The sequence below is a fragment of the Trachypithecus francoisi genome, unplaced genomic scaffold (assembly GCF_009764315.1).
Source record: "Trachypithecus francoisi isolate TF-2019V2 unplaced genomic scaffold, Tfra_2.0 Lachesis_group20, whole genome shotgun sequence".
Classification (NCBI taxonomy): Eukaryota; Metazoa; Chordata; class Mammalia; order Primates; family Cercopithecidae; genus Trachypithecus; species Trachypithecus francoisi.
The window spans coordinates 68,804,288-68,910,627 of NW_022681466.1; the positions used below are offsets into that span (position 1 = coordinate 68,804,288).

At 51.6% G+C, this 106,340-nt stretch overlaps 2 protein-coding genes across 3 annotated transcripts; both read left to right on the plus strand.

Moving 5' to 3' along the window:
* The first annotated feature begins 1,929 nt into the window (after positions 1-1,929).
* TRPV1 (transient receptor potential cation channel subfamily V member 1) lies at positions 1,930-34,720 on the plus strand. Its single transcript, XM_033185091.1, has 16 exons — positions 1,930-2,638; positions 7,548-7,864; positions 8,578-8,744; positions 8,815-8,967; positions 9,868-10,008; positions 10,154-10,452; positions 11,834-12,013; positions 14,580-14,738; positions 16,943-17,035; positions 19,865-19,935; positions 23,001-23,166; positions 23,565-23,631; positions 27,526-27,848; positions 29,161-29,288; positions 29,766-29,881; positions 34,158-34,720. Exons 2-16 carry the CDS (start codon positions 7,581-7,583, stop codon positions 34,328-34,330), a joined length of 2,520 nt encoding a protein of 839 aa, XP_033040982.1. The 5' UTR covers positions 1,930-2,638; positions 7,548-7,580; the 3' UTR covers positions 34,331-34,720.
* A 9,799-nt stretch (positions 34,721-44,519) lies between these two features.
* TRPV3 (transient receptor potential cation channel subfamily V member 3) lies at positions 44,520-95,654 on the plus strand. 2 transcript variants are annotated; one of them, XM_033185092.1, is made up of 18 exons: positions 44,520-44,618; positions 47,322-47,442; positions 58,325-58,429; positions 58,933-59,019; positions 60,473-60,627; positions 61,382-61,558; positions 69,439-69,579; positions 72,522-72,802; positions 75,219-75,395; positions 76,431-76,589; positions 77,181-77,282; positions 78,923-78,996; positions 81,800-81,965; positions 85,534-85,600; positions 87,359-87,633; positions 89,496-89,608; positions 91,459-91,538; positions 92,131-95,654. In XM_033185092.1, exons 2-18 carry the CDS (start codon positions 47,324-47,326, stop codon positions 92,226-92,228), a joined length of 2,376 nt encoding a protein of 791 aa, XP_033040983.1. In that variant the 5' UTR covers positions 44,520-44,618; positions 47,322-47,323; the 3' UTR covers positions 92,229-95,654. The 2 variants fall into 2 exon arrangements, with proteins under 2 accessions (XP_033040983.1, XP_033040984.1); XM_033185093.1 differs by having other exon boundaries at positions 92,134-95,654.
* Positions 95,655-106,340: the final 10,686 nt, after the last annotated feature.

Below are 106,340 nucleotides of genomic sequence, written 5' to 3' on the forward strand. Positions count from 1 at the left end.
GGGCGGATCACGAGGTCAGGAGATCGAGACCATCCTGGCGAACACTGTGAAACCCCGTCTCTACTAAAAAATACAAAAAACTAGCCGGGCGAGGTGGCGGGCGTCTGTAGTCCCAGCTACGAGTGGGAGGCTGAGGCAGGAGAATGGCATGAACCCGGGAGGCGGAGCTTGCAGTGAGCTGAGATCTGGCCACTGCACTCCAGCCTGGGCGACAGAGCAAGACTCCGTCTCAAAAAAAAAAAAAAAAAAAAATGGTTAATGTGGTAAATTTTGTGATATATAGATTTTGCCACAATTTATTTTATATATATATATTTGAGACAGAGTTTCGCTCTTGTTGCCCAGGCTGGAGTGCAATGGTGCAATCTCGGCTCATTGCAACTTCTGCCTCCCAGGTTCAAGTGATTCTCCTGCCTCAGCCTCCCGAGTAGTTGGGATTACAGGCATGCGCCACCACGCCTGGCTAATTTTGTAGTTTTAGTAGCGACGGGGTTTCTCCATGTTGGTCAGGCTGGTCTCGAACTCCCGACCTCAGGTGATCCGCCCACCTGGGCCTCCCAAAGTCCTGGGATTACAGGCATTAGCCACTGCGCCTGGTGTTTTGCCACAATTTATAAACAAGAATGAATTCTAAGGTTCATATTAATTGAAGCTAACATGACACACATAGCATAAGCAGGTGTCTAAGCGGCCGGGCATGGTGGCTCACGCCTATAATCCCAGCACTTTGGGAGGCCGAGGCAGGTGGATCACTTGAGGTCAGGAGTTCGAGACCAGCCTCACCATCATGGAGAAACCCTGTCGCTACTAAAACTACAAAATTAGGCAGGTGTGGTGGCGTATGCTTGTAATCCCAGCTACTTGGGAGGCTGAGGCAGGAGAGTCGCTTGAACCCGGGAGGCGGAGGTTGCAGTGAGCCGAGATCGCGCCACTGCACTCCAGCCTGGGAGACAGAGGGAGACTCCGTCTCAAAAAAATAAAAATAAAAAAAGGTGACTAAGCAAGGGGTATGGTGGAGTGTGGCATGTTGGGACGGGCCTGGCTTTTAGGCCTTGACCAACAGTGCGGCCTGGGCGATTATCTAATTATCAGTTGTCTGATTGCCCAGCGTCACACATTTCTCACCTGTAAAGTGGGTATGACGGTCTCTGCCCTCCCACTGCCCAGGCTTGCTGGGCGGCCTGCGAGAGCAGGTTTGGGAGAAGCTCTTTGTCATCCGTTGTGCAGAATTGGTGGGGTGGCCATGCTTCAGTGCCTTGACTCAGGGGTCAGAACTTTCAAGTGACCCCAGGCAGGGCTGCAAGGGCGTCTCTGGCAGTGGCTGCTCCTTCCAGGCTGGGCCTGCCCCATGGCTTGTTGGCGTCCCATGGGCAGCTGCTGTGACAGTTTTTGCAGGGCATTTGGGCCGCAGCCTGGATGCATACCTAGACCTCGCTGCTTTTCTCAGCCAGGGTCTGGGAGAGAATGAAACCTGTTGTTCTAGTTATCTGCTGTATGTGAGTCTCTCCTGTGCGTTTCTCTCGTGTGCGTCTTCTTTCCTGTGCATTTAGGGTGGTACGAAGTGAAGTGAGAAAATAGACATTCGTGGCCAGGTGCGGTGGCTCACGCCTGGAATCCCAGCACTTTGGGAGGCCGAGGCAGGTGGATGAGGTCAGGAGTTCAAGACCAGCCTGGCCAACATGGCGAAACCCCGTCTCTACTAAAAATACAATTAGTTGGGCGCAATGGCAGGTGCCTGTAATCCCAGCTATTTGGGAGGCTGAGGCAGGAGAATTGCTTGAACCTGGGAGGCGGAGGTTGCAGTGAGCTGAGATCCGGCCACTGCACTCCAGCCTGGGCAACAGAGCGAGACTCTGTCTCAAAAAAAAAAAAAAAGGGAACTAGACACTCATAGTTATTTGTGTTTTTGTGCTTTGTGGTTCCCCGAGGAACCCCCGTTGAGAAGAAAGGCTGGGACCTGGCTCTGGCTGATCTAGAAGCCTCTCTCGACCCCAGCCCCTACTCCAGGCTTGGGGATCCAGGAATGAGAGTCCTAAGGGAGTCGGGGACTGGTTCAAGGTTGCTTGGACTCTCAAACAAGCCAGGACTGTGTGGCAGGCGGCACGACCATCCATTCCTTCTTTATTTTGAAAGCGGAACAGTTGCAGGACGCTGGTTTTGACGTCGCTGGCTGTGAATGTGCATTTGTGGAGCCATGTCCCAGACCTCCGGGCTCAGGAGCCACCGGTTTGGGAGGCCAAGCAGCGCCCTTCTTCTCCTTCCCTGAGAGCGGAGGCTGCAGCTCTGGCTGGCTCTGTTAAGTGCTCTGCAGCCCTGGCATGGCTGGAGGAGGGGCAGCGGCTAAGTGGTTTCTGAAAAAGGGCAAAAATGATGGGAAAAGCTTTGGGATCCTCTGGGAATCAGAGCCGCAGCAAAGGCAGCTGCTTGCATCGCTGGAAGCGTTTTTTCCTTGAGTGCTGAAGGGTGCCCACAGCCCACTCCTGCCAGTGCAGGGCAGCTGCTGCCAGGGCCGGGCCCGGGACTCCCCGGAGGCAGGGAGGCCACTCTTCTCCCACACCAGCCCAGCTCTCCCTTCGAGTAGCAACCGCCTTCGAGCTCGCGAGCACCCATGGGCCTGGGGTGTGCCTGCGTCTAGCTGGTGAGTCCCTTTCTTTGTCTGATGGCCAACGCAGACGTTAGCTTTCAGGATGGCATAGTGAGTGGCCAGAAGCTGGGCCCTGCCACTTTCCAGCTGCGCCACTGTGGGCAGTTCCCCTCGCCTCTCTGTGCCCCAGTTACCTTGTCTGAAAACGGGGGATAGTGACAGTGGCTGCCTCAAAGGTGGTCGTGAGGCTGAAGTGAACGTGTGGTGCCCTCAGCCTGGCTCCTCGGAAGCACCTGGGAGGTGAGAGTGGAGGTTGTTGTTACCGGGGTTTGTTCTTTTTGCTCCTGCACCAGCCGTCCTCGGGGGAGGAGGCTGCAGCTGCTGCTGAGGTTGCTGGTGTGTGGCGAGAGGTTTTCAGCATGTCGCCCTCTCTGTGGAGTTGGACGAGCGCAGGGCTGGGAAGCAGGTGCGCTGGGTGCTTGTGTTGCTCTCCTATCTCTTTGTTCTTCACGCTGGGTTGGGAAGCCCGCAGCCTACTGCCTCTCTTTGAGAGAAGAGACTATTGAGAATAATGCGGCTGGGTCCTGGGCCAGCGTTCTCCCAGCTTCCAGAAAGTCCCCAGTGGCGAGCAGAGGTGCTCCCAAGAACTTGGATGGATGGATGGATGGATGCTTTGGGCAGAGAGGGGAGCAGGGAAGCCACACCCCAGGTTGTCTCACCTGCACTGGGGAGAGAAGGGATCCTTCCTCCAGATGGTGGGCAGTGTCCTTTCTGGCTTTGGAGTTGAGAAAGACTCAGAGATCAAACCAGGTCTCTGTGGGCAGAATCAGTTGTTTTAGGATTGTCCTTTAGTCCAGAGGGATGAGTTTGTGAATCTTGTGTAAACCAGAATCACCATCTCCATCACACAGTCAACACTCGTTGGCCTAAATCACGGTAGAAGTTCCGCCGATCACTGTAGAATGTTTTGTGGTGACAGGTGCATCACCACAGGCTCAGGTGCAGAGTAGTATACTCCAGAGCTGGCCGTGGAGGACTGTCCTGACCCTATTCCCTGGCCCAGCCCAGCGCACATGGCCCCTCGGTTCCTGTCCCGCCCCGTTCCCTGAAAGAAGCTTGGTTTTCAGTAGGGAATCAGGTGCAAAGTGTGCAGTATAGACTCAGCTGAATGATAGCACAATCCAGGCTGCTTCCTGTTGGCTGGGTTTGACTGGACTGGGACTGGTCAGAGGAAGAGACAACGCCATTAACAAAGAACGTTGCTGAAAGGTTCCGGCTAACAGGTGCTCTCTTACAAGGCTGCCTAACAAGCAGCCCCCTATTCTTCTTTTTTTTTATTATACTTTAAGTTCTAGGGTACATGTGCACGACGTACAGGCCTGTTACATATGTACACATGTGCCACGTTGGTGTGCTGCACCCATTAACTCGTCATTTACATTAGGTACATCTCCTAAAGGCTGCCCCTGTTCTTATTCTTAGCTTGTTCTTGGAGACCACAGTTATCCCTGGGACAGCCAGGCGTGGGTATGGCCTTGGTCTTATTCACACTGCATTTTGGGGTTCCTGAGCTGCCTGATTGAGTGGGAGGGTGCTTCGGGTTCAGGTCTGGCCCCTGCATTTTCTTATGCCTATGCCCCGAGGGTGAGAGGTCCCATTCTGATTGGCGCCCAGGCCCTGCGGTGGAGTCTGGGTCTGAGCTGAACAGCTGAGAAGCAGCCCCAGACCTCCGGCGTGGTGCTGGCGTACTGGAGATGCTCTGGAGCCAGCCTGCCTGGGGTCAAGCCCGGGTTCTGCCTCTGACTGGGTGACTTCGGGGATGTGCCGTAACTGCTCTGTGCCTCAGTCTCCTCATCGGCGAACCACTTCCCTCTTAGGGATGTTGTGGGAATTAAGTGGGTGAAGAAAGGCGAGTCCTGAGAACCGTGTTTGCTCTGTGCACATGCTTAGATTCTGATTCTTATTCGCTTCTGGTGCCTTTTAAGCGCTGCCAGGCTCCCCGTACTGTGAACTGTCCTTGACGGGGTGTTATCTTCAGAAAGCACAGACTAGCACCTGGCCCCCAGGCTTCCAATGCTACGCGTGGCTTCCCACCGTCCATGCAGCCATACTGGCTTTCGGTGCCTTGGAGTTAAAGCTGACGGCCATCTGGTTCTGACCCGGCCGCCTGTCTTCCCGTCCCACTGACTTCTTCTTCAGTGGCTCTAGGCTTCCCTGTCTGTCCCCCAGCCCCAGCCCACCTCTGTTCCCTTTCCAGGCTCAGCTCATCCATCACCAACTCCATGGAGCTCTCTTCAGCACCCTGCCCCCTCCTGCAGTCCCTCAGCCCAGCCAGTACCTGGTTTCTGGGTCAGCGGGGGGCTGAATCCTCTCTGCGCCCCCAGCGCAGGGCTGGAGTCTGAGGAGGAGGACTCAGTAGATGGGTATTGAGTGATCAGATGAGGGAATCAGCTTTCTGTGGCTGGGAACACTCCTGCTGCAGGGGATCTGTCTGATGCGTGAGTCAGAGATGGGCTCCGGTCTGTTGAAAGTGGATCAACAGACAGGCAGGGAGGTGGCCAGCAGCCGTCCGTCCGTCCTGTTCACAGCCTCTGGTGTGCTGAGGCTTCCTCCACGTTTTCACGGATCTGGGCTTCAGAACATAGTTGGTTTACGGCCACAGCCCAGCCGTGTGCTCTGGAGTTTCACTGCCTGAATTTTCACTTGAGGGACTTGGGAGTCTTCCTGAGCTATTCTGGCTTGGGAGATTGCCTGATTCTATATTTTAGAAAAATAAAATGCAGGACTTGAGAAGCCTCTCATTCCTTCTGTGGCTGTTTTCCAGAATGTAGCCACTGCTGGGACAGTAATCTCCCTAACTTCCTGTGGAAATGGGAAGTAGAAGGGTCTGATTGCTCTTACTTTCCCACTCGTGACCAGGTGACCAGTGCAGCTGCTGCTTTTTTTTTTTTTGAGACAGAGTTTCACTCTGTTGCCCAGGCTGGAGTGGAGTGGCATGGTCTCGGCTCGCTGCAACCTCCACCTCCCGGGTTCAAGCGATTCTCATGCCTCAGCCTCCTGAGTAGCTGGAATTATAGGTGTGTGCCACCACGCCTGGCTAATTTTTTTTTTTTTTTTTTTTTTGAGGCGGAGTCTCGCTCTGTCGCCCGGACTGGAGTGCAGTGGCCGGATCTCAGCTCACTGCAAGCTCTGCCTCCCAGGTTTACGCCATTCTCCTGCCTCAGCGTCCCGAGTAGCTGGAACTACAGGCGCCCGCCACCTCGCCCAGCTAGTTTTTGCATTTTTAGTAGAGACAGGGTTTCACCGTGTTAGCCAGGATGGTCTCGATCTCCTGACCTCGTGATCCGGCCGTCTCAGCCTCCCAAAGTGCTGGGATTACAGGCTTGAGCCACAGCGCCCGGCCTAATTTTTGTATTTTTTTAGTAGACACGGGATTTCACCATGTTGGCCAGGCTGGTCTCGAACTCCTGACCTCAGGTGATCCACTGGCCTCAGCCTCCCAAAGTGCTGGGATTACAGACGTGAGCCACCGTGCACAGCCCAGTACAGCTTCTTCGTAAGGAGACGGATCAGGCAAGGTCCCTGCACAGGAGGAGGTCATAGGGCGCGGGAGAGAGAAATCAGTGACAGATGGCAATTGCTAGACCACCTGGTGGGCTGTGTGGAATGGACAGTCAATGGGCTGGGCCACTGTGTGGAGGATGGCGGGGAGCATGACCAGGGCGGGGATCTGGGGGCTTCATGGAGGAGGCGGCGTCAGTGCTGGATCCTGAGGGGAAGTAGCATCTGAGAGGTGGTAGGATTTGTGCAAGGGTAGAAGGAGAAAAAAGCCCTTAGGTGGAGAACCGATGGGAGTGGAGGCCATGGGAGGGATGTATGGGCCAGCCCTGGGTGCCAGGGAGTGGGGATGCCCAGCCAGAGGTAGGGAAGCCTGGGGATGGGGCAGGATGGGAGTGGAAAATAGCATCAGCTCATGTGTCCAACTACACGTGCTGCTGCCAGTGGTCAGCGGATCTCTAGGTGTTTAGGCCTAGAAGACCCACCAGCTCCAAATCATTTACTGCCTAAACATTCCCCGTCTCTACTAAAAATACAAACATTAGCCAGGCGAGGTGGTGCACGCCTGTGATCCCAGCTACTCGGGAGGCTGAGGCAGGAAAATCGCTTGAACCCGGGAGGTGGAGGTTGCATTGAGCTGAGATTGTCCCATTGCACTCCAGCCTGGGTGACAGGGTGAGATACTGTCTCAAAAAAAAAAAAAAAAAAAAAAAAAAAAGCCAAAACGTTCAAGGCCGGGATGCTTGACAGATACTGATTCATAAAAATGACAAAAAGCACAAAATCCAAAATCTCGTATAAGCTCAGTGGCTGTGGCAGCAAAATTGAAGAGCAAAGGCAGGCCGGGCACCTGGCTGATGGCGTGTGGACCTGTGGCACAGCAGGGCCCCGCAGTGCAGTGTGGGTGTGCCAGTCTCTACCGCTCACCCTATTCCAGGGACAGTCTGCTTGGCTCTTCTGGGCTGAGGCATCCTCATCACAGATCCTCCCTGAATTTAGTCCATGACAGCCACCCCGGCTGTTTCCCTTATTCCGTGTGGGGAGGGAGGCAGCACGGTGGTTATCAACCTCACTCTGCAGAAGAGGCACCTGAGGCCCAGAGAAGAGGAGGGATGGGTCTAACCCAGAACCACAGGTGGCTCTGAGCCGGCGGCCTGTCCACCCTCCCAGGCCGACGTCAGTGGCAGCAGGACTGCCCGGGCGCTGCTAGGCCTGCTCACCTCTGGGGCTTCTGGGGTGAGAGGTTCAGTCCTGGAAACACTTCAGTTCTAGGGGCTGGGGGCAGCAGCCAGTTGGGGTTTTGGGGTACCCTGCTTCACAGGGCCCTTGGCGAGGAGGGCAGGTGGGGTCTAAGGACAAGCAGTCCTTACGTTGGGAGTCAACCCCGGCGTGGTGGCTGCTGCAGGCTTTACACCGGGCCGCAGAGGATCCAGCAAGGATGAAGAAATGGAGCAGCACAGACTTGGGGGCGGCTGTGGACCCAATCCAACAGGACACCTGCCCAGACCCCCTAGATGGAGACCCTAACTCCAGGCCACCTCCAGCCAAGCCCCAGCTCTCCACGGCCAAGAGCCGCACCCGGCTGTTTGGGAAGGGTGACTCGGAGGAGGCTTTCCTGGTAGATTGTCCTCACGAGGAAGGTGAGCTGGCCTCCTGCCCGACCATCACAGTCAGCCCTGTTATCACCATCCAGAGGCCAGGAGACGGCCCCACCGGTGCCAGGTAAGTCTGCGTCTGGAGACCCCCTCCCTGCTAGGAGCCCAGCTGGCCATGGAGATGCCACAGGATGGTCTGGCTTCTGGGCTAAATGTCACAAAGCCAGGAGGCTGGAGAGCCTTAGGGGCGGTCTGGTCCAGCGTCCTTCCTCATGTGACCTCGTGGGATACGCAGTCAGGGGGGCTGGTGTCTGTGCTGGGTCTGGGTGTCCACGCCTGCAGTGCCTGCCAGCCACAGACACGTGGACTTGAAGTCTAGAAGCTCAAGGGCAGGAGGCTTTCAGAGAGCACAGCATGGCTCCAGTGAGCTGCAAGGCAGGGCAGGGAGGGCCACAGGCTGGCTGACTTCTGGGGAGTGTGAGGCCAGCTTTTCCCTTAGAGGGGCCGTCTACACCCCTGCCTCCAGCTTCCTCTGTCCCCACCAGCCTCCTGCCTCCTGAGCTCCCGAGCAGGCAGAGAAGCCAGTGGTCTGGGAGTAGGTGGGTGACTTTCTAGATGGTGTCTATAGACAGGGTGGGGACAGAATGGGGACATAGGCTCCCCACTGTCCCTGTTATATTGGTTTTCTGGACAGTCACCTAGACCGAGGGGCAGCTTTTACATCATTTTTCCCCCTTTTGGTTTGCCTTGGAGTTTAGTCGTGTTCCCTTGACAAGCTCCCAAGGCCTCAGGGCCTAGGGGAGGCCAGGGTGTGAGACGAGGGTGTTTTCTGGCCTGCAGGCTGCTGTCCCAGGACTCTGTGGCCGCCAGCACCGAGAAGACCCTCAGGCTCTATGATCGCAGGAGTATCTTTGAAGCCGTTGCTCAGAATAACTGCCAGGATCTGGAGAGCCTGCTGCTCTTCCTGCAGAAGAGCAAGAAGCACCTCACGGACAACGAGTTCAAAGGTGGCCCCAGCGCTGGGCTCCGGGGAGGGCCCCAGCCCTGGCCTGCCCTGACCCTCCCTTTGTCTTGCAGACCCTGAGACAGGGAAGACCTGTCTGCTGAAAGCCATGCTCAACCTGCATGACGGGCAGAACGACACCATTCCCCTGCTCCTGGAGATCGCGCGGCAGACGGGCAGCCTAAAGGAGTTTGTCAACGCCAGCTACACGGACAGCTACTACAAGGGTGAGGAGGGCGGTGGGACCAGGCATGGCTCAGCCCGCAGCACTGGGAACCAGGAGGGCATGGTTGTCCCTGGGCCTCCTTGCTCCTCTGGGATCCTTACTCCCTGTCCCAGCCACTGCTTTGGTGGCTCCTAATCCTAGGGAGTCCCTGCCTCTCCCTTCTGCTGGCCTGATTTCTCCTGGTCCTGGGGGTCTCTGCCTCCCCCATCTGCTGGCTTGATTTCTCCTGGTCCTGGGGGTCTCTGCCTCTCCCATCTGCTGGCTTGATTTCTCCTGGTCCTGGGGGTCTCTGCCTCCCCCATCTGCTGGCTTGATTTCTCCTGGTCCTGGGGGTCTCTGCCTCTCCCATCTGCTGGCTTGATTTCTCCTGGTCCTGGGGGTCTCTGCCTCCCCCTTCTGCTGGCTTGATTTCTCCTGGTCCTGGGGGTCCCTGCCTCTCCCATCTGCTGGCTTGATTTCTCCTGGTCCTGGGGGTCTCTGCCTCTCCCATCTGCTGGCTTGATTTCTCCTGGTCCTGGGGGTCTCTGCCTCCCCCTTCTGATATCTCCTCTCTTGACCCTGGGATGTCCCCGCCTCCCGCTGCTGACTGGATGGTCCCTGTCCCTGGAAGTCACAGCCTCCGGCCTTTCTCTCTGCTACTGTTCCTTGCCCCCGGGGCAATTTCGACTCCTCTGGCTTCCAACCTGTTATTTCCTGTTCCCAGGGGTCTCCTGTCTCAGGACCTTGCTGGGACCCCTTGGGGGACCCTGGCCTGGCCTCCTGCAGTCGGGGGGTCCTCCAGGCACTTTCTGCCCAGTTCCTCCTGCAACAGCTGCTGCCTGCCCAGAGCCCTTCCCCAGCACCTGTCCGGGCAGCCCCACAGGACTGTGGTCATGAAGCTAACAGCGCACGTCCTCTGTAGGCCAGACGGCGCTGCACATCGCCATTGAGAGGCGCAACATGGCCCTGGTGACCCTCCTGGTGGAGAACGGAGCAGACGTCCAGGCGGCGGCCAATGGGGACTTCTTTAAGAAAGCCAAAGGGCGGCCTGGATTCTACTTCGGTAGGGAGACAATGTGGCTGACCCCGATCTTTTCGGCTTTGGCTAAGGGGAGGTTTGGGCAGAGACAGAGGGAGTTGGAGGCTGGTGGTTCAGGGACCAGCTGGATCTCAGTCCTGAGGCCCGCCTGGGACCTGTGTTCGTGCAGGTGAACTGCCCCTGTCCCTGGCCGCGTGCACCAACCAGCTGGGCATCGTGAAGTTCCTGCTGCAGAACTCCTGGCAGCCGGCCGACATCAGCGCCAGGGACTCGGTGGGCAACACGGTGCTGCATGCCCTGGTGGAGGTGGCCGACAACACGGCCGACAACACCAAGTTTGTGACGAGCATGTACAATGAGATTCTGATCCTGGGGGCCAAACTGCACCCCACGCTGAAGCTGGAGGAGCTCACCAACAAGAAGGGAATGACGCCGCTGGCTCTGGCCGCTGGGACCGGGAAGATCGGGGTAGGAGGGGGCTTCGGCTCAAGCTGGTGCCGTGCGGGGACAGGGGCGTCGGGGAAGACTGCCTGACTCACTGCGGGAGCCTGGCGTCACTATCTGTGTGTGCGGGACTCTGATTCTGCCACACCAGCTTGCAGGGCTGTTAGAATAAGTCTGAGAAATTGGGAGCCGCAGGGCAGAATGCTGCATGGCCAGTGTGGCCATTTTGGATTTCTAGCTCTGAGTATCATCAAGACACGGGGTGGGGTGCTGGGCCATGAGGTGGGACCGCCTAGGGTGCAACAGAAGGAAAGCTGTTGGGCCGGGCACGGTGACTCATGCTTGTAATCCCAGCACTTTGGAAGGCCAACGTGGGTGGATCACCTGAGGTTAGGAGTTCGAGACCAGCCTGACCAACCTGGTGAAACGTCATCTCTACTAAATACACAAAAATTAGCCAGGCATGGTGGCAGGTGCCTATAATCCCAGCTACTCAGGAGGCTGAAGCATGAGAATCGCTTGAACCTGGGAGGCGGAGGCTGCTGTGAACCGAGATTTCGCCACTGCACTCTAGCCTGTGTGACAGAGCAAGACTCTGTCTCAAAAAAAAGACAAAGAAGAAAACAGCTGTTGGTGTTTTTCTATGGCAGGCAGGAGCTTTAGGTGACAAGGCTGGTGGCTCCTAGTGACAGGCCTCCAGCTCCTGGCCTCAAATGATCCTCCCACCTCAGTCTCCCAAGTAGCTGGGATTACAGGCATGAGTCACCCCATCTGGCACTCATTTCTTGCATTCTTTTTATTTCTTTCTGGCTTGAAGTTATCGAGAATGGACCACCACTGTCTTTCATGGTGAGATTGTAGAGTTGGGACCTCGCTGTGAGGTGATGGTGGACCTGATATGGTACAGGTAGTACCTGAGGCAGCTGGCTGGTTGACCTTTTTTGTTTGTTTGTTTCTGAGATCGGGTTTCGCTCTTGTTGCCCAGGCTGGAGTGCAGTGGCACAATCTTGGCTCGCTGCAACCTCTGCCTCCCAGGTTCAAGTGATTCTCCTGCCTCAGCCTCCCAAGTAGCTGGAATTACAGGCACACGCCACCATACCTGGCTAATTTTTTTTGTATTTTCAGTAGAAACAGGATTTTGCCATGTTGGCCAGGCTGGTCTCGAACTCCTGACCTCAGGTGATCCACCTGCCTCAGCCTCCCAAAGTGCTGCGATTACAGGTGGCGTGAGCCACCCGCGCCTGGCCGACTGGTTAATCTTGATGGCGGTCAGGAGTGGGTGGGGACTCACCTGGGGCTTGGGTGAGGCCACTAGCTGGACTGAGAAGCAGAGCTGGTTGTTGGGGTGCTGTCTGAGGCTGAGCCTGGGGCTGGCCTCTGATGGGCTCTTGATCCCTGGTGGCAGGTCTTGGCCTATATTCTCCAGAGGGAGATCCAGGAGCCCGAGTGCAGGCACCTGTCCAGGAAGTTCACCGAGTGGGCCTACGGGCCGGTGCACTCCTCGCTGTACGACCTGTCCTGCATCGACACCTGCGAGAAGAACTCGGTGCTGGAGGTGATCGCCTATAGCAGCAGCGAGACCCCTGTGAGTGGCTGGAGCACAGCCAGGGAGGGCCTCAGGGCCTCTGCACCCCAGCCCCAATCCCAGTCCCTGGTCCAGCTCCACCTGGCTTCTCATGAGGGAAACCAGGCCCTGCAGCCTCATGTCCCCATTCATGCCCACTGAATTTTCCCTAAGCATAGCAACCATACACGCTTATCATCCTGTAAAAACAGAAACATTTCAGAGGTACATAGACAAAAGTCCCTCCTTTTATACTGTGTAAAAATATACAGTTTCTTTTTCTTTTTCTTTTTTTTTTTTGAGACAGAGTTTCACTCTTTTTGCCCAGGCTGGAGTGCAATGGCGCAATCTCAGTTTACCGCAACCTCCGCCTCCTGGGTGTTCAAGCGATTCTCCTGCCTCAGCCTCCCGAGTAGCCAGGACTATAGGCATGCGCCACCACACCTGGCTAATTTTGTATTTTTAGCAGAGATGGGGTTTCTCCATGTTGGTCAAGCTGGTCTCGAACTCCCGACCTCTGGTGATCCGCCCGCCTCGGCCTCCCAAAGTTCTGGGATTACAGGCATGAGCCACTGCGCCCAGCCTAAAATGTACAGTTTCATTTTGTTTACATAAATGGGATCAGAGTATATGCAATGTACAACAACCATTTTTTTTTCTCACTTGATGGCAGGGCTTGTAGATTTTTCTTTGTCTTTTTTTTTTTTTTTTTTTGAGACAAAGTTTCGCTCTTGTTGACCAGGCTGGAGTGCAATGGTGTCATCCCGAGTCACTGCAACCTCCGTCTCTCTGGTTCAAGCGATTCTCCTTGAATCCCAAGTAGCTGGGATTCCAGGCATGTGCCACCATGCCTGGCTAATTTTTTGTATTTAGTAGAGACAGGGTTTCTCCATGTTGGTCAGGCTGGTCTCGAACTCCTGATCTCAGGTGATCCAACCTCCCTGGCTTCCCAAAGTGCTGGGATTACCGGTGTGAACCACTGCGCCAGGCCAAGAATTGATTTTTGTGTAGGTGTGAAGTAGGCATCTCACTTAAATATTTTGGCTCCAAATGATTATCTCAGTGTTACTTTTGGGTAATCCATCCTGCCATGCTGTTTGGAAAGGCTACCTTACCGGTCCCTTCTTTCTAAGGTGATGCTCTGAGCTCCCAAGGCAGACTCGGGGGCTGGAGTCCGTGCCATCAGCAGTGAAGGGCTTCCACGATGTCTCACAGGCCAGACGTTGCATTTATAGGAGCAGAGTCTGGGGCTGGGAGAGGCCTGGTCTGCTCTGCCCCACCTGGCCTGCCATGCTGAACCTGAGCCTCCAACTCAGAGTGCTGGATACAAGTGTTCCCAGAGGAGTGGTCTAGATAGGAGGTAACCTCAAAAAGGACTGCAGTATTTGACCTGGGGGAGAGGCTCTGGGACCACCACTGACATCTTCATGTCTCTGAAGGCTTCGGGGACAAGGAGTATGGACGTGTTCTGGGGACCCTAGGGCAGAACCAGGACCACCAGTAGAAAGTAGAGAAGACCAAAGAAGAGGTATTCCCTACAGTCAGTGACTTTCCACAGGCCTCTTGAGGCAGTAAGGAGTTTCCCATCCCCAAAGGTATTCAAGAAGACACTGATCGGGAACCTCTTTGAGGGAGCTTAAGCTTGGGCTGGGGATTGTACTCGTTGGCCTGAGGGAGGCTGGGATGATCTCATTTTGACTCATCCGTCTCAGGGATACTTGAACTTATTTTTATTTTATTTTATTTTATATTTTGAGACAAAGTCTTGCTCTGTCACCCAGGCTGGAGTGCAGTGGCGTGAGCTCAGCTCACTGCAACCTCTGCCTCCTGGGGTTCAAGCAGTTTTCCCGCCTCAGCCTCCCAAGTAGCTGGGATTACAGGCACCCGCCACCACGCCCGGCTAATTCTTGTATTTTTGTAGAGAGGGGGTTTCACCATGTTGGCCAAGCTGGTCTTGAACTCCTGACCTCAGGTGATCTACCTGCCTTGGCCTCCCAAAGTGTTGGGATTATAGGCGTGAGCCACCACTCCCGGCCTATTTAAACTTTATCAAAATCTTTGGATAGGAGACATTTGCCCCGAAGCATACTTGTAAAGATGGCATGAGGCCCTGGGCCCTCCTGCTGCAGGAAGGGCCTCCCAGTTCCCTGCCTGACCCAGGGCTGGAAACGTGAGAAGTCAGGACCCAGAAGCTCTTTCCTGCCTGCCCTCAGCCCCTCGTGCCCAGGCTCTGCCTAAGCCAACTACTTCCCATTCCTGTGGGCTCTCGGGAGTGAGTTATTAGACACAATGGGCATAGACTGTTGGGCCATTAAGTGAGTTCTCAGAGCTTGTCCAGTCTCGCCCCATTCACTGCACCTTTGGGAACACCGAGGCCAAGAAGGCGGGTCCCTCCGTGAGCCGTGGCAGTGCTGGGACCAGCCCCAGGCTCTGGCTGCCGGCTGGCTCAGACCTCCCGTGAGTTTCCCCTGCTCCCTGAGCTGAGGATTGTGCGGCCATGTGGCTGTGAGGAGCGCCAGGGGCTGGTGTGGGCGTGCGAGGAGTTCTTGCTGCAGGAAGGAGCTTCACTTCTCTCTGCTCCCCCTAGAATCGCCACGACATGCTCTTGGTGGAGCCGCTGAACCGACTTCTGCAGGACAAGTGGGACAGATTCGTCAAGCGCACCTTCTACTTCAACTTCTTGGTCTACTGCTTGTACATGATCATCTTCACCATGGCTGCCTACTACAGGCCCGTGGATGGCTTGGTGCGGCCAGAGGCTCAGGCCTCGTGGGCAGGGGTGCGGCTGATGGGGAAGGGGTGTGGACATTCCGGGGAGACCTCCCCCACCCCAGGCCCAAGCTCTGCCCCGGACTCCTTCCTGGCTTGCTGGAGCGATGGATGGAGAATCTGGAGAACCTTGTATCCTTGCGCCCATCTTCCCTGCCTCAGGCTGTACGGGAGACCCACCCCCTTCCTGCTTCTTAGTCCCTCTCCTTTAGCCTTGAGGTCCTGTGGGACTGAGTGTGTGGTGACTCAGGTCCCTGATCACAGACTGGGTGTACTTGGTTAGAAAGCATGCAGGGGCCGGGCACGGTGGCTCATGCCTGTAATCCCAGCACTTTGGGAGGCTGAGGTGGGTGGATCACCTGAGGTTGGGAGTTCGAGACCAGCCTGACCAACATGGTGAAACCCTGTCTCTACTGAAAATACAAAATTAGCCGGATGTGGTGGAGCATGCCTGTAATCCCAGCTACTCAGGAGGCTGAGGCAGGAGAATTGCTTGAACCTGGGAGGCGGAGGTTGTGGTGAGCTGAGGTGGTACCACTGCAGTCCAGCCTGGTCAACAAGAGTGAAACTCTGTCTCAAAAAAAAAAAAAAGAAAGAAATCAAGCAGGAATTTGGGCTCGGGACAGGACTCACCCTTGGCCTGGGGGTCCCTAGGGATGTGGGCTAGAGTAAGCCCAGAGCCCACCGTCATCCTGCTTGCCTGCCCTCTTTTATTCACTCACTTGCTCATTATTTGTTCCCTGGATTTAGACTTTTGAGCACCTCTGTGCCAGGCCCTGGGCCATCCATCAAATCAGCCTAAGACCAGACTTTTTCCTCTGCCGAGAGCCAAGACTTCATTGAACTTCTGGACTTAGTCCTTCACGTCCGATACCCAGGGCACTGAATTTGCTGCCTTTGTTTCCAGGGCACCTTACAAATTTACTTATTTATTTAAGTTGTTTTTTTTTTTTGAAACAGAGTCTTGCTCTATCACCCAGGCTGGAATGCAGTGGCGTAATCTCAGCTCACTGCAACCTCCACCTCCTGGGTTCAAGCAATTCTCCTGCCTCAGCCTCCTGAGTAGCTGGGACCACAGGTGCCCACCAACATGCCCAGTTAATGTTTATATTTTTAGTAGAGATGGGGTTTCACCATATTGGCCAGGCTAGTCTTGAACTCCTGACCTCAAGTGATCTGCCTGCCTTGGCCTCCCAAAGTGCTGGGATTACAGGTATGAGCCACCGTGTCTGGCTGGCTGTACATTTACTTTAAAAACTCAACTTCATCATTGCATGAAACCCTATTTCTGTCCACCTATTAAGGCCACATAACGACTTCCTTTTTTTTTTTGAGACGGAGTCTCGCTCTGTTGCCCAGGCTGGAGTGCAGTGGCACCATCTCAGCTCACAGCAACCTCTGGCTCCGGGGTTCAAATGATTCTCCTGTCTCAGTCTCCCAAGTAGCTGGGATTAGAGCCATGCGCTGCCACGCCTGGCTAATTTTATATTTTTAGTAGAGATGGGGTTTCTCCATGTTGGTCAGGCTGGTCTCGAACTCCTGACCTCAGGTGATCTGCCTGCCTCAGCCTCCCAAAGTGCTGGGATTATAGGAGGGAGCCACCGCACCCAGCAGTGACTTCCTTTTAAGAGAAAGATGTACTAGTAAGGCAAGCTAATGAACTAGTGCTTAGGAAATATGGATGGTGAACCACTCCAAGAAATGGCAACTGAAACACAAGAGTGACACCCTTAAGTATGTGTGGCACAGTCTCTCACTCCATGGTCAGTAGGACTCCCTGACACTCGTGGGAGACTGGCCTTGGTCTGGGGTGACAGTGGGATGTGTATGGCTTGGGGTCCGTGAGACTGCCTCCACCTGTCCATCACCCTGCTGTCCGTCACTCGGCTCCCAGCCAGGAGGAGCTCCGGGCCTGCCAGGACATTGCCTGGGAGGCAGCACAGCATTGTAAGATGCTCCGCTTGGCACCTGCAGGCTGCCACTTTGGGGAATCAGGCCTACAGAGGGGCCTCCTTGCGGGCGCTCCCCTAATAACACACTGTCTTTGTGTGTCCTTCCCCTGATGGAGGCCGTGCCTCCTGGGCAGGGGCTATGTCTTCATCACAGGACTTGGTACCTGGTCAATGTTGGTTGAATGAATGAATGAGTAAACAGAGTTACCAACTTCTCTGCATCTCACAGCCTCCCTTTAAGATGGAAAAAACTGAAGACTATTTCCGAGTTACTGGAGAGATCCTGTCTGTGTTAGGAGGAGTCTACTTCTTTTTCCGAGGGGTAAGCATTCCTTCCCACGTTGTGAGTTTCCATTATCACCAAAACAAAAAGCCAAGCGAATCCCTCACTCATTCACTCACTCACTCACTTTTTTATTCGTCAGACACATAATGGCCCTGCTTGGGGAGCTGAGAGACGCAGAGGTGAGGCTGAGAGCCTTTGAGTCAGTCCCTGCGGGGGCAGGAGGGTGCTCAGGGCATCTCCACGGGCCCAAGGCTGGCAAGCCTGAAAATAGACACTCCAGGCACTCCACGGGATGGAATATTTAATTACAGGGGTAGAGTGGAGGCCTCTTAAGTGATAGGATCATGACTGGTAGTTGTCTAATTAATGAAACCAGTCTGTTAAAGCTCTGAGCAATGAAGGAAATCTCCATGCATACTGGAATCTTTGTTTGTTTGTTTGTTTGGTTTTTTGAGATGGAGTTTCACTTTGTTGTCCAGACTGGAGGCCAGTGGTGCGATGTTGGCTCACTGCAACCCCTGCCTCTTGAGTTCAGCTCCTGCCTCAGTCTCCCAAGTAGCTGGGATTACAGGCACCTGCCACCATGCCTGGCTAATTTTTTTGTATTTTTAGTAGAGACGGGATTTCACCATGTTGGCCAGGCTGGTCTCGAACTCCTGACCTCAGGTGATCTGCCTGTCTCAGCTTCCCAAAGTGCTGGGATTACAGGTGTGAGCCATTGCACCAGCAAGGAATTGTCTTATTTTTAACTGGAAACTCAAATATGTGCAATCCTTGGCCATTTTTTTTTTTTTTTAATGCAGGAGTAATCTTTTCTTTGAATGTGGAACTCACTGTTTCAGATTTTATGTCACCTTTCTTGGAAAAACCATATTTCTATCATCTAAGATTTTGAGTTTCAGCTTCTTTAAAGAAGAATGAGAACTTAGATGCATACAAAAAGTCTGAATGTAGAATTTCAGATGATTGTTGGGGGTTTTTTTATTTTGACCCCAAAAACTCTTGTAGTATTTTAAATTTAATTTTATAAGATGGGTCTTGCTGTGTCACCCAGGCTGGAGTGCAGTGGTGTGATCATGGCTCACTGCAACCTCTGTCTCCTGGGCTCAAGTGATCCTCCCGCCTCAGCCTCTGGAGTAGCAGGAACTACAGGAAGTCGTCACTATGCCGAGGTTCCACTGTGATTTTTTTTTTGTTTTTTGAGACGGAGTCTCGCTCTGTCGCTCAGGCTGGAGTGCAGTGGTGCAATCTTGGCTCACTGCAACCTCTGCCTCCCAGGTTCACGCCATTCTCCTGCCTCAGCCTCCCGAGTAGCTGGGACTACAGGTGCCCGCCACCACGCCCGGCTAATTTTTTGTATTTTTAGTAGAGACGGAGTTTCACCGTTTTAGCCAGAATGGTCTCGATCTCCTGACCCCGTGATCTGCTTTCCTCGGCCTCCCAAAGTGCTGGGATTGCAGGCGTGAGCCACTGTGCCCGGCCCCATTATGATTTTTTTTTTTTTTTTCTGAGATGAAGTCTCGATCTGTTGCCCAGGCTGGAGTGCAGTGGCACGATCTTGGCTCACTGCAACCTCTGCTTCCTGGGTTCAAGTGATTCTTCTGCCTCAGCCTCCCAAGCAGCTGGAACTACAGGTGTGTGCCACGGCACCCAGCTAATTTTTGTATTTTTAGTAGAGACTGGGTTTCACCATGTTAGCCAGGATGGTCTTGATCTCCTGACCTCGTGATCTGCCCGCCTTGGCCTCCCAAAGTGCTGGGATTACAGGCTTGGGCCACCGCGGCCGGCCTTCGATTGTGAGTTTTAGCACCCAGGCTTTTTTGGTGTAAGCTCTACCCAATTTTTTTTTAAGTTACACACCTTTATGGAATTGTTCTGTCATTGAACTTTGTCTTCACAGAGACAACTGTCTTTCTTTTCACACTCATGGTTTACATTACAGTAAAGTACAGTGCCACAGTAGCAAGTGTGGCTGGAGTGGCAAAAGCAAGATTGGCCTGTGGGAAGGAGCAGAAGTGTGGGGGTGTCTTGCACAGGACTCTCCGCTGACAGTGGCGGCTTGTTACAAGAATTTTTATTTTAACGCTTACTTAAAATTAAGAAAAAAGTATGTTTGGCATGTGAAAAATTAAGAAAAAAGTGGCTCATGCTTGTAATCCCAGCTAGTTGGGAGGCTGAGGCCAGGAGTTTGAGACCAGCTTGGGCAACGTAGTGAGACTCTGATCTCTTAAAAAAAAAAATTAGGAAAAAGCGCCAATTAGAAAGAAGAAAACAATTTGTCGAATTCAATACGGCAACTGATAACATTTTGATGATTTTCCTTCCTGTCTGTACTTCTGAGTATAGTTGTAAATCCACTGTGTAATTTTTTTTTTTTGAGACAGAGTCTCGCTGTCACCCAGGCTGGAGTGCAGTGGCACCAGCTTGGCTCACTGCAACCTCTGCCTCCCGGGTTCAAGCAATTTCCTGCTTCAGCCCCATGAGTAGCTGGGATTACAGGCATGTGCCACTGCACCCAGCTGATTGTTTTGTATTTTTAGTAGAGACGGGGTTTCACCATGTTGGCCAGGCTGGTCTCGAACTCCTGACATCAGGTGATCCACCCGCCTTGGCCTCCCAAAGTGCTGGGATGACAGGCATGAGCCATCGCACCTGGCTTCCACCATGTATTTTTAACAATCTCTACTGACTGGGCCACCTAGTGTTACCCCGTTGGCCTGACCCATGCTGTTCTGCTCTTTTCACAATCTCTGCTTTCACACATTCGGCCACCTCATCGTGGTGCCGTTTAGGAAGCATCTGAACGCTCACCATTTAGCCACATCGAGCATTGCCTGGGATCTTACTCTCTCTGTTTACCTGCAGATTCAGTATTTCCTGCAGAGGCGGCCATCGATGAAGACCCTGTTTGTGGACAGCTACAGTGAGATGCTTTTGTAAGTGACACTTTGACTCATTCCCAGTCCAGGCCCCAGGTGACAGCAATCAGTTCTCACTTGAGCTCTCACTCACGCCGGGCCTGGGACCACATAGTGGGACCTCAGTGAACATGCTGAGGGAGGGACGGAAGGCACTCAATACATACTTGGGGCATGAATGAATACTGAGGGCCTGCTCTGTGCCAGGGGCCAGGGATGGAGCAACCGTGCCCTGGCTTACAGTCCAAGTGACATGTGCCCTGGTTCACCTTCCCACTCATTGTCCATCCATCGGCCGTTCACGGGGTTGGCCCTGGAATACTGGATGAAACAGACATGGTGCCCGCCTTTAGGGAGTTTCCTGTCTTTAACAGGGGGTTCTGCAACCTTGGCACTGTTGCTTCTTTGGACTGGATAGTGTTTAGTTGTGGTGGGGGGTGGGACTGTCCCGTGCATTGTAGAATATTTAGCAGCATCACCGGTCTCTACTCGCAGATGCCTGGAGCTCTTCCCCAACCCCCAGTCTTGACAATCAAGAACATCTCCAGATACAGCCAAAGGCCCCTCACTTGTTTCGGGGGTGGTGCCAGAATCACTCCTGGTTGAGAACCACTGCTTTAGGAGGAGGCAGATGAGTGAAAGCACAGTTATAGAACAGTGTGGATAGCCGGGCACGGTGGCTCATGCCTGTCATCCCAGCACTTTGGGAGGCTGAGGAGGGCAGATCACTTGAGGTCAGGAGTTCAAGACCAGCCTGGCCAACATGGTGAAAGCCCGTCTCTACTAAAAATACAAAAATGAGCTGGGCGTGGTGGTACGCACCTGTAATCCCAGCTACTCAGGAGGCTGAGGTGGGAGAATTGCTTGAACTCGGGAGACAGAGGTTGCAGTGAGCCAAGATCGTGCCATTGCACTCCGGCCTAGGTAACAGAGCGAGATACCATCTCTAAATAAATTAATGGAACAGTGCGGAAGTGGCAGGGAACCTCCTTCCTTCAGAAAGTAAGCCAGAGCCTCAAGCCCCAGTATGTGCCGAGGACCTTCCGGAATGGGATCTGCGCTCACAGCCCCGTCCTGACTCTTCCTTCCTGGAAGAGCAAGGAATGATTTTGAATCTTGTGCAGCTAGCTTGTCCGTAGGACTCACAAACCCCACCCTTTCACCCCATTTTTTTTTTTTTTTTTTTTGGCAAGTAAAACTAGAATCAGCTTTATTTTACATGATCATGAAAGGTACACTTTTGTATTTTAATTTTTTTTTTTTTTTGAGACAGAGTCTAGCTCTGTCGCCCAGGCTGGAGTACAGTGGCGCGATCTTGGCTCACTGCCAGCTCCACCTCCCAGGTTCACGCCATTCTCCTGCCTCAGCCTCCCGAGTAGCTGGGACTATAGGCGCCCGCCACTGCGCCCGGCTAATTTTTTGTATTTTTTAGTAGAGACGAGGTTTCACCGTGTTAGCCAGGATGGTCTCGATCTCCTGACCTCGTGATCTGCCCGCCTTGGCCTCCCAAAGTGCTGGGATTACAGGCGTGAGCCACCGCGCCCGGCTCTTGTATTTTAATTTTTTAAAAGAATTTAGATTTGGGGGTACATGTGCAGGTTTATTAGGTAGGTATAGTGTATGATGCTGAGGTCTGGGGGTTTAATGATCTGGTCACCCAAGTAGTGAACATAGTACCTGATAGGTAGTTCTTCAACCCTGGTCCCCCTCCCGGCTGCCCCGCTTTTGGAATCCTCAGTGTTTACTGTTCCCGTCTTTGTGCCTGTGGGCACCCAGTGTTTTGCTCCACATATAAGTGAGGACACGTGGGGTTTGGTTTTCTGTTTCTGTGTTAATTTGCTTAGGATAATGGCCTCCAGCTGCATCCATGTTGCTGCAAAGGACATGATCTCATTCTTTTTTATGGCTGCATAGTATTCCATGGTATATACATACCACATTTTGATTATCCAGTCTACCATGGATGGGCACCTGGATTGATTCCATGCTTTGCTATTGTGTGAAGAGTGCTTTGATAAACATAGGAGTGCAGGCACCTTTTTGGTAGAGTGGGTTATTTTCCTGTTTTCCCCCTAATCTTGAGGTACCTATACGTTAGCCTGAAAGGCAAACTCAAGAGGCAAGGTCTGTAGGTTTAGCACACACTGATTTACCTGCAAATAGAAACAGTGTTCTACATAGTATTGTGATTCTCCTATCTCAGCGTCCCCAGTAGCTGGGATTAGAGGTGTACACCTTGCCCAGCTAATTTTTGTATTTTTAGTAGAGACGGGGTTTCACTGTGTTAGCCAGGCTGGTCTCGAATTCCTGACCTCAAGTGATCTGCCCGTCTCAACCTCTCAAAGTGCTGGGATTACAGGTGTAAGCCACCACGCCTGGCCACTATATATCCTTTTATGTCCTTCCTTCCTTCCTTCCTTCCTTCCTTCCTTCCTTCCTTCCTTCCTTCCTCCTTCCTTCCTTCCTTCCTCCCTCCCTCCTCCCTCCCTCCCTCCCTCCCTCCTCCCTCCCTCCTCCCTCCCTCCCTCCTTCCCTCCTTTATTTCTCTCTCTCTCTCTTTCTCTCTTCTTTCTTTCTTGACAGAGTCTCACTCTGTCTCCCAGGCTGGAGTGCAGTGGCACGATCTTGGCTCAGCCTCCTGAGTAGCTGGGATTACAGGCACACGCCACCATGCCTGGCTAATTTTTTTTTTTTTTTCATTTTTAGTAGAGGTGGGGTTTCACTATGTTGGTCAGGCTGGCCTCAAACTCTTGACCTCATGCTCCCCATGTCGCAGCCTCCCAAAGTGCTGGGATTACAGGCATGAGCCACTGCGCCTGGCCTTTATGTACTATATTTATATCTGTGCTTTATACATAAAAAGAGTGAGACTTTGCACAGCTCCTCACCAAGCCACTTTCTGCTCCTTGGGGATGATGCTGCTTGCATGGAGAACGACTGGGCTGAAGGAAGCAGGACAGCCCAGCCCTAGTTCCTATCATGACCTGCAGTCTGGTCCTCTGAGCAGCCTGCGGCCTTTTGTTCGGGGGGCGCCAGGCCTCCCTGGTTCCTGTAGACGGAGCTTTCTGCCCCTCCGCCCTCAGCTTTCTGCAGTCACTGTTCATGCTGGCCACCGTGGTGCTGTACTTCAGCCACCTCAAGGAGTACGTGGCCTCCATGGTGTTCTCTCTGGCCTTGGGCTGGACCAACATGCTCTACTACACACGTGGCTTCCAGCAGATGGGCATCTACGCTGTCATGATAGAGAAGGTGGGTGCCCTGGGCCCCAGTGGGTCTCCTCAGAGCCCGCTCACCTCGTGGGCGGGTGAGATGCTGTCCCAGGAACTCCGCCCATCCTCTCTGTCTTGCCTGGGAAGGGGCTGGTTTAGCTCCCAGCCCATTTTCCAAGAATCAAGCAATCTAGCCCTGACCCAGGTGTGTGTAGGGGGGATCCCCTGAAACTGGACCCCTCTGCACACCAGGCGTCCCGACCAGAACAAAGGCTTTGGGGGGAGGGTGGGTGACTCCCTCATGACCCCGGAGCTGAGAACCAGCAAAGCAAACCCTCCTGCTGTTGTCAAGATGCAGCCCCAGGCCGGTGCGGCCTGGTCCTTCCCTCAGCTCCTCGGACCTGGCCTCGGCTCTAATGAGCCTGCTGTCTCCTACAGATGATCCTGAGAGACCTGTGTCGTTTCATGTTCGTCTATGTCGTCTTCTTGTTCGGGTTTTCCACAGGTAATTAGCTTGGTCAGGGATGGGGAAGGGCAGGTGTCCTGCTTGCCTGAACCTCCTGAAGACTCTGCCAGGAGCTGAATGAGAAGGCACCTGGTAGGCAGGTGCATGTCTGCAAGTGACAGAGAGGGTGGACAGAGGACACACTGAAGTGAGCCCCAGAACTTGGCCACATGATATATAAAGTGCTTTAAGAATGTTCCAGGCTGGAAGTGCTGTGGCTGTGGCATAGCATTTTGACTCAGTTGGTTTTTCAACTTTTTTTTTTTTTTTTTTTTGAGACGGAGTCTCACTATGTCACCAAGGCTGGAGTGCAGTGGCGCAAACTCGGCTCGCTGCAACCTCTGTCTCCCAGGTTCAAGCAATTCTCCTACCTCAGCCTCCCGAGTAGCTGGGACTACAGGTGTACAATGCCATGCCTGGCTAATTTTTTGTATTTTAGTAGAGACGGGGTTTCCACCATGTTGCTGAGGCTGGTTGCGAACTCCTGACCTTGTGATCCACCCGCCTCGGCCTCCCAAAGTGCTGGGATTACAGGTGTGAGCCACCATGCCCGGCCCTTCAACTTTTAATTTTGACATTATTTCAGACTTCAGACAAGTTGCAAGAATAGAACCAATAACTTCTCTACACTCTTGACCCAGATTCCCTCCAAATTACCACATTTTATGTTACCACTTTCTCTACCCCATACACATGCTCACACACAAACATGAACACGTATGCCATGTGTGAAAAAAACTGAGAGTAAGTTGCAGGTATGATCAGCCCTTTACCGTGAAATACTTCAGTGTGTATTTCTAAAAGAACGTTATTTTACATAAACACAGTTCAATGATCACAATCAAGAAGGTAACATTGACCCACACTGTTAACTAACCCTTATTTGAATTTCACCAATTGTCCTAATAATGTCTTTATCAGAAAATGAGAATCCGAGATCATGTATTACCTTCCATTGTCATGCTTCTTTGGTCTCCTTTAATAATTAATTTATTATTATTATTATTATTTAAGACGGAGTCTCTGTTGCCGAGGCTGGAATGCAGTGGCACTGTGTTGGCTCACTGCAACCTCCGTCTCCTGGGTTCAAGCAATTCTCCTGCCTCAGCCTCCCAAGTAGCGGGGATTACAGGCGCCCACCACCATGCCTGGCTAGTTTTTATATTTTTAATAGAGACGGAGTTTTACCATATTGGCCAGGCTGGTCTCAAACTCCTGACCTCAGGTGATCCACCCACCTCGGCCTCCCAAAGTGCTGGGATTACAGGCGTGAGCCACTGCGCCTGGCCATTAATTGTTTTTTGAGACAGAGTCTCATGCTGTTGCCCAGGCTGGAGTACAGTGGCACCATCTTGGCTCACTACAACCTCCACTTCCAGGGTTCAAGTGATTCTTGTGCCTCAGCCTCCCGAGTAGCTGGGATTACAGGTGCCTGCCACCACACCTGGCTTTTTTTTTTTTTTTTTTTTTTTTGTATTTTTAGTAGAGACAGGATTTCACCATGTTGGTCTTGAGCTCCTGACCTCAAGTGATCTGCCCGCCTCGGCTCTCCAAAGTGCTAGGATGACAGACGTGAGCCACCGCACCTGGCCTTAGTCTCCTTTAGTCTGGGGCAGTTCCTGTGTCATCCCTTGTCATTTGTAACCTTAGAATTTGTAATGAGTAGAGACTAGTGGTTTTGACAATGTTTCTGATTTGGGTGTGTCTGATGTTTCCTCATGATTATAGCCAGGCATGCAATTTTGTCCAGAATATCAAGAAGCAACGTATGTCTTCTGCTGTGTGTTTCATTGGAAGTCACATGATGTCTGTCTCACTTCTGGTGACGTTAGCTTTGATGAGTTGGTTTTGGTGGATCTGCCAGACTTTTCCACTGTAAAGCTACTATATTTACCTTTGTAATGGATACTTTTCAAGGAGATGCTTTGAAACTATGTGACTAGCCTGTTTCTCATCAGACTTTCACCCAGGAGTGTCAGCATCCCTTAATGAGTCTTACCTGAATCACTTCATCCTATCGTGGTGGCCAAATGATGATTTTCTTTTTTTTTTTTTTTTTGAGAAGGAGTCTCTGTCTGTCACCCAGGCTGGCATGCAGTGGTGCCATCTTGGCTCACTACAGCCTTTGCCTCCCAGATTCAAGCAATTTTCTTGCCTCAGCCTCCCAGGTAGCTGGGATTACACTTGCCCATCACCATGCCCGGCTAATTTTTATATTTTTAATACTGATGGGGTTTCGCTATGTTGCTTGGGCTGGTCTCGAACTCCCGACCTCAGGTGATCCGCCTGCCTTGGCCTCCTGAAGTGCTGGGATGACAGGTATGAGCCACTGTGCCCGGACATGATGATCTTCTAACTCCATCATTGCTTGTGCATTTCTGACGTGGCGTTCTACTGTGGAGAAGGGCTTTCCATTCCCCACTTCTGCGTGTTTATTTGTATCAGAATGGCCTCGTGCAGTCTTTTGTTTTCAGGGATTCTCACTTTGTTAAATGGGTTATGATCCTGACTATCCTCTTTTATTTTATTTTTTTTATTTTTATTTTTTGAGACGGAGTCTCGCTCTGTCGCCCAGGCTGGAGTGCAGTGGCCGGATCTCAGCTCACTGCAAGCTCCGCCTCCCGGGTTTACGCCATTCTCCTGCCTCAGCCTCCCAAGTAGCTGGGACTACAGGTGCCCACCACCTCGCCCGGCTAGTTTTTTGTATTTTTTAGTAGAGACGGGGTTTCACCGTGTTAGCCAGGATGGTCTCGATCTCCTGACCTCATGATCCGCCCGTCTTGGCCTCCCAAAGTGCTGGGATTACAGGCTTGAGCCACCGCGCCCGGCCTCCTCTTTTATTTTATACTCAAATTGTCTGAGATTAGTCACAGGGAGTCCCTTCCAGCTGGCTCCTGTGCTCTTTTGACATGTCCACATCATTTTTTTTTTTTTGAGATGAAGTCTCGCTCTGTCACCCAGGCTGGAGTGCAGCAGTGCAATCTGCAACCTCCACCCCCTGGGTTTAGCGATTCTCCTGCCTCTGCCTCCCGAGTAGCTGGGATCACAGGCGCCCGCCACCACCCCTGGCTAATTTTTGTTTTTAGTAGAGATGGAGTTTCACCGTGTTGGCCAGGCTGATCTCAAACTCCTGACCTCAGGTGATCCACCCACCTCAGCCTCCCAAAGTGCTGGGATTACAGGCATGAGCCACCGCGCCCGGCCTCCACATCATTTTTTGAGCACTGGACTCTGCTCTGATGCTCACCCGAGTCCCACAGTTGGCTAGTTCACATGGTGCACCCTCCCTGTCCCCACCCTGTGGTTTGTGTTGGAATCTCTGGCTGGGAGGGATGGGCAGCTGTGGCTAGGAGAGACCTAATAGGTGTGGGCTCTGGCACCTGGATCTGAAGGCCTTGCATTTCAGTAGGTACAGGAAGGGACTAGGCCGGGGGGTTAGTGGATACTGATAAGCAGCAACCACAGTGCACAACTGCTGCAGAGGCCCTCAGACTCTGGGCCGGCCACACTTCCCAAAGAAGCAGGCAGAATGTGGGGAGAGGTCATTCTGCTCTGAGCTGCTCTGTGCTCATGGTTGCAAAATGGACCTCTGAGGGATGCAGGCCGACAGGGTGTGAGGGACAAAGCAGGTGTGGAGCCAGAGCTGACATGTTGTACACTGAGCAAAGTTGGCTATATTCACATTGTACATAGAGATTTACATGTTTATTTACTTTTCTAGCAGATGATGATAAAGTTCTTAAAAATATACTTTGAAAATTTTTTGTTAAAGAAGGAGTGCTTTAAAAATAACTTCTCACAAAGCTATCGGAGACTGAGCAGGAGGGTGTATGTCAGAGGACTTGGGGTGTTGACTTCTATCCAGTGGCACCCCGCCCTCCCTGTGCCCTATAGCGGTGGTGACGCTGATTGAAGACGGGAAGAACGACTCCCTGCCGTCTGAGTCCACCTCGCACAGGTGGCGGGGGCCTGGCTGCAGGACCCCCGATAGCTCCTACAACAGCCTGTACTCCACCTGCCTGGAGCTGTTCAAGTTCACCATCGGCATGGGCGACCTGGAGTTCACCGAGAACTACGACTTCAAGGCTGTCTTTATCATCCTGCTGCTGGCCTATGTCATTCTCACCTACATCCTCCTGCTCAACATGCTCATCGCCCTCATGGGCGAGACTGTCAACAAGATTGCACAGGAGAGCAAGAACATCTGGAAGCTGCAGGTGGGTGGGTGGCGTGGGGGGTGGTGAGCGGCCAGGGGGGTGTGGGCCTCTCTGTCCGCTGCTTTACCCCGCTGGGCACATGAGCCCTGCAGGATTTGAGGAGGGGGCAGAAAGCCCGGCCAGGCCCAGGGATCCAGCCTCAGCACCTCCCTCAGTGGGCTTCCAGCAAGTTCCCCCGGCCAGCACTTGCTCAGGGGCAGATGAGTGTAGCTGGTGTTTATAGACACTGTGCTTGGCTGTGATCTGGGTGGTCCTGGAGGGAAGAAGGGGGAGGGCTTAGCCCCACAGGATATCCATCCACCTCAGAGGAGCCTGGTGTAAGGTGGGCACCAGAGGCCAGACTCAGGGGAGCAGCTCTCATGAGGCAGGGCCCCGACAGCTATATTGCTGAGCCCTGTGGGCCACATCTGCATCCCCAACTACTAATAATAAGTTTCGTTCTTATGAAGAAGCACTTTCTCTATGATAGGGAGTGTAGGACTGTACTAACTGTCTGTCTTACCTGATCTCATTTAATCCTCACAACAGTCCTGTGAAGTGGATTCTATTACTGTTCCCTTTTTTTTTTTTTTTTTTTCCTGAAATGGAGTTTCGCTCTTGTTGCCTAGGCTGGAGTGCATTGGCACGATCTTGGCTCACTGCAACCTCTGCTTCCCGGGTTCAAGCGATTCTCCTGCCTCAGCCTCCCTAGTAACTGGGATTGCAGGCGCCTGCCACCACACCCAGCTAATTTTTGTATTTTTAGTCGAGATGGGGTTTCACCGTGTTGGCCAGGCTGGTTTCGAACTCCTGACCTCAGATGATCCGCTTGCCTTGGCCTCCCAAAGTGCTGAGATTACAGGCGTGAGCCACCGCGCCTGGCTATACTGTTCCATTTTTGAATGAAGGCGCTGAGGCATAGTGAAGTTAGGAATCTGTACTCAAGGCCACATGGCTAGGAAGCAGCAGAGCCAGGACCTGGCCCAGGCAGTCTCACCCTGAGGCCCTGCTCTCAGCCCCTACCCAATGTTGCCCCTTGTGAGCTCCTCAGGGCAGGGTCTGGGACACTCCGTATCACTCCTGGGGCTGCCCTGCCCAGGCCCGGCAGGCACCAGTGGCACCTGGACAGGTCTGGGCTGGCCGGGCTGTGCCCCTTGCGTAGTGCGCCCCCGCCAGGCTACCGAAACCAAGCTAGCATGGAGGGCGCTGGACAACCAGCCTGGAGGCATCTGGGCCTGGGAGAGCCCCTGAGGAGGTGGATACTGGCTGCCAGGGAGGCCCTGGGATGCACCTTCTGCCCCTCAGCTCCTCTGCCCTTGTTGTCTTCCTGCAGAGAGCCATCACCATCCTGGACACAGAGAAGAGCTTCCTCAAGTGCATGAGGAAGGCCTTCCGCTCAGGCAAGCTGCTGCAGGTGGGATACACACCTGACGGCAAGGACGACTACAGGTGGTGCTTCAGGTAATGCCCAGGCTCCACCTGAATCAGAGCTTGGGAGCCTCGGGGCTCCCCTGTGGACACAGAGCCTGCCTCAGGGCCTCCAGGGGCTGGTCATGAGCACGGGGGCTCTCCCCACACCAGCTGTGGGCATTGGGGCTGTCCTGAGCTCCGTTGTGGGCGTGCACGGGAGACCCATCTTCGATCTCAGCTGGTGGGGCCCAGACAGTAAATTCTGGAAAATTCGAGGTGTCCAGAAGGGGTCTTCTAGTGAGCAGGGTCAGAGCCTGGCATCCCATGTGTGAAGTCCGTGGGCCTCAGAGTGTGGTCAGAGATCACATCGGTGGGGATGGTGTCCAGAAATCAAGTCCTCTCTGCCCTCCCCGACCCGCCGTGTCTCCATCCTGATGGGTGCGTTTCTTGGGCTTGGCCTGTGGGCAGAGCCCTTGGCCTGGGAAGCTGGGCAGAGCTCTCAGGCTCCCTTGACCCCTTACCCTGCAGGGTGGACGAGGTGAACTGGACCACCTGGAACACCAACGTGGGCATCATCAACGAAGACCCGGGCAACTGTGAGGGCGTCAAGCGCACCCTGAGCTTCTCCCTGCGGTCAAGCAGAGGTGAGGCGTGAGGGACCGGTGCTTGGCGCCTCCTTGGCTGGTGGCCTGACATTGGGCAGGGGGAGCTTTGCAGGTTCCCCACGCCTTGCCGGGCTCCTCATCCCCCCAGGACCCGGGCACTGTAGCAGCTCCTGACGTCAGCCATGTGTGCATAGTCATGGGCTGACTTGAGTGCCTCACACATGCTGTCACCACTGACGACTCACTGGGCCTGTGCAAGCGGCTGTGCCAGCATCTCCAGCCCAGGCACCTGTCCTCAGCGCCCCAGGGGATGCAGCCCAGCCCCGCCCCGCCTCCTTGTGTGGGCTGCCCCGCCTCCTCGGCCCTGTTCCTCACTCCACACGTGTGCATGCGGCGTCATAGCTCTGTGAGGCTGTGCGGACGCAAACAGGCAGACGGGAACACACCCATGGACACAGCTGGGCAGGTGGAGAAGAGGGGAGGGTGAGAAGAGGAAAGGGATGCCTTGAGCAGAAAAACTCCAAGGAGGTCGGGCGCAGTGGCTCACGCCTGTCATCCCAGCACTTTGGGAGGCCGAGGCAGGCAGATTGCCTGAAGTCAGGAGTTCGAGACTAGCCTGGCTAACATGGTGAAACCCCACCTCTACCAAAAAAATACAAAAATTAGCCAGGCATGGTGGCGGGCACCTGTAATCCCAGCTACTCAGGAGGCTGAAGCAGAAGAATTGGTTGAACCTGGGAGGCGGAGGTTGTAGTGAGCCGAGATCGCACCACTGCACTCCAGCCTGGGCGACAGAGCGAGACTCTGTCTTAAAAAAAGAAAAAATAGAAAAACCCCGAGGAAAATTACTACCAGAAAGGAAGCTGTTTAACAGTTACTGGTAAACATTTAATAGAAAACATTAAATAAATGTCTAATTGAGGACACTTAAAAATGAAGCAGGCACGGTTTATAGTGGACAAATTTTGAGTTACAATTACAGCCCTGAACACTGTTTTTGAATTACTTTGTATTTAATTGTAAAAATCTGTGGTAAAATATTTATCTCCTAAAACTTGCCATTTAAATCATTTTTAAGTGTACAATTTAGTGTCATTAAGTACATTTACATTATTGTACAACTATCACCACTATCTATTTCCAGAATTTTTTTTTTTTTTGAGACAGAGTCTCACTCTGTCGCCCAGGCTGGAGTGCAGTGGCACAATCGCGGCTCATTGCAAGCTCCGCCTCCCGGGTTCAAGCGATTCTCCTGCCTCAGCCTCCCGAGTAGCTGGGATTACAGGTGCGTGCCACCTCGCCTGGCTAATTTTTGTATTTTTATAGTAGAAACAGGGTTTCACCATGTTGGCCAGGATAGTCTCCCAACCTCAGGTGATCCACCTGCCTTGGCCTCCCAAAGTGCTGGGATGACAGGCGTGAGCCACCATGCCCTGGTCTTTTTCCAGAACATTTTAATCATCCCAAACGGAAACTCTGTGCCCATGTAATAACTCTATGTCCCCTGCTCCCTGACCTCTTGTCCTTTGGCCCCTAACCCCTTGGCCCCATTCTGTTTTCTATCTTTATGAAAATGAGACAGACGTTAAAGGTTGAGTGGTACTGGGGGTCTGAGAGGCCCAGAGACCGTCTTAACATCCTTTAAATCCTCTGAACCCCTCTCTAATCACCCTCATGAACTAGCACAGCTCAGCTCTTAGCAAGGACTGGTGGGGAACTCACTTGCCCCAAAGACTTCTGGGCTTCCACCGCCATAAATCTTTCCTCCTCTTCTCCAGGGCTCAGATCCACAGATTCTCGCTGCTTCAGCCACCCCAGTTCTTGATTTCTTCCTCTTTCACTCAAAGACAATTCCATGCTCTGCTTGGACTGCAGCTCGCTGCGTTGTAGTTGGGGAAATGGTTCCCAGGCAGAAAGTTAGGGAGATCATAGGGCTCCCCTTGTGATTTTCACTTCTCTTAGGAATTGCAGTTATTTATTTATTTATTTATGAGATGGAGTCTTGCTCTGTTGCCCAGGCTGGTGTGCAGTGGCACGATCTTGGCTCACTGCAACCTCCGCCTTCTGGGTTCCAGTGATCCTCCCACCTCAGCCTCCCGAGTAGCTGGGGTTACAGGCACCCGCCACTACACCAGGCTAATTTTTATATTTTTAGTAGAGACAGGATTTCACCATGTTGGTCAGGCTGGTCTTGAACTCCTGACCTTAGGTGATCTGCCCACCTTGGTCTCCCAAAGTGTTGGGATGACAGGCATGAGCCACCATGCCTGGCCTTTTTTTAATTTTTAATTTTTAAAAATCTTGGCTGGGCGCGGTGGCTCAAGCCTGTCATCCCAGCACTTTGGGAGGCCGAGACAGGCGGATCACGAGGTCAGGAGATCGAGACCATCCTGGTGAACCCCGTGAAACCCTGTCTCTACTAAAAAAAAAACAAAAAACTAGCCAGGTGAGGTGGTGGGCGCCTGTAGTCCCAGCTACTCGGGAGGCTGAGGCAGGAGAATGGCGTAAACCCAGGAGGCGGAGTTTGCAGTGAGCTGAGATCCGGCCACTGTACTCCAGCCTGGGTGACAGAGCGAGACTCCGTCTCAAAAAAAAAAAAAAAAAAATCTTTAGCCGCTAAGTGGGTGTTATTTGAAGGACTGCCATTTTTCACTCTGCCTAATGTCCTATCCCTGAAAAACACTTGCTGTGTGTATGTTGCCTAGTTTTGTGATCATTGGCAGCAGGACGACTAACCCAGTACTAGATACTCTATTATAGCTGGAAGCGAAAATCTATTTTATCAAAGGCTCATTTTTAGAAAACTGCTCGAGGGCGCCATCGGTTTTTCCACAGGCCTCCTGCAATCATGTGATTTTCCTGTGAGTTGACTTAGAAGCAATCCCTGCATCCCATAATAATGCTTCTTGATGATCTCTTTGTCAATTGTTTTTTTTTTTTTTGAGACGGAGTCTCGCTCTGTAGCCCGGGCTGGAGTGCAGTGGCCGGATCTCAGCTCACTGCAAGCTCCGCCTCCCGGGTTCACGCCATTCTCCTGCCTCAGCCTCCTGAGTAGCTGGGACCACAGGCGCCGCCACTTCGCCCGGCTAGCTTTTTGTATTTTTTAGTAGAGACGGGGTTTCACCGTGTTAGCCAGGATGGTCTCGATCTCCTGACCTCGTGATCCACCCGTCTTGGCCTCCCAAAGTGCTGGGATTACAGGCTTGAGCCACTGCGCCCGGCCTGTCAATTGTTAACTGGTCTATCTTTGCCAGAGAGCTATTCAAAGATAGCTTTGCGTGTGATTTGAGTAGTTTTTCAATGCCACTCTTGTTGATTTAGTGACATCCCACATCTTTGACAAGATTTGCTGTTTCACTTGGCAGTTGATTTGTATTACCTTGCAAAGCATTGTTGGCGGTTTACAACACTGCACGTTCACTGTGATATTTAGAAAGGCTTTGACTCAGGGGCAGGGATGTACACATCCATGTTAATTGGGGCAGGGATGGGGGATGGTTGGAGGTTGCCTGATTGCACCTTTATAATTTTTTTTCTTTTTCTTTTTTTTGAGACGGAGTCTCGTTCTGTCGCCCAGGCTGAAGTGCAGTGGGCCTGGACCCCAAATCCTGCCTCTTTGGCTGGTGCTTGTCACCCAGAGCTGCCCTGGTGTTGAGCCACTCACAGGACAGGCCTCGGCGTTGCTCTGTGGAGACCTCCTCTCCCTCCCACTTGGGCAGGGAGGAGATGGAGGCCGAGAGGGGCAGGCAATAGGCTCTCCTGAGGCTGCAAGCAAGTCGTGGTGGGATGGAGGAAGAGAATTTGAGGAACAACCAGAGTGCATGGGGCTCTTTGAGCAGTTGAGGGAGGAGGACATTGCACCGATCCAGGTGCCTCAGGAAGCACTTGCATGCCTGGGCCTCCTTTTTTTTTTTTTTTTTTTTTTTTTTTTTAACAGAGTCTCCCTCTGTTGCCTAGGCTGGAGTGCAGTGGTACAATGTCAGCTCACTGCAACCTCAGCCTCCCGGGTTCAAGTGATCCTCCTGTCTCAGCCTCCCAAGTACTGGGATTACTGGCAGGCGCCACCATGCCTGGCTATTTTTTGTATTTTTAGTAGAGGTAGGATTTCACCATGTTGGTCAGGATGGTCTCAAACTCCTGGTCTTGAACTCCTGACCTCAGGTGATCCACCCGTCTCGGTCTCCCAAAGTGCTGGGATTATAGGCGTGAGCCACCGCACCCAGCCTGGGCCTCCTTTCATCTGGAGACTTGGGAGGCCAAGAAGGGAATGTTTGTTTTGCTGCCTCCAAGGTAGTAATAGTGTTTTACCCTTCAGTTTCAGCCAGACACTGGAAGAACTTTGCCCTGGTCCCCCTTTTAAGAGAGGCAAGTACTCGAGATAGGCCCTCTGCTCAGCCCGAGGAAGTGCACCTGCGACAGTTTTCAGGGTCCCTGAAGCCAGAAGACGCTGAGGTCTTCAAGAGTCCTCCTGCTTCCGGAGAGAAGTGAGGACCTCACACAGACAGCACTATTCACACTGGGCCTTAGGAGACCCCGCTGTCACGGGGGGCTGCCGAGGGAACACCCGTGCTCTGTCAGCAGCCTGGCCTGGTCTGTGCCTGCCCAGCATGTTCCCAAATCTGCACCGGACAAGCTGTGGGAAGCGTTGGAAGCATGGGGAGTGATGTGCATCCAACTGTCCCGGTCCCAAGTGCATCTCCTAACAGGCTTTCGAGGTTTTACTCACTTTCCTAAACAGTGTGGACGGTCCGTCTCTACTGGGACATGTTATAGGCCCTTGTTTTCTTTGATTTTATTTTATTTTTCTTGAGACAGAGTTTCACTCTTCTTGCCCAGGCTGGAGTGCAGAGGCACAATCTTGGCTTACTACAACCTCCGCCTCCTGGATTCCAGTGATTCTTCTGCCTCAGCCTCCTGAGTAGCTGGGATTACAGGCACGCACCACCACACCTGGCTAATTTTTTGTATTTTTTTAAGTAGAGGCGGGGTTTCACCATGTTGGCCAGGCTGGTCTCGAACTCCTGACCTCAGGTGATCTGCCTGGCTTGGCCTCCCAAAGTGCTGGGATTACAGGTGTGAGCCACCATGCCCAGCTGTTTTTTGTTTTTGTTTTTGTTTTTGTTTTGAGACAGAGTCTCACTCTTGTTGCCCAGGCTAGAGTGCAGTGGTGTGATCTTGGCTCACTGCAACCTCTGCCTGCCGGGTTCAAGCGATTCTCCTGCCTCAGCCTCCCGAGTAGCTGGAATTACAGGTGAGCACCACCACGTCCAGTTAATTTTTGTATTTTTAATAGAGACGGGGTTTTACCATGTTGTCCAGGCTGGTCTCGAACTCCTGACTTCAGGCAATCCGCCTGCCTCGGCCTCCCAAAGTGCTGGGATGACAGGCGTGAGCTGCTGCGCCCAGCCTCCTTTTATTTTACATTACTAGAAGCAAAAGTGAACGAAGCCCAGGAGAACAGCTTTGGGAACAAAAACCTTCCTTTGATGGAAAACGCAGAAGCCCTTCCTCTCTGTATTGTGCTCGCTCTCCACGCTCACCTGCCCGGGTGGTTTGGGGGTGTTGGTCTTTACTCCCCGGAGAAGGTGGGGGAGGCCGTCCCACTTCCAGTTCTGGCAGATTCAAGCTGTTGCAGGAGTGCCTTCTTCATCTTTCCTTACAATCAATCACAGTCTCCAAAATAACAGCTCGATTGCTGTTCGGGTTAAAAGTACAGAACCACATCCCAAAGGTACTTGGGAAGAATGTTTGAAAGATCTTCCATTTGTAGGGACCCCAATCCTGCCTCCCCGCAATGGCACGTGCTTCCACTCCATCCATAGTGGCATCCTCAAATAAATATATATGTATACATATATATCGTGTCAAGTGTAAAGTTTGTGCCAGGTAATGGGCTGGCATAGCTAACTGGCTCTGTGCAGGCTGCTTATGGAAGCATGTGTGCACACATGGGGGTGTGTGTGTGGGTGTGTGCATGCATGCATGTTTGTATCTGTGTGTGTGTATCTGTGTGTATGTGTATGTGTGTGTGTATGTGTGTATCTGTGTGTGTATGTGTGTGTATCTGTGTGTGTGTATCTGTGTATGTGTGTATCTGTGTGTGTGTATATCTGTGTGTGTGTGTATGTGTGTGTGTGTGTATCTGTGTGTGTATGTGTGTGTATCTGTGTGTGTGTATGTGTGTGTATCTGTGTGTGTGTGTATCTGTGTATGTGTATCTGTGTGTGTGTATATCTGTGTGTGTGTGTATGTGTATGTGTGTGTATCTGTGTGTGTATCTGTGTGTGTGTGTATCTGTGTGTGTATGTGTGTGTATGTGTGTATCTGTGTGTATGTGTGTGTGTGTGTATCTATGTATGTGTGTATCTGTATGTGTGTGTGTATGTGTATCTGTGTGTGTATGTGTGTGTATGTGTGTACCTGTGTGTATGTGTGTATGTGTGTGTATGTATCTGTGTGTGTGTGTGTATCTGTGTGTGTATATCTGTGTGTGTGTGTATGTGTATGTGTGTGTGTATGTGTGTATCTGTGTGTGTGTATGTGTGTGTGTGCGCATTCCTATGGTTGCATTCCTGCTATAATGCAGAAATGAATAGTTGTGACAGAGACCAAATAGTTTGCAAAGCGTGAAATATAAAAAGCTTACCTAAAATATAAAAAACGTACTATCTGCCCCTTTACAGAAGAGTTTGCTGACTCTTCCTTTACACAATAGAGCTTAAGAAACAGATACTCTGGAAGAGAGATCTGTTCCAGCCATGCGCAGGTTGTGTTAATATCTGCGGAGTGTAGAATGAGTGGTTTAGTTGTGGAATTATTGGGTGTTGGTCCATGAAGGGATGAACTTTGCCTGAGGCTGGGGCTTGGGCTCTACCAGGAGAGGTGTTTTGGGAGGAAATACTGGGATCCCTCCTCCCTGTTCTCTAGCATCGTGTCTGCCTCCACATAGGAGGCCCCATGGAGGAGCTGAGGGCTAGTGCCCCCAGTGCCTGCGTGTGACCATGGCAAGTGAGCCTGGAGCCTGGAGGATGAAGGCCACCAGCTGGGATGTGGAGAGTGTTTATGAAGGTGCTCCATGTGCATCTCCCTTTAAGTCTCCTAACAGCTCATGAAGAAGTTATTATTAGTTCCGTTTTATAGATGAGAAAATCAAGGTTCCAGCAGTGAGTAAGGTTGCACAGCCAGTAAACACATTGCCTGGATTTGACCCCAGGCAGTCTGACTTCAAAGCCTGGGTCTTAACTGCTGTGTCAGGCTGCCTGGCAGAGAATGTGCTGGGGCATGCCAGCCTATCCTGGGCCAGAGGGAGGGGGAAGGGCTTCTCGCTTCCTGCTGTGGACCTGGGACTCCGTGTTTTACCTGTAGGCCTTTCTTAAAAAATGTGTGGGTGTCAGACAGCTGCAAACTTCTGTAAATTGGATCAGCTTTTTGTTTTGTTTTCGAGACAGAGTCTTGCTCTGTCGCCCAGGCTGGAGTGCAGTGGCGTGATCTCAGCTCGCTGCAACCTCTGCCTCCTGGGTTCAAGGGATTCCCCTGCCTCAGCTTCCTTAGTAGCTGGGATGACAGGCGCCTGCCACCACGCCTGGCTAATTTTTGTAGTTTTAGTAGAAATGGGGTTTCACCATGTTGGCGGGGCTGGTCTTGAACTCCTGACCTCAAGTGATCCATCTGCCTTGGCTTCCCAAAGTACTGGGATTACAGGTGTGAGCCACCACGCCCGGCCTGGATCAGCTTTTTTTTTTTTTTTTCTGAGACAGAGTCTCGCTCTGTCACCCAGGCTGGAGTGCAGTGGCGCGATCTCGGCTCATGGCAAGCTCCGCCTCCTGTGTTCATGCCATTCTCCTGCCTCAGACTCCCGAGTAGCTGGGACTACAGGTGCCCGCCACCATGCCCAGCTAATTTTTTTTTTGTATTTTTAGTAGAGACGGGGTTTCACCATATTAGCCAGGATGCTCTCGATCTCCTGACCTCGTGATCCACCCGCCTCAGCCTCCCAAAGTGCTGGGATTACAGGTGTGAGCCACCGCGCCCGGCCGCCTGGATCAGCTTTTGAATTTACTTAGAGCTGGAAGGGATCCTGTGGTTGTACTTTTGCAAAACTAACGATCAAAATTTTTTGTTATTAGATTGGAGACCTGAGATTGTTTAAGGAAGGACATACCTGCAATTGGTATGTCTTCTTTCTTTTTTAAAAAAATGAATAAGCTTTATTTTATTTTAATTTTATTTTTTTGAGACAGAGGCTTGCTCGCTTGCCCAGGTGGGGGAGTGCCGTGGTACGGTCATGGCTCAATGCAGCCTCAAACTCTTGAGCTCAAGCGATCCTCCTGCCTTAGCCACCGAGTAGCTGGGTCTACAAGCGTGAGCCACCTTGCCTGGCTTTTTTTTTCCCTGCAGAGATGGGGTCTTGCTATGTTGCTCTGGCTGGTCTTGAACTCCTGGCCTCAAGCAGTCCTCCCGCCTTGGCCCCACAAAGTACTGGTATTGCAGTGCCAGCCGCAGGGCTTGGCCGGCTTTATTTATTATTTATTTATTTATTTAGAGATGGAGTCTCGCTCTGTTGCCCAGGCTGGAGTGCAGTGGCTGGATCTCGGCTCACTGCAAGCTCCGCCTCCCGGGTTCACGCCATTCTCCTGCCTCAGCCTCCCAAGTAGCTGGGACTACAGGCGCCCACCACCACGTCTGGCTAATTTTTTGTATTTTTAGTAGAGACAGGGTTTCACCGTATTCGCCAGGATGATCTCGATCTCCTGACCTCGTGATCCGCCTGCCTCGGCCTCCCAAAGTGCTGGGATTACAGGTGTGAGCCACGGCGCCCGGCCAGCCAGCTTTATTTTTTGAGCAGCTTTAGGTTCACAGCAAAATTGACACCAAAAAGATATAAGGAGTTCTCATACACCTGCTGTGCCCACCACCTCCCCAACTACTGACATCTTGCACCAGAGTGGTACGTTGTTACAATCAGTGAATCGACACTGATACATCATTATCATCCAAAGTCCAGCTCACGCCTGTAATCCCAGCACTTTGGGAGGCCAAGGCGGGTGGCTCACCTGAGGTCAGGAGTTTGAGACCAGCCTGGCTAACATGGTGAAACCCCGTCTCTACTAAAAATACAAAAATTAGCCCAGCTTGGTGACGCACGTCTGTTACCCCAGCTACTTGCGAGGCTGAGGCAGGAGAATCGCTTGAACCCAGGAGGCGGAGGTTGTGGTGAGCTGAAGTCTTGTCAGTGCACTCCAGTCTGGGCAATAGAGTGACTCCGTCTCAAAAAAAAAAGAAAAAAAAAAAAAAAGAAAAGGAACCAAAATACAAAACACAAAAACACAAAGTCCACTGGGGTCACTCTTGGGGTTACAAAACACAAAGTCCACTGGGGTCACTCTTGGGGTTACAAAACACAAAGTCCACTGGGGTCACTCTTGGGGTTACGGATTCCATGGGTTTTGACAAATGCATGACCTGCGTTTACCATTATAGTATCAGACAGAGGAATTTTATTGCCCTAAAAATCCTCCATGCTCCACCTATTCATCGGTCCCTCTCTCCAGCTCCTGGCAACCACTGACCTTTTTTTTTCTTTTTTTTTTTTTTTGAGACGGAGTTCTGCTGCTCTGTCGCCCAGGCTGGAGTGCAGTGGTGCAATCATGGCTTACTGTAGTCTCGACCTCCTGGGCTCAAGGATCCTCCCACCTCAGCCTCCTGAGTAGCTGGGACTACAGGTGAGAGCCACCATGCCTGTCTCATTTTTGTATTTTTTGTAGAGATGGGCTTTCATCATGTTGCCCAGGCCAGGTCTTAAATTCCTGGCCTCAATCAATCTGCCTGCCTTGGCCTCCTCAAATGCTGGGATTACAGACGTGAGCCACTGTGCCTGGCCAACCACTGATCTTTTACTGCCTCCATGCTTCTGCCTCTCCCAGCATGTCATGTAGTTGGCATCATCGTAGCCTTTTCAGATTGATTTATTTTACTTGGTATTATCCATTAGAGTTTCCTCCATGTCTTTTCATGGCATGAGAGCTCATTTCTTTCATTGGAGGATAACATTCCATTCTCTTGGATGTACCACTCTTTTTTTTTTTTTTTTTTTTGAGACAGAGTCTCCCTCTGTCTCCCAGGCTGGAGTGCCGTGGCACCATCTGGTATCACTTCAAGCTCCGCCTTCTGGGTTCGCTCCATTCCCCTGCCTCAGCCTCCTGAGTAGCTGGGACTACAGGCACCTGCCACCACGCCTGGCTAATTTTTTTTTTGTATTTTTAGTAGAGACAGGGTTTCACCGTGTTAGCCAGGATGGTTTCTATCTCCCGACCTCATGATCTGCCCTCCTCGGCCTCCCAAAGTGCTGGGATTACAGGCGTGAGCCACCGCGCCTGGCTGAATGTATCACTCTTTATTCATTCACCTACTGAAGGACATTTTGGTTGCTTCCAAGTTTTGGCAATTATGAATTAAGTTGCTATAAATGTCCATGGGCAATTTTTGTGTGGGCATACGTTTTCAGCTTCTTTGAGTAAACACCAAAGAGTGTGATTGCTGGATTGGATGCTAAGAGTATGTTTAGTTTTGTAAGAAACCACCAGAGAGTTTTTCAAAGTGGCAGCATCGTTTCACGTTCCCACCAGTGATGACTGAGAGTTCCTGTGGCTCCACGTCCTCATCAGCATTTGGTGCTGTTCACATTTTGGATTTGGGCCATTCTAAAAAATATGTAGTGGTCATTTTATCTTTTCTCTTTTTTCTGTTTCTCTGTTTAATTTAAAGTTAATAGCATTGACCAATACGTTGTATGCATTTACACTGTAGCATGTTATATTTTTGTTTTGATCATATTCCTTTTCACTTTTCCATTCTTTTTCTTTTTCTTTTCTTTTCTTTTTTGAGACGGAGTCTCGCTGTGTTGCCCAGGCTGTGTGGTGGCACTGTCTTGGCTCACTGCAACCTCTGCCTCCTGGGTTCAAGCAATTCTCTTGCCTCAGCCTCCTGAATAGCTGGGACTACAGGTGTGCAGCACCACACCCGGCTAATTTTGAGTTTTCAGTAGAGATGGGGTTTCACCATGTTGGCCAGGCTGGTCTTGAACTCCTAGCCTCAGGTGACCCACCCACCTCAGCCTCCCAAAGTCCTGGGATTACAGGCGTGAGCCACTGCGCCCGGCCTCTGTTCTTTTTCTTTACTAATGCTCTCATAAAACAAAATGGTAAAAATGGGAATGAAACAAAAAAAAATGCTTTACATCATGCTATGGATTTATATATTTACGCATTTTAAAGTTGATTTTTGATGGACAAATGAAATTGTATGTATTAACAACATACGACATGATGTTTTGATGCATGTATACAGTGTGGGATGGCCAAATCAAGCTCTCTCACACATACAGCGCCTCACTCTTTGGTGTGATGAGAACACTTAGAACCGACTCTCTTGGTAACTGTCAAATCTCCTGCTATCTCTGTCTGCACGTCCTTCCCGCCGTCACCTGGAAGCAGGATGAGCCACAACCCAGAATCCACTGTGGGCAGCTGCTGAGCTCTCCTGGCTCAAGAGCAGTGGTGGCTGCCAGGACCCTCTCCCGGCCATCATCCAGGTCAGCCTGCTCGGGCGGGAGGCTGGTTTTGGAGGTCTACCTGGCTCCCTCTCTCCTTCCTCACCGCACCAAGTAGGGCGTTTCCTAGAGTGTGTGAGGGGGCCGGCCCCTCCTTGCTTGCCCCTGCCCTACAGACACCCCCTTTTCCTTCTCCCCCTGTGCGGGTGGAACTTGTGGGCTTGTTGCTTGGGCTTCGTGTCTACAGGGCTTGGGAGTTTTGGGAGGCAGAGGGGGCCTGTTCAGTGATGCCTCGTGTGTCCTCTGTGGGGTGCTTTACAGAGGCAGAGGACGGCCCTGCATCATGCAGATAGATGCTGCTGGCTAAGGCTTCCACTCTGAGCTCCGTCTGGCAGGCTGGGCACCCATGGGCACCTCGGGGCTGTCTGAAAGTCAGACCTCGGGGGAGCGGAGTTGGGGCAGGAATATCCGGAGGCTGCCCTCTCCCTCTCCCCACCTGCCTCCCACCCTAGGCCCTGGCCCCATCGCCCCTGGTTGTGCCAATCGGGAAGTTTCCTTCTCGGGACTGTCGCCTCTCCAGGCTCTGTGTGTTCCACCCACTGCCAGAGAAGGATGTGTGATCACAGTGAAAGGTGGGCACAGCGTGGCTTATGGCTGCCACCAAGAGTGAGGAGTTGGACACTGTTGGGGGGCAGCTCCTTCATCCTTCCAGACTCCCAGGCATTGGGGTGGCTGGGAATGGGCCCTAAAGGTCGCTGTGAGCTGGCCAAGACAGGGCGGGCCGTGCTGGTTGGGCGGCGCCTGCAGAGTGAGACTCATGGCTGCACACTCCCGTGGCTGCTGTGTGGACCCCAAACACAGGGGCCTGAACTCTGGCAAGGCTCAGCCGGGGCTAGACAGGCAGGGGCACGGCCGTGGTGTGGGGTGCTGACTCAGCCCAGTGGATCCATTCCTTTCCGTCATATTGGTGACAGCATCCACACCACGAGCCCTCTGAGGCTGGGCCAACAGCCCTGTGGGACTAAGGAGTCAAGGCTGCCCAGCGGCCTGGAGTCACTCAGTGGGCTGCAGCCTGGCTTTGTGGCCCCGCCTCTGCTCAGCCCTCTGGGTCTGTGTGTCGCCCAAGCCTCTCACCACTCCTTGAGCATGCCGTGGTCCTGGCCTGTGAGCCTCTGTGGGCGTGACTTTCTCTTGTGGCTTCCTCCCTCCTTCCAAGTCCAGGCAGATGCGCCCTCTTTCCCAAACCCATCCCCTACACCCCGTCAGAGGGACTTCCTCCCGCCTTGGGGGTCTCAGCCCATTTTGTCCTCATGCCCCGCCTGGTGGGTCATGGTTCCTGCCTGAGCCTGTGTCCCTGTGGCCCGCACGTTCCTCGAGGGTGAACACGGCCTTCTCCAGTTCTGAATCCCTCATCGTCCACCTGCGTCCCTGCTACGGCCTCTCCCATGGGCTCTCACCAGGTGCTGGGTTAAATGGGGTTGAATACAGACCTCCTAAGGGGCCAAAGCCACTGCTTCTGTGTGTTTAGGGCGGGATTGGGATGGGCTCGGGCTTCCTAAGTAGTGACTGTGACTCCACTGGGTGACCTGGCTCCTGCTACCTCTCATAGCAGAGTGAGGGTCCCCTTCTTCCTTGCTGGACACAGGGCACACTTCTGGGTGGGAGACAGGGGCCTTTTTCACCAGCTCCCACCTGCCCTCTGCGAAAAGCTGTGAACATGAAAGCACCGACATTTGACAGCAGCCTCCTCCCCTGACGTCTGAGCCGCCAGAGGCAAGCTGGGAGGGCGCGGGGCTGGGTCGGGAGACGGCGAGTGAGCACGTGGCGGGAGGCTGTGCTGAACCCCACGTCGGGCTTTACGGGTGGAGTTTCAGGCACAGTCGTGAGATTTCAAATTGTGAGTGGGAACTTCAGGACCCCCTGACTTCCACGGCAGAAGCGGTCTCCCGCTTCGCCCACACCTGCAAGTCTGGTCTGCCCCTTACCGGCCACGGGTCCTGCTCTCCCATGGCCTAGAGGCCTCACGTGCCTCCTGCCTCCTCCCCAGGCCAGGCAGGTGGTGATGATGAAGGAGTGAGAGGTTCACAGCTGGGGATTTCCCTGCCCATCAGGCGCCAGCTCCGGCCTCACCAGCAGACACTTCCTGCTCTGTCCCAGCCGGGTCTTGTCCGCATCTCGCCCCGAGGAGCAGGTGTGCAGCTCCTGAGTGACGCGAGGCACACAGGGCCGTCCTGACCTCGCTCCACCCACTTCACAGCGGCAGCCTGGGTCAGGAGAGAGGGCAGCGATTCCTCCCACGATGCCCTGGCCTTGGAGAAAGGCAGCCCGGGCAGTTGCTGGGAGAATACATGGAGATGACAAAAGCAATCACAACTGAGAGCTGACTTTGTTTACTGAGTGCTTGCCGTGCCCTGGGCCTTGTTCTGGCCCTTTCTGCTGGCGCTTGTGGAAGCCTCACGATCGCCTTGCAAAGTGGGTTTATGAAGCATGTTTCACAGATGAGGAGGCTGAGGCTCGGAGAAATGACCTGCTAGGCTCATTCAGCCGGGAAGGGGTGAGGCTGACACTAAGGGCTATGATGTGTGACTGTTGGTGGGAAGTATTCAATGGGGGAATTTTGTCCCCGAGAGACCTGATCCCAGGAACCGACGTTTAAGAAGAAGGGCCAAGTCTTGGGGCTGGCAGCGCTGAGGTCAACCAGGCCAGGCCTGGGCTGTGCTGTTCCCTCCCAGGGGACAGAGCAGAGCACTTGGCCCTTCACTAAGCCCTCCCGCCTCTGTGCTCTCTTTGGCTCTTCACGGCAGCCTTGGAAAGTAGGAGTTAAGATTCCCATCTCCTAGTTGGGAAAACTGAGGCCTGAGATGGGAAGTCCCTGCCCAGCATGGAATACCAGAGAGGGAGGAGTTGACCCATAACTTCGACCTTGGCACCTGCAGCCTCCCCTGCCCTTTCCCTGGTAGGGGTGAGGCTGCTGTGTGGGTGTGGGGGTGATTCACACGGGCCACGTGGGCGGGCGGGCGGGCAATGCAGCTGTGGCTGGTGGGCGTGGCCTGCCTGGCGCCGAGGGCAGGTGGCCCAGCCAGTTTTGCCTCTGATGCCTCATTCCAGCCATCCCTCTGCCTGCAATGAGAGCTTTCCACCGCCTCAGCCACCGTCCCACCCAGGGGCCTTGGGCCCCAGACCTGCGGTGATCTCAGAGCAAGGGTTGCCACAACCACTCAGAACCAGGTAAGTCTTCCCTGCACAAAGCAGCTGGTCATCTCCAAGTTCCCTGGGGAGCCCAGAGCATGGCCCTCAGAGGTCCTCTGGGCCATGTCTGCCCTTGGCCAATAAGCCTTGGGAGGAGGGCTGGAAGGAGCTTGGGCCCCAGCGAGGAAAGCAAGGCCGTGCGCTCTTGACTGGAGGGACGTGTGAGAACACAGGTCCTTACAGACTCAGGAACATTGCCCTGAGGTTTGGGGATCCTGGGAAGGGACATCTCAATCTCACCACTGCTGAGGGGCAGAGGAGAGGCTCCTGCCTCCCCAGGCTGGCCCAGGGAGGCGGCTTTCTGGGGCAGGAGTGTGATGGGAGTTCAGGATGGGAGGCGGTGGCCCCACCGCGGGAGAGGGATGAGGCCCAGGCATCTCACAGGCGCTGAGTCAGCAGCTGTGGCTCCGCGGCCTGGTCTGTCGCCCAGGAAAGACCATTTCAATCAGTGTCAGGGATTGGGAGAGAGAGGGAAGGCCAGGGCAACAAGACAGTCCAGCAGGTGAGAACGTGGGGCTTATGGGGTGACTTAGGGAGCTAATGATAGCTGCTGCGGCCCTCGTCCGGAGTTCCCTGAGCCTCTCCTGCCCCAGAGGCCCACGGCAGGCCACATTCTCAGGCCCAGGGAAGGCAGAGAGCAACCAGCTCTCGGGGCCACAGAGTCCTTGGGGACCATTCAGCCCACTTCTCAGAAAGGAAAACAGAGGCCCTGGGAGGGGTGAGACGTGCCCTTCATCTGTCTCCTTCATGCTCGCTCGGTGCCTCCCAGCCTTTTAGTTCACCAAAGGCCACGTGTGGATGGGGAAAGCCAAAAAGGCTGCCCGTCCTCATCAGGCCGTGACTGGACATGGGAAGGCCGGGAACCCAGGAGTCCCTCTCGGGGGGCTGCTCCACCTGCCTGGCCTCAAGGTTCCTACGCTCCAGGCCCAAAGCTCTCCCTCACTGATACCTCACCAGTCCTGAGCCTGCTCCCTTTGAGTTGGAGGGCGGGGGACTCTCTCCAGCCTGATGACATCCGGTTCCGGAAACTTCCTCCAGGAAGCTTTCCTATTGGGGTAGGATCACCAGTGGCCCCAGCTCCACCCCACCCGGCTGGGTTCTTCTTACAGAAATCCATCTTCCTGCCCCCACCTATGTGCCTCTGGGTGAGTCCCCTGAGGGTGACTCAAGCTGAGAGTGGCACCCCCTGACTGCACAGTCACCACCTGTCCACACAACCCTTTCCCAGCCCATGTCCTCCCTCTGTGGCCAGCTGGCCTCCTTCCCCATCCCTGTGGCCCCTGCAGCAGCCTCCTCCTGGCCCCTGCCTTCTGGTTTCCCCCACCCCGCAATGCAGCACCCAACTCCCAGCTGCCCCCAAGGGTCAGCCATAGCTCTTTATGTTTAATAAAAACTTTATTTATTTTTTATTCATTTTTTTGAGATGGAGTCTCGCTCTGTTGCCCAGGCTGGAGTGCAGTGGCACAATCTCGGCTCGCTGCAACCTCCGCCTCCTGGGTTCAAGTGATTCTCCTGCCTCTGCCCAACCTCCGCCTCCTGGGTTCAAGCAATTCTCCCGCCTCAGCCTCCTGAGTATCTGGGCCTACAGGTGTGCACCACCATGCCCGGCTAATTTTTTGTGTTTTAGTAGAGACAGAGTTTCACCATGTTGCCCAGGTTGGTCCTGAGCTTCTAAGCTCAGGCAATCTGCCCACCTTGGCCTCCCAAAGTGCTGGGATTACAGGTGTGAGCCACCGTGCCCGGCTAAAGCCACAGCTCTTATGCGGTGTGCAAGGACTTCACAGGGCCCAGCCTGCCCACACGGCTTTCGTTGCCAGGGTCCCCGTGAGCTCCCCAGGTTCTCTGGCCACAGCAGCTCCCGCCACTCCTGCTACTCCTGACCCTCCCAGGCCGTGCCCTCCGCCCGGCTTGTCCTTCCTCCACACAGCAGCCTGTACAGTCTGTCTTGGTCTTGTTGGAAGATGTATCAGTCCCCCTTCCCCAATCCCTACACCCCTTGGGGCTCAGCACCGTGTCCGGCCCACTCTGAGCATCAGTAAAGCAGGTCTGGACAGGGGGTCGGCCTCCTCCGCTGGGGTAAGGGGACTCAGCTACTCCCTGCAGGTGGGAGGGGAGTCTAATGGACGGGCAGCCATAAGCAGGTTACATGCAGCTTTGGGAGGGCCTGGGAGATGATCGGTGTGTTGGCTACAGAGACCACCTGGACACTGAGGAATCCAAAACACCCGAGGAGCGTGAGGACGTGTTACTAGGAGCATAACATCTAGAGCAAAGGAGGTGATAATCTTGCTCTGCGGAGGTCAGAACTGTTTGAGAGCTGCTCATCACGAAATTGGAGAGGGGCCTCGAGAAAACAGCTGGTGCCCAGGAGTCCGCCTGGGGACTGGTCAGCTGAGATGGTGTCGTGAGAGAGGATCGGGGCATGGTGGTCTCTACTGGGACACCTTCCTGGGCTCTCCTAGGACCATATAGCATCAGGAGTGCTAGAGCAGGCAGCTGGGGAAGCTTTGGGGACAGCTTCTGTGTCCTTGAAGAAGGATTGGTGACCTGGGAAGGGAGGAGTGAGCTTCCTGTCCCAGGGAGTGTGAACGGGAGCTGGATACAGCCACACGGGGATCCTAAACTCCCTGAAGCTCCCCCCGTCCCCTCGGCCTGAGCATCTGCCCTGTGGTTGTATTCCAGCCATGAATGCCCACCCCAAGGAGACGGTGCCTCTCATGGGCAAGAGAGTTGCCGCCCCCAGTGGGAACCCTGCCGTCCTGCCAGAGAAGAGGGCGGCGGAGATCACCCCCACAAAGAAGAGGTGGGTCCGGAGGGCTCGGGACTGGGACTGCGGCACTGTGAGGGTCATGAGCGGGGGGCCTGGCAACCCCCAGGGAGCTGTTGCCTTGGGGAGACCTGAGACTCTCAGTCTCGCCTGGGTGACCCGGTGCCTGGCGAGGTATGACTGGGGGATGGTGCTGGGGGGAGCAGAGCACACTCAGGGGGCTGAGCTGCGGTGGTCAGTGTGACTGGCACAATTAGGGAAGCCTCCTTGGAGGGATCAGGGGGTGCTGAGGCAGGAGCGGTCAGGAGGACTCCTCAGGGAGGTGAGGGATGGCTGGAGCCATCCTTGAGATGAGGAGCAGAATGCTGGGTGGAAGTTCCAGGTGACCTGGACCCACTGCCGGGCACATTTTCCGCACACACCAACAGCTTTCCATCCACCGTGCGCCCAGCCGGGTTATTCAAGCTCTTGAACTCCACCTTTGGAATGGGGACACCGGCAGTGGCACCAACGATAGGATGACGGTTAATTGGGATCAAGTCAGCAACGTGTTCAGTGTGGCACCTGGCACGCGGTCAGAGCTCAGCACGTGCTGGCATTGAGAGTGTTCTGTGACCCTCACCATCATCATTGTCCCCATCCCTCTACGGGGTCCCTGGGAACTGGACCGGGCTGGAATGATCAGCTTTACTTCTTGGCTGGGGACATGGAGGAGGCCTGGAGCAGAGAAGGGGCCTCTCTAGGGTCACCCGTCCCGCCCCTCTGCTGCCTCCATTGTAGATTCTGCACCCCCAGCTGATTCGGTGCCTCTCAAGCTGTCCCCCCAGCCCACTCCATCTGTGCGTCCCTCGAACCCGGGGTGGGCCTGCCTCCTCTGCCTGTATCCCAGGCCCACTTTGGGCCAGGGTTGGGCTTGCTGCTTCCCCTCTGTTAGTTGGAGCTGTAATCACTGAGGTGTCCTGTGTACCAGCCCCAGGGTTGGGCTCAGGATAACAAGCTTGGGACATGGAGAGAAAAATGGCCACGACTGCTCACAGTCTGGTGAAAGGGGAGTCGAGGAGAGAGTGGGAAGCCACCAGAGAGAGGTGAACTAGCCCCGTGGGGCCTGAAGAGTGGCAGGTTATTCTGATCCTGTAGGCAGTCTCAGGGGACTTCCTGGAGGAGGTGGTGCTAGAGAAGATGTGGAGAGGAAGGAAAAGTACATCTGAGGCAGAGAGACATAGGAGCAGTGGCTCAGGGTGGGGGCACCGAGGTGAGGAGTCTGGTGTAGCTGAAACGCTGGGCGGTAGAGGAGTCTTTGGGGAGATGAGTCCCCTTGACTTCCTTGGCGGTCAGTCAAGGAAATTGGACAATCCTGAGGGCAGTGGGGAGCCACGGAGGGATTTTTTGTGGGAGGGAGGGCATGGTGAGATGTGCCTTTTGGAGAGGTGACTGTGGGGGATCTGCGTGGATGATGGATTGGAGGAGAGGCTGATGGCAGGGAGACCATGAGGAGGCCTTTGGGAAGCCCAGGTGATAGGTGGTGATGTGTGAGCCTGGATGGTCAGGGATAAAGAGGAGGGGACAGCGCAGAGGGCTGTCAGTATGGTAGGGTCTGCAGAACCAGGCATGGGAGGTAAGGGAGAAGGAGGAATCCCCGTGGGAGGGCCTGGAGGGATGGTGGGGCCGTCTCTGACATGGTGCACCAGAGGAGAAGATCCAGGTCAGGAGGAATGAGCCAAATTCAGTTGTGAAATGTTGGGTAAGAGGTGCCTGAGGGACACCCAGGTGGAGGCCCCATCTTGGAATGCAAGAGGGAAAACTGGTGGAAGAGGAGCCAGACAGGTGTCATGTGGGGCCAAGGGGGCAGCCTGGGTCTGGGTGGACTTGTCCAGGGAAGGGCCGAGACATCCCTGAGCTAAGCGGGCAAGGACCACCTCCCTGGCTGTCCTCTCACTTCCCCCGCCGTTCTCACTTTTCCAGGGGAGGGTTGGACCTCGGGAAAAAATTGGGGACAGTTTTGGGAGAATCCCAGGTTCTTTCCTCAGCAGGACCCGTCAAGCCACCTGCTCTGAGCCCATCCCCCCATTCATAGACTTAGCTCCAGGTTTAGTTCTGCAAAGCCTCCTCAGCCCAACCAAGGGCTGAGCTTGATGTGCCTCCTGAATTGGTGTCCACTCCTCTGTCCCAAAGGCTCTCTGAGGACCCTCATGTGAAGGTTTGGTCATCCCCCTCAGAACTGAGTAGGGGACTTGGGCCTAGAGAGAAACAGAAAATATAAGAATAGGCTGGGCACAGTGGCTCAAGCCTGTAATCCCAGCACTTTGGGAGGCCAAGATGGGTGGATCACAAGGTGAGGAGATCAAGACCATCCTGGCTAACACGGTGAAACCCTGTCTCTACTAAAAAATACAAAAAACTAGCCGGGCGAGGTGGCGGGCGCCTATAGTCCCAGTTACTTGGGAGGCTGAGGCAGGAGAATGGCATAAACCCAGGAGGCGGAGCTTGCAGTGAGCTGAGATCCGGCCACTGCACTCCAGCCTGGGCGACAGAGCGAGACTCTGTCTCAAAAAAAAAAAAAAAAAAAAAAAATAAATTAAAGCCGGGCGCGGTGGCTCACGCCTGTAATCCCAGCACTTTGGCGGCCAAGGCGGGTGGATCATGAGGTCAGGAGATGGAGACCATCCTGGTTAACACAGTGAAACCCCGTCTCTACTAAAAATACAAAAAATTAGCCAGGCATAGTGGCGGGTGCCTGTAGTCCCAGCTACTCAGGAGGCTGAGGCAGGAGAATGGTGTGAACCTGGGAGCGGGAGCTTGCAGTGAGCCGAGATCACGCCACTGCACTCCAGCCTGGGCGCAGACCAAGACTCCATCTCAAAAAAAAAAAAAAAAAAAAAGAATAAATTAAAGCCGGGCGCGGTGGCTCACGCCTGTAATCCCAGCACTTTGGGCGGCCAAGGCGGGTGGATCATGAGGTCAGGAGATGGAGACCATCCTGGTTAACACAGTGAAACCCCGTCTCTACTAAAAATACAAAAAAATTAGCCAGGCATAGTGGCGGGTGCCTGTAGTCCCAGCTACTCAGGAGGCTGAGGCAGGAGAATGGTGTGAACCTGGGAGCGGGAGCTTGCAGTGAGCCGAGATCACGCCACTGCACTCCAGCCTGGGCGCAGACCAAGACTCCATCTCAAAAAAAAAAAAAAAAAAAAAAAAATAAATTAAAAGGCTGGGCGTAGTGGCTCACGTCTGTAATCCCAGCACTTTGGGAGGCCGAGGCAGGTGGATCATTTGAGGTCAGGAGTTTGAGACCAGTCTGGCCAACATGGTAAAACCCTGTCTCTACTAAAAATACAAAAATTAGCCAGGTGTGGTGGTGGGTGCCTGTAGTACCAATTACTCGGGAGGCTGAGGCAGGAGAATCGCTTGAACCCAGGAGGTGGAGGTTGCAGTGAGCCAAGATTGTGCCACTGCACTCCAGCCTGGGCAACAGAGCAAAACTCTGTTTCAAAAAAAGAATAAAAAAAAGAAAAGAAAAGAAAGGCCAGGTACAGTGGCTCCACCTGTAATCCCAGAACTTTGGGAGGTCAAGGCAGGTGGATCACAAAGTCAGGAGTTTGAGACTAGCCTGGCCAACATGGTGAAACCCCGTTTCTACTAAAAAAAACTACAAAAGTTAGGTGGGTGTGGTGGTAGGCACCTGTAATCCCAGCTACTTGGGAGGCTGAGGCAGGAGAATTGCTTGAACTTGGGAAGCAGAGGTTGCAGTGAGCCGAGATTGTGCCACTGTACTCTAGCCTGGGCGACAGAGCAAGATTCTGTCTTAAAAAAAAAAAGGAAAAAAAAATATAAATTATAGGTGAAGAAAGAGGGCAATGCTGACCCCTAAGGAAACAGGTACTAATGGTGGAATCAAAGGCACCAGGGAGTCTGGAGATGGGAGAGACTTTTGGACCTGGGAGTGTTCCTGAACTATCGTGCCATTCCCTGACAGTAGCTGTCATCTTGGCTTCCTTCCTGGACCCTGGAAAAGTGATGCCCAGGGTCAGAGATGCAGACTGATGGAGGTTGTGGAGGTACTGGCCTTGCAGAGCCCAGAGCACTTGAGCATTTCTTGGCACAGAGCAAATGAATAGGCAGTCTCCTTCCCAGTCCTGGACTGTTCAGGGATAGTTCTTTGACTTCAAAGGAACAGAAATGCAGTAGAAATGGTATAGAACTGCTCACCTGGGTCAGCCACACCCAGCTGGTGCCCTTTGGTCCGGAGAGAAGGCAGGAAGAAACAAACATCATCTACAGCAAGTCAGGAGCCGGGGTGTCACAGGGCTAAGGCTTTCCATGTGCTTATGACGCTGGGTGGGATGTGGTGTGTAAAATGACCAGTAGGGCAGGTACAGGACAGACCCTCACAGTCTAGCAGCTGCTTTGCCCCAGGAGTTAGGTCTTTGCCCAACAGTTGGGGTCCTTCCCAGCCCGACACTTATCACTGTCTTCTCATGTCTGGTGCTCCAGCTGACAAGGGCTTCCTTCTCCAGACATAGACCTCCCCTTCTCCTGAGGCTTTCTCATGCTGTTCTGCCTTTGGGGCTTTTCCCAAACCAGAGGATGGTGTCAAGACCCAGACCACATCCCACCCCAAAAGAGCACAGAGCCCTCCCTGATCCTGTCTTCACCTGGAAGGATCTTCTCTTCTTCTGAGCTCCCGTAGCCCAACCTCTCTCTGAAGAGGTTGACATGGTCATTGGGATGATGTGTTAGCTCTGGTTGAGATCTCTGAGTGTGGGGTCCCTGGAAGGTTCATCTCTTCCCTTCTGTCTCCTTGAGTTTCTTACACAGAGGATATTAGAAGCTTTTGAGCAAGTAGATGAGTCAATAAAAGGGCAGGCAGGAGGCCGGGCGCGGTGGCTCACGCCTGTAATCCCAGCACTTTGGGAGGCCGAGGCAGGTGGATCATGAGGTCAGGAGATGGAGACCATCCTGGCTAACACGGTGAAACCCCATCTCTACTAAAAATACAAAAAATTAGCTGGGTATGGTGGCGGGCGCCTGTAGTCCCAGCTACTCGGGAGGCTGAGGCAGGAGAATGGCGTGAACCTGGGAGGCGGAGCTTGCAGTGAGCCGAGATCGCGCCACTGCACTCTAGCCTGGGCGACAGAGCGAGACTCCATCTCAAAAAAAAAAAAGAGCAGGCAGGAAAATGAGCTGGTGAGCAAGCAGCTGGGTGGCCCAGCACAGCCCTTGGCATGCATGAGGACACTATGGAGCGATGAGGAAATGCTTCTTCCTTTCCCTCGGGTTCTCAGCCTCAGGTCTGGAGTGGATACGTACTCTTGTGATATGGCTTTCTGGACCATCTTTGGGTCCCTGTGGACTCTGGGAGAAGGCCTTGAGTAGGTAGGGAGGTGGGGCAGAGACAAAGGACTGCTCCTCATCTTCTTGTGAGAGATTGGGAAGGGGATGAGGCTTAGGAGAGGTAAACGCTTTAAGCACCTGAGAGCACAGTGGAAGTCACCTGAAGGATGCAACCTCCCAACATTTTGGTTTAAGGTTATGTAGGTTTATTTGCTTATTGGTCCTGTCTACCTATCCTACCCTCCCAATTACTTATTATCCATCCATCCATCATTTATTCACCCATCCATCATCTATTCATCCATCCATCCATCCATCCGTCATTTATTCATCCATCCATCCATCCATCCATCATCCATCCACTCATCTACCCATCATCCATCCATCATCCATCCATCCATATATCATCTGTCCATCCATCCATCATCCATCCACTCATCTACCCATCCCATCATCCATCCATCCATTCATCATCCATCCACTCATCTACCCATCCCATCATCCATCCATCCATCCATCCATCCGTCATTTATTCACCCATCAATCATCTACCCATCCATCCATCCATCTGTCATCCACCCATCCCTCATTCTATCATCTCTCCATTATTCATTCATCCATTTACCTGGGCATCTATACAACCAACCATCCTTCCTTCCACTCATTTGTCTTTCACTCATTATCTATCTTCCCACTCACTCACCAATGAAGACTTCTGAGCATTAGGACCAGTGTTGGGAATCAAGGATAATTCAACTGTAGTCTCTGCCATTGAGGAATGTACAGCTGTAGGATGGTGTATTGTCCAGAGTGTGGAAAATCGTGTCCTCACTGTACTATTTCTTGGTCAGTTCTGACCAACTCACTGGAACAGCAGCTCTGGAAGGGACGGAAATTTTGTCCACTTGTTCACTACTGTATCCCCAGCTGCAGAAACGGTGCCTGGCACGTTGTAGATGCTCAATAAATATTTGTGGAGTAAATGCACCACTGAGGAATGCAGACAGGTAGGGTGATGGGGAGCAGGGGAGGGAGTGGACCAACAGTCTTGGGGAAAAAGCTGTGGGTATAGGGCTTGGAGCTCCGTCTGGAGGTAATTTGGCAAATCTCAACCAGGACGTTTTGGGGCTGAACCACCAGCAAATGTGTTTGGAGTTTCTGGGTCAGGCTGCTGTCGCAGAGTGACTACTGCAGGGTGAAAGTTCTGGGGCGCTGCAGGGCTGCAGGGAAGTGGCAATCAGACTGATTGACCTCCGATGTCCACTTCAGCTGGACATTCCGTAAGAGGACGACCCCAGAACTGCCCTGGCTCCAGGTTCCAGGCCTTAGCAATCATCTGGCCCAACCATCATCCATTCAGGTGAAGATGGCTGGCCCAGAGACGGCAAGTGACCATCTGGGGTCACACAGGAGGGAGAGGCAGAGCTGGATTAGAACCCAGGCTTTAGTTCCCAGGCAAGGGTTTAACTCCTGTGTTCATCTTTCCTTTTGGAAGAAGAGTTTGACTGGTAGCTCAGGTCAGAAGGTTCCTTTTGGTGGGCAGGAGACTGGCAGGTGAGGCAGGTGAGACTGGCAGCCAGTAGTGCCCTCCACCCCACGTAGCCCCATTTCTGGATTAGCGCTGAGCCTTTCAGGCTTGTCTGTGGCTGGAGGAAAGGGCAGGGTTTCCTCGGGCAAGCCCGGGGTCTCTCCTGCTTGCCTCATCCTAGGAAGTGGCTGTGCCAAGCAACCTCCCTTTGGGGCCAACCCCTGGAGCTAGTTTAGCTGGAAGAAGGCTCAGATTGCTAAGGTGAGAGCAAAGAAGCGCAGATTGTGGTATGGACTGTGAGCCTGGACATAGGGAAGCAGGTTCTTTGACCAACTTAGCTTTTACCCTGGGGGGTGACCATGGATGAGCTGCTTCTCCATACTGAGCCTCAGTTCTCTCGTCTGCAGAATGGGGCCACAGTCCCTTCCCTGCTACCCTCCCTCCTGAATCTGACATGGCTGAGACTGCCCTTTGGGAGCTCTTCTGTAGTCTTGTGAGGAAGGAAGGGCCATGTTGGTACTTCTGGACCTGAGAACGAAGGAGGCAGCAAAGGTGCTTCGGAGCCCCGTGTGCCTGGAGAGGCCCTGCTGGTCAGGAGGCCACAGTCCCTGGCCAGGACACAGAGGCTGTAGTTGTCCTGTAGCAGCTGCAGGGCAGGAGCGTTGCTGCCACCGAGATCGCCCTCAGCCTGATCCTCACAGTCTGGGTTGTCGTCAGCCGGAAGGCTCTTCTCTGTGCGTTTGATTATGTTTCCAAGGACATGGGTGCCTGAGTTTGTGGGTGTGTCTGAAGGTGGAACTGGGCTGTGTCTGACTGGGAGTCACATCTTGGGTGTATGTCTTACTTCTCATAGGCCAGTCTCTCTCCTTCTCTGGGGCTCAGCCAGGCCACAGGGCCCTGGGCCTCTGTCTGTCTTCTCCCAGCCCAAGGAGAAAGCTGCCTTTACCCCACCCCTCCCCTCCACTGCTCCCCTCCATTGCCTGAGATGGTTTCCTGGGTTTTCCTTCTCCACAGGGAATTCCCAGCCCTGTCCTCTGACCCCTCAAGTCCTCCCTGCTCTAGATCAGCCTTTTTTTTTTTTTTTTCTAGAGGAATCTCCCTCTGTCACCCAGCCTGGAGTGCAATGGCACGATCTTGGCTCACTGCAACCTCCACCTCCTGGGTTCAAGAGATTCTCCTGCCTCAGTCTCCCACGTCGATGGGATTACAGGCGCCTGCCACCACGCCTGGCTGCTTTTTGTATTTTTAGTAGAAATGGGGTTTCACCACATTGGCCAGGCTGGTCTCGAGCTCCGGACCTCAAGTGATCCTCCAGCCTCCGCCTCTCAAAGTGCTGGGATTACAGACTCGAGCCACTGCGCCCAGCCTAGATCAGCCATTTTCAGCCCGTTTTCTGCTGTGACAAACAGTACAAGTGCTGATCAACGGGGGCAAGTATAACTCTGGCCATCTCCCTCTCCCTCAAGAGCCAGGAAGGCCCACATAGATCTCAGAGTCTAGGGACTGCCCCTCAGAAGGGGTCTGACTTCAGACCTGAGGCCTGGGGGCGGGTAGGTGGTGACGGGAAAACCTAGCTCCCAGTACCATCTTCCCCATCCTTGAGGTGTCCTTTGTACCTGGAGGTGGCTGCAGGCAGGGCAACCTGGCTCAAGTGTTAGACCCCCCTCTGTAGAGACTCAGGTTCATCCACCCGGTATTTCTAGCAGAAGAGTCACCCAGACTCAGTTTTTTTTTTTTTTTTTTTTTTGAGAAGGAGTCCCGCTCTGTCACCCAGGCAGTAGCACGATCTTGGCTCACTGCAACCTCTGCCTCCTGGGTTCAAGCAATTCTCCTGCCTCAGCCTCCTGAGTAGCTGGGACTACAGACGCGCACCACCACACTCAGCCAATTTTTGTATGTTTAGTAGACACAGGATTTCGCCACGTTGGCCAGGCTGGTCTCAAACTCCTGACCTCAACTGATCTGCCCACTTCGACCTCCCAAAGTGCTGGGATTACAGGCATGAGCCACCACACCTGGCCCAGCCCAGCTTTGAATCTGGACTTTGCTACCTATCTGCTGTGTGACCTTCATCTACAGATAGAAGCTACATGTCTCCACGGGAGGCATTCCTCACCTTGACTTTGTAAATTAGCCGCTAATTGACACTACAGGACAAGAGACTAGAAATTGTCCTCCCTCACCCGCCCCCACTGAGACAAATGCATATCTGACTGCTTCCCCTATGCATCTATGAGTCTATGTTTTTTTTTTTTTTTTTTTTTTTTTTTTTATGAGATGGAGTCTCGCTCTGTCACCAGGCTGGAGTGGAATGGCACGATCTTGGCTCACTGCAACCTCCACCTCCCAGGTTCAAGTGATTCTCCTGCCTCAGCCTCCTGAGTAGCTGGGATTATAGGCATGCGCCACCACGCCAGGCTAATTTTTGTATTTTTAGTAGAGACGGGGTTTCTCCATATTGGTCAGGCTGGTCTCGAACTCCCGACCTCAGGTGATCTGCCCTCCTCGGCCTCCCAAAGTGCTGGGATGACAGGCGTGAGCCACCGCGCGTCTATGATTATCTTTTGTTAAGTGCAGATTTACTGAGTGCAAGATGAATCCATAATTGACTGTTTCCTCTACCCGCCCCTTTTTACATGCAACACATATGCTCAGCAAACAGAATCGAAGCCTCACAAGAACATGGCCCTACGTGCCCTGTTTCCTTCCTTCCTTCCTTCCTTCCTTCCTTCCTTCCTCCCTTCCTCCCTTCCTCCCTTCCTCCCTTCCTTCCTCCCTCCCTCCCTTCCTTCCTTCCTCCCTTCCTTCCTTCCTCCCTTCCTTCCTTCCTTCCTTCCTCCCTTCCTTCCTCCCTTCCTTCCTTCCTTCCTCCCTCCCTTCCTTCCTTCCTTCCTCCCTTCCTTCCTTCCTTCCTCCCTTCCTTCCTTCCTCCCTCCCTCCTTCCTTCCTCCCTTCCTCCCTTCCTTCCTTCCTTCCTCCTTCCTTCCTTCCTCCCTTCTTCCTTCCTCCCTTCCTTCCTTCCTCCCTTCCTTCCTTCCTCCCTTCCTCCCTTCCTTCCTTCCTTCCTCCCTCCTTCCTTCCTCCCTCCTTCCTTCCTCCCTTCCTTCCTTCCTTCCTTCCTCCCTTCCTTCCTCTTTTCCTTCCTTCCTTCCTTCCTTCCTCCCTCCCTTCTTCCTTCTTTCCTCCTTCCTTCCTTTCTTCCCTCCCTCCCTCCCTCCCTCCCTCCCTTCCTTCCTCCCTCCCTCCCTCCCTCCCTCCTTCCTTCCTCCTCCCTCCCTCCCTCCCTTCCTTCCTTCCTTGCTTCTTTCCTTTTTCTTTTTTCTTTTTTTTTGAGACAGAGTCCTGCTCTGTCACACAGGCTGGAGTGCAGTGGCGTGTTCTCGGCTCACTGCCACCTACGCCTCCTGGGTGCAAGCGATTCTCCTGTCTCAGCCTCCAGAGTAGCTGGGATTATAGGTGTGTGCCACCATACCTGGCTACTATTTTTTTTTTTTTTTTTTTTTGCATTTTAAGTAGAAACGGGGTTTCACAATGTTGGCCAGGCTGGTCTCCAACTCCTGACCACAGGTGATCTGCCCGCCTCAAGCCTCCCAAGGTGCTGGGATTATAGCCCCTGCACCCGGCCTGCTCCCTCTTTTTTTTTTTCTTCCTCCTTCCTCTCCTGCCCACTTTTTGCCTTTAAATATTGAGGCCCTCAAAATCCTGTTCAGAGGAGAAAGTGTGGGCCACAGATCCTGCTGGGGCTTGTGTGTCTTTTTCCTGGGTGTGTCCTCAACCTTGGCAAAATAAACCTCTACATCAACCCGGATCGCCTCAGTCCTTTTCTTCGGTTGTTCACACTTGACTGGCAGCTCCCTGAAGACCATCTGTGAAATGTAGGTGATAATGACAGTGACCGTCTCCGAGGGCTCCCAGGAGGGCTGGGCAAGGCCATTTGGGCTCAGAGCTGGCCAGGGTGTGTGCTCAGCATGGGGGCACCCTCTGTGGCCGGGAGGCAGGACACAGGCAGACAGGCTCTGCCTGGCTCGGCCCTGACGAACTTCCTCCATGTTCCCTCAGTGCACACTTCTTCCTGGAGATAGAAGGGTTTGAGCCCAACCCTACGGTTGCCAAGACCTCTCCCCCTGTTTTCTCCAAGCCCATGGATTCCAACATCCGGCAGTGGTGAGTATGGGCCCCAGCCCAACCCCCTGCCCTGGGCCCAGCCCTCAGCTCCAGAATGTGGCCAGTGACTTACCCTGGGTCATGGGGCCAGGCCTCGCTGTGGCATGCTCCCACTGTCTATTATAAAACTTTATTATTATTGTTATTTATTTATTTGAGACAGAATGTCATTCTGTTGCCCACACTGGAGTGCAGTCGCCTAATCTCAGCTCACTGCAGCCTCCACCTCCCGGGTTTAAGTGATTCTCCTGCCTCAGTCTCCCAAGTAGCTGGGATTACAGGCACATGCCACCACGCCTGGCTAGTTTTTGTATTTTAGTAGAGATGATTTAGTAGAGACAGTTTAGGTTCACCATGTTGGCCAGGTTGGTCTTGAACTCGCGACCTCAAGTAATCCACCTGCCTCGGCCTCCCAAAGTGCTGGGATTACATGCATGAGGTACCTCATCTGGCCCATTTTAAAACTTTAAAACCCTCTCTGTTCCCTCCGCCAACACCTCCAGCATCTCTGGCAACTGTGATGACATGGACTCCCCCCAGTCTCCTCAGGATGATGTGACAGAGACCCCATCCAATCCCAACAGCCCCAGGTAAGTCTGCCCCTCTCCCTCCTCCCACTGTGCCCACTCAGGCTGGGGGTGCCAGAGAGGCAGGATCCGGGGCCCTGCAGGAAAGAGAAAGAATCCACCATTCCTGGGGGTTGGGACAAGTGGAGTCATGGGTCCATGGCAGGTAGGACGTTCTGGGGGAAGGAGTAGAATATTGAATTTTATAAAACCCATTCATTATGAAACATTCAAACAGCAGGACGCAGTGGAACAAGAACTGTAGCACGATACTGTTTATGTGAACTAAAAATACATGGCCGGGTGTGGTGGCTCACGCCTGTCATCCCAGCACTTTGGGAGGCCGAGGCGGGCAGATCATGAGGTCAGGAGTTCAAGACCAGCCTGACCAACATGGTGAAACCCCGTCTCTACTAAAAATACAAAAATTAGCCAGGCGTGGTGGCACATGCCTGTAATCCCAGCTACTCAGGAGGCTGAGGCAGGAGAATTGCTTGCACCCTGGAGGTGGAGGTTGCAGTGAGCTGAGATTGTGCCACTGTACTCCAGCCTGGGTGACAGAGCAAGACTCTGTCTCAAAAAAAAAAAAAAAAAGAAACAAAATACATGTGGCCAATATCCATATGCATTTTGCAAGAACACGTGGAAACAAAAGGAGATCATCCTGGCTAACCTGGTGAAACCCCGTCTCTACTAAAAATACAAAAAATTAACCGGGCGTGGTGGCGGGTGCCTGTAGTCCCAGCTACTCAGGAGGCTGAGGCAGGAGAATGGCATCATGAACCCGGGAGGCAGAGCTTGCGGTGGGCCAAGATGGCACTACTGCACTCCAGCCTGGGCGACAGAGCAAGACTCTGTCTCAAAAAAGAAAAAAAAAAAATTGAGACCATCCTGGCCAACATGGTGAAACCCTGTTTCCACTAAAAATACAAAAATTAGCTGGGCATGGTGGCGGGCGCCTGTAGTCCCAGCTACTCGGGAGGCTGAGGCAGGAGAATGGCGGGAACCCGGGAGGTGGAGCTTGCAGTGAGCCGAGATGGCGCCACCGCACTCCAGCCTGGGCGACAGAGCAAGACTCTGTCTGAAATAAAAAAAAAAACAAAAACAAAAGGAGACATCAGTGGTTACCACGGTTACTTATCTGGAGTGGGAGGACAGGGAGGGATAGATTTAAAAAGTTCAAACAACATAAAATATGAAATCTCATATTGTCAAGGTAATGTCTATTAATAGGCATAGATCCTTCCTGACCATTACTGCATGCAGCCAAATATAGGTATTTTGACAGAATGTGATTGCATGTGGATTACAAGGGGAGCCTGATTTGGCCACACAGCCCAGGGGTTTGCAGGCATTGTGACAGGCATGGGAGATGTTGGCGGCAGGTGCAGCGCCCTGTGGGCAGCTCTGGCGGGGAAAAGGAGAGATTGAGCTTGAGAGGACGTGTGTGGTGAGTTGGAAACATTTTCTGGCTCAGTGCACACCTGGCCAAGGAAGAGCACAGGAGGAAAAAGAGGCGGCTGAAGAAGCGCATCTTTGCAGCCGTGTCTGAGGGCTGCGTGGAGGAGCTGGTGGAGCTGCTGGTGGAGCTGCAGGAGCTTTGCAGGCGGCGCCGTGACGAGGATGTGCCTGGTGAGCGTCTGAGCCTGGCGGAGGGTACGGCGCTGGGGGCCCTGCTTGGTGTCCATCTTCCCCTCCCCTCACCAACCCGTGGGGCTGGAGTGTGAGGGGCCTTGAATTCTGGCGAGGGACTTTGAACTTGACTCCGAGGAGAATGGGGAACCACAGAAGGGTTTGGGCAGGTGAGAGTCGGGTGAGAGATGGGGGGTGAAGCTGGAGAAGGCCACTGTTCAGGCAGGGCTGGGACCCTGAAGCAGGGCGTGAGAAGGGGAACGGTTCTGGGCAGCTCCTCAGCCAGTAGCATGGGCAGGACTTGAGGACCTGGGGAGTGAGGGACAGGGGGGTCCAGCATGGTGCCATTTAGACTTGGGTAGCCTGGTGGCTGGTGGAGCCCTGAGTGTGCAGGGACCAGTGCAGTATCAGGTTGATGGGGAGGCCATGAGCTGAGCTTTATTTGCAGGCCAGGAGGAGGGGGCAGGCTGGAGACAGAGGTTCTGGGGTGGACAGTGGGAAGCCATACAGTGGGGAAAGAGTAAAAGGCCTCAGATAAGGCTCCCATGGGCCATAGAGAGCAAGGAGCCAGCAAAGGAGATGGAGGAGGAACAGCTGGAGAGGGAGGAGGAGAGCGGCCAAGTGTGAGACCTGGGAGCAGGGCTGTAGAGCACGGGCTTGAGGTCTGCGGCTGCAGCTCCCACACCCTCTGAGCTGGTCGGGCCAAGGGCAGCTGGGCCCCGCCTGTAGCTCCGTCCCATGGCCCTGCCTGCAGACTTCCTCATGCACAAGCTGACGGCCTCCGACACGGGGAAGACCTGCCTGATGAAGGCCTTGTTAAACATCAACCCCAACACCAAGGAGATCGTGCGGGTCCTGCTTGCCTTTGCTGACGAGAACGATATCTTGGGCAGGTTCATCAATGCCGAGTACACGGAGGAGGCCTACGAAGGTATCCCGCCCACAGGGGGCCCATGCAGACAGGAGTCTCTGAGGGTGGGGTGCAGGGCCGTGGGGCCGCGGGGCCACTGCTGGCCAGGCCACGTGGAGGCACGGCTGCCACTGAGGAGCCCCAAGCATGTAGCATGGTGCCCGGGAAGCTTCAGGTACCCCTCTCTTTCTTCCTTCATTCTGCAAATAATTTTGAGCACTGGTTCCATGCCAGGCGTTGTTTTTGGCATGGGCATGCATTGGTGAACAACACAGGTTAGTCACTGCTCTAAGGCTGGGCACGGTGGCTCATGCCTGGAATCCCAGCACTTTGGGAGGCAGAGGCGGGTGGTTCATCTGAGGTCAGGAGTTCAAGACCAGCCTGACCAATATGGTGAAACCCCGTCTCTACTAAAAATACAAAAATTAGCCGGGCGTGGTGGCAGGTGCCTGTAATCCCAGCTACTTGGGAGGTTGAGGCAGGAGAATCACCAGAACCCAGGAGGAGGAGGTTGCAGTGAGCCAAGATTGCCATCGCACTCCAGCCTGGGCAACAGCAGAACTCCATCTCAAAATAAATAAATAAGTAAAGAAAGAAAGAAAAAAGAAAAGAAACAAGGAAGGAAGGAAGGAAGGAAGGAAGGAAGGAAGGATCACTGCTCTAAATAAGGTAATTTTAGATTAAAAATATTATGAAAATAAATGAAGATAGTGTGACAGAAAGTGACTAGGGGAGAGCAACTTTAGCGTGGACAGTCAGAGGGGTCCCCTTTGGCCTGAGGCTGACATGATGAGAAGGATCAGGGCAAAAGCCTCAAGATGGGACTGAGCTTGGCACATGGTTGAGCCATGAAAAGAAGGCTGGAAGTGAGGCAAGACAGCTGGGCAGGGGCCACCAAAAGTCAACAGTTAGCATCATCATCATCATCATTATCAGCTGTCCCCAACTGGGTCTCAATTTTGTGGATTTCTTTGTAAGTGGGCCAGAGAGGGTGCTGGGAGAGCAAATCTGGGAGAGTGGCTCCCTCCCAGGAAATCCACTGGGGAAAATCAGTGAGATGTGTCTTTATTTGAGTTTTGGAGTCAGTCAACAGCGCTTTAGGGTCTTATGAGGTGCTTGTGGCAAAAATGATTGGCTTAATTATAATTGGATGCCGTCTTGCTGATATGCTGGGGGCACTAGATGTTTGAGCTTTTTGTTTTGTTTTTGTTTTTTGAGACAGAGTCTCGCTCTGTTGCCTAGGCTGGAGTGCAATGGCGCGATCTTGGTTCACTGCAACCTCTGCCTCTCAGGTTCAAGCAATTCTCCTGCGTCAGCTTCCCAAGTAATTGGACTTACAGGCGCCCGCCACCACACCTGGCTAATTTTTTTGTATTTTTAGTAGAGACGGGGTTTCACCAATTTGGCCAGGCCGGTCTCAAATTCCTGGCCTCAGGTGATCCACCTGCCTTGGCCTCCCAAAGTGTTGGAATTACAGGCGTGAGTCACCATGCCCTGCCACATTTTAGCTTTTTCCAGGTGGGAGTTTAGCTTTGGCCCTTAACCCTTCTTATGGGAGAAAGTAACTGTGATTTATTATTTGAACTCTGCAGACTTTCAAAAGCATTTTTTGTTATATTATAAGAAAAAGTAAAGGATTGTGACAAACTAGAAGGTATGGAGTGGAGGAGAGGAAACCTAGGGAAGACTGCTGCAGCTGAGTGCTAAACTGTACACTGAGCTCCCTGGTAGCCAATGCAAAGAGAGAAACCGGATGAACCATATTACATTCTCAGCCTGTCTCTAGGGAGTTGACAGTAGTCTTGTAGACAGGGAGGTTCAGGCCAGTGCCTCAGGCTTGCTTGTCCTAATTCTTCTCCCTTTTCAGTCCCCTTTGTCTCCTCCTTTCTTCTCAGTATTGCAGGACTGACGAGCTACCCTTTACTAGCAACGTGTTTCCTTTGAGGGCAGGGATGAAGTCTGTTGCCTATAGTTGATTTCCTGGTGTCTTAGGGTCTCACATAAGAGATACTTAGTATGTATTTTTTGAATGAGTGAATAAAAGAAGGTTGTTGGTGTTTCTATGAAGGCTTTGCTGTCCCAGTCACAAATCCTTACCTCTCCCTGTTCTCAACCTCCCCTTTCCCTCTCCTTTCATGAATCTGCCTCTTGCTGGGGCGAGGAGGTCTAGCGGGCTGTGGGCACCTCCCCTCTCTCTGAATGGTAGAAGGAGCCATTTATTCTTGTCTCCCTGGAAACCAACCCCACCACCATTCTGACCCGTCTGCTGGTGCCTTCCTTCCTCTCAGCATTTCCTCCACCTGGAGCAGAGGGGCTCCAGGACCAGCAGAGTAGCATTCTTCCACACTGAGAGCAGGACCCAAGGTGACCACTCTGGCTGTCCACTCTAAAGACACTCTTCCCCAGGCGTGTTCTGTCACACTATCTTCATTTATTTTCATAGCATTTTTTAATCTAAAATTACCTTATTTAGAGCAGTGACTTTATTTATTTATTCATTTATTATTATTTATTTATTTATTTATTTATTTATTTATTTTTTGAGATGGAGTCTTGCTCTGTCACCCAGGCTGGAGTGCAGTGGCGCAATCTCAGCTTACTGCAACCTCTGCCTCCCGAGTTCAGGTGATTCTCCTGCTTCAGCCTCCCAAGTAGCCGGGACTATAGGCAACTGCCTTGCCTCTCTGAGTCTCAATTTCCCCACTGGGCAAGGGCGAATATTTCCTCCCCATGCTGCTAAGAGGAACCAATCACAACTTTATTAATATCATTTTAAAGCATTTTATCAGAGGCCTTCAGAGTTTTACTTTTTTAAGCAATTCTTCAATTAAGACATTTTTATTACAAAAAATTAAACATAAAGTTAAGATATTAGCATAATAAACCTCTACACATCCATCATCAGATTCAATATAACATTATTTTTATTATTTTACTTTATTTATTTATTTAGAGACAGGGTCTCGCTCTGTTGGGCAGGCTGGAGTGCAGTGGCACGATCACGGCTCACTGCAGCCTTGACCTCCCTGGGCTCAGGTAATTTTCCCACCTCAGCCTCCCAAGTAGCTGGGACTATAGTTGATTTCCTGGTGCCCTTAGGGTCTCACATAAGAGATACTTAGTGGCCGGGCGCGGTGGCTCAAGCCTGTAATCCCAGCACTTTGGGAGGCTGAGACGGGCGGATCACGAGGTCAGGAGATTGAGACCATCCTGGCTAACATGGTGAAACCCCGTCTCTACTAAAAATACAAACTAGCCGGGCGCCTGTAGTCCCAGCTACTCGGGAGTCTGAGGCAGGAGAATGGCGTAAACCCGGGAGGCGGAGCTTGCAGTGAGCCGAGATCCGGCCACTGCACTCTAGCCTAGGCGACAGAGCGAGACTCTGTCTCCAAATAAATAAATAAATAAATAAAAAATAAAGATACTTAGTATGTATTTTTTGAATGAGTGAATAAAAGAAGGTTGTTAGTGTTTCTATGAAGGCTAATTTTTCTATTTGTTGCGGAGATAGGGTTTTACCATGTTGCCCAGGCTGGTCTGTAACTCCTGGGCTCAAGCAATCCTCCCGCCTCTGCCTCTCAGTGGTAGGGTCATATGCATGAGCCACCACACCCGGCCTAACAATTTATTTTTAATTACATCCATATCACATGAATAGAGTTTTTTTGTTTGTTTGTTTTTGTTTTTTTGAGACAGAGTTTCACTCTTGTTGCCCAGGCTGGAGTGCAATGGCACGATCTCAGCTCACCGCAACCTCTGCCTCCTGGGTTCAAGCGATTCTCCTGCCTCAGCCTCCTGAGTAGTTGGGATTACAGGCATGCACCACCATGCCTGGCTAATTTTGTATTTTTAGTAGAGACAGGGTTTCTCCATGTTGGTCAGGCTGGTCTTGAACTCCCAACCTCAGGTGATCCACCTGCCTCGGCCTCCCAAAGTGCTGGGATTACAGGATGAGCCACCATGCCCGGCCTAGAGTTTCACTGTAAAGCAGCCCAGCATTTTACATAAGTTTTTTTTTTTTTTTTTTTTAAGTCCTTTACCCATATATAGAAAATTCCTTAAAAGGAGTTTTCGGCCGGGCGCGGTGGCTCAAGCCTGTAATCCCAGCACTTTGGGAGGCCGAGACGGGTGGATCACGAGGTCAGGAGATCGAGACCATCCTGGCTAACACGGTGAAACCCCGTCTCTACCAAAAAAATACAAAAAAAAAAAACTAGCCGGGCGAGGTGGCGGGCGCCTGTAGTCCCAGCTACTCGGGAGGCTGAGGCAGGAGAATGGCGTAAACCCAGGAGGCGGAGCTTGCAGTGAGCTGAGATCCGGCCACTGCACTTCAGCCTGGGCGGCAGAGCGAGACTCCGTCTCAAAAAAAAAAAAAAAAAAAAAAAAAAAAAGGAGTTTTCTAGGCCTTTGACATATGTGTGTGTATATGTGCACACAGAAAAAGTTTTACTGATTTAACATAAAATAGTATCATACTCTCTATATTCTACAAGTTGTTTTTTTTGATTAACTATATGTCTTAGAGCGCTTCTTATGCCAAAATATGAAAGTCTAGCTTCTTTTCACCGCTTGGTCTGCAGTTGCGGCTGCACCCTGGCTAATTTCACCACTCCCCCATTGACAGACACTCAGGTGTTTCCAACTGTGTTGTTGTGACATCTCACAGTGCACGATCTTGTCTATGACCCTGTGCACAGGTGCACGTTTGTTTTAAAAAATACTTTGAATTGGGATATTTGGGTTCAAGCGCATGCACATTTGAAGTTATAATAGTGGCCAGGCACGGTGGCTCATGCCTGTAGTCCCAGCACTTTGGGAGGCCAAGGTGGGTGGATCACCTGAGGTCAGGAGTTCGAGACCAGCCTGACCAACATGGTGAAAACCCGTCTCTACTAAAAATACAAAAACTAGTCGGGCGTGGTGGGGCACCCTTGTAATCCCAGCTACTTGGGAGGCTGGGGCAGGAGGATCACTTGAACCTGGGAGGCGGGAGTTGCAGGGAGCCGAAATCATGCCACTGCACTTCAGCCTGGGCAACAGAGCAAGACTCCGTCTCAAAAAAAATTAAAAAAAATAAAATAAAAGTTATAATAGTTATTGCCAAACTTGTCTCTGAAAGATACTAATTTACTCTCTCCCCACAACAGAGTATGGAAATACTCATTTCCTACTCATCACTAATACTGCAAATTATCCTTCCTTTTTTTTTTTGGTCTTTTCCAGTCTGGGGGTGGAAAGGGTTAACTCTTTAGGTTCTGATTTTCCTTTTCCTGATCACCACTGATTCCAAACATCTTTCACTTTATTAACTGTGTATCTTTTCCTCTGTGAGGTGCTTGTTGATCATCTTAGTTTTCTTTTAGGTTGTTTGTCTTTCTATTGATTCGTAGGTGCTTTTATTATATTACAGACTTTTAAAAACACATTGCCTCTTTTTTTGAGATGGAGTCTCGCTCTGTCGCCCAGGCTCGAGTGCAGCGGTGCGATCTTGGCTCACTGCAAGCTCCGCCTCCCGGGTTCACACCATTCTCTTGCCTTAGCCTCCCGAGTAACTGGGACTACAGGCGCCCGCCGCCACGCCCAGCTGATTTTTTGTATTTTTTAGTAGAGACGGGGTTTCACCGTGTTAGCCAGGATGGTCTCGATCTCCTAACCTCATGATCTGCCCACCTCAGCCTCCCAAAGTGCAGGGATTACAGGTGTGAGCCACCGCACCCAGCCGCCTTTTTTTTTTTAAGACAGAGTCTCGCTCTCTAGCCCAAGCTGGAGTGCAGTGGCGCGATCTCCACCTCCTGAGTTCAAGTGATTCTCCTCCTTCAACCTCCCAAGTAGCTGGGACTACAGGCGTGTGCCACCACACTCGGCTAATTATTTTGTGTTTTCGGTAGAGATGGGGTTTTGCCATGTGGGCCAGGCTGGTCTCGAACTCCTGGCCTCAAGTGATCCACCCGCCTCAGCCTCCCAAAGTGCTGGGATTACATGTGTGAGCCACCGTGCCCGGTCCAAAAACACATTGCCTTTTTATATATCTCAAATATTTTCCCCAGCCTATCACTTGTCTTTAACTTTCATTAGGATGCGTTCAGGAATACAGAAATCTCTGAGGTAGGGGGATTACTTGAGCCCAGGAATTCAAGACCAGCCTGGGCAACACGGCAAGATCCTGTCTCTATAAAAAATTTAAAAAATAAGCCAGCAGTGGTGGTGCAGGCCTGTAGTCCACACATGTGTGTGTATACATGTACACAGAAATAGTTTTATTTATTTAATTATTTAACATAAAATAGTACCATCATGTCTGTGGTCTACAAGTTGCTTTTTTTTTGATTAACTGTATGTCTTAGAGCATTTCTTATGCAAACTATGAAAGTCTAGCTTTTGGGAGGTTGAGGCAGGAGGATCGCTTGAGCCCAGGAGTTCAAGGATGCAGTGAGCTATGCTCACACCACTGCACTCTAGCCTGGGTGACAGCAAGATCCCGTGTCAAACAAACAAACAAACAGACAAACAAACAAAAAAGCAAAAACCCCCAAAACCAAAAACCTTTATGTAAGCAAATATGTCAGCCTTTTCTTTACCGTTTCTGCCTTTTGCATCTTGCTTAAGAAGGTCTTCCCGACCACAAGGTTAGCTATAAACCAACTCTCTAATTTGTTTTAAAGCTTAGTTATTTAATCCACCAACACTATTTTTGTTTATGGCATGGTGGCAGCTCTTTGGAAAATCCTGTTTCTGTTGGTACATTTTGAGACTCTCTCCAGCTCCAGCCTTCTGGTCCCTTCCATCTGGAAGTTCTCTGGTCTCCAGCAGGCTTAGTGTCTCTCCCTCCACCCTTCTTTCCTCTTGCTGTGTCACCAGCATATCATGCACCCACCACCAGGGCCGGATACCTAGATCTTACCTGAGACCCCTTCTCCCCAGCTGGGCATCCTGAAGGCTCTTTCTCCTGAGGGTCTTTGGGCTTCCACCTTTCTCCACCCTTCTTGTGCCCTCCACCTCCCCTTAGTCCAGGCCTCATCATTTTTTTTTTTTGAGATGGAGTTTCACTCTTCTTGCTCAGGCTAGAGTGCAGTGGTGAGATCTCGGCTCACTGCAACCTCTGCCTCCCAGCTTCAAGTGATTCTCCTGCCTCAGCCTCCCGAGTAGCTGGGATTACAGGCATCGCCCCCACGCCCGGCTAATTTTGTATTTTTAGTAGAGACGGGGTTTCACCATGTTGGTCAGGCTGGTCTCGAACTCCTAGCCTCAGGTGATCCACCTGCTTTGGCCTCCCAATGTGCTGGGATTACAGGCCTCATCATTTCTTTCACTGGTGTGGGCTGCTTCTAACGTATCCTCCAATTATGCAGCCAGAGGGGTCTGAAAACACCCATGCACCATACCCCAAAGTCTCATCATGCCAGTTTCCTAATTCAAGGCCTTCTGTGACTCTGGCCCTTAGCATAAGCTCTGCCCTCTCACCCTGGCTGTGAGCTGGCCCCACCCAGCCTCGCTAAACTTCTGAGGTCCCAGGTAAGAGAGCTCTGGGAAGCCCCCTGGCGCTCTCTGGCTGTGAAGGGCCCTCTGGGTACCGCAGCTCCGGTACCCCTCTGAATCCTAGCACCTCGTTCTCAGTGACACTGTGGGCTTCTTGAGGAAAACAATCGAAGTTGCATCTTGTGCACCCCTGACCCCCCAGCACCTGGGGCCGGAGCCCGGAGCAGGCGCTCCACAAACATTCCTCGGGTCCGCGCAGGCAGGAAGGAAGCAAAGAATGAAGCTGGGATTCCTGGTAGCCGGCGACACAGACCAGAACTCTGATGTCCCTGTGGGTTCGGGGAGGGTATGGAGGCCAGAGAGGGTGGGCAAGAGGCCCCAGTTCCCGGCGCTGAGGCTCCCGCGCTTCCCGGCCCGGTCTGCAGGACAGACGGCGCTGAACATCGCCATCGAGCGGCGCCAAGGGGACATCGCGGCCGTGCTCATCGCCGCCGGCGCCGACGTCAACGCCCACGCCAAGGGGGCCTTCTTCAACCCCAAGTACCAACACGAAGGCTTCTACTTCGGTGGGTGCCGCCCCCGCCTGGCGCGGAGTCTGGGAGGAGGGAGGAGGGCGAGGAAGTGAGCGAGGAGGGAGGAAGGAAAGAGGGAGGAGGGGGAAGGAAGAGGAAAGGACGAAGGAGGAAGGAAGGGAGGAGGGAGAGGAAGGAAGGGAGGAGGGGGAGGAAGGAAGAGGGAAGCAGGAAGGAGGAAGGGAGGAGGGACAGGGAGGAGGGACAGGGAGGAAGGAGGGAGGAAGGAAGAGGGAAAGAGTAAGGAAGGAGGAAGGGAGGGGGAGGGAGAGGGAGGAGGGAGAGGGAGGAGGGAGAGGGAGGAAGAAAGAAGGAAGAGGGAAGGAGGAAGGGAGGGAGGAGGGAGAGGGAGGAGGAAGAGGGAGAAAGGAAGAGGGAAGCAGGAAGGAGGAGGAAGAGAGGAGGGGAAGGGAAAGGGAGGAGTGAGAGGGAGGGAGGAGGGAGGAAGGAAGAGGGAAGGAGGAAGGGAGGAAGGGAGGAGGAGGGAGGAGGGAGAGGGAGGAAGGAGGGAGGAAGGAAGAGGGAAAGACTAAGGAGGGAGGAAGGGAGGATGGAGAGGGAGAGGGAGGAGGGACTGGGAGGAGGGAGAGGGAGGAAGGAAGAGAGAAGGAGGAAGGGAGGAGGGGGAGGCAGGAAGGAGGGAGGAGGAAGGCGGGAGAGGGAGGAAGGGAGAGGGGAAAAGGAGAGGGGAGAGGGAGAAAGGGAGGAGGAAGGAAGGAGGAGGGAGAGAAAGGAAGGAAGGATGGAGGAAGGGAGGGGCCACCTCGCTCTGACCTCTACCCTCACTGCCCCTGCCTTAAGAGGCTCTGGTGCCCCAGAGGACAGAGCTGGGAGGGGAGGAGGCTGGGCATGTCCATCTGAGCAGGACACCAGGGTGGAACAGAGAAGGAGGGGCTGGGAGGAGGTGTTGGGGGAGGAGTCCATGTTCCGGGGGTGTCACCTGGTGGTCTTAGAAGCATTGTCCTGGGCAGCCCTCTGAGGGAACAGAGACCTGGGAGGGAGGCTGAGGAGGGAGCCCCATTTTACAGGCAAGGAGAAGGCTCTGCGAAGGGAAAGGACTTGCCCCGGGGTAGCAGGGCATCGACTTAGATGTTCTGGCCTCCAGCTCTGACCTCTGTGCCCAGGCCCAGTGCATCTCAGGACTGCAGAGAGGTAGTCAAGAGTGAGAGGGCAGAGTTCCCCTGCCTGACAAGTCACCGAGTCCAGGAGCGACTGGGGTTAGGATGCTCTAGGAAAAAAAAAAAAATGAAATGTGTAATTTAGATATAGTGAAAGTCACCCGTTTTAGAGGGCAGTTCTGTTCATTCTCACAATGTGTCCTCGAGTTGGTTAACCACCACTGCAATCAGGACAGGGAACAAATGACTGTCACACTCAAAAATTTCTCTGTGCAACTTTGTTGCAGAGGAGACCCCTCCTCCCACCCAGGCTTGCCTGACTGATGATCACCCGTCTGTTCTGTCTTCTGGGTGGTTTTTTTTTTGAGATGGGGTCTCACTCTGTTGCCCAGGCTGCTGGAGTGCAGTGGCGCCATCTTGGCTTACTGCAACCTCCGCCTCCTGGGTTCAAGCGATTCTCATGCCTCAGCCTCCTGAGTAGCTGGGACTATCTTCTGGGTGGTTTTTTGATCATCAGGACTAGCTAGTCTGTGCTCTGGGCGGCCCTGGGTGTCCAGGTGTGGGTGTCCTGGAAAACAGGGTCTTGTCCAGTTCATAGTGGGTCCCCATTGTCCCGCATAGGACCTGGTTGGAGCTGGTGTTGGGAAGCATTTGTTGGGTGGGGTGAGGAGAAGGGAGGCAGCTGAAGACCTGGTGTCCAGGACTGGTCATGTCCCAGGCTTGCTGTGTGACCTCATGTGAGTCACTTGCCTTATTTGTTCTTAACAAGCATTTATTGAGCACTTACTGTCTACATCAGGTACTGTTCTGGGTACTTGAAATATATCAGTGAACAAAACAGAAATTCTTGCCCTCATGGAGCTTACATTCTAGACAGGGAGAGACCATTGGTAACAAGCATTATAAATAAGCATTTTATATACTATGATACAAAATGATAAGTGCTCTTAAAAAACACAAAGTGGACCGGGTGCGGTGACTCACACCTGTAATCCCAGCGCTTTGGGAGGCCGAGGCAGGTAGATCACGAGGTCAGGAGTTCAAGACCATCCTGGCCAACATGGGGAAACCCCATCTCTACTAAAAATACAAAAAGTAGCCGGGCATGGTGGTGCATGCCTGTAGTCCCAGCTACTCGGGAGGTTGAGGCAGGAGAATTGCTTGAACCCAGGAGGCGGAGGTTGCAGTGAGGCGAGATCACACCACTGCACTCCAGCCTGGCGATAGAGTAGGACTCTGTCTCAAAAAAAAAAATGTAAAGCAGAGGACTAGGAATGAGGAGTTCTGTCTGGGGCAAGAGGAAGGTGGATTTTAATTTTAAACAGAGTGTTTAGGATGGCTTATTGAAAGGCGATGTTTGAGTAAGGACTTGAAGGAGGTGAGGGAGTGAGTGACTTGACTATCTACAGGCAGAGGGGATAGACGAGCGAAGGCCCTGGGGCCGCCTGTTAGAGGAGGTGGAAGAAGGTCATTGTGGCCCGAGGGAGTGAATGACGGGGAGAGGAGGTTAGAGGATGCAGGGCTTTGTGGGCTGCTGTTGGAACCTGAGCTTTCATTCTGGGAGAGGCACTAGCAGGTTGATCTGGCTGCTGTGCTGAGCAGAGTATTAAAAGGCCAGGGTGGAGGCAGGGAGGCCAGTTAGGAGGCTACTGTAGTGATCTAGCTTCACTCTTCCCCATAGAAGGGAAGATGGGGAGAGGGCCAGGGTACTTGAGTTGTCAATCCTGCTGAGAGAGGATATGGGCCCCAGTCCTGGGTCTTGGGGGACGCTGCTTCTGGCCCATGAGAGAACCAAGCTTCGATGTGCTCATCTGCCAGGTGAGACGCCCCTGGCCCTGGCAGCCTGCACCAACCAGCCCGAGATTGTGCAGCTGCTGATGGACCACGAGCAGATGGACATCACCTCGCAGGACTCACGGGGCAACAACATCCTCCACGCCCTGGTGACGGTGGCCGAGGACTTCAAGACGCAGAACGACTTTGTGAAGCGCATGTACGACATGATCCTGCTGCGGAGTGGCAACTGGGAGCTGGAGACCACTCGCAACAACGATGGCCTCACGCCGCTGCAGCTGGCCGCCAAGATGGGCAAGGCTGAGGTGGGGCCGTGGGGCGTGGGGAGGCGGGAGGTCGGGAGGTCAGGAGGCACAGCTGCCACTCTCTCAGCCCCGGGGGCCTATCGGGGATTCACAGACCACAGCCTCAGCCTTGAGAAGGTCCCAGCCTTAGGTCCAGAAATGCAGTGGCGTGGCGGCCCGAGGCGCGTTTGTTCTGAGGGGCCATGCAGAGCTGGTGAGATGCGGCCCGCTCTCTAGACTTCAGTCCCTGATACGCCGCGTTTCCATCTCTTGTCCTGGAAAGGTTAGGCTGGGGGAGTCTGAGGCTGAGGTGACACAGAAGCCCCAGCAGGGCTGAGTGGGTGGCCCTTGGGGCCTTCTGCCTCTCTTGGGGACGGGAGTTCCAGAATGGCTGCTCTGGGCGCAGAGCTAATATGCTGCCATCTCCCAGTTACGGAGAGACTCCAGCCTGTTTGTCCGGTTGGAACTCTGTGCCATGTCCCCAGCCAAGCATGTGGCTGCTTTGGGCCCTTCTTGCCTTGTGTGATGTGGCTGAGATAATCGAGGCTTAGCTGGGAGCCTTGGTGTAGACTTGAGCAGGGCTGGGCTCGGAACTCTTTCAGGGGCCAGTGTCACAGCTTGGTCTGAGACGTTCTTCTCAGGGGACGGATTCTGGGGCCCAAGTGTGTTCTTCCGCCTCACTGTCTCTGCGCGCTGCGAGGAGGCTGTGGCTCCTGGGACGCCACCAGAGGACACTGGGGGGTGGTGGCTGTTGAGTAATTGCAGCTGTGCCAGCCTCAGGGTACCCGCCTCCCTGGTTAGCTGCCCCGAGGGCCTTGGTCCTGTCCCAAGTGGTCAGGCCTGGGGCCCACAAGGGGCCTTTTGATTCTCCTGTGGGGGAGGAGGAGATGGAGAACTGCTTTAACAGAGGAGGAATTGTGTCTGCCTCCCCGCAGCTCCTGCCTCCCCTCAGGGTCACAGCTTGCTGGGGCTTTGAAGAGTCAGCTTGTGGTTGCAGAAGGAGCCTTCTCCAAGGCCATCTTCCCTGTGTGCCACTGTGGCGGGTGCTGTCCCTGCCACCCCAGCCCAGGGAGGAGGCTTCCTGCACGGAGCATGGCCCCAGGACCCCCTTGTTTTCTAGGGGACAATGTGCCCACTGTGACCGGCCTGGAGGAGGCACCTGTACCCCGCTTCCCTCCTCTATTCCGTGTCCTCCAGAAAACTTTTCTGGATGCTACCCAGGTTGGCCACCATCCTGGGGCTTTTATAGGCTGGGGTGCGGGACGGAGAGACCTGGCCTTATCCCTGGAAGCTCTCTGCCTGGGCCCTCATGACACATGGGATGGGAACCCACGGGGTCTTGTGAGGCCGGGTCTGTGACACCGTCCTTCCCAACCGTCCCTTCCTCTTGGGTCTTGAGTTGGTACCCTAGGGAGCCCATGTCTCATCCTGGGGTAACCCAGGGCTCAGCTTTTTGGAACTAGGGAGCCACAAACAGTGGCTCTGCATCCAGCCTGCACTTTGGAGCTAGCCAGGAAGCTTCTCCTGGGTCCCACCCTGGAGATTTTGATTTCATTAGATGCTGTGGGAATTTTGTTTTGTTTTGTTTTTGAGACTAGAGTCTCACTTCATCGCCCAGGCTGGAGTGCAGTGGCGCAGTCTTGGCTCACGGCAACCTCCGCCTCCCAGGTTCAAGTGACTCTCCTGTCTCAGCCTCCTGAGTAACTGGGATGACAGGCGTACACCCCCACGCCCGGCTAATTTTTGTATTTTTAGTAGAGATAGGGTTTCACCATGTTGCCCAGGCTGGTCTCGAATTCCTGACCTCAAATGACCTGCCCCACCCTTGGCCTCCCAAAGTGCTGGGATTATAGGCGTGAGCCACAGCACCTGGCCCGTGCTGTGGGAATTTCTAAGTTTCCCCAACATGCAGCAGAGTTTGAGGATCACTGACCTACCGACGTCCCGCGGGCCTCCCTGTAGGGCATGGCGTTTCTCATCACCACCTGCCTGGCCAGAGTGGTGAGCCACAGCTGGAGGGTCTTGGCTTATGGTGGGCTGGGGACACTGAGAACACTTCTGGCTTCTTCTCAAGTCCAGAGCAAATGGAAACTGTTTCTAAAAAATCATCAGTGCCTGGATTTTTCACTGAACTGGGGCCCCAGCTGGCGTGAGGCGTTTCAAGCTGATTGTGCAGCTTGCTGCAGCCTGTGAAGAACCTTCACACCTCTTGTCCCTGGTGTTCACATCCCCCAGTGAGATGGGCAGAACAGCAAGCTGTGTGCGCATTCCGCAGATAAAGACGGGGCCCAGGGGCCATGGCGCCAGGCGCAGAGGCAGGTCTCCACCCATCCGGGGCGGGAGTATCTCCTGGGCCCAGCCCGCCTGTGGCTGGTCCAGCCCTGTTGGCCTCAAGTCCCTGTTCTGCAGCTGACAGTTGTCCCTCGTCCTGTCCCAGATCCTGAAGTACATCCTCAGTCGTGAGATTAAGGAGAAGCGGCTCCGGAGCCTGTCCAGGAAGTTCACTGACTGGGCATACGGACCCGTGTCGTCCTCCCTCTACGACCTCACCAACGTGGACACTACCACGGACAACTCCGTGCTGGAAATCACCGTCTACAACACCAACATCGACGTGGGTCTCCTGCGCAGGCAGGGAAGGGCAGGGAACAGAGGGCTGGACCTCAGGCCAGGGGCTCAGAGGGCGCTGGGAAGACCCAGTGCTGCCAGCTCCACCCGTCCGTGTCTGCATCCCCCACTCTGTTGCCTCAGTGGGCAGAGTCAGGCACAGAAAGGGCGAGGCCTGGGACAGATGCTGGGCCCGCCTCTTCCTGGTTGACCTTGGACTGTAGACCTGAGTGGTGGTGGGGGGAAGGCAGGTGGGGGTCTTCTGGACCCGGTATCCAGGGCTGTTTGGGTGTGGGTGTGGGTGACAGGGTGGTTGAGGTTGATCCTTTCCATATTGTTTCTCTCCCACCCCCCTGTTGGTGTATATGGCCAGGCTTAGAATTCTTTCTTCCCTAAAACCTGGTCCCAAATGAGGGTCAGAGGGTGCGCTGAGGAGCAATCAGGGAGGCCTTCCTGGAGGAGGCTAGAGGGGAGGGTTTGGTGCAACTGGAGGTGAAGAGAGAGCAGCTATGAGAGGTGTTCAGCTCTCGGGGGAAGTGAGGCAGCAGGCTGGGTCTTCCTCCTTCCTCCTTTACCAAGAGTCATGCTTCCCAGAGTCTCCTTGCCTTGGGTCTTCCCAGACCCTCACAGCAGCCTGGTTGGTAGGACAGGGATTGTTAGCAGTTTTATAGGTGAGGAGTCTGAGGCCCAGAGAGGGTCGGGGCTGTCCTAAGGTCACACAGCAAAGGAGGGGCAAACTGGGGCTGGAACCCCTGTCACCACTTCCTGCCCGCTTCTATCCTTCACTTTCTGCTGTGCATCAAGTCCTCCTGCTGCAAGCCCAGGCTCCTGCGGCCTCCAACTACTGCCCGAGTACCGTGGGGAGGAGCCTCAGGAGCTGGAAATCGCCCTCCCAGCATTTCCAGCCAAACCAGTCCACTGGGCATAATGATGGACCCCTTCTGCTGGGGCGGCACTGCCTCAGAGCTCCCACAGGCCTTTAGCAAACGGTCCCTTCTTCTCTCCCTCATCTCCATGGTGACTGGTGGCATTCTACCCCTAGAACCGGCATGAGATGCTGACCCTGGAGCCGCTGCACACGCTGCTGCGGATGAAGTGGAAGAAATTTGCCAAGTACATGTTCTTTCTGTCCTTCTGCTTTTATTTCTTCTACAACATCACCCTGACCCTCGTCTCGTACTACCGCCCCCGGGAGGAGGAGGTACGTGGGCCCCTTGGAGGGGAAAAATGGGGCGGTAAGAGCTGGAGGGGCTTGGAGTTGCCGCACTTGCAGATGGGAAAACTGAGGCCCAGGGAGGCCAGGAGATTTGGGTGGAGAATTCAGAGACTCAGGCCCTGCCCAGGGTCTCTGTCAAAATACGGAACTGGCTGGGTGTTTCTGCTGTGAGGGCTGCAGGAAATGGGAGGAGGATAAGCTCTCCCTGCCTGCCGGGCCTCGGCTTCCCATGCATCACGTGGGGCACAGAGCCTCGGCTTTATTGAATGGTGCGGTGAGGCCGTGTTGGGTGTCTGGATAGGGATGGGTTCTGGAAAGGCTATTGCAGTGGAGTGTGAGGGTTGTTAGCACCGACTGGCTGATACTCGTCGTTGTAGAGTTACGGGTTTCCATCAAGGGTGGGGAGGGTGGGGTCAGGGAGCTGCTCTTCCTTCTCTCACTCTGTACAGAGATTGGGTTTCATGCTGGCCTCCGGCCGGGCTTGAGTGTTTTACCTGTGTTTTGGTCCCTGTAGAGTTGGTGCCAGTCCGGTCCACCTTACTCCCTATTCCGACCACCCCTCTGCTATCCCCCCAGACCCTCCCGCACCCCTTGGCCCTGACGCACAAGATGGGGTGGCTGCAGCTCCTCGGGAGGATGTTCGTACTCATCTGGGCCACGTGCATCTCTGTGAAAGAGGTGAGTGGGTCACTCGGCCCCTCCAGACTGCCCCGCGAGGCAGGCGGGTGACAGCAGGCCTGGCCTCCATCCCTCTCTGCTCTGTCGTTACTGCTGGGGGGCCTCAGGGAGGCGTTTCCTTCCCAAGCCTTACTTTTCTGAGTTATAACTTGGTAAAAAATGGATAAGACTGGCCTATCCTACCTACTTCATCCATCTGCTTCCCTATCCATCTGCCCGGCTATCCACCATGTATCTACCTTCCCAGCCACTCCGTGTCCCTTGTCCTCTTCCACCCCCATCCACCCATCCGATCACCTGCCTTCTTTCATGGACTCAGCCAGTCATTCATCCATTCGCATGCCTGCTTATCCTTACCAACCATCCTTCTATCCTTTATCCAACCATCTTTCCATCTCTCCATCCATCCATCCATCTGTCCATCCATCCATCCATCCATCCATCCTTCCATCTGTCCATCTGTCCATCCATCCATCCATCCATCCATCCATCCATTCATCCATTCATTCATCTATCCATGCATCCATCCATCCATCCATCCATCCATCCATCTTTCCATCCATCCATCCATCCATCCATCCATCCATCCTTCCATCTATGCATCTATTCATCCATCCATTCATCCTTCCATCCATCCATCCATCCATGCATCCTTCCATCTATCCATCCATCCATCCATCCATCCATCCATCCTTCCTTCCATCCATCCATCCATCCATCCATCCATCCATCCATCCTTCCATCCATCCTTCCATCCTTCCATCCTTCCATCCATCCATTCATCCTTCCATCTATCCATCCATCCATCCATCCTTCCATCCATCCATCCATCCATCCATCCATCCATCCATCCTTCCATCTATCCATCCATCCATCCACCCACCCATCCATCCATCCATCCGTGCATCTTTCCATCTATCCATCCATACATCCATCCATCCATCCATCCACCCACCCACCCACCCATCCTTCCTTCCATCCATCCATCCAATGAATCAACACATATAATCTGAGCACCTTCTATGTATGTGTAGCCCTGGAGGAGGTGATAGGGATGGGACGAGTTTGCCGTTTTTGAGTTCACAGCCTGGTGGGGGACATAGTATGGGCATAAACATCAAGACTTTATGATAGACCAAAAAAGACCCTAAGCTGGGTTCAGATCAGTGTTCAGAGGAAGGGGGTGACTTTTATCTGGGGACAGGGAATGGTAGAGATGCTTGAAGGCAGAGATGGCACTTACTCTGGTGGGGTAGGATTGGGCACGAGGACAATGAAGACAAAGTCATTACAGGGTGGGTATGGGGAACAGCATGAGCAAAGGCTCAGAGGCTGGATGCTAGGCTGGATTTGGGGAGTGGAAGGTGGCCGTAGTGATAGTACTGCTTTGCAGGTTCTGGGGTGAGGATGGGGTAAGGAGTGAGGGAGGTGAGAAGATTGGAGGGAGTGTTCACCTTCACCGTGGAGGTGCCTACGCCCCCCAGGCCCAGGTCCCCTTTCAGATCCGCCACCTGGACTCTAGCCCGGCCTTTGTGCATTCAGCCCTCACTGAGTCTTGGTCCTGGGGAAGCACCCCCTGCTCAGCTCCCCGGGTGAGGGTCATGAAGAGGGTGCAGTTTTTCTTTCCTTCCTGGCCTTAGGGCATTGCCATCTTCCTGCTGAGACCCTCGGATCTGCAGTCTATCCTCTCGGATGCCTGGTTTCACTTTGTCTTGTAAGTAGGTCTGGCCCCTTGGTTACTGCCCCACAGGCATGGTTGACGTCCTGTATGGCAGCTGCCGCGTCCCCCTTGAACAACCAGCCTACCGTGCCACTGTGTCCCAGTCACTCTGCGGTGGTTACACGCCAGGGGTCTCCTGTCTTCCTCCCAGCAGGAGACACGTAGATGCCCATGGAGAGGGTCAGAAAACTTCAGGGCTGCCGGGTGCAGTGGCTCATGCCTGTAATTCCAGCACTCTGGGAGGCCGAGGTAGTGATGATGGCCGACTCCACCCGTCACAGAGCCACAGGTAGAAGGCAGCATGGAGTGGAGAAGGCAGGAACAGGCTTAGCAGTCCTATTTACCGATTTTTTTTTTTTTTTAATTGAGATGGAGTTTCACTTTTGTTGCCCAGGCTGGAGTGCAATGGTGTGACCTCAGCTCACTGCAACCTCCACCTCCCGGGTTCAAGCGATTCTCCTACCTCAGCCTCCTGAGTAGCTGGGATTACAGATGTGCACCACCACACCTGGCTACTTTTTATATTTTTAGTAGCGACGGGGTTTCGCCATGTTGGTCAGGCTGGTCTTGAACTCCTGACCTCAAGTGATCTGCCCACCCCGGCCTCCCAGAGTGCTGGGATTCCAGGCATGAGCCACCGCGCCGGCCTCTTCTGCTTCTTATTTGTTTTGTTAGTGTGGAGGGAGACATTCTTCCTCATTTCAGTCTAAAATGCAGATGATGAATCCGACGGTTTCTCTTACAACCGTGCCTGTGTTGTGACTTTGGTTAGCTATTTTATAATTTTGGAAACTGCCTGATGTTATAAGACAGTGTTTTTATCCAGATGTCTGCATATGACTGTGTAGGAGTAGATTTTGATTTTGTATGTTTGTGATATATTGTACTTACAAACATTTTAACCGTGGGCCAGACACGATAGCTCATGCTTGTAATCCCAGCACTTTGGGAGGCCAAGGTGGGCGGATCATCTGAGGTCAGGAGCTTGAAACCAGCCTGGTGAAACCCCTCTCTCTCTACAAAAAGTACAAAAATTAGCCGGGTGTGGTGGCATGTATCTGTAATCCCAGCTACTCGGGAGGCTGAGGCAGGAGAATTGTTTGAACCCGGGAGGTGGAGGCTGCAGGGAGCCGAGATCGTGCCACTGCACTCCAGCCTGGGCGATAGAGCGACACCATGTCTCAAAAAAAACACAAAAAACAAAAAACAAACAAACAAAACTTAATTGTGGTAGAATACACGTAACATAAAAGTTAGCGTTATAACCGTTTTTTAAGCATACAAATTAATACTTTGAAGTACATTCACGTTGTTGGGCAGTCTTCAGACCTGTTTTCGTCCTGCAAAACCGAAACTCCGTACCCATTAAACAACAGCCCCTATTCCTCTCCTTTCCTGGCCCCCTGTAACCACCATTCTTCCTTCTTTCCCTGTGAATTGGACTGTTTCACGTACCTCATATGTGGAGTCATATAGTGGAATCATCTAGCTTATTTCACTTAGCATATATCAGACTTTAAAAAGATTTAATGCCAGGCGCGGTGGCTCACGCCTGTAATCCCAGCACTTTGGGAGGCTGAGGTGGGCGGATCACCTGAGGTCAGAAGTTCGAGACCAGCCTGGCCAACATGGTGAAACCCGTCTCTACTAAAAATACAAAAATGAGCCGGGTGTGGTGGCGGGCGCCTGTAATCCCAGCTACTAGGGAGGCTGAGGCAGGAGAATCGCTTGAGCCTGGGAGGCAGAGGTTGCAGTGAGCCGAGATCATGCCACTGTACTCCAGCCTGGGTGACACAGCAAGACTCTGTCTCTGCCTGCAGCCCCCTCACCCAAAAAAAAAACACCACGATTTAAAAAGTAGGGTTTGGGGGACTTTTGTTATAATTGGCTTATAAGTATAGATATTGGCAGTTTTTGTCATTTTGGTTAAAAATGCAATCTTTACCACATCTTTGGTCTACTCCAGTAGTTCTCAAATCAACATGGGAATCAGAAGTTTTGTGGGTGATTTAGATTATTTTTCTATTTTTTTTTTTTTTGTATAGACAAGGTCTCACTATGTTACTCAGGCTGGTCCTGAACTCCTGGCCTGAAGCGCTTCTCCTACCTCGGCCTCCCAAAGTGTTGGAATTACAGGCGTGAGCCACTACACCAGGCCCGTGTGGGTAATTTAAAAAATATATGGCCTCTGGGGCAGTACCCTAGAATCTTCTGCGGCCCTGTGGATGTGTGTTTTTTTTTTTTTTAAGTCCTCACCAGTTGCAATCAGCTTGCCACAGGCTGTGACTGGCATCTGGCCCTGTCTCTACAGGCTGAATTCTTTTTTTTTTTTTTTTTTTTTTGAGACGGAGTCTCGCTCTGTCGCCCAGGCTGGAGTGCAGTGGCCGGATCTCAGCTCACTGCAAGCTCCGCCTCCCGGTTCACGCCATTCTCCTGCCTCAGCTCCCCAGTAGCTGGGACTACAGGCGCCCGCCACCTCGCCCGGCTAGTTTTTGTATTTTTTAGTAGAGACGGGGTTTCACCATGTTAGCCAGGATGGTCTCGATCTCCTGACCTCGTGATCCGCCCGTCTGGCCTCCCAAAGTGCTGGGATTACAGGCTTGAGCCACCGCGCCCGGCCTACAGGCTGAATTCTATGGTAGCCAAATGGATCTGAGGCAGCCTGATTCCGGTCTCTTCAGCATCCGTCACCGGGGTGACTGCTTGGGGGGTTTAAGGGAGGTTTGGGGGATTTGCATATCTTTGGCCTGATGCTGAGAAGTAAGTAAGGCCCGTGTTTCCTGTGTCTCCTGAACAGTTTTATCCAAGCTGTGCTTGTGATACTGTCTGTCTTCTTGTACTTGTTTGCCTACAAAGAGTACCTCGCCTGCCTCGTGCTGGCCATGGCCCTGGGCTGGGCGAACATGCTTTACTACACGAGAGGGTTCCAGTCCATGGGCATGTACAGCGTCATGATCCAGAAGGTGCGTTGGGAGCTCTGCCGGCGGGAGGGCCCTTTTTTAGATGGGGAAACTGAGATCTGGAGAGGAAGAGGGGTTTACCAAGGGGCAGGTCACTGCGCTTTCTCCCGAATGCCATGCGCTCCCTTGGCTTTCGGTCAGGCTTTCCGTGTCCAGACCTTAAATCCCCCAGGCTTGTGGGGCGCTGGGGAGGGGTACACTTTGTGGAGGAATGTTCTCACCCCTGGGCAGTGGCGTGCTGGTAAACATTTAACAACCGCTCTGTGTGTGTGTGTGTGTTGTGTGTGTATGTGTGTGTGTGTGGGTGGAATATGTATGTATATACATGTATGTACGTATACACATACATATAAAATAATTATATATTTATAAATATATATATTTTATAATATATAATAAAAATAATATATTTTATATATATATAAAATATATAAAAATTATATATTTTCCTAAATAAAGGATGTGTATCACGCAATTTGCATATAATGAAAATATACAATACAGTTTATTGTAAATTCCACATAGCCAAGTCTTAGAATAATTTGTTGCTTTTTTTTTTTTTTTTGAGACTGAGTCTTGCTCTGCTGCCCAGGCTGGAGTGCAGTAGTGCGATCTTGGCTCACTGCAACCTCTTCCTCCTGGGTTCAAGCAATTCTCCCGCCTCAGCCTCCAGAGTAGCTGGGATCACAGGCACGCACCACCATGCCTGGATAATTTTTGTGTTTTTAGTGGAGATGGGGTTTCACCATGTTGGCCAGGATTGTCTTGAACTCCTGACCTCAGGTGATCCACCCGCCTCGGCCTCCCAAAGTGTTAGGATTACAGGTGTGAACCACCACGCCAGGCCTATTTGTTGCTTTTTATTGAATTCTAGTTTTTGTTGTCAACTTTTGGTTGCAATTGACAGAAGAGTGCTGTTCAGATATGAATGTTGGTTGAGATTTTTCTTTATAAGCAGTGATTAAAGTAAAACAAGATTTATGTTGAACTTTACTTGTTTATCAATGATGTGAGCAACTTCTTTGCTGAATGGATACTAGTTTGCAAATATCAGAAGAATATTCTGTTGATATTTTTGTGCTATACACAATGTAAAGGCTGCGGACAGAACACATTTTTTTTTTTTTTTTTGAGACGGAGTCTCGCTCTGTCGCCCAGGCTGGAGTGCAATAGTGCGATCTCGGCTCACTGCAACCTCTGCCTCCTGGGCTCAAGCAATTCTCCTGCCCCAGCCTCCTGAGTAGCTGGGACTACAGGTATGCGCCACGAGGCCCAGCTAATTTTTGTATTTTTAGTAGAGACGGGGTTTCACCATGTTGGCCAGGCTGGTCTCCAACTCCCACCTCGGCCTTCCAAAGTGCTGGGGGTGGGTGGGGGGAAGCAGCAAATTATTTTTTATTTTTTTATTTTATCGTATTTTTTTTTTTTTGAGACGGAGTCTTGCTCTGTCGCCCAGGCTGGAGTGCAGTGGCCGGATCTCAGCTCACTGTAAGCTCCGCCTCTTGGGTTTACGCCATTCTCCTGCCTCAGCCTCCCGAGTAGCTGGGACTACAGGCACCTGCCACCTTGCCCGGCTAGTTTTTTGTATTTTTTAGTAGAGATGGGGTTTCACCGTGTTAGCCAGGATGGTCTCGATCTCCTGACCTTGTGATCCGCCCGTCTCGGCCTCCCAAAGTGCTGGGATTACAGGCTTGAGCCACTGCGCCCGGCCCAGCAATAAATTATTTTAAGACTCAACTGGCTATGTGGAATTTATAAAATGTGTTTTATAAATTAGGCACAGAGATATTAATGGCAATAACTAACAGAACAATGGTAACAATACACTGTAATAAAAGTAGGTGAGTATTGTCTCTCTCTTTCAGAATATTGTATTGTGTGTAAGATTTCTGGGTCTTAGTTGACCACAGGCAACCAAAACTGCAGAAAGTGAAATAGAAGAGAAGGGCAGACTACTGTTCTCCTCCCAGGGCCAGTTTCCAGCTACCAACATTATGTTACTGGACATGGAGTTAGGGGGAAACATGCAGATCCATGCCACTCTAGAATTCCCGCGACATGGCTATGGTAGAGATAAGTAACCTCAAAAGCACACACAATTGTAAATCCTCCTGAAATAACTGGACAGGGATGAGTTTTGAACATTTATTGTCTTTGTTTTATTCAATTAAATAAATAAATTAATTTTTTGAGATGGAGTCTTGCTCTGCCTCCCAGGCTGGAGTGCAGTGGCACGATCTAGGCTCCCTGCAACCTCTTCCTCCTGGGTTCAAGCAATTCTCCTGCCTCAGCCTCTAGGGTAGCTGGGATCCAAGGTGAGTGCCACCTTTGTATTTTTCTTTTTTCTTTTTTTTTTTTGTATTTTTGTATTTTTAGTAGAGACGGGGTTTTGCCATGTTGGCCAGGCTGGCCTCCAACTCCTGACCTCAGGTGACCCACCCACCTAGGCCTCTCAAAGTGTTGGGATTACAGGCGTGAATCACTGTGCCCGGCTTGTCTCAGTTTTAAATATAACTTACTTTATTTAATTGTAAGTGTATATGGTTTAATTTTTTGGCAATACAAATAATAATTTATCCTCAACTTCTTTTTCTTTTTCTTTTTTTTTTTTGAGATGGAGTCTCGCTCTGTCGCCCAGGCTGGAGTGCAGTGGCGCGATCTCAGCTCACAGCAAGCTCCGCCTCCCGGGTTCACGCCATTCTCCTGCCTCAGCCTTCCAAGTGGCTGGGACTACAGGCGCCCACCACCACACCCGGCTAATTTTTTGTATTTTTAGTAGAGACAGAATTTCACTGTGTTAGCCAGGATGGTCTTGATCTCCTGACCTCATGATCCATCCACCTCGGCCTCCCAAAGTACTGGAATTACAGGCATGAGCCTCTGTGCCCGGCCTTATCCCCGACTTTGTTGAGGTATAGTTGACATATGTAATTGTATAAATTTAAGATGTACAATGTGACGATTTGATATAGGTGTATATTGTGAAATGATTCCCAATTTCAAATTAGTTAACACACCCATCACCTCACATAGTTGCCGTTTCTTTGTGTGGTGAGAACGTTTATGATCTATTCTCTTAGCAAATTTCTGGTCCACAACACAGTATTGTTAACTACAGCCATCATGCTGTCCATTAGATCCCCAGAACTTATTCATCTTATAACTGAAAGTTTGATTTAGTTCTGAGTAATGGCTGTGTTTAACAACCAGCTCACAAGCTTCATGGGAATTTAACAGCTCTTGCGAGCTGTTCTGAGCTGGCTCCAGCATGCCACTGTCCCCAGGAAGTGTGAGGATTCCAGAAGTGAGACCCTGTGATGAAAGGTACAGGGCGAATCACAGGGAGAAGAGAACCTGGGGCTAGAGCAGAAACAGAAGGCTTCCTGGAGGAGGTGGGATTCAGAGCTGAGTGTTGGAGCATCAGGAGGATTTGGCTGGGGGAAGGGAGAGTGGCCCACGTGAGTGAGGAGATGGTTGGAGGGGAGGTGGGAGAAGGTGGGAAGCAGGAGGATCGGGGGACCGTGAATATGTGCTTGTATCTGACTCTTGAATTATGTTTATTTCTTTGTAGGTCATTTTGCATGATGTTTTGAAGTTCTTGTTCGTATATATCGTTTTTTTGCTTGGATTTGGAGTAGGTAATTGATTTATAAATGATGGTAACTCCCACATTTATAAACACTTTATTCAGATGTCAAAATGACAAAGCACATGGTGGACTCAGCAGCAATTAGACCAGCTACCAGTGGGGCACCTGCCAAGCTTGGCATTTTCCAAGCATTACCTTTTTACTTCTCTCAACAAGTTGATCAAGTGGGAGTCATCGCCCCGATCATAAGATAGCTGAGGCTTAGAGACTCCAGGATTTGAACCAGGCCAGCCACTCATAAACCAGCTTCACCGTGTGGTATATACCTCTGGTTTCCCATTCATTGCTTATGTGGCCCTCACGACCTAAGACAGATCCTGCAAGTGTTTTCAGCCCGATTTTACAGATGGGGAAACTAAAGTCCACAGAAACTCGACTGATGGTCTTTGCAAAGTAGGAGCAAAGTAATGCCCTGAGGCAACTTCCTTTGGGTTTCACATCATGGTACTCTCACAGTATGCTTTAGATATAACTGTGAGAGCCTCTCTGGTCTGCTGGGGCCAGGAAGGGGCCCTCTCTTAAAATCTCTCCATTTACAACAGAGGGAACAGCACCATCCAGTTGCATTTCTAACCTCTGCATAGAGAGATCGTTTTCCCCCACATACCAGTTGCTTTTTTTTCTTTTCTTCAGTGACCATTGACATTTGAAATGAGATAGCTGTGTCCATCTGTCTGGTACCTTTTCTGGGTCACAATTTGCTTATTTATTTGCTCCTTCACCTGCTTGTTTATTAATCCATCGATTTACTCTCTCATTTAATTTGCTCATCCACCTATCTAGTCATCCATCCATCCATCCATCCATCCATCCAATCATCCATCCATTCATCGATCTAATCATCCATCCATTGATCCATCCATCCATCCATCCATCCATCCATCCATCCATCTATTGATCCATCCAATCATCCATCCATCCATTCATCCATCCTTCTAATCATCCATCCATCAACCCATCCATCCATCTAGTCATCCATCCATCCATCCCTCCATCCATCCGATCATCTATCCATCCATCTAATCATCCATCCATCCATCCATCTCATAATCTATCCAAGCATCTATCCATCTAATCATCCATCCATCTAATCATCCATCCATCCATCCATCCATCCATCCAATCATCCATCCATCCATCCATCCATCCCTCCCTCCCTCCATCTATCCATCCAATCATCTATCTATCCATCCATCTAATCCCTCATCCATCCATCCGTCCATCCATTCATTCATCCATCCAATCATCCATCTAATCATCCATCCATCCATCCATCCATCCATCCATCCAGCAGTGAACCTCTACTGTGGTGTGTTAGAAAGAAGGAAAGTGTGAGCCTGGTCTTGCTCGTGGGGAACTCACAACAGAGCATTAGAAGGAGACTCAGGATCTTACAACCTTGAGGGAGATGACTCAGGCTAGAGGAAGTCAGGAGCTCAAAGACTAGCTGGGGAGTCAGGGACACACACATGGATTATAATTAGCAACTCTGCAAGGCTGGAAGTGATCAAGGGCCGACTGTGGGGTAGAGGAAGGAGAGAAGACTCTGGGCTTTGTTAGGTGGAAGGGCTTTCTGCAGGAGGCCAGGGCAGAGAAGTCAGCCTGATGAGGCTTTGGGAGGACCTGAAGCTTGAGATGGGATTTAATGGCCAGAGAGAAGGAGACAGCAGGCTTGTCGTGTGGGCAAATACATGCAAGCTTGTAGAATAATTCACCAGGTGGAGAGCACCCTGTTATGTTCCCCTAGCCCTGGCCTCACTGATCGAGAAGTGTCCCAAAGACAATAAGGACTGCAGCTCCTATGGCAGCTTCAGCGACGCGGTGCTGGAACTCTTCAAGCTCACCATCGGCCTGGGTGACCTGAACATCCAGCAGAACTCCAAGTATCCCATTCTCTTTCTGTTCCTGCTCATCACCTACGTCATCCTCACCTTTGTTCTGCTCCTCAACATGCTCATTGCCCTGATGGGCGAGACTGTGGAGAACGTCTCCAAGGAGAGTGAGCGTATCTGGCGCCTGCAGGTGAGTCTAGGTGGAGACCCCAGTGTGGGGACCTCTATGGAATTCATTTCAGCACATGGTCATTGACTACTGTCAGCACCAGTGGGTCTGTGGTGGGGCCTGAGAATCTGCACAAGCTCCTCAGTGTGTGGCCAGGTTTGAAGAAGCCTTAGCCTAGGTTCTTTGAGTGTAGGGTCTAGGAAGTGCGGCTGTGCAACAGCATGTGTAGAAAAACTCAGGCTTATGGGGGTGCTGTGCTCAGGGTTGACAGTGTGATGGGTGGATGTTGAAGTATGACCTTAGGTTGTATTAAGAGGAGTACAGTGCCTAGGACAATGGAGGTGACAGTTCTGCTCTATTCCATCCTGGCCTGAACACTTCTTATGTGCTGAGGAAACCAATGCATAGGATGGGTCCTGAGGTGGTAACCAGGTTTGGGAGAGGACTGGAGACTGCCTCTTAAGAAATAGTTGTTGGCGGCCGGGCATGGTGGCTCACCCCTGTAATCTTAGTACTTTGGAAGGCCGAGGCGGGTGGATCACCTGAGGTCAAGAGTTTGAGACCGGCTTGGCCAACCTGGTGAAACCTCATCTCTACTAAAAACACAAAAACTTGCCGGCTGTGGTAGTGGGTGCCTGTAATCCCAGCTACTCGGGAGGCTGAGGCAGGAGAATTGCTTGAACCCAGGAGGTGGAGGTTGCAGTGAGTCGAGATCACGCCATTGCACTCCAGCCTGGGTGACAGAGCAAAAACCCTGTCTCAAAAGAAGAAAAAAAGAAATGCTTATTGATAAAGGTGAGAGTGCCTTCAGATATCTGCAGAGCAACCTGTGAAAGAGGGAGCAGACCCCTTCTGTGGTCCCAGAAGGCAGAGGTACATGGGGGTACTACAGGGAGAAAAACTTTGATGTGACACATGGAAGTTTCTCATAATTATTAGAAAAAGGCCCTCCTTTTTTTTTTTTTTTTTTTTTTGAGACAGGGTCTTGCTCTGTCACCCAGGCTGGAGTGCAGTGGCATGATATCAGCTCACTGCAACCTCTGCCTCCCGGGCTCAAGCGATTCTCCCACCTCAGCCTCCCAAATAGCTAGGATTACAGGCACGTGCCACCATACCTGGGTCAGTTTTGTATTTTTTGTAAAGATGGGGTTTCACCATGTTGCCCAGGCTGGCCTCATACTCCTGAGCTCAAAGCGGTTCACCTGCCTCAGCCTCCCAGAGTGCTGGGATTACAGGTGTGAGCCACTGTCCTTGGCCAAGGCCCTCTTAATTGGTTTGTTGATACTGCTCAAGAGAGACTGGAAAAATTATGGCCAGGAAATAGCAGAGAGGTTCCAAGCCTGGGAGCGGGTGGGACTAAATGATGTTTGAATGGTCCTCTGCCATGGGATCCCAGGACCCCAGCACTGTCAGATAGGAAGCTCCTGCGCTTTCAGAAATATTATTTATATCATGGAGTTTTGCTCTGTCACCCAGGCTGGAGTGCAGTGGAGGGATCTTGGCTCACTGCAGCCTTCAACCCCTGGGTTCAAGTGATTCTCCTGCCTCAGCCTCCTGAGTTGCTGGGATTATAGACGTCTGATGCAGGCCCAGCTAATTTTTGTGTTTACAGTACAGACAGGGTTTCACCATGTTGGCCAGGCTGGCCTCGAACTCCTAACCTCAGGTGATCCACCCGCCTTGGCCTCCCAAAGTGTTAGGATTACAGGCTTGAGCCACTGCGCCTGGCCTGCTTTTTTGTCTTTGAATTCTGTAGATCAGCCAGAGCCTTCCGATCCGTTAAGCGTGGGGCAAGGGGGGACTGGGCTCGCTGACGGTGTGTGTGCACTTGTGTGTGCTTGTGAGTGCGAGTGCCTACTCCTTAGACTTGCTTATGTCCCCAGAGAGCCAGGACCATCTTGGAGTTTGAGAAAATGTTACCAGAATGGCTGAGGAGCAGATTCCGGATGGGAGAGCTGTGCAGAGTGGCCGAGGAAGATTTCCGACTGTGTTTGCGGTAACAAAGGAGGAAGGGCCCTGGGGCGGTGGGCTTTGGGGTGGGTAGAGAGGGGCCGGTCAGTGACAAGATGTTAGAGAAACAGTGCCGCTACTTGCTCACCATAACCACAGCTGCTGTCTCTTCCAGTGGCTTCCTCGGAAGAAGGAATTTGCTTATGGGGTTGTAGGGCCCTGGGATGGGGGTTCCTGAGCTCCCGAAGAGAAAGAGAAGGAGACTGCCAACAGTGGCTCCCCTCTCTGCCTTTTTTTTTTTCCTTTTTTTTTCTGTTTTTGAGACAGAGTTTTGCTCTTGTTGCCCGGGCTGGAGTACAATGGCACGATCTTGGCTCACTGCAACCTCTGCCTCCTGGATTCAAGCAATTCTCCTGCCTCAGCCTCCTGAGTAGCTGGGATTACTGGCATGTGCCACTCCACCCAGCTAATTTTGTATTTTTAGTAGAGGCAGAGGTTCATCACATTGGTCAGGCTGGTCTCGAACTCCTGACCTCAGGTCATCCACCCACCTTGGCCTCCCAAAGTGCTGGGATTACAGGCGTGAGCTACCATGCCCAGCCCCTCTCTCTGCCTTTTTGAAAGTGCCTCCATGGTCTCTCTCTGTTTGCTATCTGGTTTAGGGAAGATCTGCCTGCTTGGTCCTCCTTTTCCTGCTGTTTACCTGTGTGAGTTCCTGTGACCTCAGGTGACTTGAGTCCCATTTTGCCCCTGGCAGATGGAAAGTAACACGGCTACTTTGACAGATCTCTGGCTTATTTATTTATTTATTTATTTATTTATTTTTTAAAAGTCCTTACTTATTCCATGACCACCTTTTCTTTTTCTTTTCCTTTCTTTCCTTTCTCTTTCCTTTCTTTCTTTTCTTTCTTCTTTTCTTTCTTTTTTTTTTTAAATGGAGTTCCAGGCTGGAGTGCAGTGGTACAATCTCTGCTCACTGCAACCTCGGCCTCCCCAGTTCAAGCGATTCTTATGCCTCAGCCTCCCCAGTAGCTGGGACTACAGGCACACGCCACCACACCTGGATAATTTTTGTATTTTTAGTAGAGACAGGGTTTCATCATGTTGTACAGGCTGGTCTTGAACTCCTGGCCTCAAGTGATCCACCTGCCTTGGCCTCCCAAAGTACTGGGATTACAGGCATAAGCCACCGTGCCCGGTTCCATGACCACCTTTTCTGATAAGCCCACCTCCTCCTACCCTGACCCAGCTGCCTGAGCCTATGGACCACCTTCTTTGAGTATGGCCTTAACCCACTTCTCTAAAACCCCACCCCCTGGAAAGCTTCATTTCTGACTGCAATGATTACCCTAACGAACATTTCTGATGTTGCCACCTTCACTCTAGAGACCTTCTCTGGATGTGAATTTAAGTCACATCAATGCCTGCGGTTGTATTCGAACACCTCAGATGCCACCCACTCTTGTTACGGCATAGACCCTAACCACAGGCTCTTCGTGCCTCCTCAACCCCAGCTACACTTGGAGTTTAATCTTCACACCCTCGCGGCCCGGGCCCTCCTTCTGTCTGTCCCCGCTTCTCCTTGAGCGGTCACCAGTCAGGCACAGCTGCTGTTGTCTGAAGTTGGACCCTTTATACCTGTCTAAGTAACTTACAGGATTTCTGAGTTCCCTACAATGGAAGGAGAACTGATTCTCTGAGGCCTGGGGACATGGAGATGGGGATAGAGTTCAAATTCCAACAACGCTGGTGTGACCACTGGGGTCGGGGTGCTCCTGATCTCTAGGACAGACAGAAGGGGAGCTGTGTAGACACCAGGACGTCCCAAACCAGGGTTATTTGTTTGCACTCAGTGAGGCACTGGTGAAAGAGTAAGAATGATGATGCCACTTGCAGGATCAATGAGGTGAAGTGGACTGAATGGAAGACGCACGTCTCCTTCCTTAACGAAGACCCGGGGCCTGTAAGACGAACAGGTACTGTTGCTGTGAGGTGACATGGTGTCCACTCCTGTCTCAGACCTCATAACCTTGGGCAGATCAAATCTCAGGGTCCTGACTTTCCTCATCTGTCAAATGGGAGGGTTGAATGGAAATGTTTCTTAGGTCTCTTCCAGCTCTGACTTTTAGAACTCTAGTTGGCACGACTTTTAAAATGGTGTAGCCCTAAGCCGTAGAAACACACCACACAGGCCGGGTGCAGTGGCTCACGCCTGTAATCCCAGCACTTTGGGAGGCCGAGTTGGGTGACTCACCTGAGATCAGGAGTTTGAGACCAGCCTGGCCAACATGGCAAAACCCCGTCTCCACTAAATATACAAAAATTAGCTGAACCTGGTGGTGGGTGCCTATAATCCCAGCTACTCGGGAGGCAGAGTCAGGAGAATTGCTTGAACCTGGGAGGTGGAGGTTGCAGTGAGCCGAGATCGCACCACTGCACTCCAGCCTGGGTGACAAGAGTGAAACTCCATCTCAAAAAAAAAAAAAAAAAAAAAAGACAAGGAAAAAAAGGACAAAGAAACACATCATGCAGAGTGATATATTTCTAAAATATATATTTTTAAAAAAGCAGATTTCAACAAAATCCAAGATTCTTCCAGGAACAACAGCAAAACCACTCTCAATGCATTTGAAGAAATAGAGGATTTCCCGGAAACGTCGGTGTAGAAGCGGATCCGGAGCTGGTGTGCGCGTGCGCTGTCTGGCGCTGCAGGCGGAGTCACGGCCTCTGCCGAGAGGCTTTGAGGGATGCTGGAGTTCGGCTCTGCTGGTCTCGAAGCAGAGTGCACCCTCATGCTCAGTGCTCAGTGGGTGTCTGAACTGAGGGGTAGTTGTCAGTTTGTCTGAGTGGGAAACATCCTGGATTTTGTTACTTGGCAAAGAGTTGGTGTAAACCTACAGCCAGCAGCAGTCTGGAGCCTGGGAGCCTCCTGAAGTCCTGGGTGAAGCTTCTGGTTTTACCAATTGCAGGTCGGCTTGGCTGGGAGAGATGGGTGGCGGGGAAGGGGCAGGAGCCTTGAGGAGCAGGGAGAGGCGTCTTTCCTCCTGCCAGCTTCCCCCTGTCAGCTCCAACCCCAGCCCACACATTGTACCGTCTCTCCTGCTGTGACTGGGTTGCCTGAATTTGGGGAGACCCTTGATCCCATCCCAGAGTGTGCGGGGGACGGAGGTAAGCCGGATATCCTGGGGGAGGAAGGGAGTGAGCTCTGGAAACATCCTTCCGGAACCCTTCAGGGAAAAGGAGACCATCCTTGGAGTGAACCTCCCTTGACGCCCCAAGGTTCACACTGTCTCAAGCTGAGAGAAGTTTTTAGTAGCATGAGTAACACAGGGTTTTAATTTTCAGCATGGAAAAGACATTTCAGTTAAGAATGAAAATTACTACAATGAAGTACGTGATTTTAAAAGTGGAGACAGATTGGGAGCTTTGGGGCTGGATGTAAGTATTATATATTTGGCCTCAGGGTGCCCAGAGCCAGACAAAAAGCTTTTCTTCCCACACACAAAAGTCTGCATGAGACAATGCCGGGCAAGTCCTGCTGGGCCGCCGCGATCTGGGTGAAAGGGCCTGGCTGTCTTCCTTGTCCTGGCCTCGCAGTAGTGCCTGCCTCTGCGCTGGGATCTTGGCTTCAGCTGAAGCAGAAATAGCAGCTGCTCGATCGATGCCATCTTAGAACTCAGCAGTTAGTCGCATACCTCAGTATGTCTCAGTGGGGGAATTTAACAAAATGCCTCAACTGCTTTGGTACCAAGTATTTTTTTTTTTAACTGTGAATTTTGAAGCTGAAGGGGAAGCTAGTGAGAGAGAAGCCTTTGGGCTTATTTTTAGGTCCTCATGCTCTGACGTTCTCCTTCTCAAATGACACGGAGTCAGTCTGGGGGCAGAGGTGAAGTGAAGATGGAAGGATTTCCCAGGTGACTGGGGCCGAAACCACCAGAAAATCCACTCTGCCACCGTTAGCTGGTGGAAGGATTCATGTAAAAATGTTCCAGGTGGAATTATAAAAATAGTAACCATGAATGTTAATCTTAAATGGCAGAAATAGAAATTTGACCTTCAGATAACATGGTGATTGATTAGCTCATCTGGCTTGAGGCAAACTGAGGAGTGTGGACCTGGCAGTGCACTCTGGGCCAGTTGCTCTGCTCTGGGCCACTCCGTGTGCCAGACTAGCTGGGCAGATAGAGACTCTGTGCCCCTGATGAGGCTGGTTGGGGAGAGGTGGGCTGGGTTGTGTGTGAGGTTTCACAATCCACAGCAGCCCCTGCCCTCCCAGCTGACCCAGGGAGTAATTGCATACTCTGAGCCACCGTGGTGGGGGCAGGGCATGGGCCTCTGGAGAAGATTTGAGGCGGACTGTCCTAGAGGCAGGAGGAGCAGATGTGTTCCAGAATGGACAGAACTAGGAAATTGAGAAAGATTTTGGATCAATCCAATCCAGCAACTGCTCCACATGTTGGAGATGTTTAAGCAAACGCTGGTCGAGCACTTAGTGAGGGATGTTGTTGAAAATGGTCATTGGAAGAAGTTTAAGGTCCCTTTTAGCCTGGAGATTCTACAGATGTACATCCCACATCTGGAGTTAGCTACCCGCATGAAGCCTGAACAGACATCTTGGTCTGAAAGGAAGTGGTTAGGATTCATGACGCCACGCTCTACACTGTGGAGCTGGGAATTCCAGAATTGCTTTGACTCAGATATTAATGGAGAAAGTCCTATCCATTAATGGAGAAAGCCGTATCTGTTATGGATAAAGCCATATCCAGAATTGCTTTGACTCAGATATTAATGGAGAAAGCCAATGATCGATTTCTATTTGCCTAACCTGCCAGCTTTTGTGCAAGTGCGGAATGGAGAGCCATGTGGATGTTTGTCATCTCACACGTGATGGAGAGCTAGCTGCTCTCTGTGGGTCTGGATGGAATTTGTTGGCAAGACCATTTTCTGTATTGGCTCTTCTTCCCAACAGTGTCCACCCCAAAAGGCTTTCAGCCAAAAGGTCTGAGCCTGGGTAGGTTTACCAAGGGAAGCCATGAGTCAAGAAGCATCAGAGTGAAAAGGACCACTTCCTTCATTTTACCCCCGGAGGCTAATGCTCCAAGAGGAATATGTACTTGGGCAGAGTCATGCAGGAAGGTCATATCAGAGCTGTGGAGGCTGGAGTGTCCTGATTCTTGGACCACAGATGTCTCCCTGAGCCATTATTTGTTTAGTTTTAAAAAGCACAGTTATTCCATCATTTTGAGTCTTTCTTTGTACTTGGCTTATGTTGGGGGGGCAGGACTGTTTTCTCAGGTGTCTCATTTGGCAGTCAACATTGTCCCCTATGTTCCCTGTGACTAGTTGAAAATTCAAGTGTGCCCACAGGGTGCACAAAAGCACACCCACACTCACCCACACACACCCACACACACCCACCCCCCCACACACCCACACCCACACCCCACTGAACCCATGGGTCTATCAGGACATCTTAAAACTCCATGATTGACATTTCAGTAATTTCAGGGGAAGGCGTTTTCCAGGGATGGGATCTCCCAGGCTCAGATAGTGCCTTGGCTGTAAATGCTCCTTTAGCTAAACTTTTCCTCAGAAGAATTCATTATTCTAGACATTATGTGATATATCTGTTTGGAATAAAAGGTGCTTCACCTTCCTCCCTGGGATGTGGGAGAAGGTGCTGGAGGTTGTACTGTGAAGTCATTAAGCTCTTAGAAGGCTCCAGCCTGAGAGAGTGCAGTATTATTGACATTCCTTTCCTTCCTCAAGGCCTGGTGACCTGTGTCCTTTTGCTCTGGGCAGGGCCCAGGTAGATGGGCCGTCATCCGGGCCTGTAAGCCGTACTTGATTTCTGCATTGATTTACATATTTTTTACTGTGATCTTGGTTCCAAACACAGAATTGTCATCCCATTATCCTTGAATGTGCCGGATCCTTGTAAATTCTCATTTACCTGCTTGTTCTTAGTGTTGTGTGTGTGTGTGTGTGAAACTCTATGTTCAAGGAAGAAATCGTACAAAGAGTAAGAACATGTTTGTGCCATTGAAGACACGGTTTTTTGATTTCTAATAAATATTTATTTTGCCTTGTTATGGCCACGTTTTATCCATGCCTAGGTGTGCCAATGTGCAGACTGACTGGAAACCCTAGAGTGTTGGTAACAGGAGTGGGTAAAGGGAAGGCCAGCTTTTGGACATGAAGTATTATCATTGGTTCCGGCTTAGGAACAGAGCCAGCAAGCCATGAGACATGTCACCTTTATACGTATTTGCATCTCAAACAAAGCACATTCACATCAGGTAGCCAATTGGAACCATTCAGCAGCTTTGGAAGCAGTTTGAGTGAAAGGAGACTCAGGGGGTTGAAGCGACGTGCCCTAGGATGCACAGCCAGATAATGTCAGACTGTTCAGGCCATGAAACCTCTCCAAGAGTGCTGTGTCCGCTTCTGCACAGCAAAACAAACTACCACCAGAGTGAACAGGCAACCTACAGAATAGGAGAAAATTTTTGCAATCTACCCATCTGACAAAAGTCTAATATCCAGAATTTACAAGTCACTTAAACATATTTACAAGAAAAAAACAACCCCATCAAAAAGTGGGCAAAGGATATGGACAGACACTTCTCAAAAGAAGACATTTACGTGGCCAACCAACATATGAAAAAAAGCTCATCGTCACTGATCATTAGAGAAATGCAAATCAAAACCACAGAGAGATACCATCTCACACCAGTCAGAATGGCGATTATTAAAAAGTCAGGAAACAATAGATGCTGGAGAGGATGTGGAGAAATAGGAACACTTTTACACTGTTGGTGGGAATGCAAATTAGTTCAACCATTGTGGAAAAGAATATGGTGATTCCTCAAAGATCCAGAACCAGAAATACCATTTGACCCATCAATCCCATTACTGAGTATACACCCAAAGGAATGTAAATCATTCTACTATAAAGACACATGCACACGTATGTTTATTGCAGCACTATTCACAATAGCAAAGACATGGAACCAACCCAAATGTCCATCAATGAGAGACTGGATAGAGAAAATGTGGTACGTGTACACCATGGAATACTATGCAGCCATAAAAAGGAATGAGTTCATGTCCTTTGCAGGAACATGGATGAAGCTAGAAGCCATCATCCTCAGCAAACTCACACAGGAACAGAAAACCAGACACCACTTGTTCTCACTCGTAAGTAGAGCTGCACATTGAGAACATATAGACACAGAGAGGGGAACAACACATGCCAGGGCCTGTTGGGGGTTGGGGGGTGAGGGGAGGGAACTTAGAGGATGGATCAATAGGTGCAGCAAAGCACCATGGCACACATAGACCTGGGTAACAAACCTGCCTGTTCTGCACCTGTATCCTTTTGTTTTGTTTTTAGGAGAAATAAAAAAATAAATAAGAGGGCTCTATCCATCATGCCTATTGGCTGTCAAATTATTTTGAGTGAATAGAAACCCATGGTTCCACCTGGAGAACAGAAGGTATAAATCCCTCCTGTCCACCATACAGGATTTTCATGAGGAAGCAATGAGAGAATGGATAGGAAAGAGCTGGCGTTGTTACTATCATTATGGCCGACCAGCCTGATTCATAGGTATATGCAGTTCTTCATTCCTTTGAGTTATTTCATTTTTTTTTTTTTTTTTGAGACGGAGTCTCGCTCTGCCACCCAGGCTGGAGTGCAGTGGCCGGATCTCAGCTCACTGCAAGCTCCGCCTCCCGGGTTCACGCCATTCTCCTGCCTCAGCCTCCCAAGTAGCTGGGACTACAGGCGCCCGCCACCTCGCCCGGCTAGTTTTTTGTATTTTTAAGTAGAGACGGGGTTTCACCGTATTAGCCAGGATGGTCTCGATCTCCTGACCTCGTGATCCGCCCGTCTCGGCCTCCCAAAGTGCTGGGATTACAGGCTTGAGCCACCGCACCCGGCCGAGTTATTTCATAAGGATGGCAGTTCTCAACTTGAACGCCAAGTCTTGAATGCTGCTCTTGATGGGTTGTGGAACTTGCGACTAATTTGTTAATAAGTGAAATATTGCATTTGGTGAATTACTTAATTCAGATGAGTCCCAGAATGACTTCCTTCACTGGGCTGTATCTTGTTGAGTGGCAACAAAACAGGGATCGTACGTGATTCACATCCTAGCTTAATAGGCGTGAGTCCAAAACCTAGGAATGTGCCGTCTGTGGGGATGTTTTGGATGGACGGACAGGCAAAGGGTGGAAACTTGTCGTAGGATGTATTTCTGGGAAGGAGATGCCTAGGTCAATAGGTTTCAACTTTTTTATGGTTCTTGATACTGTGAAAAATTACCTCCCCAAAGGATTCCATCAATGTGTTCAGCCTTTGAGATTGTATATTACGCTGTTTACAAAGCTCTTTCGGTCATGTTGGTTATTGTTTTGTAGGTTTGGCGAGTGTCGTATCCCAGTTTAATAGGTAGGGAAATCGAGACTCGGAGACAGACGGAATGACATGCGAAGTTCACAATCCTTTTTACTGGCTGGAGGATCCAGGTTCTCTGAAGTTTAGTCTGTCTAGTATCAAGAGCTACCATTTTTCTCAGTGCACCCGCCACCCCTCTGACAGAAATAGCCAAGTTCTGCCGAAAGGATTCAGTCCAACTCAAAAAATGTGTCTCACCTACTATGTGTGAAGATTTAGAACCAATTCAACAAAAATTGAACATGAAGTATGGGCAATGATAGATGATGCAAATATAAGTAAGACAGTTTCTTCCATTTAAGATGGTGGTAGGAGGGGAGAAGGACATGAATATTTATAAAGTGCCATGCACTTTACATACATGTCTCATTTAATGTTCATAGCAACCCCTGTTACTGTCCAGCTGTTCTATTTCTTTCATCGGTTTTCTGTTTGATATTTTAAAACCATCATATTTTGTTATTTTATTTTATTTTATTTTTTGAGACGGAGTCTTGCTATGCCGCCCAGGCTGGAGTGCAGTGGCCGGATCTCAGCTCACTGCAAGCTCTGCCTCCCGGGTTTACGCCATTCTCCTGCCTCAGCCTCCCGAGTAGCTGGGACTACAGGTGCCGCCACCTCGCCTGGCTAGTTTTTTGTATTTTTTAGTAGAGACGGGGTTTCACCGTGTGAGCCAGGATGGTCTCGATCTCCTGACCTCGTGATCCACCCGTCTCGGCCTCCCAAAGTGCTGGGATTACAGGCTTGAGCCACCGTGCCCAGCCCATATTTTGTTATTTCAAAACCATCATACTTCTTAAACCTGTGACCCCACAGCTTCTGTATCCATAGCTGTAGTTGGTTTTATTCCCTATTTTACAGTGAAAATGGAAGCCGTAAGTTGGAAACACCTTCAACTTCTGACCACCAAACCTGTGAAGTTATTTGCACCCACATTCCTAAGCTTTGGTTGCCTTCCCCTCCTCTCCCCTCCCCTCCCCTCCTCCCTCCCTCCCTCCCTCCCTTCCTTCCTTCCTCTCTCTCTCTCTCTCTCTCTGTCTTTCTGATAGAATCTTGCCCTGTCGCCCAGGCTGGAGTGCAATGGCATGATCTCAGCTCGCTGCAACCTCCACCTCCCGGCTTCAAGCAATTCTCCTGCCTCAGCTTCACAAGTAGCTAGGACTACAGGCACCTGCCACCACGTCCGGCTAATTTTTTGTATTTTTAGTAGAGATGGGGTTTCACCATGTTGGTCAGGCTGGTCTCAAACTCCTGACCTCAGGTGATCCACCTGCCTCGGCCTCCCAAAGTGCTGGGATTACAGGCGTGAGTCCCTGCGCGTGGCCCTGCCTTTCACTCAGAGCAAGAAAACTCCTGTCTTGGGACCTCTCTCTATGCTCTTGAGCTTTCTTATGTTTCAAGACTGTGAAAATTATTCCTTCCCTTAATATGTAGTTTCTGAAAATGAACTTTTTCTGTTAAGCATTTAATTTATCTGTAGCTAATGGGGCTCTAGTATTTTTTTTCCCTTTAATTATACTACATTAATCCCCTACAGACCTCAGTTTTTTGGTTGACTTTGTTTTCTCGTCAAGTTCCTGTTCTTTTTCTTGGCAGAATGGAGGAAACTTGAGTGCTGTTTTTGCTTTGATGGGATGTAAGCTTCTGGGCTGTGCCATTGACTTTGATTTTCTGGAGTATGCAGGGACCTCCCTGGAGTCTTACATTGAGCAACCCACCAAGCCTGATGGGGCAGCCCTGGGCGAAGTCCTCTCTGAGTGAGCCTCTCAATCATTGGCTTGGTAGGTGTTCAGGAACTAGTGTCTGCCAAGTACTAGACTAGGGTTTTTGGTGTGTCTGCTTTGGGAACAGGCATACAAAGGTCTCTACAGGTAGATCACAAGCCTCTTGAAGGCGGTACGTGTGGGAAGTATAGAGATATTAAAAAAGCAGCTGGGCATGGCGGCTCACGCCTGTCATCCCAGCGCTTTGGGAGGCCGAGGTGGGTGGATCACCTGAGGTCAGGTGTTCGAGACCAGCCTGGCCAACATGGCGGAACCCCGTCTCTACTAAAAATACAAAAATTAGCCAGGCTTGGTGGTGCATGCCTGTAATCCCAGCTACCCGGGAGGCTGAGGCAGGAGAAGAGCTGGAACCTGGGAGGTGGAGGCTGCGGTGAGGCGAGACTGTGCCACTGCACTGCAGCCTGGGGGACAGAGCGAGACCCCGTCTCAAACAAACACCCCAAGCAGCTGTTTCCCTTCAGACTCTGTTTTTGCTGGATATGCAAATACAGGCCTTTCAGACGCTCCCTGTTCCTGCTGCCCTGGAACATGCCTGACCTGTGTAGCCCTCTCTCCCAGCATCATGGCCCTGGTCACCTCCATGGGACTCTCAGGCTTCAGGGTTTCCCCAGCTGCTACTTTTCATTTGCTCCTCCTATTGGAGCACTGAGTGTACGTGGTTCACCATTCCCACCCTCTGTGGTCTCCAGTGGCTATCTTGGGGTCACCCTTGTGAGGGAAGTGACACCCCACTCTTCTGAATAAGCCCTTCCAGATAGCTTTACACTCAGCAGATCGACTCTCATGTATCCAGCAAAATGTACTGAGCTCCTTCTATGCATTAAGTGCTGTGGGTATGACAAAGAATAAGACAAATGCTATCACTGCTCTCTTGGAGCTTTTGCAGTTTAATCAAAGAGGCCCACAGTAACTTTCCTGCTCTAGTGTCATAAAGCATTATGGGTGCAGTTTGGGTGAGGGCCAGTCTAGTACTGTCAATGAGCTTGTAACAGAGTGGCCTCACCTAGCCTGAGTCATAAAGAGTAAGCGTCATGTAGCTAATGGGAGTGTGGAGATGGGGAAGGGTTTCAATAAGTGGGAAAAATGTGGGCAAAGACCCAAAGGCAGTAGGGAACTTCGTGCATCTGAGGACTGGAAAAGTCTTATGTGGCCAGATTGCTGGGAGCAAGGGTCCAAGTGACATGAAATAAGGCTACGGGGTGGGCAGAGGCCAGTGCATGTAGGACTTGGACAGTCGTGGTGAGGCTTTGAGATCTCATAACAAGGGTAAGAAGCCACCACAGGATTTTAAACAGGGGAATTGTTGAGTGTGAACATTTCCTTGTTTTGGCCTGGCGTGGTGGCTCACGCCTGTCATCCCAGCACTCTCGGAGGCCGAGGCGGGCAGATCATCTGAGGTCAGGGGTTCGAGACCAGCCTGACCAACATGAAGAAACCCTGTCTCTACTGAAAAAATACAAAATTAGCTGGGTGTGGTGGCGCATGCCTATAATCCCAGCTACTCGAGAGGCTGAGGCAGGAGACTCGCTTGAACCCAGAAGGCGGAGGTTGCGGTGAGCCAAGATCATGCCATTGCACTTCAGCCTGGGCAACAAGAGTGAAACTCCATCTCAAAAAAAGACTTGATAGGAATAATCAATCCTGAAACTGACTGCAATCACGGTGATATAAATTGTATGTTGTAAATTTTACAAATAACTAAAATTTGAGGGAAGAATAAAGTATGCTTGCCAAAATTTACATCTGGAAAAAGCTGACCTAGAAAAATTGGACTCAGAAATAAAACACAATGGAACATTCACAGCGGGAGAAGGAAGCTTGGTAAAACTTAGGTACAAAAGCTGATAAATCACATTTTTACTACAGAATTCAGAAGGAAGAGAGTTTATTCCAATACAAATAATTTCGGTAAAGTACAAAGATAGAAAAAAAGTTGAAAAATTTAGAAACAATATGTGCTTTCCAGAACACTGAATGTGGAGTAAAATTGGCTTAGTGGGGTTCACTTTGGAAGAATGAAAACATATAAATATATAATATTTATTTATTCATTCATTCATTCCAGATAATGTTAGTATTTTTGGGAAATACATTTGAAACTATGATTATGGACTCATTAGGGGTACAGATCATGGAATAAAAACGCTCTTTATTGGCTGCTGTGGACTAAGAGGATGGCGGGGAGGGCCCTTGCGGAGCTGGAGAGGGACGGGGCAGCGTCCGGTAGAAGGTCCTTTGAGGAGAAGAATCATGGGAGGCAAGGGATTTGGGTATTTAGGACGTGGCAGGATTTCTTGAAAGACTGTATTTGCAAACCAGAGCTGTGGGTCACATTTCTATGCGTGTCCACTGCCCTGTTACTGACTTTCACCACCTCTGCTGGCAACAGCTGGAGCCCAAAGACCTCCTCACACCTTGCTTGGAATAAGGTGGGCATATTCTTTCAAAATGAGAAGTGACAGCTGTGAAGAATAGGCCTCTTAGAAATTTTTCATGTTGGGAAGAAACATTAGCTCCTCAGGGGGCGCGTGAGGTGTCTGAAGGAGGCTCTCTGCTCCATGAGGTCAGTGCAGAGCCGGGGGCATGCCGCAGTAGCAATGCTGTGTGGGTTACTGTCTGTTTGTGGACAAAGGGCCATTCAGTTTCTTAATATAGTCATATGTCATGTTTACCATTAAGCCCTCGTTTCTCTTTCATATTCTATCTACAAAACAGCACTTGAAACTCTCCTCTGGATTTCGCAACGAATGCTGAAGTTTATAGGCTGGACACTTAGTATATTACTATTAGCCCAAATATAAAAATTGAAACAATAGCAAGCCTGCACGACTTGTTTCTACTGGCACTTACACATTACAGGCGCGCCTCAGAGATACTTCAGCCTTGGCTCCAGATCACCACAATAAAACAAATATTATGGCCGGGCGCGGGGGCTCAAGCCTGTCATCCCACACTTTGGGAGGCCGAGGCGGGCGGATCACGAGGTCAGGAGATCGAGACCATCCTGGCTAATACGGTGAAACCCCGTCTCTACTAAAAAAAAATACAAAAACTAGCCGGGCGAGGTGGCGGGCGCCTGTAGTCCCAGCTACACGGGAGGCTGAGGCAGGAGAATGGCGGAAACCCGGGAGGCGGAGTTTGCAGTGAGCTGAGATCCGGCCACTGCACTCCAGCTTGGGCGACAGAGCGAGACTCCGCCTCAAAAAAAAAAAAAAAAACAAATATTATAACAGATGAGCCACACACATTTTTTTGATTTTCCAGTACATGTAAAAGTTATGCTCACACTATACGTAGTATGTTAAATATGTAATAGCATTATGTCTAAAACATGTACATTCCGTCATTAAAAATACTTTATTGCTAAAAAGGCTAACGATCTTTTGAGCTTTCAGCAATTCATGATCTTTTTGTTGGTGGAGGGCCTTGCCTTGATGACAGCTCCCTGATCAGGGCGGTGGGCACTGAGGGTTGGGATGGCTGTGACAATTTCTTAAAATAAAACAACAGTGGAGTTTGCTGCATTGACTGACTCTTCTGCCGAGACGGGCGGATCACGAGGTCAGGAGATCGAGACCATCCTGGCTAATACGGTGAAACCCCGTCTCTACTAAAAAAAAATACAAAAACTAGCCGGGCGAGGTGGCGGGCGCCTGTAGTCCCAGCTACACGGGAGGCTGAGGCAGGAGAATGGCGGAAACCCGGGAGGCGGAGTTTGCAGTGAGCTGAGATCCGGCCACTGCACTCCAGCTGGGCGACAGAGCGAGACTCCGCCTCAAAAAAAAAAAAAAAAAAACAAATATTATAACAGATGAGCCACACACATTTTTTTGATTTTCCAGTACATGTAAAAGTTATGCTCACACTATACGTAGTATGTTAAATATGTAATAGCATTATGTCTAAAACATGTACATTCCGTCATTAAAAATACTTTATTGCTAAAAAGGCTAACGATCTTTTGAGCTTTCAGCAATTCATGATCTTTTTGTTGGTGGAGGGCCTTGCCTTGATGACAGCTCCCTGATCAGGGCGGTGGGCACTGAGGGTTGGGATGGCTGTGACAATTTCTTAAAATAAAACAACAGTGGAGTTTGCTGCATTGACTGACTCTTCTGCCGAGACGGGCGGATCACGAGGTCAGGAGATCGAGACCATCCTGGCTAACACGGTGAAACCCCGTCTCTACTAAAAAAAAATACAAAAAATTAGCCGGGCGAGATGGCGGGCGCCTGTAGTCCCAGCTACACGGAGGCTGAGGCAGGAGAATGGCGTAAACCGGGAGGCGGAGCTTGCAGTGAGCTGAGATCCGGCCACTGCACTCCAGCCTGGGCGACAGAGCGAGACTCCGTCTCAAAAAAAAAAAAAAAAAAAAAAAAAAAAAAGATTTCCCTGTAGCATGAAATGCTGTTTAATAACATTTTACTCACAGTATAACTCCTTTCTTTCTTTTTTCTTTTTTTTTTTTTTTTTTGAGATGGAAGCTCGCTCTGTCCACCAGGCTGGAGTGCAGTGACGCAGTCTTGGCTCACTGCAACCTCTGCCTCCTGGGTTCAAGTGATTCTCCTGCCTCAGCCTCCCACGTAGCTGGAACTATAGGCATGCGCCACCACACCTGGCTAATATTTTTGTATTTTTAGTAGAGAGGGGGTTTCACCATGTTGGACAGATTGGTCTTGAACTCCTGACCTCAGGTGATCTGTCTGCCTTGGCCTCCCAAAGTGCTGGGATGACAGGCGTGAGCCACTTTGCCCGGCTGAACTCATTTCAAATTAGGAGGAGTCAGTCTTCTCAAACCCTGCTGTTGCTTTATCAACTACGTTTATGTGATATTCTCAATCCTTTGTCATTTCAGCAGTGTTTACAGCATCTGCAACAAGAGTAGATTCCATCTCAAGAAACCATGTTTTTTCTCCTTTGTAAAAAGCAAACCCTCATCCATTCAAGTGCCGATCATGAGATTGCAGCAGTTCAGTTACATCTTCAGGCTCCACTTCTCATTCTCTTGCCGTCACATCTGCATGGCTTCCTTCACTGAAGTCTTGAACTCCTCAGAGTCATCCAAGAGGGTTGGAATTCACTTTTTCCAAGCTCCTGTTAATGTTGATATTTTGATCTCCTCCCACGGATCCTGAATGTTCTTAACGGCATCTAGAATGCTGAATCCTTTCCAGAAGGTTTTCTGTTTACTTTGCCCGGCTCCCTCAGAGGGATCACTGTCTGTGGCAGCTGTAGCTTTATGAAATGTTTTTTTTTCTTCCTCTCTTTTTCTTCTTTTTTCTCCCCTCCCCCAGCCTGAAATGGATATCTTAAATAGTTAGATTTGAAAGTCACAGTGACACCTTGATCCATGGGCTTCGGCCGATGTCGTGTTAGCAGGCATGAAAACAACGCTAATCTCTTTGCACGTCTCGGGCAGAGCTCTTGGGCAACCTGGTATATTGTCCATCAGCAGTAATATTGTGAAAGGAATCTTTTTTTTTTCTTTTTCCAAGCAGTAGGTCTCAACAATGGGCTTAAAATATACAGTAAACCATGCCACAAACAGATGTGCTGCCAGTGAGGCTTTGTTCTTCCATTTATAGAGCTCAGGCAGAGCAGTTTAGCATGAGTCTTCAGAGTCCTAGGATTTTTGGGCCGGGTGCGGTGGCTCACGCCTGTAATCCCAGCACTTTGGGGAGGCCGAGGCAAGCGGATCACAAGGTCAGGAGATGGAGACCATCCTGGTTAACACGGTGAAACCCTGTCTCTACTAAAAGAATACAAAAAATTATCTGGGCATGGTGGCAGGTGCCTGTAGTCCCAGCTACTCGGGAGGCTGAGGCAGGAGAGTGGTGTGAACCCAGGAGGCAGAGCTTGCAGTGAGCCGAGATGGCGCCACTGCACTCCAGCCTGGGCAACAGAGCGAGACACTGTCTCAAAAAAACAAAACAAAAACAAAAACAAAACAGAGTTCTAGGATTTTTGAAACAGTTAATGAGCATTGGCTTTAACTGGAAGTCACCAGCTGTATTAGCTCTTAAGTCAGCCTGTCCTTTGAAGCTTTGAAGCCAGGCATTCATTTCTCTTTTCTAGCTAGGAAAGTCCTAGATAGCCTCTTCTTCCGATAGAAGGCTGTTTGAACTACACTGAAGATCTGTTTAGTGTGGCCACCTTTGTCAATGATTTTAGCTACGTCTTCTGGATAACTTACTTCCACATCAGCAACTTGCTGGTTCACTTTCCACTTGTAGGTTTTGGAGCTGGCTTCTTTCCTTAAACCTGGTGAACCAACCTCGGCCAGCTTCCTGCAGCTTCCTCACCTCTCTCAGCCTTCACAGAATTAAAGAGAGTTAGGGCCTTGCTCTGGGTCATGCTTTGGTTTAAAGTTGTGGCTGGTGTGATCTTCTATCCAGGCCGCTAAAACTGTTTCCACATCAGCAATAAAGTTGTTTTGCTTTCTTATCATTTGTGTGTGTGCAGTGGAGTAGAATTTTTAATTTTCTTCAAGATCTTTTTCTCTGAATTCACAACTTGGCTAACTGGCGCAAGAG

What these genes read in the sequence shown, in the direction of transcription:
- TRPV1 (XM_033185091.1), top strand. Translation starts at nt 7,581, where the DNA reads ATGAAGAAATGGAGCAGCACAGACTTGGGGGCGGCTGTGGACCCAATC. An exon ending in CTGGGACCGGGAAGATCGGG is followed by an intron (nt 10,453 to 11,833) that starts GTAGGAGGGGGC and finishes CCCTGGTGGCAG; the next exon opens with GTCTTGGCCTATATTCTCCA. An exon ending in GACTACAGGTGGTGCTTCAG is followed by an intron (nt 29,289 to 29,765) that starts GTAATGCCCAGG and finishes CTTACCCTGCAG; the next exon opens with GGTGGACGAGGTGAACTGGA.
- TRPV3 (XM_033185092.1), top strand. Translation starts at nt 47,324, where the DNA reads ATGAATGCCCACCCCAAGGAGACGGTGCCTCTCATGGGCAAGAGAGTT. An exon ending in ATCACCCCCACAAAGAAGAG is followed by an intron (nt 47,443 to 58,324) that starts GTGGGTCCGGAG and finishes ATGTTCCCTCAG; the next exon opens with TGCACACTTCTTCCTGGAGA. An exon ending in GATTCCAACATCCGGCAGTG is followed by an intron (nt 58,430 to 58,932) that starts GTGAGTATGGGC and finishes CAACACCTCCAG; the next exon opens with CATCTCTGGCAACTGTGATG.